Source organism: Hakea prostrata, chromosome 10 (assembly GCF_041222555.1).
Source record: "Hakea prostrata isolate BN-2017 chromosome 10, UWA_Hpros_2, whole genome shotgun sequence".
Classification (NCBI taxonomy): Eukaryota; Viridiplantae; Streptophyta; class Magnoliopsida; order Proteales; family Proteaceae; genus Hakea; species Hakea prostrata.
Window position 1 is genome coordinate 38,741,679 of NC_142609.1, and position 122,253 is coordinate 38,863,931.

Genomic DNA, 122,253 nt, shown 5'->3' on the forward strand with positions numbered 1-122,253 from the left:
ACCCACACCTTTTTTCATATTACTCACCAGGTTAGAAGACATCCTTGATATGGTTCCTTAGTTCTAGTTTCTCTCCTTTGAGCATCATGTCTGCAAAACCAACTGGTGTGCGGACTTCTTAGATGGCATGATTAGTGTGGATAGGGAAGTTCAGTTTGACTGAGGGGGTTCCTTGAGACTCTTCTTGCCTTTGTCAATTAGGAGGCGAAGGGGGAGGCCCTTCTATCGCATGTAATATATATACCTTGTAATTTACTTATTGTCCTATTTTAATATAATATATCTCTCATCTGTTTCAAAAAAGAAGAAGAAGAAGGAAATGTATTCAATATCAAACTAATATCCTATGTCGAGGCCAAGGTAATTTATGATGGCTTGTCACTTACATCATCTCTCCATATTACTAAGGTTATTATTTTAGTGATCTCATAGACATTGTCTTAGCACTCAATTTCCTCATGATTCAATTTAGGCGCATAAAGAGACCTTCCAATCTTTTCGCTGACTTTCTAATTTCTAGTTCTTCGAGATTAAAGCTATAGACATTTTCCTTTTTAGATAAAAGCTATTAACGATTTTTATTTTGTTTATTTTTTATTTGGTTTGTAGAAGAAGCTATCAAAGACTTGATTGCTAGATCTATCACACTTTATTTTTTTCTCTCTCACTTGTATCGTTCAAGAGGTCTGATCCTCATGCACTTTTTTAATAAAAATAAATTTATTTTGTCCAAAAAAACTAATGTCATATTAAATATCAAATATTTCTAGCCCACAAAATTAACATTCTTTAGATTTTATTGGAAAAAGAAAAAGAAAAAGAAATAGAAGAAAACCTATGGAGAGAGTGATGGTGGAAAGGTTTTTTTTTTTTTTTTTTTTTTTAGGAAATAAAAACTTTATATATGTAACTAAGAAAGGGGGGGTGGGATAAGTGGTACAAGAAACGGTCCTGTGAGATAGCCGTTGATTTAGCAAGTGCGTCAGCTGCAAAATTGGCTTCGCGTGGGATGTAGGTGGAGGAACAGTCTGAAAAGGAAGCTGCAAGCCTGAGGATATCGGTGATGAGGTGTGAGATTTTCCAGCTACCGGATGATGAAGGCTGCAAAAGAGTGAGAATCAGCGATTGGTTGTCGCTCTCCACTTGGATATGGGAGATCTGAAGGTCGAGGGTGAGATGAAGACCATGACGAATGGCAAGTGCCTCGACAATGAAGGAGTCCTGACAGCCCGTGCCCTGGCCAAAAGCAAACACAACCTGATTAGAAAAGTCGCGTGCGAGACCACCAATGCCCGAGCGTTTCAGATTGATAAAAGATGAGCCGTCCACGTTTAGTTTGATCCTGCCTGGAGGTGGAGGTTCCCATCTGAACAGTGGGGAAGTGTTCCTAGGTGAATGAGAGGCGGAGGGAGGGGTGAATTCATGGATTGCATGATATAAACGTGTCATGACATCCTGAAGCTTGGGAGGTTCAGAAGAGTGTATAACCGTGGTGTAATAGCCCCAAAGAGCCCACAGAGCGATAAAGGAATGAACAAACTGCAGTCGGTTAGGGGAAGGGCAAACAGAATGGATGACAAGGTCTCGAAGTTGGAGATCAAAAGGATGTGAGTGATCCCATTGATGAAGGTTAAGGGTATGCTAGAGATGGGATGTGAATGGGCACAGGATAAAGAGATGATGTGCTGAGAAAGGATGATACCCACAGAGTCCACAGTGGAGCGGAACGTTACAGCCTCTCGCATGGAGCAAATCCGCCGTGGGTAATTTGCCTAGAAGAGATTTCTAGAGGAAAAGGAGGATTCTAGGGGGAAGGGGGAGATGCCAGAACTGAAGCCAATTAAGGCAGGGTATTGAGGAGGAGGGGGAGAAAGATGAAGTTGCCAATCTGTATGCTGAACTGACAGTGAAATTGCCTGAGGAAGTGGGTTTCCAGATGTAGCGATCCGCTTGAGAGAAGAGCGGGATAGGGATGCTTTGAGAATATTGGCCGCGATATCATCGAGCCACCAAGCCAACACCTTATCCCTATTCCAGGAAGCTGTTGTGAAATTGATGAAGTCAGAAACTTTAAGAGGAAGGGAGGCTGCTGGAAAGCATCCCAGATCGGGGGGTTGATTTGAGACCCAATTGAGATTCCAAAGGCTTGCTTGGGAACCGTCCCCAATCTGAAGGAAAAGTCCTTGACGTAAAAGTTCCCTCGCCTTAATCAGCGATTTCCAACCCCACGAAGCCGATGGGGGGGGGAGGGCGCTTCGAGAAAGGTACTATCCTTAAAGTACTTGTGCTTCATCAAACGGCCCCATAGTGATTGGGAGGGGTTAAATAATTCCCATGCCTTCCGAGACAGAAGAGCGAGGTTAAAGGCTGCACTGTTTTTGAGGTTGAGACCACCCTCTCTAGTCGAACGACAAATGTGATCCCAAGAGATAGTGTGAACATGCCTTTGCTTGCCACTTGACCAGAAGAAGTCCCGAGAGAGCTTGTCAAGGGTATTTGTGATTGAGACAGGAAGCTGAAAACACGACATGAAGTGAGTGGGCATAGCAGCCAGAGTGGATTGGATAAGGACCTTTTTCCCTGCGTAGGAGAGGAGGTTAGCTCTCCAGTGTTGAAGTCTGCTATTGACCCGAGTAAGCAAAGAGGCACAATGCTTCTTCTTGATCTTCCCCGAAATTAGTGGAATCTCGAGATAGATGTCCAGCTCCGTTGAGGGGGTAATGTGGAAGTGGGAGGAGAGTGTACGCTTCATACTTGCTGATGTACTCGGACTATAGTGTGCACGTGTTTTTTGGATATTGAGTTGTTGACCTGAATAAAAACAATATTCCTCCAGAAGCTGATGGAAGCAACGAGCCTCAGCAGAGGTAGCATGTCCAAACAAAATTAAGTCATCAGCAAAGGCCAGGTGCGAAAGACGCTCACCTCCACGCGAGAGTTGAATTCCATGGAGCCTTTTGCGTTGTCGGGCCAATTCCAGATGGGACGTCAGAACTTCTGCACACAGGACGAAAAGATAGGAGGATAATGGATCTCCTTGGCGAAGGCCCTGTGATGGGGTAATTGGCGGCAAGGGGGAACCATTAACCAGGACCAAGAGTTGTGTGGTAGTAATACACTTCATGACCCATTCTATCCACTGTGGAGGGAATCCAAAATGGCGCAAAGTAGAAGCGACAAAACTCCACTCTAAACGATCATACGCCTTGCTCATGTCGAGCTTGACTACCATGAGGCCTTTCTTCCGTTTCTTATGAATCTGGATTTTATGCATGAGCTCGTGGGCAATAAGAATATTGTCCTGAATGTGTCGGCCCTTGACAAATCCATTCTGCTGGAAGGAAATGAGATGTGGCATGATCTGTTTTAACCTGTTCACCAATATTTTGGAGATGATTTTATAGGTCGTGTTACACAGGCTGATAGGCCGGTAATCTCCCACAGTATCAGGGGTATCAACGAATCAGGGCAATGAAAGTGTGGTTGACCTCGGCTTGGAGATGTGTGGAATTGAAGAAATCCTGCACCATGTTGCCTATGTCACCAGCGAGATGCTCCCAAGAGTGTTGAAAGAAAATACCTGAGAAACCATTCGGGCCGGGGGACTTGAGGCCATTGGAACCGAATACCGCCTCTTTAATCTCCGTAGCTGAAACAGGTTGAAGAAGAAAAGAGCAATCCGCACTTGTGACCCGACCCTGAACTGGGGAGAAATAACTATCAGGACAATCCATGTGTTGTGTGGAGAAAATTTGCTGGTAATCTTGATGGAAGGCTTGAGAGATGAGCTGAGGATCAGTGAGGTGGAGACCCTGATGCGTAAGAGAACATATACGATTCCGCGTATAGGAATAGGACAAAAATTGAGGTTGTCATAAAATAACAACACATGCTTATATGCACAGCCAAGTCATTTTCGTAGATGTTGGACATTAGCGGGGGAAAAAATATCCCGCTTACCAAAATCAATCCAATAGAGAGGGAAAGATGAGAAAGGTGTGAGGTTTATTTCTATGTGAGTTGGGAATAAAACAAATAGGGATTGGCATAGAGTAGCTGACTCCCTAGCTTGAAGGTCGAAGATTTTAACGTGTGAAATCATGTGGTCATGTCCTTCTCTTTGGCTTTTTTGTCTTTTCCTTTTCCGGTTCACTTCTCTTTGGCTTTTAGACTTATGCAGCTCCGATATATTACTCTTAGCTACTTTATGATATTTGAAAATTAATGAGAGTACAATCCAAAAAGTAAAAAATCTACACACTTCTTATATTTTTGAACATGACCCACACGTCAATCCAAATTTTTCTTGAACAAGTCTCATAATATCTGTTCTTTAATATATTCATACTTTTAAGACTCTTTAGGCCGTTGTTTTGTCAGTTAATTTCAAAATCTACCAACAAAGTGGCAAATTCTTTAGCAAAGGTGCTCGTTGCGGTTAAGCTGCCGTTTGTTTGGCCGAATACCAATTAGTGGCTTTTACAAATACGTAAATTAGATGTCACATTTTGTAGCAACTCTTCTTCTAAATGAAATTTCTTTTTATGGAAACAAGAAAAATGAAAACAAAGAAGATTAATAATATCCCAAATATTTAAAAATAAATAAATTAGTAAGAGCAAGTTATGTATTTATCCTCTAAATATTTTTTTGTTTTTGGTAATATCCACATGCCAATTGAAGTCCCTACTAATATAATGTGTTAGAAAGTGAGTACAAAAAGTATCAAGTTTAGTTATTTCATGAATCAAACTAGTGTAGATCTAATTCAAAGGTGATTGTGCTTGGGAGCAATACGGCTCCCAGCAACACACGATTCAGATACATTTTGGGTTCAGAGCAAATTTAGACCGTTGAGCGAAGTGTTCATTCAACCGTGCATGTTTGCTTTGGAGTCCAAAATGGATATGTGCCTTTAACTGTTGGGAACAACGCTGCTCCCAAGCAAAATCAAATTCAAAGAGTGTTGGTGGTGGTGCATAGCCGGTATGAGATTTGAGCAATCAGAGAAAAATGATCAGTTTCTATCTCTATAGACCTGGCAAGCACTAATCCATCCGGCACCGCCGTTGGTTCTAATTGATTACCAAGTCTAGTTCTAAGATTCCAGACACCTAACACTATTGGCCCAAATTTAAAAGCAGAACCCAGAACCAAAAAAAACCAATCAAAAATAGACCAAACCATTACAGAATGAATTAATCTTAAGAAGCCAAGACTCTTTAACACTATTGGCCCTATTAGGCGCAATAAAGATGATTTTTTATTATTTCCTTAATTGTCTCTAATTTAAATTTTTTTCGTATTATTTGCTCCTCTCACTTGAATTCTTTTCATATCATTCCATCATCTCATTTGAATTCTTTCCATTCATCATTCTTTTCATTTGAATTCTTTCCATACTATCTCATCCTTCCATTTCATTAGTATCCTAATTTAGCTTGACTGTTTTCTCTGTTAAATCATTTCAATGTATTGTATTTTCAAACAAACATTTTTATGTATTATATTTTCATGTTTTATATCTTTCTTTTATTCTTCATAGTTACTTACTAGTATGGGATGTATGCTGCCTATATATTTGAAGTTCTCTCATATAAAATCATTCAACCATTTTTTCTATTGAAGTTATTTCTTAATAGGCCCATATTTAAAAGCAGAACCAGACCCAAAAAGAACCTTTCTGGTGTTTGGTTGGAAGGGAAACTTTACTTGGAAATGAAATATATATTAGTGAACACGAAAATGTTGCCACTCCACTTTCCAATCCAACCCCCCACCTCCCTGGCCTGGAAAGATCTGGGTGGGCTTGGCCCTCGCTTGATGGGCTCAAATATAGCTTCTACGAACCCAAACTCGAGTACTTTCCATTTAGGTAAAACACTAAAGGCCCATACAATCATTTAGTTGATTGTGTCTGGAAATAAGGGTGAAACTGTACATTTTAATTGAATTACTTTTAGAATGATATTGGTCTAAAACCTTTTTCTTAATTACCGTCACAGAATGAATTTTCTGAAAATTCAAATTAAATTAAGATATGACCAGATTATCATTTATGTTTCAAAATAACTTAAATGCCCTCGATACTCTACTCTCAAAAACCAAACAGGTGGATGAAGGGATTCTCCCTTCACGCGCCACATCATCTGAAATCATCCATCACTAAATATTTTGAAAAAATTGAAGTTTGCCATATAAGTGGCTGAAAGGACTTTTTCCTTAATTGTAGAATTTTCATCGAAAAATCAACTGAACACATTGAGCTCCCATCTATGAAATCCAACTGTCCCTGAGTTTGATTTCGTAGAACTTTTTTTCATATTACTTGCCTGGTTCCTGAAAGTAAAAATGACATCTCTTCTCCTTGTGGAAGTCACAGAATTGTGTAGGATAGTAAAAGTGATCAAATTGGAAAGAATTTTTGCGTGACATAATTTATATGTATTTCTTTTTAAAAATCTCTCTCAACCAAAAATAAAAACGTGACATTAAAAGATTGAGACGGTGCAATCAATTTTTTCCACCATAACAAGATCTTAAAAAACACAATAGAAAGGAGTGATGGATAAGCATCTACCTAAAGTGGGAAAATGAAGTTTCTTATAAAGGCCGGCCATTAACCTGAAAGAGAGACATGTAGTGCACACTATACCAAGGAAATCTTTTGAAATTATACAAAGTTAGGTTCCACTTGGAAGCACTTTCACTCGAAAAAGAACAAGTCAAACAGAAAATTGACATAAAGACTTCCATATGTAGTTGTTGGAACCGTGAAAGAATTGAAAACGTGGTTTGGGGAATTGAATCGGCTGAACCAATTCTTCACCTTAAATTCCTGGAATTGAGGAACCTGTGGCCTTCAAAAATGGCGAAGGGGAACTTAAAAGTGGAAAGCATTGGACAAAATAAAAGAGCAAATTGCACTGGCACCCCAAAATGGAGCCTTTAAAGCACTAACACCCCACTTTATGTTTAAAAAACACAGACACCCCAATTCAATAAACACACTAGTCCATTCTGTTAGTGAAACTGTTAATTAACCCACTGTTATTTTATTTTTCTTCCAAAAATACCCTTACTAAAATCTGATTGAAGAAAAAAAATCCACCGTTCTTCAACCGATCAGAAATTCTGCTTCATCGTCTTCAACCGATCGGTCTTTCACAGATCACAGGAAGCGATCTACTTGGAACAAGCGAAGAAATTGATAGAAAACAACAAAACAGAAGCCTTTCGTATCCCGTACCTGATGCTTAGTTCTCTCCAGATCGTTACAGCCCAAAAGGGTTCGATGCTCTGCAGATGTATCCTTCCCAGAGAATTAGTTGTAATTGTCTTCGTTTCTCTCCCAGTGACCTATCTCTTAATTTTTCCCTTTTGTTTTTTTGGCTTCTGGGTCAGAGTCAGAACCGTTGTGTGATTTCTTGTTAATTTGATGGTGGGACTTTCACAATCTACAGGATAGAACAGGAAATTGTCATGTGGGGGCGATAGCTTCCTTGATTGATGTTGTTGGGGCGACGGCTATAACAATTTACACAGGCGATTTTCAAGTGTTTGTCAATCTTGACGTTTCGTACTTCTCAACTGTAAAGATCGAGGTTTCTCCTCTTCCATTTCAATTGCCCATTAAGGTACACGAATTTTCAGAAAAGGTTATTTCAGTGATCTTAAGAAGACCGATCGGTTGAAGAATGAAGCCAAAATTTCTGATCCGTTGAAGAACGGTGGATTTTTTTCTTTCACTCAGATTTTAGTAAGGGTATTTTTGGAATTAAAACAAAATAACAGTGGGTTAACAGTTTCACTAACAGAATGGACTAGTGTGTTTATTGAATTGGGGTGTCTGTGTTTTTTAAACATAAAGTGGGGTGTCAGTGTTTTAAAGGCTCCATTTTGGGGTGCCAGTTCAATTTGCTCAAAATAAAAAGACAGCAGAAGCACACAAAGACACTAATGGCCGCAACAATGGTTGCGTGATTGACTGGGAGTTCTTTTCTATATCTTGTGGAACCTCGTGTCACACAAAAGACACTAACAACAACACAAAAGAGACACCATTTGAACAAAAACAAATACAACTAAGTCAAGAATTAACGTAAGTGTTAGAATATTAATAAAATATTTTACTTACAGTGATCATTGTTAATTGTATTTAATTTTGATTTGATCTAATATGAGAGATATACGATTGCTAGAACTTTGATATGAAATGGTTAGTGTAAGCTAATAAAGACCATTAGATCTTGATAGAGGACCTAATAGATTTCTGTATGTAAAGAGTTGTTAGGTCTCTCCGCCGGCCCTAATTTATTGTACATTTTTCTTTTTTAAGCTCAAAGAGATTGTTCTATCGAACCAATGAGAAGGGAAGAGATTAGAAAAGATTAAGGAAAAGATTTCATTGCATTAAAAACCCTAAAAAAGGTATATTTCATAACCTTCTACCATCATTATTTTGATGTTTTTAATCTATGCGATTTGGTCAGAATTAATCAAAATGCCAAAAAAGGGGAAAAGGTAAAATCCGCCAACATATTGTTTGGAGGTCAGTTTTTGGGTATTTTAGTCTCTATATATATTTGAAGTATGGTTTTCATTGTTTCTACTCTCTCAAATGTTCAAGAGGAAAGTAGAAAATGATTTATAGGGTTTTACATGTACTCTATTCCTTTTTCATTTCATAATGAAATCATCTCAGTGCTGGCTTGGCTATACCATGAAAATCTTTGCACATATATATTTTTTTCTGATTTTCTTAAGTTAAATTTTTGCACGTTTATTTCTCCCCCCCCCCCCCCATTTTCAAGGAAATAAATGCCATTTCAGATTACATTGTCAATTCGGCCTCGAAAGAATGCACGTTTATTTCTCCCCCCCCCCCCCCATTTTCAAGGAAATAAATGCCATTTCAGATTACATTGTCAATTCGGCCTCGAAAGAACAAACGTCAACAATAGTCCAAAACTGATCAGTAACCATAGGAAATGAAATGAGGATGAATGCTACGAGTAAAACGAGATATCAATCAAGTTTGTAAAGCCCAACATGCATATAAGGAAAGCAACTCATGTGCAAATACCCTATTCCAGAAGGCGTACGTATGTTTGGTAAGCGAGATAGTCTAGCCTATTTCATCTCCTTGAATCCTCTCTCTGATTCAGCTGGACTCCTCGACCATAGCTCAGCTTTTTCTTGTTTGAATGAAGTTCCTTGACAAGTAGAGTGTTGAAATTTTAGAAGAAAACTAGCCCAGTGTAATGTAAGGGCAATGTTCATGTAAATTCTTTGGATGTGACACATTCTTTCCTTATTCATGTAATTCTTTGGATGTGACACATTCTTTCCTTTTTCTTTAAGCAATATACCTGATCTTTTATCATAAAAATATGTGATTGAAAGCCTAAGTACGTGTTGCTTGCTATGGCTCATTCAGCACATCGACATTAGGCTGATTGGAAAGGGAGTAGTAATTTCATAACAAACTATCTTACTTCCATTGATGGTTGTGAAGAATTCCCTTTAACTTTTTGGGCTGTAGACTCGCAGAGATTATACTAAAGAGAAATAAAGAAAAGAAAATTTTAAAAACAGTAACCATGGATCCCATGGTCTTACCCTAAGAAGTCCTAGAAAGGTACGGGTTTGATTTTAATGGGAGAAAACCTTAGAGTAGGGTTCCTATCTTGGGGCTGTGCTGTAATTTATTTGTTTGGGTAGCAAAAAAACATTTCATTTAAAAGCAGTGTCTTTTGGTTGAGCATTCAGCATTGTGGCTCTTAATCCATATTGCAATTTAACTTGTTCTCGAACATGCTTAATAAGTTTTAAAACCTATGACAATAGGGAACAACTTCTGATTGAGAAGCAAATCGTATATGATATAGCTAGGTCTGAACTTATAATCCATTGCTCCTTTATCCACTCACAACTTTGTCTCTACCCCCCCCCCCCCCCCCCCCCAAGAAGAAAATATTCACTTTATATGGATTCTTCTTCTTTACCTAACTCATAGCTCAATCTATATCATTTCATACATGTTGGATACATTTCTGGATCTGCTGCGATGTGTGTTTGATGGGTTCTGACAGGAATGGAAAATGGAGGTCACTACAGTTCATGCATGCATGCAACCTATGAGTTGCTGGGCTACGTAGGACCCATGAAAGGAGAGGAGGAATGGAAGATAGAGATAGTATCACTGCATGTTCAATGTATGTAGACTAAGGCATGCACGGAGAAGATAGTAGCTGATGAGGTAGCAATGGTGATTGCTGAACAGTTCTATTTCATGATTTCACTCTCAAAGTTTCCAAGTGCAATGGTTAGAACATATTCTTTGTGGGAAAGGATCTTATTCTTGTCTGCAAGCCAATCCAATTGAAATTTGAAAAGCTCCTTTTCTGACGGGCCACAACAAAGCAAGCCAGCAACTGAGTTATGATGTTTCCCCAACGTGGATTATATTATCATTATGGATTCTGAGTGCTGTCTGTGTGGAGTACATCTAGGTATTTTTACTGTTCCATGCGTCAGCTTGGTTTAATGATGGATTTATTCTCTAATATCAACTTAACAAAGAGTGTCCCATGAACTTTTGGACCACATTATGCAAGTCTTTCATGTTCCTCTTCTTCCTCTTAGGGTTATTAACTATAAAATACCTCAATTAGATCACATTCTCCTTATCTTTCTCTCTCTCTTATCCTTTATTCCTTTGCTTCTTTAATCTTCATTCTCAGCGTTTGCTTCTTTATTGTCAGTGCGTATCAAACTTAACCTTTAAATAAGATCAAAAAACAGTAAAAGCCAAATTTCTCTCTCTCTCTCTCTGTATATTTCTTGTTATGGAAGAATAGATCGATCACAAGTTCTCCAAGAAAGCAGATGGAGAATGATGATATATCCTTTTCAGAAGAGTGGAGTGATCATAGTTACAAACCAATAGAGTTACTGAGCAAGTGGCCCATGTTAATTAGCAGACCAGAAAGAGTTATAGAGTCTTATTTATCAATTAATTCTGTGCCTAACAGATATTAGTCAAAGGAACTAGGGTTAGCCACTAGATTTGGATGTTTGGTATGCATTTTCTTTTTAAGAAAGCACATTCCGTTCTTGACCAAGAAGAATGCCCTGGTGTGACATATCCAAGTAACAAACCAACGGAACTGGACCTGTGGACCATATTGATTGACAGACCACAACTAGTTCAGATTTTGGATTCGGATTTGACCCTACAACGAACATTATTACTAGTGAAAATATTAAAAAACCAAAACAATGTGAGACATACAAAGATTTAGTGTGAAAATTCTTTTTTCTTTTCTTTTGGTAGCAGATTTGGTATGATTTACACATTGATCAATGTGATGTTTTACATTCTGGACTGGAATTATCTCATGTATTCTTGCAAAGTCATTGGAAAGATAGTTTCGACTTAGTGTTTTGGTTATTTTGAGAGATTTTTCGTTGTAATCTTTTTTCTTAATAGTGAAAGTTCTTCTTCATCCTGGGGGGGATTTGTAGGGAGTATGAAAAAATGGGGCATCGATGATTCATATCATCCACAAATGTTCTTATGATCACAGTACATGGGATGTTTTCCATATATGCATGAAATGGTTTTCTGTTCCAAATTTTTTTGTTTTGGTGGAACATGAAATGGGTAGAACTTGGTTTGTCTCTGGCACTCCATTACATCCACTCATTGGCTAAAGAATAGATGTTTCCAATATTGGCCGATAATATTCACTTCTTTTTTGGTAGAAACACATAAATATTCTTCAACCTTCTTATCTATGTATGGTCAAAAGAGAACTTATATCTACAGTAACAATTGAAGAAACAATTATAGATCAGAAACGAGTGGTTCTTATGAACACATTGGTGAGCCCCCACTTCATGATAGAACTAATTTGTGATCAGGAATATTTTCACGTGCAGGGTAAACCATTCATAAAGTTATCTAGGTTTACTTTTCTCCATCTACATTTCATGTTTCATATGTGATTCATGTAAGACAAAGAAAATAGATCTTCTTTAGCTGTTGTTCCCAGCTTTGATTTCAAACCAATTTCTAATTTTAAATTCCACTAGGAATAATTTATTTATCACCTACTATGCAATATTTTTTTGCTTGGGTTTCATCTTTGAAGTCATGTCACCTGTGTCACTCATTTTTATGTTTGCTGCTCAAAATTTTCTTTTGACTCTCTATTAACAATCTTCCAAAACATTCAATTTTTACTTGTCTTTATTTATAATTGAAAACAATTAAAAAAAATCTATTTTTCTTCTGAACACAGTTATTGGTGATTCTTGACTCTCTTTAGCTTTCTTTGGTGTTTAGCGTAGGAATTCACCAACTCCTCTTCGACCAAAATCCAAACCAATAAAACTGCAAATTATAAAAACCCAGAAGGAATTATGGAAATCATTTAACAGTAGTAGTACTGATTTAATCATTTGATAGATAATTAGTACAACCGAAAGTTAAGCCCTACTAAAGAAGGTTTAATCAATGACACAAGAGGTTATTGTCTACCACTAAGATTTGATAAGTGACATCGCATGTGAACTTAATAAGAAAATAGGGTTTCAGAAATGAAGTAATAATTTGAAGAGGGTCAAATCCATTTCAATTTTAAGATCCATGAATTAACTAAAGAGATGCTAAAGAGGGAGAAATTCTCTTTGCAAGCTCCTTTTGTTGGGACTGACTCAGATACTTTAATTTTACCTGTAAATGTTCTTTTTTGATCTCCAATGCAATGGAAGATGATGAAATAGCTCCCTTATTCTATCCTTTAATAGTCTCACAAAAGCATTAAAAGGTCCTCTTTCCCAAACATGCTCTTGTAAAGTGCCCAGATACTTTAATTGATGTCCACTTATGCAAACTCAAGTAGGCACACCTAATCTGATCTCTGTGCCGTAGCTTCAAACAGTAACTTGTCAGATAACACCAAAATGGATCGTATTATTGGAGACCTGGGAACCAATAATTTAAATACGAGTCTCTATCTATTCATCCTCTGGAAAATCCAGCCATGGAGATTCTTAGAAGTTATGGATAAACATTGGTTTAATTATAATTGATGCCATTAACATGTATGTGTCAAAGCTTAAGAAATTTACGGGTTTTAATATACATAAATGGAAAAGAGTTTATTCTCCAGCAACATAAATAAGGAGAATGACATCATACATAAGAAGGCAACAAGATCATTTTATATTAAAAGGAAAGAGATAGTTACAGAAGGTTTTGTACCATTTGCTATATAGAAATATTTAAACTTATTTCAAGTGGACTATTTATCTCTACCTCATTCCAGATAAAATTTTTACGCGGATTACCTTAGGAAGATGAAAGCAACGTTGTTGTTTTTTTATATAATTTAGAACTATTTTGGTGTTACCCATAAGTTCAAAAGGGAATGCCGGTTTTATAAGTTGTTGGGTGATAACCTCAATAGTATTAAAGTTTGAAATTAAAACATAACCCTTTGAAACGTTTTATCGTATGGATGGAATGTTTTTAAATAATAGAATGATTTACACAAGTTGTAACCCTGCTATATGCATAAATAGATAATTAGGAAAAGATGAACAAACTTCTGTATGTAAATTCATATTTAGTTATACAAATAATTCTTCTTTCCTCTAAAAATGAATTTTTGCTGTTCTTTGAATTTTGTATAGTAAGCCCTTTAAGTTAAAAAGTAATATATTTTTAATTCCAAGAGGAAATTGTTTATGAAAAATAAATCAAAAATATATACCAGAAAAGGGTACAAGAGCAAGGCTTTATTTGTTTTATTGTTTATTTAGTAATTTTCTGTGGTGGCGATTCCCATATAGGTATAGAGTCCAATCTCATAATTTGAAAGATCCTGTCCAAACAAGCGTGCATGGGAAGAAAAAGAAATACACAAAAATTGATAAGAAAAAGGTTTAAAGCTTAAAGGAATAAGCAGCTACAGTCCACACCGATCTTACTGGGTTCTTGTCAAAGAAAAGAAAGCAAATGGTCCGGTCCGGTCCAGGCCCCACCTCACTCAGAGCCTTCAAAAGGATAATACTGTGTGGAGTCTCTGTAATTGAGCTTGGCCAGCTAGAACTCCACATCTCTCTTTCTCTCTCTCTCTTACTTACACACAAAGGACATTCAAAGGTCACTGGTGAGTGGTGACCCTACCTAAACCCTATTATATGCTTACTTTCTTGGCTCCTAGCTTTGATTTTTATTTTTTTTAATCTCTTGAAGGCCTATAAATTGAACCCACTTGGGCCTGATCTCTTGGCATTGGAGAAGAGAGAGAGAGAGACTTTGCAATAATATATAGAGAGTGGAAGGAGCAAAGGCAGATAAGGAGAGAAAGGGATCAGAGAAAGCTATGGAGTCATTTCCAGTAGTTAACATGGGGAAGCTCAATGGTGATGAGAGAGAAGCCACCATGGAGTTGATTAAGGATGCTTGTGAGAACTGGGGCTTCTTTGAGGTATGCGAAAAGTTCACACACCCTCTTTTCAAGTGTTCCTTTCATGTTCTTCTCTCCTTTTCTCTGTATTTGTTTCTAAGGATTATGTATATCTGTAGCTGGTGAATCATGGGATATCACATGAGCTGATGGACAAGGTGGAGAGGCTGACAAAGGAACACTACAAGAAGTGTATGGAGCAGAGGTTCAAGGAGCTGGTGGCAAGCAAGGCCCTTGAAGGTGTTGAAGGAGAAATAGAAGACATGGACTGGGAAAGCACCTTCTTCTTGAAGCATCTCCCTGAATCCAACATGTCTGAAATCACTGATCTTGACGATGATTACAAGTAATGAACTTCATATACAGATCCCCTATAATGATAAACCCCCTCTCTTCCACCACTGATTTCTGGGTAAATGTTTTAATTTGTTGCAGGAAAGCTATGAAGGACTTTGCTGCCGGATTGGAGACACTAGCTGAACAACTACTTGAGCTACTGTGTGAGAATCTAGGGCTGGAAAAAGATTACCTAAAAAATGCTTTCTGTGGTACCAAAGGTCCAACTTTTGGTACAAAGGTTAGCAATTACCCACCCTGCCCACGCCCTGAGCTGATCAAAGGGCTCCGTGCACACACCGATGCCGGCGGCATCATCTTGCTCTTCCAAGACGACCGTGTCAGTGGGCTTCAACTTCTCAAGGATGGCCAATGGATCGATGTCCCTCCGATGCGCCACTCCATTGTCATCAACCTTGGTGACCAGCTAGAGGTTCTTTAGAACTCATCCTTAGAACTCATCCTTAGAACTCATCCTTAAAATCTAGCCATTAAGTAGAGGAGGATGTTCAAATATTCATGAACTAATATAAAATTTTGATGTGGGATGTTTTTTTCTTCTTCTTCCATAGGTGATTACAAACGGGAAATACAAGAGCATTATGCATCGGGTGATAGCACAAACTGATGGCAATAGAATGTCGATCGCATCGTTCTACAACCCCGGCAGCGACGCGGTGATATATCCGGCGCCTGAATTGGTGGCTAAGGATGAAAAAGTTGAAGCAAATTCTGATGATCTGCAGAATCAAGTTGTGTATCCAAAGTTTGTGTTTGAGGATTACATGAAGCTTTATGCAGGGCTCAAGTTTCAAGCTAAGGAGCCCAGGTTTGAGGCCATGAAGACCATGGCACCTAATGTCAACTTGGCTGGTCCCATTGCTACAGTTTAATTTGAACGATGGAGTTGATGAAGATATAAAAAACTGGAGCATGAGAAGATGCATTTTATGATATTTACTTAGAAAGATCTACTTAAGAAACCAATTAGGGTTGGTGTCTGTGTCTAGTTTAATCTTGTAGGCTTGGTTTGTCTCTCTGTGTGGTCGTTCAGCTTATATAAACCAGTTTATATACTTTGTAGTTAAAAGTCATACACAAGGAATTAATATATCCTATTTATATTAAATTGGGAGAGTTCTTGCAATATTGTACTATATTATGATATAAAAACCAGATCGAACCAAACCGTGTAAGAACCAGTATTAGTTGGTTCAATTTGAGGATTAATTTTCATAACCTGTTATATTCTTAGCTCAATTAGGGACCTGCATGTGTGTGAATTCTTCATGCATGTATGATCAATCCCACAATGAGTTCATGTCCATTTTTAATGGAGAATGATGACCTTACGTCTGCAAAGCCTTTTAATAGTGAACATGGTTGGAACTTTATTCTTTAGCTCGGAAGGCCCTCACTTTGGTGTGTAAGATTCGAAAACCAATTTTTTGTCCTTGATTTTAGGAAGTTTATATCCATGAAACCTCGATTTCTAAATCACCAATGCAGTAGATTTTTCCTTTACATCCTCATACTAGACAATAATAGAGTTCAAAAAGAAAAAGTTAAAAATAAAGAATTTTCAACTAAAAAGTTTCCAAAGGTGAGATTCCTCACTCTCTTAAAGCTCTTACACTTTCAATATTAATAACTATAATCCCAAAAAAAAGAAAAAGACAACTATACTGCATATCATATGAAACTTAGAATTGGTTTGAGTTAGTCTTAAGATACTATTCTCGGAAGAAAAGACTAGAAAATACATCAATAGTTCCACACCAAAATGAAGATCCCACCTTAAAGACATGGGACCATTGGCCTTAGTGGGGGACACCCCACATATGGTGTATGTTGTTTCTCTTGTTCCCAAAAGATAGATGACCCAAATTCCTTTTTATTTTATTTTATTTTATTGATGATCCAAACTCAAATTGATTGGCATGTTTTCATGTCTCATTATTTCTCCCAACATAGCTAGGTTCGAGGAATACTAGTTAGGACTGCATGCCACTTGAACACATTTAGCTAGGCCTCTAATCTAATCTAATCTAGTGGGACTTGTCAACTCTATCATTGGTAATCAAAACTCTTAAACATACTCTAGAGAATATGATCCCACCCACTGTTGCCTGGATAATTTTTCTAGGGTACCCTAAAACAACTTCCAAGAACCAATTGCAAACACAACAATCCCTTTCATTTTTCAGTCAAAGCTCATCACTCATTGGGAAAGAGACTTGCACCTAATGGGTCCTCAATAGGGGACCAATTGACCACAACAACCATATTAACCATACCAACATTGGAATTTTATCCAAACATCCCATCTATTGATGGGTGACCAATCGTTATCTCAGATGGTTGCTTTAACCAAGATTTAAAGCAAGGTAGATAGGTAGCAACTGAGCAAGCTTTCTAATAATTGCTTTACCATATATACTATCACAAGAGATAATAGAACAGCTAGTAAGGGATCAAACCAAAAACCCTTTGTGAAATTCCAAAGTCTTTAGGTATCATTTTTGAATTTACTGAATATTTCAAGCCAATTTAGGTGCATTTTGATTACATCTTTAAGTATTATTTTTTGTTATTATTTAAATATACATTAGACTTTGTTCTAGTCAACGAAGACTCAAACTCTTGACCTCATAAAACATTGCTCTTTTCCACCTGAATCAAACCACGTACTAAATCTTAAACATAGTCCTTGAAGTTCTCCCCTTCTTCCCAAGATTGAATTTGGTTTAAGCTCTCTTCATAGCCACCCAACAAAGAGGCAGCAGATCAAATTTTTATTGGGATGGAGAAAGGCACCATGTTTGGTCTTGGTAGCATGACATGTGTCCCATCTCATGCCATGCGTAATGTAGGGTGACCCCATAAAAGGAGCAAAGTGACTTGGACTCCAAGAAAAAAAAGCAAGAACCCTAGAGGGTTAAAGTGTGGAGTAAAACAAAGCAGATTGTTTTGGATCCTTCTTTAAAGAGAATCTCTCTTAATAATTATCGAATGAGTTATAGAATTATTATGTATGTACAATTTTTTATTCCAAAGGCTTGTTCTAATAATTCATTAAACATTTATTATTGGGAGATTCTTTTAAGTACCATCAATGGGTTGCTCATTTAACAATAACCAAACACTTATTAGTGAAAATATCAAAGATTCAACTCTTTTTGATGGTATATTTAAATTATATATAAAAGCGACCTTAATAATGTAATCAAAGTGCATATAGGTTGGCTTGATGAACTTTTGATAAAAAATAAAATAAAATTAAAAAAAAAATTAAAGAAAAAGAAGAAAAAAAGGGGAACCCTCTAAGAAGAGGATTCAAATTCATCAGCAAATGTAAACCTAATTTTTGTATGTAAATATTAGGTATAGAGTTATCAAAAAAAGGGTACAAATCGATTTAATTTAAAATTTTGATAAAATATTTGTTTGTTTACATAAAGTATAACCATTCTTATGCATTTTGTTTGAAATCAAAGTTAGGAATAGTCGAGATAAATGTAATTTGATTAGACAGGTTGAATAGAATATCAAGATTTTATGCCATTGAAAAGACACGTCCGAGGGAATGCATTACTATGGAGTGGAATATCTAGATTTTTGTTCAGCCGTCGGTTTTATGACACATGTTCTATAACTAATTCAATGGTTAAGTTTTGTTTTATAAATTTAAAATATTATTTTAAATTACAATCATATTCTTATGGAACAATCCCTTTTTAATTCTAAATTCACAAAAAATGAGGCTAACATTCTTTCGTGCACTGAAAAAAAGGAGATTTTTCTCTAGCCATAGCTACTGTACTTGTTGCCCTTGTCTCTGGGAGGTGGCAACTCATATTTTCTTGGTTAGTCGTTCATGTCCCTGACTCGCTATTACAGATTGTTCAATCAAGAAAATAGCACTCCATGTTTTGAAGCTTCAATCTCACGAACAACCAAGATTTGCAAATTTTAAGATATTCCCTCACTATGTCTACAAAATGTATTTTGTCAGAAAAGTAGAACAAAGAGAGGAAAAGAAAGAAATGGTGAAATTTCCAACATGTGTTACCCAAAAGGAAAAAGAAAAAGAAAATGCTAGTGAGAAAATTTCCAACATGTGTTGCACATTTTTGTTTTCTCCTTGCAAGGCAACAACACAAGGTTCAAATTGCCATTGAAGATGTGAAATCCCTTGAATTTCTGACCTATTAACCCATTGGTTTCAAGACTGTGCTCGGAGCTCAAGTAAGCGACAATTCTGAACCATACAAGTTGAGCCCAGGTGTTTGAAAATCGAACTTGTAGGGGTGGAAGACCATGATGAAGACCCAATCACTCTAATGGAGTCAAGAGAAAAGAGAAGGTCAGTCCAGAAGGCATAAAAATGAGGTTTTTGCTCCCATAAACCGATGCTAGAGGGCTCAAAATTTGAGGTAAACTATATTATTGATCAAGCCTTGAAAAGACCTATCCTTCGAAGCTCATCGGAATCAGCCTTCACATGAAGGAGTTACAGGTTGGTTGGTCGGAGGCGGCTGACCGGCTGGGTTGATCGCCCCTACCTAGTTGAGGGGCAGACTCGGAATTTTGGGCTAAAAACCCTATTATATGTTTTTCTAACCTCATAATTGCATTGTTTATGCTAGGAGGCTAAGAATATAGGAGAGAGGGAGAGCTTGGGATTTTGAAGCTTCTTCATCCTTTGATGATCCCTAAGTGCGAGAAACAAATGAAATCGCACAATAAGGTAAGGAGACTCGAAAACCCTCTTTGCAACCTCTCTTTTGAAGCTTGCATTGTTGTTGTGGTTGATGTTGTTGGGTAACATTGAATGCTTACTCTTGCCTCATTAATGTTTTTCAACCTTTGTGAGAGTTGGTTCGTGCAATCCCTTGCATTTGAAATCGATTCGAACCTCTTTGAGAAGCCTATGGGCAGACACGAAGAGTCCAAATTGGGGGTTTTTTGTTTGGGAATCAATTAGGATGTTTGAAAGATATTTTGGAGACCACAATGCTTTCAAATTGAAGACCCCAAAATCTCATTTCAAGTTGATTTGGAATCGGGTCCAAAATCGACCAAATTGGTCAGAGCCCTAGACTAGGCGGTTGAGCGGCCCTGTGTGGCTCAATCAACCGCCCCCTATTTTGGGTGTGTATTTTTACTCCCTTTGACCTTAGTCGATCCCCAATTGTTGCTCATTTAATTTCTTATGTTTCTAGAGTTATTTTGGGTCAATTGCACTCTCTTTTGTGGATTTCTTTGGACCTTGGGGATTGATATTATTTTGAAAGGTGAGGAAAACACTTAATCATATCTTATGAAATTGTTGGTGTTAATTGAATCTTCATTGTTATTGATGTCTTGTACTCTATTATAAATTGTGGGTGACTTTGCGCTAACGGAAGAAAATGTCATTCTATGTTTGTTTCTACTTTCAAATTTCATAAATTATAATATGAGAATTATGTGAATGTGTGGATTTGATTGTAGGACTTTGTTCTCTTGTACATATATGCCAACTAGGTGTCTAGATTTGTTGGTTAGGTAACCCCATGAGTATTACTATCCTTCCAGCAGTGGTATTGAAGATGGATAACCCGCGATGTCAATGGTTGGGTCTTATGAGTATCAAGCATGCCCACTGCCATCATGAGATGGTATGGTTGCATATGTATAGTGTTTGGACTCATGTCACTTTCAGCGCGATGTGAAGTTTTTGTGGGGAAGCCACAAGAGCGCATGCTTATACATATGTGAATGACCATAGCGTTGAGAAATGGAATCCAATAGATGCCTCTCGTTGAGGACCCAATGGACCCCATTTCCAGGTAGATAAGGATATTGGACCAATAGATGCCTCTCGTTGATAAATAATATCTTGACCATATGTAGTATGAGACCATATGAACACACATTGAGCCTAGAGTTATCCTTGGCACACACTAGTTCTCAAGCCAAATGGTAATGTGAGAGAGTGGTGACCTATATCCTCAACCACAGATTGATGTGACTTGACTCAACAACCGCGGAGAACCCAATAGACGTTTCTTGTTGAAGGAGATTGATTGAGACTGCCCAGAGGAAGTTGGTGTATAGCTTAATGCGTGTCTACCATAGAAACTTCATGATTATAGTTAAAAGCATGATTGTGTATTCATTTATTATTCATTATAATATTATATTTATATAAATTCGTATGGAGAATTGTGAATGGATGCTTAATATGTAGTTAGGTTGATTTCACTAGGTTCTGTTCAACTCATTCCTTTTAAGTGTATGTCATTTTTAGATTTCACTGCAGGTTATGAGGACCTCATTTACCTAGAGAGTCCACCGCCGTTTGTGTCATACGAGGGACCCATAGTAGAGGATGCGGAACTACATGACGAGTCGTGTGCTTGTTCGAATTGTGCCTAACGAGTCCAACTGTTCTGAGACATTGGAGATATCATATGATTTAGTAATTACCCTTATATCTTTGTGCTTTATCTTTCTCACCCAACCAATAGATGAAGACACTACCTAACTTTTGGAACCTCTCAAGAAAGTAAACTTTCGATGTTAACTATTCATTTCTTTAAACTCTGATTATTAGACTTGATTAATTTTGGATAATGATTAAACTTTACATTTATGGATGATTGTAATCATATTTGATAATTTGATTCTTATAACTTTAAATCTTGATACTTTAATTTATTCTTGTCCATTGATTATGTTATATTGTATGGTGCTATCCTTGGTCTTGTAGTGTATCACCCACAGGTATTTAGATATGACCGGATTCGGCTAGGTAAGATGCGATAGGATATCTGTAGCAGCTTCTTTGTCACAAGATTTAAGGCAACCGTTGGGAAAATATGATTTTTTCTCATGAAAGGATCACCAATCGGTTTTGGGTTCTTAATGTAAATTTAAAAAGTTTAGAAACCAAAATGTAAGAATCACACAATTTGTTCTTGGCTGTTGGATCACAGAGGGAGACGTGGTATCTCACAACTCGTTCGCGCAACCATGAACAAAAATCCAGAATTATCTTTCTTCTTTCATTTTAATAAGAAGGTTTCTCTTTACATCTTTTACAGTTTTCTTCGTTTTTTGAGGAAAACATCATTTACATTTACTAGGTCTTCCGTGACCAAGTTAAAAACTGGTGATTTATTATTTTGAGAAGACAATAATAATTTTTTTTCTTCCTTTTTTTATTTTATTAAGAAGCCGATATTACAAAGGGTAAGTGGAGTTAAAGGACTGAAAAGCGACCACATTGTCTTGGTTGCCAACAACAAGACATTCTTGACTAGACTCTCCACCACAACCTTGGCGCATCTAGAAACAAACAGAACAGCCCACCAATTTGAAAAACCTGCTAAGGAAACATCTCAAATCCTAGCTCCATCATTGGAGCTTCATCGAAAGGACGAAGCCAAATGGGGTCAAGGAGCAACTAAACTAGTGAGAGAGAATCAACATTCCTGCTCTGATCAAAGCTTGCCATGCCTCACCTTGCAGAACGGAGGAACCGTTTCACCAACTCCCCTCCAGCTGCGATCAACTTCCCACAGTGATTCCGAAAGACAAAAGGAGCTAGATTTATGCGATGCCTTGAATTCAGAGTGAGCCTTCATTGCACTTTGGATGACTCTTCAGGGATCCCATTTCTCTCTTGAGGATAAGCTACTGGCTGCCAATCAAATCGTCCAACAGGTATAAATTAAAAGAGGAGACTAAAAGCCTCCTTCTCCCTTTGCTTGTCTTGAAATGACTCTTCCTCCACCCATTCAGAACATGCACCAGTTTTTGCTGAGAGTCTAAGGGGATTAGTGGGGTCAAGCCACATCCAAACCACAGTGCCCTAGAGTAATGAAGGATTTGGGTTTTTTGCGTACATCATCTCGGATTTCAAACCTATTGGTACTCTTAATAACATGAACTCTAAACACCCTTTTTAAGATGGGTCCAGATCACCTCCTTTGACCGGGAGCACAATGGGCTCGCATGACAATTTTTGTCCACATAAATAGGGATGGGGCTCCATAGAAGGCATTTCAAGATAGATACATCAATGTCCCAGATGCATAACAGAAAAAAAAAAATCTATTGGTCATATTCTGTTTGAGTGTAATTTTGCTAGGGCAGCTTGGCTTTCTCACCCTCTGGGTTTCAGAATTCCACAATCAAGCATGCATGAGGTGGTGGATTGGTTCGAACAGTTATTCTTGGCCCATAACCAAATTAAGGCCCAACAGCAACGAGTTATTTCTTTGGCTCTAAACATGTGCTGGAATCTCTGGACCGCTCAAAATGAACTAATTTTCAGGCAACTTACAAGGTTACCAAAGGAAGTAGGGATCATGCTGTAATGAAGGCCCAAGAATTTATTGAAGCGCATCAAGCCCAATCTCACATGGACATGTCCAGCCCATGGATAGGTAAAGTTAAATGTGGATGCGGCATATTAAATCGGATAAAACGGGCTTGGGGTTTATCTTAAGAGATAATATGGGCTAGATAATCTTTGCAATCTTTGAACCGGAGGTCCGGAACAAGCTTCATCGGCTTTGATGAGTGAGGCCCTAGAGCTTCGATATGGGCTCCTTTACACAGTGATAGAGGCTATAGACAAAGTTGTGGTGGAATCAGACTGTGAGATGCTGATCAAGATCATTACTTCAAGAAACTCCACACCCCCACTTGACATTAGTCACATTATAGCCGATATTACATATCTTAGTTCCTCACTAGAGGAATGTTCTTTCTTTTACTTTCCTAGGATGGTTAACTTTGTTGCAGACCACCTAGCAAGGAGGGCCCTGTCGGTTTTGACTACACAATGGCCTTTATCCACTCCCTGGTTCCAGTCTCTATGTAATTCTGTTTCCTCGGCTCAGTCATCTCAAGTAGGGGTGGGCTCACCAGGTTTTCATTTTTCATTAATCTTTAATATTTTCTTAGTGGGTCTCATCTCTATTTATGTAGTCAAAAACGGCCGGGAGAAGTGATCCGAACTTCTTTCTTGATAGATAAGGTGGCTTGGTGAGCATGGGCTTTAAGAGCACAGCATCAAAGTTTTCCAGCTGTACCATACTTGAGGCCTGGCCCAACCTTCGCCTCAAAGCTGAAAAGTGGGCTTGCCGATAACTTAAGCCCAAGCCTCTGATGCCTATGTCCATACGATGTTATCAGACACGACTAAGAGGAAAAAGCCACCGGAAACAAATATCTGACACGTGGTGTTTTGATGGCATCCAAAAGTTTGTGGCCAAGTGGCAAAAAAACAATTAGAAAAAACAAAATCTGGAACTGTGGCATGCATGGGCCTTTGTTTTAAATAACCCAACACAATAAAGATGTGGGCCAAGCCCAGCCCAGCCCAATTCCAAACCGCCTGCGTCGCCCGATGTGTATACGTGGCAGTGAGAGGCTTGAATCGACGGAAGTTTGTGTAACGGAAAATCTCTTTTAGGGTTTGGAGTTGTTTAAAGCGATTCTTGCAAATCTTACGCGATTGTTAGATGAAAAATCTTTATAAAAAGCTTCTTAAGACGAAAAAGGAATGGAGAGGTTTCTTGCAGCAGCATTTTCTTCTATCTGATCTCCTTTGCAACCCACTTCTCTCTGGGTCTTCTTTTATTTTTAATTTTTCTCTTTCTTATTCGTTAATGGTTCTTCGAATTGATAATTAAAGATTTATTATCCGTGTTTTTTCATTTTTTTTTTTAATTTCCAGAATTGGGTTTGGATCTGAGTATGGAAGGAAGAGTGCAGATGATGTATTTGTTAATTCTTCACTTTGAACCGATTGGGGTGCAAATGCATCCCGATTTGAAGATGGTTATTGCTAGAAAGCTGATGCACTCCTCGCCCTACTTCTACTCTTCTCGTCTGTTCCTGGATATCTTCGTTTCTCTTTTATTTAATTATTTTTTCTTTCTTTATTTATTGGGGATGAAGAACATTCTGTTTCTAATTAAATTAGATGGTCAACGAGGATATAAATAATTCTATCGAGAGAGATCGGCTTAATTATCTATTTATCTCTGTTCTCTAGGTTTTAGCTTCCTCTCAGCTAGATGATGTGGGGTTTGATTTTATTTTATATCGAAAAAATAAGTCAATTTGTTCCAGAGAATCTCTCTATCAGTTACCAAGCTGAGAAATTTTAATTTTTCCTTCTGGAGACACCAGGCGAGATTGTCTCTGCAATTAAGCACCCCTTTCTCTGATTCTTTATTCCCCTTGTTCGTCTGAACACTCAGGACCACACCCCATAGTGAACTTTGATATAATCGCTCAGTGGTTCTCAAGGCTGGAAATCTCAATGTGACTGTTTGGTCTTTGATGAGTTAAAAGCTTCAAGAGATGAACACTATTAGAGAGGTGATCGGATCTTATTGCCATTCTACCAATAGGAAGGTGGTTCAGTAGGAATACAAGAATACCATATAGGAGTGGGCCATCGAAGTATTTGGGGTTACCTTCTGTAATCGGCATCAGTAAGGTTCGTGTGTTTCACGAGCTAAATGAAAAGCTTGCCTGGCGGTCGAGTTAGGGAAGTCCTATCTCAAATTATATACACTTCCTATCACTTCAAGCTACCCAAAGGAATCCACAAGAACGGAAGTCCTAGATTAAGCCCTGTAATCCCTCAAAAATTTCTCATATCCCACTTACATAGATCAAATTTTAGGGGTACAGGTTGTGGTTGAAGGTGGCTGTGGGTTTCAAAGAGAGCAATACCTGCAACAAAGCATTGTTGGCTAAATCACAATCGAAACTCTGAAACAACTCTCGTTCAAACTGGGGTTCTCCAATTCTGGGGAATTCCCATCATGGGATTAGCAGAGTTTGTTCATTGCTGAGAGGTGCTCTGGCAGGGGCTCCTTCTATTCGGAATGGTCCTTGGCTCGAGTCAGATTTTGAGGATGATAAGAGTCTCCTCTGACTGGGACCTCTGCCTTTGGAGTTTGTGACAGAATTGATTGAGAACTCGATCTCCTACAGTCCTACTGAAGTAGCTACAACGATTTTATGCATCAACTTTCCATCCTTTCAAATCAAGATTATAACCAGGTTAGGGTGTCAAAACCTAACATGAACCGTTAAAATTCGAACTGTTAAAACCGGACCGAATCGGCACAAATTGAAGCTTAATGGGCTGTATTTGGGCTGAACAATCTCAGCCCGCAATGGTTCGGGCTGGGCCAGGGCGGCCTGTGTGTGGTCGCTAGCCCGAACCGTTTAACCCGAAACCAGCCCAAACCCGAACCAGCCTGTTAAACCCGCTATAAAGAAATAAAATAACTTAAATTTAAATGTAAAAGACAAGAAAACCCCAAATATTTATTTGTTTTCCTCAATTGTTTTGCTTTGGGATATGCAAACAACAAGCTTGTCAAAGCTTTTGCCATTTAGAAGATAGGCTTAGTAAATATTTAGCAAGTGTATTATCATTTGAAAATCTTTTTATGTTTTATTTTGATCCATTTTTACAAGGGTTAAGAAGGGGGAGGAAAATAAGCAGAGACAACTCATTAAAATTCATCAAAATGCTAGCTTTCTTTTTGTATAATAAGTTCTATAAGTTTTATTTCTTTGTAAAAAAAAAAGGTTTTTGGTTTTGAATACCCAACACAAAAGACTTGGAGATAACTTAATATTTATATGTGTTCACATACTCTTGATAAATTTCACATATCAACAAAGTACTCAAAACACGCCGTTAGTAAACCTGAACCCAAACCGTTAGTAAACCCAATTCTAAACAGTTAGCCCAAACCGTTAGTTAGCCAGAACTCAAATCGCACCGGCCCGAAACCATTATTTTCTTAATGGGTCGTGTTTGAGCTGAGTGTTTTTCAGCCCGAAACTGTTAGGCCCGGCCTGAAACCGACCCACCCCGAACCGTTGACACCCCTAACCAAGTTTAATGAGTCCAGATCCTCTCCATCCAATCCAACTGCATGCGTTCTCCTTGGTAATTCAAATTCTCTCCAGGCAGGCCGTGTGAGAGTTGGGAAAAAATGGGCACAATGCCTGCCCAGATGGACAGAGGATCTGAACTCATTCATGGAATGACAGGCAGTGGGGTGGAAAAAAATCTGTACCCAGTTAACGTGGGATGAGGTAAAGGACTGTGTGTTCCTGGTCAAGATAGCATATGAGACGTTAAACAGGAAAGCCAACAGAAACCTTGATGCTCAACCGTTTTCATCCAGTTTCTCGTATTGGAGTACTGTAAGTCAAGAAAAGTGGAGAGAGATTTGGGGTGTTCTTCAAAGATTGATTCTTTTCTTGGCAAGGAAACGATGAATCCACAACTCATGTTCTCCTTCATCGTCCTTTCACCCAAACAATGTAGTTCAGATCTCTCCTCACCATTAAAAGCGCATATACCCAGAACATAACTTTTCAAGATTGGTGGAAGGCATGAAGGCAAGTTACAGAGCTATCAAGGAAGGACCACAAGGAATTGATAGCCTACTGCAGCCTTATATTCTGCCGACCTATGGGCAGCAATAAATGAATTGGCTTTCGGGTGTAATGAATGGAGCAGAGGATAAATCCTGGATATGATAGCTAAGAGCTTTTGAGGAATATAAGAATTCTGAGACTCCACAGCAAGGTCAAAAGAAGCCAAACCTCCACCAGAGGATACAACAGTGCCATTTTCATAGTCAAATCTTCCTGTGTAACCAATTTTTCAGTTCAATAAAGTCCCCATAATTCTTGAAATTGAACTTTCTCTTGGCTTCTGCCTCGATGCACTCCTACAGTTTTCCTTATAAAATTGGATTATTACAAAACCCAGTCCACATCACTGTGAACAGTGGCTAATTTATTCCTAATAAAATTGGTTATTACATAACCCAGTCCACATCACTGTGAGCAGAGGCTAATTTACTAACATAGGCTACAAACTGTAAAATCAAAAGCACATTAGGATTACAAGAAGCGTGGATTAAACCAAAATAAATCCAGCTGAACAGGATTTAAGCAGAAAACAATGTTCTACAGCAATGTTCCAATAAAACAGATTGCTTAGAACCATTCTAATTCTTTGAAACAATGGGCAAAAGCATGCACAATGATGCTGCTTATTGTCCGCATCCAAAAGACGGACTGTCTTATTCATTAACTTGCTAAATTATATCTTCGGGATCACCTTCATCCTTTAATATTTTGGTTAAGGTTTCCATCCTCTTCCCTGGGAGCAAAAGTTTTCCTACCAACAAGCTTGTTACCTCTTTGAGTAGAAGATGAGAATGTGGAATAGTGGTTCTTCACGCTAGAAATATCAAACAACTCCATGAACCTTTGATCCGAAACCCTAGCTTTAGCAGCTGCATATCGCTGATACTCATCAAAGACTGAAGACAGACACCATCGTTGCAATTTTCGTAGGCACCCAACCAGACAACCAGTCCGGTGCTGAGTCGAGCAGAAAGATAAAACCAATGAACACAAAGTTCTAAAAGGTTCAAAGTCCAGAGACAGGGAATAAAGAGACAGACTAATGTGCTAACCTTTCCCCGCTTGCAATGGATTAAAACTGGATGGTTTCTAACATCTGCAAAATGCAGATTGCATCAAAAGCAAAGATGGAAATAAATCACTGAATGGGCCAAGAGAATTAAACCGCCAACTACTTAAGCATTTATAATACCAAGGACAACTTTGAGTGCTTCACGAATCATATCCTCTGGAATGTTTACAAAAGGTTCCTGCATCCAGAATATTAGTTAGGAACATGATAGATTACCAAAAAATTTCTCCTGGAGCATAATTTGCTGAAGTTAAATAAGGGGAAAAACATGCATAAAAGGAATACAAATGGGAAAAGAATTAAAGAAAAGAAAAATACTGAAAAATCACATAGGCAAAGATACATAGGACCCCTGCCTGCTTCGGTAGGCCTTTATACTTAGTCACCATTAATTTTGAGAGTTATCATTTTATGTATGTATTTGTCAACTTTATTGATGTTGAAAAACTCTCCAAATACTTTTCATGTCATTGCACCACCTGAAGACAGATGACCTAAAAAACCCAACAAATCCCTGAATGGAAATTATCTATCATCACATAATCACCTTAAGTACTACTACCAAAGTATTCTGCAGTTGTGCTCTAGGCCAGCAAGAAGCTGTTGACTAAATAAGTCATGCCTATTAATGTTTTTCTTATATTCAGTTATTTTCTAAATGCATTCTGGCTAGGGGTGCAAATGACACATTGTCACCAAGACACATTACCCGTCCTGTAATGCAAAGGTTTGGTGTGCAAAAATTTATTGGCTAGACTCCACCAACCTTGACCTGTGAGACTCCACAGCTATGTGATTAGTTGATTTGCGTCCTTCAATGGACAGCAAATTAGGTTGACAAAAAGTTGATAGGATTGTTCAGTTCTGGGAAAATACAACCTGAATCCAAATGTAGCCAGCAACAATCAAGACTATAGGTTTTCCTATCTGGCCACGAGGAAACAATGTTGGAAAAGAAACACAATTCACCATGACTTGATTTTGCCAGGCTATATGGAGGTACCTTGTCATAAGAGAAGGTAAGTAACTTGATACAGGTTTACGGCACACTTTCTACTTGACAACAGGAGAAAACAGTAAACCACCAAGTTAGTTAAAGGGAACATAGATATACTGAAACACAATACATACTTGTATTGGTGGAAAAGCACAATCGCACTTTGGAAAGAATATCCACAGAAGGAATCATTGTCAGAAGTCACACTCCAACCTATTTGACAATAACAAGGCTGAATGGATATATCAAACTCCAAGGGAAACTATTAGGAAGCACATTAAAATTCTTCTTCTTCTTCTTTTTAATAAAAAATAATAATAATAATAAATTAAATAAAAAAATCTTTGCTGGGGTGGGGGTGTTTAGGGTTGGGGAGAGATGGACGCTGGGAAAATGATGTGTGCTTTTATGCTGCACACAAAACATGAAATCTATGTTACTGCAGTAGAATATGTTTATGGAAAAACTGTACTCAAAGAATTGCTTAGGAAGAATCACAGGTACAGGATGTGTGATGCCTCACAAGGAAGGTTGTGGGCTCAAATCTCAGTTGAGGTATCCAAAGGAACTTTCACACAAAGAAAGAGAAAGGGATCAGTTAAAGGGTGGGACTTGCAAAGCAGATGCGACAAGGACGGTGATGATAAGTGGCTTGCCTCACCAATTAGACAGCTTCAAGATGTGATATGGATGGGCATAGTCTCACCAACTGTATATCTTAGTGAGAGACGCCATGTAAGCCCTTGCATTTTTTGGCCTCCCAACTAACTCTTGTCAGTTAAATGAAACATTTTCTATAACTTATCATTTTTAAGGCCATATTTATAGTTTATAAATAAGCAATTGACATCTTCAACGCTCGTCATTCAAAGTGCATAGTTTGTCCTATAACACCTAATTCTATAACAACTGAAAATCATCTATTAGAAAAATCATGAGGTAGAAGACATCCATGTTAACTTTCAGAAATATTTTGAAGATAAAAAAGGCAATATAAAGGAGTAAATTATCTTCTCAAATCTTCAAAGGGACAAGCAGATTGAAGAGTTTATATAGTGAATGCTACAGCTAACTTGATAAGGTAGTTTTCTTTCAGATTAATTTTGCAATGAATTGTCAAAAGCTAAAAGGAAAACTAAAATTTCAGTCTCCACAAAATCATTCACCAGGCGTTCAGTTAAGAACTTAACTACAATATAAGCATAAGCAATAGGATGTACAAGAAATGGAAATAACCTTCCTGCATCCTGATGTTCTTCTGATAAAATATCTAAGAAAAGGTTGAAACTTCAACTGGAACAATTGAGGAGTAGGCAGTATACTAGGCAGTTAATATGTAACCCAGGGGTCTGGGGACATCTGGTTAGTCACAAATGGAGTCCCAACAGAAAGGTATGAAGCCTCTAATACAGTTTGACGTGTGTCAAAAGAAAGGTACAGGTATTTAACTTTATACAATAATAAATACATACAGGTGTTCCCATAAGTATTTTGTTGAAGGTCAATACAAAAATGTACAGGACCTAGAACCGGAGTGAAATGTTTTGTTGATAAGCAATTAACACACACACCAAAAAAAAAGTAGAGAAACAGCATCCATTTCAAAATAGAGGATGTTATTTACCCGGAAAACAAAATAGTGATGGTATCTCGGGTTAATGGTAATCTTGGCATCCATAGAGGATTCCACCATGTCCAACCAAAAAATGCCTGATAAGCCAAAACAAATACAACTGCAGTAACATGGAAACGGGACTGTAAACCAACAAGAAGGCATGATATGGGCCCTAGCTAGGAATCAAATCATTGAGAGGATGTGAAGGCAATCCCTAGAAAATGGCAAGGTGAATAAAAATGGGGAGGCATCTTCGTTTAATATGGATTGAACTCTCAAGCATGAAATTTTGAGGTTACAAATGACTTACAATGAAGCCGAGTACACTGGGGGTTGTACTAGCTAGATAACAAGAAAAATGCTACAATACTATGGAATGGAATAGGAACATGACTCAGGACCAGAAGATTCAAATAGACATGCTAAGTAGGGATCCGGAAGACAGTTAGGACAAGTTATTTTAACAGGAACATGATCGTCAGTTTCTGGAAAAATATTTGGATGCTGTCCATTAAGCTACATCCACTTCACAGCCATAATTTCAACTGAGCAGACATGACAACCATGTGAGGAGAGGTGCCCGAATAAGGCTTACAATACAGGGCAGGACTGGAAAAGATAGTCTATCAAGTGTTCAAGGGTCAACCGCTCCTCGAATTGTTGAGACTTTTGCATGAATACTAACATTTAACAGAGTTTTCAACCCCCGTGTACAGAAGAGGAAGAACAGTCTGCAGATCTGTTAGCACAACGAGATACTTTAAATCGATTTAACAACATTATGCTTGCCTATGGTGGAGGGCTGGTGAGGAGAAGAGAGAAGCCTTGAGGAAATCAGAGTTCCAGGGGAAGAAGAATGCATGAGAAAGTGGGGAGGGAGAAGAATGCACTAGCGCCACCACACTAGCTACTCAAACCAAGATAGTCAATTCATTCTCTCTAATCTGCTCTAGGAACATAGTTTTACCTTGGCATCCCAGCAGAAGTTTAGGAGTCAAGGTGCTTGGCACCTTCATATCAAAGTGCTGTATAATTTTATTTACCGTTATATATTTTTTATTTTTTTGTTATGTGCCTATTGTGTTGTTTACATTATCAATGTACACTACTCAATCACCTAAAAGGCAGATATAACACTGCAACCCTCGATCCCTGCTCTAATTCTCATCAGTCATCACCAGTGACTCTGGCAACCACGTAGATTATCCTGTGTCTTCCCTTTTCAGATTTCCTTTTTCTTTTTTTTTTTTTTTTTTTTAGGGAGGCGGTTGTTGCCTGTTGGTGTGGTTTGTTTCCCTTCTCCGCCTCATTTTTCCCATTTGTTCTTCTCCTGTAGTTTCTCCCTCCCTTTTTCTTCTTGTATTCCTTCTTTGTCTTTAGAGTGGCCGATGGCTGTAATTCTGTGGTATGTGATTTGTTATTAAAATTTGACTTCTGCAACTGTCAGTATATGTCATCTAAATTTTTTTCATTTTGTGATTACATAATCTGAGATTATTGACTTTTTTTGTTTCACTTATTTGACTTCATGTTGTAATGGCCTTAATTTGTTGATTTTTGTTTATGATGCATCTCATGGCTGAGAATCCAGAAGAACATGGAGATCAGTATAAGATTGTTCCCACTAGTGAATCACTTGAAAACAGTGTAAAGAAAGTAAGCAACAGGTGCTTGGTGAGAGCAAGAGGACTCCTAAAAAGTTGAGGGAACCATTCATGGTTCGGGCATCTGCAACTAAAGAAATTACCAATGCTAAGAGTGCAAGAGCGCATCCTTAGGTGACATGTAGTGGTTATTTGATATAACAAACCTTATCCATACATGCTAACACTTATAAAAACAATATGCAATTATAAGCCATAGATAATATTCTTGACTAAAAAGGGAATTTCTCACACAATTCTGCACTTCTACAAAGTTATTGTCATTTAGAAAATATTTATTTTCTTGAAATGATTGGCTGAGGAATTTTTGTGGCACGTACATAGATTTATAGCTATAGTTTTTCCTTGGTAAGATGGAACAAGGTTGTCCTGCCAAGAAAGAGACAGTATAGGCAAGTGATGTTCCAAAACTTAAGGCTCTGATAGAGTTGGGGTAACCTGGGTGGAAAGTGATAATTAGCAATGGGCCATTCAGCCATTAACTTCAAATACCCAACAAATGCTATAATATAGGAAAACCTAAAGACAAAAAAAAAAAATATAGTTCAAGAAAGACTAGGAACTATGGAACAGATCCACAGAGAAGAAAGAACATAATGCCAATGAAAAAAAGGGAGATGCAGGAAATAGAAAAAAACTGTCTACATGTATTCTGAACTTTTATGAATTGATAACCACTTCAGAAATGAAACCATGTCCAAGTTAAACTTCTAATCCGCATAAACATGACTTTTGAAACAGGAGAGAATGTTCATTTTAGTTACAATCATCTCCATACAAATCTTTCTTTTCACCTTTGGAAAATTCATTTAACACTCATCCCAAGGAAGAAAAGTAATTGTTAGAACATAAAGAAGCAATAAACATCATCATGTCTCCTACCTTCAATCTGCCAGGGAACATAACTTTAAATGCACAACATTAAAGGGGGGCGGGGTAACACAACATCAAAGACAAAATCCCTTTTTTGGGGTATTTACACTTCTTAGTCAAGCTACATTCTGCAGTCTTCAAACAGTCACATAACATTCATGAGAAAATCAAACCAGGGATCTGGGTCACTGCTTTGGTAAAATCACCTCTGCAACACCAATAGGGTAAGGGGAAAGTACAAGCAGTCTTTCACTAAGAGACATATGGTTCCTCCAATGAAGATAAAGGTAATCTCCAACGTCCAAAGTCATTATAGATTCACTTTGGCATCCTATATCATTCCAAATTCATTATATGTCCATGCATTCCATGCCACAAAGACCTATCTATGGCCCGGCTATACCTGGGGCAAACTTCAAAACTAAGCTGAATGAACTTTTGGCTCTCATCTAGCATTCCGAATACTAGAAATAAATAGTAAATAATAGATACAATGTACAAGTTCCGACTTAGACATCATATCATCTTATGACCATTATGTAGCCTTATAACCACAGAAACACCATACATGAAACCATGCATTGTGTCTGAGATCATTATCCAATGACATAGATACACACATTAGTAGTCAAAAATTTTCATATCACAACCCCAATATCCTTGCCACCTAAGAAAGCAGCAGGACTAAAAGAAATGAAAGGGATGGTGTCGCAGATGATATATTATACTTATAAAAATGAAAAAAACCCATGGATAAGTTCTATTTCTCATTGAATATACTCATGAACATAAAGAGTAACAATTTGTTGGCTTCTTTAATTCCCCTTCCATCATTAATTTCCTCTTTCTCCAAAGAGAAGCATTCAAGTGCTTGGATCAGTAATAGGCCCACTGGATCACTAACCTAAGGAGAAAACCTTTCCAACAAATCCATGTCTTTCCAATTGGTTTTCTGATTTACTATAAATCATGTCGTCTTCAAGGGAACCGGCAAAAGGGACAAGCAAACCATTATTGGTCCAACAATGAAGCAACTCCAGTTCACCACCTGGATCAGTAGCTAGTAAGATGTACTTGTCTAAATTTACCATGTTCAAACAGATGCAGAAAAAGAAATCACAAAAGTAGTATATCAACAGCAAGATGCCATTTGGAATAGCCTCCAATCAGGCATTTACTATGATTTATTTAATATTTGAATATCTGTCATCGAAGAGAGAATTGACATGGCCAGACACCAACAACCTTGAGAATCGAGACAAACCCCAATCAAGATATTAGCTCCATGATTAAAATCTCAGCTAAGTTAGGCCATAAGCAGATAGAAATATTCATAGAAAATCTATTTATACCTAGAAACTACAAAATATCAATTATTACCATAAAAAACAAAGAAAAAAAATTGCTGAATATTCGCATGGCCCTTCCATCCAAGACATAGGAGCCTGCAAAATTAACCCACCCCTGTGAAATAAAAAAAAAAAAAATAGATTCATAGTGACTCCTTAAGTGTGCTTTCATTGGCCCCCATGCTGGTCTTGCCAAAAAGAAAATATCAACAAGTTTGTTCTTACAAGAGAACATGCCACATGCATTTGTGATTATAAGTCTATCGCACTGGAAGATCCACCAATATATTCCAAATTGGAGGCAAAATATCTATAGACCCAAAGTAAAAAGCTCGCAAAGTAAGAGAAATAGCAAATTGATATTAGTTTCTTAGAGCATGCGAAAATACTGTATAAGCCTGAGGGAGAAATTGAGGCAGCTAGACAACTAAACATGTACTTCTTCCATGAGTTTCTACCAAGAAATAGCTCTTCCACAGGTTTCTACCAAAACATAACTCTTCCACAGGCTTCTACAAAAAAATAATTCTTGCACAGGCATCAATTTAAAACTTCTTAGCGGTTACTGCCACATCACCCTTTTCCTTGTTCTGATGAGAAAGTTAAAGTACCGAAGACTTGATGTTATTGTAGCAAATAAGTAAAAACCAAAAGAAAACTCTCTTTCTCATATGATGAGGAAAGAAGTACAAATGCAAGAAATGACCATTTAATCAGCATTAGAATATCAGAGAAACTTAAGACACCAGATTTCAGATCCGATTGTTAAGCTAATAGAACGAGAAGTGGTAACTAGTCAAGCTAAATGATTCATGAGCAGCGAAGACATATCAGACATAGAATTACAAAACACAAGTTTTGCAGCTTTATTTACATGACTCTCTAAACATCGTTTCAGCAATGTATTTTGGCTTATCACTAGTTGCATTTCTTCGGCTCACAGCATTAGCCAGATTCATATCAGTCACGCACATTTCACAGACTCATATAGCAGTACCAGAGCCCTCAAAATACCCGAATTATACTGAAAAGTTTGATTAACGCGGACAAGTCGCGGTACCTTAATTCCTAATTCTCTAATGCTCAAAGTTCTCTAAACATGCATGAGATACCACCGGCACACAGATAGGGAAATTAAATAGAAGCAAGTTTAGCCAACTGCATGAACTTCAAATGAAGAATCCAAATCGATAAAGCATAATAGATTGTGAATCCCAACTCAATAGAAGAAGAAAAACAATACCTTGTAACCTTCGATCCCGAACTGGAAAAGTCGAATCCCGTTAGACTTAAGAAATTCGGTGTTAGGATCTGGATAAGGCTCGGGACAAAGACATCTATACAAAAGCACCAGCAAAAACCCTATTCCATTAGGATTGCCACATACAACGTATTTTAATTGTAAAACCAGAAGATGGAAAAAGAGAGAGAGAGAGCGAGAGATGAAACTTGAGAGATGTCGAATCCGACTCACATGATAGAACGAAGGCCAAGAGTCTGTAAGAAGGAAAAGTTAGCGGTATCGGGGAAACCGGACCTGAAGACGCCATTATCGACCATAGCGAAGTTAAGAGGCGGAACGAACAATTCTTCTCCCTCTCTGTCCATTTCTGCAACGTTGAGCGGAATTTGAGGTTCAGATGTCAGCTCCAACTCTATCTCTTCGTCCACTGCAACATCATTAGCTCTACACATCTCTTTCCCGACCGGCTCAACTTTCATTACTTTCGCGCCAACAACTGAATAGACGAGAGAGAGAGAGAGAGAGACGAAGAAGAAGAAAATGGGGACAGTCAACAATGAGGAGAACTGTGCTGTAGAAGACGGTATATATACACGAGGATCAAAGCCAACCAACAAATGATACCCAGAATCTCAACGGATCTTCACTCTTCTCACCTTTATTCTGTATCTCCTCTTCTCCTCCTTTTCCTTTTTCTTTTTCTTTTTTTTCTTTCTTAGGATTCAATAGTTCAATTCAAAGCACGAAAAAGTTAAAACCATTTGCAGAAAAGTTTTGAATTTGCTTAATGCCCACAGCGCGTGGTCAAGTTCAATGACTGAGACGGCACAGAGAGAGAGAGCGAGAGAGAGCGAGAGAGAGAGAAAAGGGCACTGTACTCATCCAGAGAGAGAAGAAAGCGAAACCACGAGATACAGGGCGTTTGGTAAAAAAAAAAAAGAGAGAAGGAAAAGGCGAAAAGGAAGAGAAAGGTTACGTGTACACGTTAAAGCCAACTTGGCTTCGGTGGCGCAGCCGCCTCTTGTACGTTTCCTTCGGCGGTTCCTTCCACGCTGAGAGTGAGATTAACACGTGTTGTTTCAGGCCACTGGACGTTAGCCTGCTCAGATTTCGATCTCACACGTGTGATGTCCATGGTAGCCTTCCAAAGCAGTGGTCCCACCTTATTGTACTTGGTGTCAAAAGAAGGCGACTTCGGGTGTATCGGTTTTTTGTCGAGTTTAGTCCATTCGTTTCGTTCGCTCCGATGCTCCGCTGTGTTTACGGAAGCGGCAGCAGCAGCAGGCGCGCCGAGGGCCTGACTCGCCACACACGAGGCCACGGGGGAGAAAGATAAGGGTAAGATGTAAATAATGATGTTTAACAGAAGGGGAAAAAATACAAGCAAGTCCCTCATAACCGATATCAAAAACCTCCACACCGGACGTGCTCCTCTCTCGACCGAAAGCCGACCGCGAAGATAAGCCACCACAAAAAACGAAATCTAACGGAACAGGAACGCCTGGACCAAAGAGAAAACAAGAACCAGATGCAAAAACACAGAACGGCAGAAACAAAGAGGAAGGCACTGCAAAAAAACACAGAGACAAAGAAAGGAAAAACAGAACGAAACGACCGAACGACAGGGAGAAGGAAAACAGAGACAACCCGGAACCGAGGGACCACGCGGCCAAGCCGCCCGAAGGTCAGCCAGGGAACCAGGATGTTCTTGCCAGGTTGGAGCAAAACCGACCGAAAGATTTAACCTGTATTTTCCAGAACGATTCCCTGGAGAAGAACGCGAGAGGGTGAAAGACGCACAGGAAAAAACCGACAGAAAAGGAAGAAGGTAGGGTTCTATTTGTAAATTTGATAACTATTAATCTTTTAATGTAAAATTAAGAAATTTATCTTTAATTTTAAACCGTTAGATTTTTGGAGGAAAATCCAGGCGGTCAGCTGCTGGCAGCAGCAGCTGCCGCAAATAAAAATCCGTGTTTTACTGACCGTTTCTTCAATCACACAACAAGTTCAAATATATTTACAGATAAAATAGACAAAAAATAAAACCCAGCTGAATCCCACTCTTGTCATTTGGTTAAAAAGCATTAAAAAGACATTGTTGAGAAGATGATCCACACTGAAGTGATAAGTGGCCTTCCATCTAATAGGATTAAAATAAAAAAGTGTTACTATAGAGTTGGTAGATTGATAAGATCCATACTTCTCAGTGGAGAGGTAATTGGTTTGACCATTACGGAGGCAAAGCTCTCCCTGAAAATATAATTGAAGTACGCGCAAGTTGGCCCGAATGAACCTCAGATACAAAAAAATGACTTTAGTTCAAAACCTTTGACCATTAGCATCTCCCCCACATTTCTTATTTTCTTTAGTCTTATCAACCAGTCATAGTGAATGGACCCAATAGGCCTAAGGAGGAGGAAAGAAGGTGTGGTAAGAGCAGAAATTCTTCCTCATTATTTTCTTGGATTTATTGTCTCCTTGAACCCCTAATCCTTGTGATGGATTCCATAATGGCAATAAAAACGTATTTACATTAAATAACATATATTACATTAATTTTATTTATGGAAAATTAAATCAATTCAACAATAAAAAATTATCAGACATTTTTTATAAGTAAAAGAAGTGTAATTGGTCTAAACTACCTCGTACCAAAAAAAATAGTCTAAATTACCAAAGGGTTGATTTAAATGCAATATTGACAAAGGGTTGGTTTAAATGCAATACTGACGCCACCATTATCAAACAAAGTTAAATTGCTACGTGGGAAGAATTATTAGCGCTACAGTGGAGCTTTATGAGGGGATTCACAAAAAATGTACGATGTAATGAAGTTCTAGAAGCTGAACTTTTGGCATTGAAGGAATGATTAGACATTGCTCTCAATATATGGGCATGACCTATTGAAATGAAATCCGACTCCTGCAAAGCTATCCTAGTTCTTCATCCTTATTAAAAAATTCAAGGAAAGTTTGGAAACATTATTAATGACATCTGTCAAATATTCATTTCAAATGGACATGTCCGTTTCACCAACATTAGATGAGAAGGAAACCAAGTAGCCGATTGATGTTCAAGGATGTTCTGTAATGAAATAGAAATCTTGAAAATCCAACAAAATTCACCTTTGAAATTAGAGAAATTTCCTCAAGCTTATTGATTGGGCCAAATTAATTTTTTCTTTGTTTTGTTTTCTATTGGGTCCTACATGACCCGTTCTTTTTATCCAAAAAATTTTTTTTGGTAACCATTCTATCAAGCATCAGTGCTCCTATTTGCTCCAATTAAGCTCAATTCATGCACAAGTATAACATCATCCACAAGAGACGCTTGCCCCATTTTAATATATAGTTTTTTATTTTTTATTTTTTTATATTCAGTTAGGTATCCACAGGAAAAATAATAATGATAATAACAAGGGATTTGTAGCTATAGAAAGGACCCATTAGGCCACCATTTATGCATGAGAGAGAATCTCAATCCCCTGCTCCACAAGTGCGAAGGATTGTGTTTCCTTTACATCTATCTACCACACATTTAAGAGGAAAATTTATTTATGGTTTATCTTGTTAATGTTTAGAAACAAACCCTCTCCTAAATATATAGCAAATGAATCCAAATTCTCTATTTGTCGGTGTAGAAGTTTATGTTCCTCTCACACCTCTTCACCATACATTAAGAGGAGGATTATTAAAGGTCTCACCTCTAATTCTTCTTGTTATAATTTAGAGGTGGATCTCCTTCATAATATATGGTGGAGAAGCGTAAGATTGTGAGAGGAGTCTAGATCATCGGCTGCAAATAGAATAGCTACGAACATGGCATTCTTCAACTAGTGGCTTTTTTTTTGTTAATGTCACTCCTTCGTCGGCCGAGGCTGTCTCCTGCCAATTCTAGAAGAATACCTGGACTTGCCTACTCCTGCAAATCCCTGCTATATTAATAAACAACTGTTCGACACTCACCTAACAAAAAAACAAAAGGTCATTCATTTTACTTAAAATAGAACTATATCATACGTAGATAATCCAAGTAACTATCTTTTTCCAAGTGAGAGATCAAATCGAAAACCCATCGGCTAAAGAGGAGGATTCTTTAATCACGGGCGAAAGAACAAAAGAGGTGAACAGCGTGCATCTGGTGATGGTTTTTAACTACATAATAAAGGATGGGATCCATGTGAGACCTAATGAAATTTTACTTTTTATTATTTTTTTACTATTTTATAGGTGGATCCCACCACTATTATGTGATTAAAAACCGTTAATGGTGCCACGGAAAAGTGATAGAGTATTCAAAAGGAATATAAACCTTACCCCACCACCCCTCAACGGTAAGGGAGAGTGAGAGAAGCACAATCTCTACGCGCGATCCGAAACGAAACCCTACACGAGGGAATCAAGATCTGTCTAGGGTGTGTTGGAATGTACGGGCGGTATTTGAGTGTGAGGAGTACATTCGAGGAATATGCTAAGTTGCTGTTTTGGAGGTTACATGCCTTGGGATTTGTCGTATTCTGCCTTTTTCTAGCAAATACCAGGCGCCACGTACTTGCTAGATCCACATTCACTAAAAGTAGCTTTTTCAAACACCAACTTGCTCAAACACACACACACCCACTTTTAATTCTAAAATAAAAACAACAATACCAACACCATGTATATAATAATTGGCCCAACATGCCGACCGACCCAGAGGTCCCCGCCGGCCCAAGCCATCGGCCCACCCTTTTTATCTCTTAGCCCCTTTTTCTATTCTGGTGTGCTCTCATATCAAAAGTGTTCTTCCAAAGAGGACCCACCCACCCACATTAGGGATTATGCAACTAAACTTTTTTCTTTCTTCTTTAAGAAAATTTTGGTGCCATCTCCTATAGGTAACTTAACCTCTAAAATTATTGTCACCCTTTCGAATTTTATTCTATCGTATTATGAGACACTTTTAAATTGTATCTGTCGTATTCGTAAGTTTAACGAAGATCGCTAAATTACATGGATGGGACCATGAATGTATTATGCATGTGGAATCTCTTTGCATAAATCACATCCACCTCACCTAGATTTTCCTTTTTACGCGATATAGGTTATATGTATGATTCATTCTTGTTCGCATGTTTTTTCACGCTTTCATCTTTTAAAGTCACTTTTTTTTTCTTCTTTATTGTATGACTTGAACATTTTAAGCTTCAAACTCGTGCATCCCACTCAAACTTGTGTTTATGTTAGTTTGAGAAAATGAAAAATATCTCATGAAGTATTATAATATTATTAACATTTTGTATATTCTAAAATAAAGCAACTTAAAATAAGGATATAAAACTTATATGAAAAATATTCAATCTCATTGATTACCAACTTAGTAATGAGTGTATGATATGACGAAGATAGCCACTAATTACGGAGAAAGCAACCTTACCATCAAACACATCATGTGATCTTAGGTGTTTTCCTTTTTTATTTTATTTTATTTTTTTGGGTTATTGTCAGTGAGTTATAGTGATTGGGGCCCATAGGCCCAGAGGAGGGGGATGAGAAAGGCAAAAGCGTGGTAAGGACAAATGATTGAATCTCATGACCTCCTTGGACTTTATGCCTCTACAAAGATGTTGTCACTCGTTGTGCTTGAAGTACATTCACAATCTTAGGGTTTTATATAAAAAAATAAATTAATGAATGAATTAAATTTCACACTCAAACAAGGAAAACAATATATTCGAGAAAACTGTGGCTTTCCATCTTAATTTTGGGGGGAGATTGGTCGAGTATGAGGACTCGTTTGATAATTGATAATCCATCAACAAATCATTTCTTGCGTTTCTTGCTTCAACAAATACAAAAATTGGTCGAAAATCATTTGATAAAATTATTTTATTTTTAGTGATTTTTTCAGCATAAATTGAGATTTATGAAAATCTCTACTTGGAGAAACATTTTGACGCATGTTATTGTGTCTATTTTTCCAAAGCAAAAGTTGGGTGGGGTTGAGTTTAAGTGAAAAAAAGTTCTAGAGGTTGACATTGGCATTCCAACAAAAACCCTCTTATACTACAATTGAACTCTTCTACTGATTGATTCATCAAACCTAATGACAGGATCATTCGATATTTTATCTTTTCTATTTCCAATGATCAAAGTTTCTTTATATTCTTTATCTCCAGTGAAACCCTAATCCCCTATTATCATAAGAGGGGTCCTAGTTCTTCATTTATTTTATCCTATTGCTGCAGTAAAAAACCTAGTGATATTGGTTTTGCTTCGACAAACAAATTATATCAAATGTTTATAAAAGTGTTTTTGCTTTTATAAACGCCCAAAACTATTTTTGGTATTTATTGAAACAAAAACACTTGGTGTATTATCAAACAGGTTTTTCCATTGTTGTATGAATAAACTAATTTAATATATCTTTTGATGTCTTACTATCACCCACACACCAAAAAAAAAAATCCTTCCGTGATACAATGATATAATGTTTCAATAAAAAAAAGATATATTATATTGTGGATTTGATATTAGAGGATATCATAGTATTGAACATATTTATCCTTGATATTTCTTTAAAAATGCCTTAAAATTTTTCATTACTCTTATCATAATTTATACACTTTTCTTTGTTAAAAAAAAATTCATTTGCAAAGAAGGCTAGGACAACCAGGGCATCTGGTTTACAAATTTGTAGAAACCATGCACTGGTGATTGACCAATTTGTTGGAAGTCCCACCCACAAAAACCACCCAAGTCAATAAATCGATAATTTTATTGACTCTCTATCAACATCGGTAAGATAAAATTGGTGTGTACATCGATTCCTGAAATCATGGTAAAAAATTCTAGGGAAACTCAAGTTTCGACAGGGTGAAAATGAGAAACTAGGTGAAAACTGAGAAATTCGAACCGGGCCCACAAGTTTCAATAGGTTTTAGAAAGTATTTTAGGGTGAGATTCTGTATTTAAGATAATTAGAGTATAACTAACACATTGATTGTATTTTGCAAAAAAAAAAAAAAAAAAACAAAGAAACGAAAAAAAAAACACAACACAAAAAAAAAAAAACCAAAAAAACAAAAAAAAAAAAAAAAAAGAAAAGAAAAGAAAAAACAAAAAAAACAAAAAAAAAAAAAAAAGAAAAAAAGGAGAAAAAAAAAAAAAAAAAAAAAAAAAAAACAAAAAAAAAAACACAAAAAAAAAAAGAAAAAGAAAAACAGAGGAAAATCGGACCGAGGACTGCCAGAGTGATATGAATTGCACATTTTGTTTTGCCCTGAAACCATGTCTAGATTGGTAAGTGAAGCTTTAGTTCCAATGGTTGCAAAGCTCTACGACTTAAGAGGTCCGGACATGTATCATTCTAGAGTTGGATAACCTAGAAGTGATTAATTGTTGTTTATAGAAAATCTCTCACCTTCCTGAAGTTATTGTTAGATACATGTTTCATTTATCTTCCACTTTTGAATAAGTTTTCTTTTATTACTAAAATTCACAATTACAGATGCCGGGTAGCAAGGGCGGCCCGCCCAAAGCCCAAAAGAAACGCGGGGCGGTGGGTCGGTTGACTAACGGTGAAATGAAACGTGAAAATGAAATTTAAAACCCGAACCGATTTCACAAAAGCGAAAATGTTAAAGACCGAAACGGAAACAACGAACGATTAAGATTAAACAAGAATTAAGAGTTACAATTATGACTTAAATTTTAAAATAATAAAACTAAATGAAATTGAAAATTAAAAATTAACGATTAATATTAAGACAAGAGTTAAAGTTATCAATTAAGACTAAATTTTAAAATAATAAAACAAATGAAATTTGAAAATTAAAATTAACGATTAAGAAAGCGAAGAGTTAAATTATCAATTAAGACTTTTAAATTTTAAAATAATAAAACAAATGAAATAAAATAAAAAACGATTAAATTAAACAAAGTAAAGATTATCAATTAAGACTTTAAATTTTAAAATAAAAAACTAAATGAAATTTAAAATTAAAAGTTAAAATTAAACAACAACCCAACACCAAACCGCCACGCCAAACACCGAAATCAGGACATTAATACATTAACAACCAAACAAAATTTAATGACATTAATATTAATATAGAAACAAGCGGGGGGCGCACAAACCCGGAGACCCGCCTCGCCCATTAAGGATCGGTTCGGGCTATAACAGGGTGGTTCGGTCCGGTTTTAACGGTTTGTATTGAACATTGACACCCCTATGCCTTAGCTTGAAAGGCCCAGTTGGTTGAGGTGTCTTGACTACTTGCTTCTCCCTCACTCCAAGTAGCCTTGATTTTTTCTTAATAAATTATTTACTTCCTAAAAAAAAAGTCGAGATCAAATCAAATTCGGATAGAACAGTTCTGAGATTCTGACGTAATGCTTTTTGGTCAACCCGTCATTATATAATTAAAGCATTTGATATTTTTCTCATAATCTCAAGTTTACCTACCAAGGCTGGGATGGGAATTTAACATGCAACATGAACATTTTTCCAACCAAAATTCCCCTTCCGTACCTATCTCCTTGACAAAAAAAAATATATAATAATAAATGATTCCCTTCGAATATCATAATTGCGCTATCCTATCATTATATTCAAGGGTATTACTTATTCGCACTTCTTAATTGATCAAATGGTACTTAGAATCTTAAACCTTTTTTAATTGAATAATATTATTTACCTTCCTTCTTATTTAATAAAATTATCAGACACCTTCCTTTTAAGTATTTTTTTAAAACTCAAATTATCTTCACTTAAAATCATGTTTTAGTTTAAATCCTAAATTACCCCCAATTACTGGAATAGTTAAAATTATAAATTACCCTCAATTAATCTATATGTTTCTTTTTCATTAGAATAAAAAAATAGAAATATCTTTCATAGGTTTTACTTTTTCTTCTTCTTTCTTTTTTAATGAAAAAAAAATGGATATGTAGATTGAAAGACATAGGGTATCTTAGGGTCTTGGTATAAAATTAATTGAGCATAATTTGAGGTTTTAACTATTAAAATAATTAAAATTATTTTGGAATTTTAATAATAATATTAATTGAAGGTAATTTAGGATTTTAACTAATAGAGTAATTGAGAATAATTTGACATTTTAAACTAAAATATTTTTTTAATTAAGAGTAATTTGTAGTTTTAAAAACATCTAATGATAAAACTATAATTTAATGAAAAATTTTAACAGAAAAAGCGTATTTGATAACTTTAAGAGTAAAAAAGAGATAAGTGATATTATCCAACTAAAATAAATCCTCCAATTCATATATACAAAAAAAAAAAAAAAGACAGTCCCTGGACTCCCTACAAGGCAGCCATGCATCCCTGTAAAGAAAAGACGGGATGCGCGTTGCCTAGCGCCCCCGCTACGCAATGTTCGGACTTTTTATCAAGTGTGACCTATACAAGCATTAGCCTTGTGCACTACCAGCGCAAGCACTAGCCCCGTCAGCGGAGCCCCACCGGAGGCCTAGTATAGTCCATAGAAGCCGGTATGACTATGCCCAAGCCAAAAAGCACACAACCGTCCAATGCAAGAAACAGAGGAGCAGAGGGGATTCGAACATGGGACATGAGGTTTACCAAACTACTCATAAGTGAACTTGGGACCACTAGACCACCGGATTTTTGTTCGCGCAGGCACAATAATATGACACTTAGCACACAAAAAAATAAACGGTTGGATGGATGGGTATTTTGGTAATTAGAGTTATTAAGCCCAAAAGCTTCCTAGAATTACAAAAACTAACCCCTCATTGAATCAAATTTTACAAAAATAGGGTTGCTGAACCTAACCCTTGTTACCTGGTTTTCTCATTTCCAGTGAACGGGTTCATCCTCTTTCTCCACCGGGAGGAAGATGAAACTAAAATCTTACCCTTGTTTTGAGTTATCTTTGTAAGATGTAGAGGTGGGTAATCCTTCCCAAGGAAGCTTCGATCAAAGACGATGATGGTTTCTCAATAAGAAGGCTTCTCCTTCTTCACAGTTCTCTCCAACTAGGTACTGCAGAAATGCTTTAGGAATCACCTGCAATAGTAAGCATAATCAACTATATTTTATTTTCTTGATTCAAACTAATTTGTTTTTGTAGAAGAGAGTGTGTGTGTATGTTACAAGCTCCAGACGATAACGGGGCAAAATAGGGATGAAGAAGTGAGGCTTCTTTGGTCCGATTCTAGTCGGTGCCATTTTCAAAAAGAAAAGATTCAAAGCTTATTACCGGTGGAATGTAAAGCATCAAGCCACTGTAAAAAATGACTGAAGTGTCAAAGGCAACGGAGACGGAGAGGATGAACTCGTTTTTTTAATTGTTTTCCCCTTCTTCTGTATCGCATTTTATATTCTTGTTTATATGTTGATGTTGAAGACAACTATAACTTGTGTTTAGTTAAATGATCTCCAACTTTTTGAATCGATCTTTTATGTTTTTGTTTGCACTTCGTCTCTGCAGGATCGTCAAGGCTGTGCAACTTGCTATTCAAACAACGATAGGGCATCGGTAGAATCACCAGCAAAGTGCTTGATCGATGATGAAGCGACCTCACATGGTTCATTCAGTTCTTTGAAAAAACTAAAGATAAATCCGACGACTTCATCGGTACAATCGGATTCGATCATCTGCTCTCTCGATAGATTTCAAGATCACAAATTCTCCGGCAACAAAGACTCAACTGCCACGATTCTCGAAATCTTCGGTTCCAATTGATTCCGTATTAACTGAAATCAGTTTCTTTTTCCCCCAGTAAATATCTATGGTTACAAATGAAGTCTGATTTGTTCGTCTAACCCTATATCAGTCATGTACCTGAAGACGATGAAAGCAACGCACTTAGGGTTCCTAACGGCCCACTTTTTGTAAATTTTGATTCAATGAGGGGTTAGTTTTTGTAATTTTAGGAAGCTTTTGAGCTTAATAACTCTAATTACCATAGTATACATCCATCCAACCATTTATTTTTCTGTGCGCTAGGTATCATATTATTGTCCTCCGCGCAGGCGCGAACAAAAATCCCCAGGCCACCACCTCCGGTGGTCCATGCATCCTTCTTTACCTCCCATTGTTGTACGACCGTAAGGATTGTACGTCCAATAAATTTTTCTAATTTATTTATGAAAAAAGATTCTCTCAGTCGTTGGCTTTTGGTAACCCCTTTCCTTTTAAAAAAAAAAAAAAAAAAAAAAAAAAAAAAGGAAAAAAAAAAAAAAAAAAAAAAAAAAAAAAAAAAAAAAAAAAAAAAAAAAAAAAAAAAAAAAAACCACAAAAAAAAAAAAAAAAAAAAAAAAAAAAAAAAAAAAAAAAAAAAAAAAAAAAAAAAAAAAAAAAAAAAAAAAAAAAAAAAAAAAAATTAGTGGGGAACATTGCCACTATTTCTTATCTCTTCACAAATTTGATCTGCCCTTAAAAGCAACTAACTCACATAATTGATTGAAAATTTCTATTTATTTATTTATTATGTATATTTTATTTTAAAAACAATTTATATTTATTCTTTTAGTTGGAGGAAGAAAAAAAACAATGAACAAATTTGTGAATGGATGGAGGACAGGAAGAGTAGTGGACCCATTATGGATCATGCATGACATGAGTGATGGGCAAACTTAAAAGGTGGTGAGGGTCCCATTTGTAGGTGGGGAGAGGAGAAGGGTACATTCGGAGAATATGCTTACTCTCTTTTCGGAATTACATATTAGGGATTGGGATTGTCTTGGAATTTGTTTCATTGTGCTTTTCTCGCACCGCCTGTGCGCCACATACTTTCGTCATCCCTTGGTAAAGCGTGCGACTCACAGGAGACTCAAACGACTCTTTTTTTAATTAATGGCGCCTTAGGGGTAATTTGAAATATTTTATTTGATTAAGCGTAATGGGATGAAAGAAGAAAAAGAAAAAAATTGTAAAAAATATTGAATATGAGTCATATTTTTTAGTTTTTCACATTTTCCTACAAAATTTTACATATTTTATAGAAATTTAAAAAGATATAGAGTGAGAAAATAGCACCTCACTAGAAAAATTTTCTCATACCCATCAATCAAATAAGCCATACTTCTAAGATTTAATGAAACAAAATTTATCCCTCTTTTTCCCACCTCACTTTTATTTTAGCAAACAAGACGCAGCCTTTAAGTGAAATGTATGTCATAAAATTTATTACACTTAAGGAACAATTACTAATTTGGACCCACTTAAAGAGACACCATAGAAAAAACTCTTTCTTTTAAAGCTTTTTCTATCCAAAAGAAAGAAAAAAAGAAAAAAAATCTTCTAAAACTTTCTTTGCCAAATCATTAAAAATAAATGGATAATTAAATAGCTAAAATATCATGTGATGCGTGAATCATCGTTTGCAAAATTAATCCCCAATCATTTATCTGGTCAAGGTTCAACGTATCGGTAACGAGTATTAAATCGGTTAATTGATTTTAAGAGATATATCATTTTGTATTGAGTATAACATCATATTAGCCATGTATTTTGGTGTAACTAATAAATACTATTTAGGGGAAAAAGGAGAAAGATGTATTGATATATATCATATCGATTGTATTTAGTATGAATATGTATCAACTAGTACATTAACATATCATGGAATACTCTAAATTGTGAATGCAAAAAGTAGAATCTTACTGATAAAGTTTCAGAGTTTCATCAAGTACGTTAGAAATTGCAGAGCTCGTGGGTAGGCTTGTAAAAGAATTGGATTCGTCTCGGTTACACCACAATCCTAATCTGATTAGCAAAACTGCTATCCGAATAGTACAAAAATTTAAAAAAGGCATCTGAATTCAAATCCGGAACTTTATCGGATATCCGATAATAATCAAATCCGATAAACTATATGATTATTGATTGGTGATTGTCTTTTTTATATTTTTGTTTTTCGATTTTCAATTTCCAATTACCGATTACTGGTTTCCGAATCCGATTATTAGCCTCTTTCTTAGAGCTCTATTAGGACAATTTTCAATTTTCAAATTATCAATTATCTGATTACCAATTACCGGTATCTGAATCCGATTATCATCCACTTTCAGAGAAAAAAATGATGAATCCTTTACTCTATCAGGATATTATCCGATCCAATAAGCAATTATCCTAATTTGGTTGCTTAACGGATGAATATAGATATTTTTCGATAAGAAAAATTATGGATTCATATACTCTTAAATGAATACAAATGCGAATTCAGAGGCGGATTTCGACTATCCATTTATAGGTCTACTCGTAGGTCAATTTTTCTATATAGCTTTATCCCAATAACTTTACGCAAAAAGAATATTTTGATGCCTTTAAAGATTCACTATAATTGTGGTCTAGTGATCGTTGTGCCAAGACCCACCTGTCGTGTTTCTATCTCATATATTAAGATGAAATTGATGTGGCTGTTTTGCTTCACCTCTCCTTTTCCCAACTCCATTTTTCTCTTGGGCCATCTTCCATTTTTTTATGTTTAGCTGCCTCGAGTCTCTTTCCCTGTCATTATGTCTGTGGAAATTGAGGTTGTTTTCAACCTTCAATGGTGGCTATGGGGAATAAAGAGAATCATGAAAGCCTTCAACTTTCAACCTTTAATTGGATTAGCTTCATAACTTATAGGTGATAGGGATGGCAGATAGTCAAGGTTCTTGGTAGAACTTTCTAAGCTGAAGGTGTGGTGGAGCATGATTTGCATGAAATTTTCAGTTTCCATTAAAAATAATCTTACAGAATACCTTTGTGTTTGAGATGTTCTTGTCAATTTGGGCAAGCAAAAGAGGTGGAGACGCATTTGACACCTTTAAAGGTCTTCCAAAAACAATGCGAAAATGGAGTGTGTCGTTTCAACACTTGGAAGTGTATGAGTTTTTTATTTTTCTTTTTTAGATATGAGGGAGTGTATGAGTTAATTCATGTAATAGATGACTCATACGTAGATTTCAATATCGACTGTGCTCAAACTTTTACCCAAAAAAATTTATTCTAACTCTTATTCAAAAGTTTGAAAAAATCACAAAATTCTATTCAATAGATATAAATATAAAACACCGGAAGAAAAAAAAAATCCAGTAGTATTCCTTATGTTGTTGATCCATTTTACGTCGAAATTGTGCCAATGAGATAGTTGTATGATTCTATTTTATGTGGGCTAATCTAGGGTTGCAACAAGACTCAGGTTGGGTCAGACAGTTTTGGATCCTTGCCCGAGAATTTGTGAGGCTTAGAATTGACAATAATAATAAATAAAATAATCTATTATAAACACGGTTTAAAGTTTCCATAATTTAATACAATACTAATTAGTCGATAAGTATCCATATTTGATATAACCTATACAACACAACCCAACCTAAAGGGTACGTATTAGTTGTACATATATATATTGGCCAGTATAATGTAATACTCGATACAAGATGAAGTGTCTCTTAATCACCTAATCAATATGATATTCGATACCAATACTTCCGACCTTGTTTGAAATATATTTTTGGTCAAGAAACAACTTTATGTAGTTTGATTCCATCTAATATGGATAAGGGTGAGACATCCCTATCCTTCAATGTAGCCCAACAATTAATAGGTTTGGCCTTACAACAAAAGAATAAAGGCCTTGATGTAATAGATACTTACCCTTCAATGGGCCCACCTGGGCCCATTAATTGTTTGATGGGCCTTTGCAGTCAACATTGTGTATGAAGTGGTTTAAGGTTAGCCACATAGCATTGGCCATTGGGTTGCTGATAGACTAACACAGACCTTGTACACTTCCACTTTTCAAGGTTGGATTGAGCTCCTCTACTTGCGTCTTTCATGTGTCCTTTGTATTGTAGCAAGCTACCTCAGTAGCAGTGGACTCAGAGATCTTAATCTTTTTCTGGATTATATAACATGATAGGAGGAAGAAAGGAAGAGGTAGCTGGGATGGCTTGCAAGGTTGGTTAAACATCAAACCCAGAAATGGATTTTGACTACCGATAAGAAAAGGCCTAGTTTAGACAGGAGATTAGGATTTGAATCTGGAAAAGGAATAACAAAAAAAGGCCCAAAAGTGAATTCTGTTAGAATATTAATTAAATATTTCATATAAGATGGGCTTCATTAATTGTATTATACATTTTGGCATCCCTTCCCGGCCCCCCCCCCCCCGGTTTCAACCATGTATGCCCACTTTTGCATTCATACCATAGTTAGAGCCAATCACTAACGTTTTTAATCGAAGAAAAAAAACACAATAATGGTTGTGCATTCTACAATAAACATGAAATGCTGCAAATACATGAACATCCATTGTCCCTCTAATATTATGAACCACCAAAAAAAAGACCTCATCTTTGATTTTCTTGGATGATGGCTAACAAATTTGGTTTCTTTAGTCTATTTTAAATTAGTTAGGAAAAGAAGAAAAAATTGTTCCAAACAAATTAGTTTGTGTTCGTATTAAAGTCCTCCGTTTTTGTGAAATTATTCCTCATTAACCAGCCAACGAGTCATTACTCATCATAGATATTGCGTGAATAAAATTTATACCAATTGAAAACATTTAAATTTATTTTTCAAAGTCAATGGTTTATTCAATTTTCTTGAAACGAGAAGGGTTATGAGCCTCGGGAGGGGAAAACCCATGAGAAGCTTCATCCAAAGTGAAATCATCAATAAAGCGGGGTTCGCCCCCCCCCCGCGACCGAACTTTTTCATTTTGTCCTATACAGAATAGGAAGGAGTCTAGAGGAGAAGATCTAACATTAAATTGATCATAGGATCAACTTTCACCTCAAATTAGTTCTAAGTGAGAGACTAAAGAAGAAATTCCTATATGTTTTATTCTCCAATGGATCATAAAGAAGGTATGTTCATCATTATTTTTTATCGTAATTGTATTAAGGTGTTTTTAATCTATTAAGGTGTTCAAATTTATAGGCATATATGTGTTTGATGCTTTTTTATCGTAATTGTATTAAGGTGTTTTTAATCTATTAAGGTGTTCAAATTTATAGGCATATATGTGTTTGATGCCTTGTGATTTGATGGTTGAGTTTAAGTATACTGGTCGATCTGTCATGGTGTTGGTTTTTTTTTTTTTTTTGGTAGAAATCATGGTGTTGTTTATGTTCTAGACATGCTTAACCAACATGTTTCATCTGTGTTGTTCAAAGAACCGTGTGGTCTTAAACATACAAGATTAGATGTTTGATTGGCTGAGACTGAGAAGAACTGCTAAGACCCACCCAGGAATTCACCAAACCTTCTTAGGTTTCTTCCCTCATATGTCCTTCTCCATGGCACTGTGTGTTCTGCAACCATCCTTTCTCATAAAGTTTTGGACCACCCTCTCCCTTTAATGTTCTCTGATGAGGACCCCAGTGGTGATGTTGGTATGACGTTTGTGTTTAATCGTGACTCCCCTGTTGAGTTCTCAGGTTTCAGAAATCCCAGAATACAAAACTCTTCTCTTTCTCTCTCAATTCACCTCACACAAACACACTAAGGGGGGTAAATATTGAAACTGCAGACACCATTAATTTGGAGAGATGGTTGAGAATTGACCTTACGAGATCAGTAAAGGGCAGAGAGCAGAAAAGTTCTGAATAATATTGAAGAACTATCAACATAAAGGACATGGGAATAAGCCTAAACCCATTTTGTATTGCTTTCTGAGAATCTAAAGCAGGGGGGCAAAAGGAACAGTCAATAAAATTGGAGTTACTGAGAAAGGCCCATTTGTAGCTAAGTCCTAGGGTTCTGTTTCTGTTCTTTCTTTTTCTTTCTGTCCCGAGAGAGATGGCTGGCATTGGCCCAGATCGAAAAGGCCTTCTTTTGGTTACTTTGCAGCTGCAACTTGCAGATGGGTCTCACTGGTCAAACCCTGGAGGTTTCATAACTCTTGTCTCTCTTTCTCTTTAACAGTTTGCACCACAGCTCAGTTAATTCCTTGACTCCTTTCCCTTCCACTGTGGATCTGCAGTAACTCTTTTCTCTCTTTCCCCACCTTCTCCCTTCTAACTTTCACTTTAATTCATTAATTCCTTCAAAAGCATGCAATATCAACTAAGAACACATTTGTTAACCTACAGAAAAGTACTTTTTGCTGTTTATTGCTTCTAGAGAGAAAAAAAGGATAAAACTGCTCTGTTTTAAATGATTTTTGAAACATTAAATGAAATTTATTTAATTTTTTTTTTCAAGAAATAATTTTGATGCAACTAACTATTTGTTGTTCTATCTGTTTTTCAAAGTAAAAGTTGAACTTGGACTTGATTCAAGTGAAATAGTTTATAAAGAAATATTCATGGGATTTGATATTCTAACCATAAAAATTTTCTTGAACAAGCTGGTCATAGTTTTTTTTGCTTTTTATCAAACTTCAGCTTCAAGAAACCATCAAAAACACTTGATGGACAATCATACAGGTCATCAATTGCATGATCCAAGACACTATTCCTGAAACCATGGTTCTAATGGCTTGTCCAAATTATTTTTTGTTTTTTAAAAACAACTTACTAGCTAAGTTGTGTATTTAATGTCCTAGGTTTGGGTTTCAAGAGGAAAGAGGGCAGGCAGCACAGAGAACTAGACGGAAGTTATCCTTTATATTTTTTTAAATAGAAAACTTAATACTCTTTAGAACTAGTATAAAAACACACTAAGCAATATAGAGGTATGATAATGAGGAAAATTCTTTGTGCTGTTAAGGAAGGTATACTTCCCATGCTCTCTGTTTGAGAGCAGGTTATCAGACTTTCACCATGACCAATTTAGTTCTGTGACCTTGAAAGCTCAAGCAAAGAAGCTAGCAAGCTTACGTATGTTTGTGGCTTTGTGGTAACAGTTTGGATCATTTCACTTCAACTTAAGGCCTGTGTTATACTCTTTACTTCTTTTTCAAGCCTCAAAACTGTGAAAACTGGAGATTTGACCATTCTGCAACTGTTCAAGACTTCAAAAAGAACACAAAATTTGTTCTCTCGAATCCCAAGCTAAAAACCAACTCTCCAAAGTTACCCTAAAGTGCCAAACCCTACATCCCCTCTTCCCACCTCACCAAAAAGATTAAAATTAAAAGAAAGAAAATTTGTTTCCATTCTGTCCCTTGTCTTTGTTGAAAAAGACCTATCAGCAGCAACCACCTACCACCTTTGCAGGTGTAACGTGCAGCATAATGAGTGTCATTTTTGTCTGTGTGTGAATCCTCATTATATCCTCAAAGACTACTAAACCACAAAAAATGAGGTTACTTTGCAAAATCTGGCATTATAAATAGACCTGCATAGTTGAAACATCTTCCTCATCTCCAACTCCCATCACCTCAGTAGCAGATGAGGTGGTGATGGTGGTGGTGGTCGGAGACCATGGCGGTTTTCATGGCGTTGGTGATTTACGTGGGCAAGCAGGACTATAGCTTGGCAGTGGAAGTAGTGCAAGGTAGAAAACTACCAGCACTGGTAATAACAGCAATGATAAAAATGGTTTGGTGCTGTCTCTCCTGAGCTTTTTCTTCTATTCTTTCTTTTTCTTCTTTTTACGTTTCATAAACACCATAAGTTCTTTCTTGACCTTGCAAGTCCGGATGAATCATATTGGATTTCCTGGCCGCTCTCTACACCATTCATGGTGTTACCATGCAAAGCCTCTCTTATGGGTTTATGAAACTCCTCCTCTCCTTGCTATCCCTCCTGAGCTTCCTTTCTTTCTATCTTGTCTCTCTTTTTACTGTATCGAATAGAAGGGAGTTGTTAATAAAATTAGCATGAAATGTTTTTGTTTCAATTTCTTCCATTTGTAAAGGTGTCTGCAGTTCTATGTGTCTGAATACTCTCATGAAGTAATTTTTTAGTCGATATGCATGTGTTGTTTCTTCTGGTTAATGTTACTGGTTGAACAGCTTAAAAGAAGAAGTGAAATCCAAATCAAGCGGCACACGATTTCTTATTAAAAATTATCACCTAAAGTGTGGGGGTATGAGTTGAAATCCAACACTTGAATGAAAGAAATCGCCACTGCAAAATGGAAAATTTATGATGGTAGCGATTCAGTTGTAATACAGAAAAGGTGATCTTGCTTAGCCATGAATCAAATATCAAAGCGATTATCAGATTGCCTCTCATGTTACTTGTCAACATTAAAATGTTCTAACCGCAGTTGGATATAATCCAGTAGTCATGCAATTTCCGGAACTGTATTTTACCATTTGGAACTCAAATTCGATCGAAATTTGACATGCGACTAAGGCAAGGATTCGAAACTCAGGATTCGATCTGCTAAAACAGTTCCATCTCAGCCAATCCCGTTCGAAAGACTAGAGCTAGACATATTTATGTTCGGATTCTCTCTGAATCTAACCGCTTCTGATCTGATTTATGATTCTAAAAACTCAAAGCAAGGGGTTTCCGAGCTAATCCCAAGAAATTGGCTCAGTTGATAATTGAATCCTCATAAGTAATAGATCATGAGTCAAAATCATCTTCAGGATAATCAACAAAGACATGATATTCTAGCTAGCTCCACACCGGGGCCAGACAAAGACACAATGAGAGGCCAGAAAGGCCCTTAGTGTTCACTAGGCTATTATACAAAAAAAAAAAAAAAAAAAGGGTTCACTAGGCTATAAAACAGCACTATACTACTACTCCTACGTTTTCAAAAAGCAGGGCTTCAGAGTTGGGATTTTTCTTTTGGGTAGTAAGTAATTTTATTCTGGGCGAGCAAGAGGGGAGGCTGAACACAACTTGAGCAACCATGACGGCAACACGGCCCTTCTTTCAGACCCAGTAACTGATAGAATCATCTTGACTAGGTTATCTGCAACAAGATTAGACTTTCTAGATACGTATCTAGGGATGAAACCCACAAATTTAGAAGCAACATTCTCTATCTTCCACAATTGGAGGAAGAGCAACAGGGGTTGAGGGTTGGGGACGATTCACCGGCAATGGCCTTGATGAGCAGTTGACAATCCGATTCGATCGTCACAAAATTGATACCATTTCAAAAGCATCAATGAAGTCCTGTGCTCATTGCCATTGCTTCCTCCTTTGGGTGCTGAATTTTAGTTTTTGGATTCACAAAGCATACTGAGGGCAGCCAAGTGGTGTGCGCTCGCAATTCAGGCCATGGTTCCTATTTTATGCAGGCAGTCCAGATTCAGGATCAGGAGTAGGCTTCCCTGGGGTAACAGTTTCAGACTTACACACAGGAGTCTTAACTCCAGATCTTCCTTGGACTTGCAGCAGACCCAACTGTGTAATCACCTGCTAAAGATCATCTCCAAATTCAAACAATTCATTTTGTCCATATTCTCAATGCAACTGCACCTATCTGGTATGCACTTACGTTAAATTGCACTAACCATTAACCGTAGATGGAACCACTATACATGGTAAGCTTCCTCATCTCTCAACATTCCATGAGAAGTAACTAAACAAAAGATGGAACCACTAAACACAACAAGCTTCCTCATCTTTCAGCATTCCATTACAAACAGTTACAGATTCTCGCGGTGACAAATAAACATCATCTGTGGGAGAGTAAATATTTAGCAAAAGGAGAAAAATACAAATTTCACCTGCTTTTTATTTCACCACCCAAAAAAAGCAATCTGAGCCTCCCTGCTCCCACCACATGAATCTCCAAATACCGTAGCCCACTCCACAGAATTGCAGGTGAAAAGTGGGGGAGAGGAGGCACATCTGCGAAAATTTTCCTTCAGGAGGAAGGAAGCACCTGGAAAAGAAGAAAAGAAAAGGGAAAACAAAAACAATGAAAGAAGGGGATTGGGGGAAAAAGGTTCAATCAGATTGGTCATGCTGGGGCTCTGAAGAAGATGAATTGTGTGTTGGGGAGTTCTCCTGAGGTGGGTCTTCTGGAGCTTTCAAATCTGAATTCTGATTTTTGGTGTTCGTAGCCTCTGATTTTGTGATCCGGTCAGTCAACCTCAATGACTTGGATGGAGAACTTTCAGTTGAACGAATAACTGGTGAGTTTCTTTGGTATGGAAACAGAGATTGATCTGGTATGGATAGAGCAGGCAGGCTCATGCTGTAGTATCCTGTCAAAGGGTGATCATATTTGCAAGTTGAACCATACTTGCAGATTCCATACATACTGTAGTAGGTGCAAACAGCCTGGCCCTACAAGTGAAAAAACTTAAAAGTAAATCAAGAGAAAGAGGTTAATTAATGAGACTGAAAGGGCATAGGCACCTACAGGTCTAAGTGGAAGGCCATAGGGACCAATGGTACTTGTAGCCAATGGAGCAATCCTCTCTTTTGGATGATTGTACTTGCAAGTGGATCCAAATTTGCAGCTTCCAGTCTTCATGTAATATTGGCATTCTGGCTGGTCGGGTCTCTCAGGGAAGTGTGAGACAGATGTTGATAATAAGTGCATCTGCCCGCTGGAACCTGACTCAAGCTGAGGCTTATTGTTGAAAACCAAATTTGACCCAAGAACGTTGGTAGATGGCACAGGGCTCATGGTTCCCTGATTGGCAAACAGAAAAATAAATTAGATATTGCCTCACATCAGTAGAACCAATAATGGTTTGAACATCAAACCAGTTCACATATTGTACAAGGACTTGGACCCAACTGAGTTCACAACAACCACCTAGGAGATCTGCAAATCCTCGCACTAGCCAAGAAAAGGATTAGACAGGTAAGACCGTAAGTCATTGACTGAAAGGATTCCAGGCATAGCATATTATATGGGACAACAAATCCGGCGCATAAAAACCATTCATCTGCATTACAAAAACATATTATGGTTGATAGCTATCATATAGTTGACAGAGGCTTTTAAATGCCCCCTATATGGAGATGCGATTTAATCCATATCGAAGGAGTTAAAAGAACTACAGGCTGACCTAAGATAACCTTAAGAGACATGGCGAGAAAGGATATGCATGGGTTAGGCCTTGTATCTAGAATGACATCAAATGGAGCTGATTGGAAGGCAAGACTTCATGCAGCCAACCGCATTTAGTTGGGACAAGGCTTCTTCTTGTTTTTGTACATATCATTTAGCTTGAACTTTATACTGTTGCATCATTCTAACACCTATCACATAAATAGGAACAAAATAGATACTAAAGAGTTCTCTAAAATTAGTGATGCAGCATTAGGTCCTCTGGACTTTTCAGTGCATCCATTTGATCTGTTGCAAAGTAAATCATGATTCAGCTTAAATCAGAGCTTAGAAGTTGTCAAACTTCAAAAGGTTGCAATTTAGAGGAGTCCATCTGGCATCAGGAAAAAGAAGAGAAGGAAGTCCAAACTCATGGAAGTTGTCTATCAAATGGGAGGTTTTTAAGTTTAATAAATGCTAATATATTTGAGAGGAAAGACATAGAAAGATGCTGCAGTGTATGCATGTGAGATTTTGGTTGCTAGACGAACCCCCATTTTAGTTTCTATATTTTTCCATTTTTTGCTTCACCATTGATAAGTATCACATCAGATACTTCTAATGAAGTTTGCATCATCTATTCCTTAAACTTATCAGGTGTTAAAAGGCTTCTAGGTACATACTTCCATCTTTAATAACTTAAGATTACCCTGGAAAAATAACACAGACTAAAAATGGTACCACACGGCACACTCCAATAAATAGCAAATCACAATTTCCATCTTTGCAAGTTTTCAACTGGTTAAACTACTTCAAAAAGGGATCGTGTAACCAGATCTGACAAGATTAGTATCGGAATCTAGAATACAGCATTCTTTTACACAGAAAGAAGTTGAGAAGAAGGTGCTAATAAAAAACTACGTAGACAAGTTAAAAAAATGATAATAATAATAATTTCCACAGAAGCATTAATAGTTCATTTAATAGCTCATGGATATTTATATCAATCATTATATAATTATAATATGATACAAAACATTCACCATCAGAACAAACAAAGCCGGAAGAAAGAAGTTATATTTTATTGGAATGTTGTCCCCCTTAAATTTGGGGTTCTAGGAGGCTGGCCTATTATGTACTGTTTCTCTCTTTAATAAAGACCTTATCGATCACCCTTCCCCCCTCCCCCCGCATATACACAAAATAAATAAATAATGAACAAATAAAAGCTAAATAGGAAGAAATTCCAGTAAGGAGACAAAAATTAAAAGACTGACAGGTTGTTAGTGCCCTGGGGTGAGAAAGAGAGTGAGAGGGGAGTCACCATAACTAACAGAAGTGGGTTATAGATAGATAAGGAGAGGGGAGGAAGGATACCCAATATTTTCTGTAAGAGTTTGGGCAGCCTTTGGCTGAGGCCACCATTGGGTGTAGGGTTAACCGGTAGTCTGGTACCATCAAACCAGTGTTATCTTTCTTATTTTCTTATCAAAGTGTTCATCCATATTACTTTAGTAATTAGATCTTGTTATTTCTTGTATTTGATTCGCAGGTTCCACACAAAGGTAAAAACAGAGTGGAATCAAATGAACCACTTCAAATGGGGGTGCCCAAGAAACGCAAAGTGAACGACACTCTAGTAGCCAAAGTGAAAAAAAAACCCACCTACTGGTGCAACACCAGAAATTTAAGTAAGATTCTTTCCCAAATCTGAAGGAAAAGAAATTTATTACAAGAATAAGTGGGAGAAAATCAAATAAAAAGTCACATCATTTTGTTTGGGCAGGCTCACAAGAACAAATATAAGTACATTATGAACCCAAGGACAAATGTAAGAAAGAAAAAGTACAATAAGGAACAGACCTAATCCTGAACCAGAAAAACCTACAAGAGGGCAGCTTCAAGTTACAAAATATGCAAATCCTGAGAGAAACTTCCATGACTGGAAAAGACATCAAGCCTGATCTACTCTTGTTCACTTGATTAAGCTTTTAAATATGTCAAAGAACATGAACAAGACAACAGAGTACAGGTTAAATCATGGGTAGACAGGATGATTTTAAATAAAACCTGCAAGTAAATAATCTGTGTATCTAGAGCTGACCTCCTAGACAAACTCTTTTAAATTCTGGATTTCAAGTGAAATATTTGCTGCTTTATTCCCTTTGGTTTTGTTAAATTGAATTGTCATTGCTTCAATCATTTTTCCACACTTGAATGTCTCATCAATTCTTCACCCCAGATATGATTTGATAATAGTAGTAAGCACCAATTTTTGGCCTATTTGGCTGATCGATGCAGGGTTTGGGCCAAATGGAATGCTATATATATTTTAAAATTATTGGATGCAACCTGAACCACCATGTTGGGAATGTTGTCGTAGAGGCTACGAGTTTTGCATGGACACTTTCGGGTAGGGGAGAGGAATGAGTGGACCTCAATCCTAGACTTTGTGGTAACTTACGAACTATCCATTGAGAAAACTTACTTCAAAGAAAGAGGAACACTCAATTATCTAAAAAAGTGGCACTCTGTCAGTTGCATAGATTTCTTGGAGAACTTGTGTAAAGATTGTAGCGCTTAGATAAGGGTCCAATGACATGTACCATTCTTGAGACCTGATCCAAGCTCAAATGGAATCATTGACACCCACAAGTAGGCTCAAGAGTCCAGATGAGTTCAGATCAGGTCCCGTGGAGAGTCCGTCTCCTTGGACATAATCCATATTCAAGATTTTATGGTTATTCTTGGGAAGAGTGTACCACCCAACATAGGCTAGTGGTTTTGGATAAGTGCATCAGTGAGTAGAAGCGTAGGAGGAAGTCCCTAGGCACATACACTGAAAATGTGGTCAAACAAGGAAAGTTGAACTTTCAGGGAGACACTGATGTGATCTGGAACAAGAAGATAACTTGTAATATGAGAGTTGCCAAAGAAATTCGACAGAAAGCAAAGGGTAAGCATCAGGCCCTTAGGGAGACTGGGGGGTTGATAATGAAGTTCACACAACCATGAAGATGCAAAAAAGAAAACCTTAAGGCGGGCAACAACCAAAAGAAATAAAAGACAAAGAAGGTATAGTATTGCCAAAAACAAGGCTAAGAAGATGATAGGGAGGCTATTCCGGCTTCACGACTTAAGTTAGGTGGAATTTACATTATCATACCAATTAATTAAACGATCTTTGTACTTAGTCTAGAGAACTCCAGTTTTAGGCCCATAGAATAGGTCCACTGCCCATGACCACATAAACCTATGGGGCAATGGCCCAACAGCCATGTCTATCAACCCTAGGTAGATTCCAAAGGAAAACAGATAAATTTAGTGCTGGATCTGCATCATGCAAAAAGGATGGTTAAGATTTTTCTTTTTAAGTAAGAAGACATTTAAGATTTTGCGAAGTTGGCGAGGTTAGGGTTTTGATACACGGTCTCTCTTTTAGATTATGGATTTAGCGGGTATACAAGAAATGGGCAATGATAGATTGTTTCAATTACACCAGTTAGAAATAGGTTTCTTGAAGTTAGGGTTTTGGGTAGTTGTGCTTACCAAGGAGCAGGGTTCCAATGGTTAGATGGGGTTGTAACTTAGATCAAGTAAGCAGGTAGGTGTAGGGTGTATATTGTTTAAAACTTGGAGGGCTCTAATGGTTAGATGGGGCAGAACTTTATGTAGCCTCAAAATGAATGAAGAACAGTAATAGGATCTCAAGTAGAACCAGCTAGAAGTTGGGGAAAATATGGTTAGGGGTAAACCCAAAATCAAATTTTGGTCTTAAGAGTTTTTATAATCTAATGGGTCAGGGTTTGGGTTTTTCATTAGTGATGGTGAAGAATTTAAACTTTGCATGTGGAATAAGATGGTTAAGATGTTTTACCCGGAGAAGGGATCCTTGCAAATACTCATTGAATGAAATGGCTAGTGTTGAGATGGCATTATCTTGAACAGGGTACTGAGATGTCAAATGAACTCAAGTTTGATGTGTACGTATGAAATAATGTCATAAGAAATTGTTTCCCATTTGAAACATATAAGATGGGTACAAGTCTACTTCTTGAAAGGTTTCCGGGTAATTTGTTGGGATAGCCAGGAACATAAGTTGTAGTGGTTTAATTGAGGTAAAATTTGAATGAAGTGTACCCTATAATGGGTAGATTAAGCAAAATCTGAAAAGGAATTGGGATTTTTTTACGAGATTGACCTGAAGAAAAGGGGGCAGTGGTTTGGGTCTTGATGGAAATCACATGCAGCAAAGGCGAATCTAGTGGAGGGACTGATATGTAGGACTTGCAGAGTGAATTCCATTGGATTTTAATGGTTATTTTGGACTGGAGGTGGGCTTTAATGGATACAGTTTAGGAAAAATGAAAATTTTGAAAAAAGGGAAATAGGGTTTGGGAAGTTAGAATGTCAGAAGAACTAAGAATTTCAGATTAAAACTTACTGTTGTCCAAGAACAGCCACTGGAACGATTGGACTGATACTTGAACTTGCAGCTCAAGGAACTTGAGGAAATCGACAGAGGGGGATTAGGATTAGTAAGACTAACTTGAAAGAAGCAATGCTCAAAATAAAACTTTCATCAACCAAATCCAAGGCTCAACTGAGTAATTACATTAATATACATAGCCACATTGACTGACATCACAATAAAAAAAGAAGGAGAATTCAATTAGAACCTTCACGCAGATAGTAACTTTAAATTTCCTAACAGAATTACAACTTCTAATAATGGTGAGATAAAACAAATATAAGGCTAATCCAAATTTAAAAATAACCTAACCTATTACCCATGAATTTGTGTTGTTGATGTAGGGAGGAACCCCAATGCCCAAGGCTGTTTTTAAGCAGCCAAACTGCATCAATTTAGATTAGAAAATAACGTCTGGCGGAAAATTTAAAATTTCAAGAATTGGATGTAAAATCTTGGATCTTAAATAGTAATTTGATGTGTACTGTTGATAAGATGAAGAGGATGATGTGTATACACAGTGGGATGAATTTTGGAGGATTTCAAAACAAAATAGAAAAGAAAAAGTTAGGATTCAGGATATTCAAAGGATTTGAAGATGAAATGGGGATGGAGATGATTCAACTTTTAGTTAAGTGATGAAAAGTGGTTGAATGGCTGGGAAGAAAACTTGATCTTCGAAGAACTTCCAAGAAAAGGAGAAGAAAAGAAAATAACTTTTTTGTTTTTCTTTTTGTTGGGGTGGGGAGGTGGGAGAAGAAGAGGTCAGAGGTCACACAACCATGTAGTGTCATTGTACCTCTCAAGTAGCAATAAACAAAGCTATAAATTATGAATCATCATTTCATAGGCCCAATGGAGCAATTACATATGTATTGACATGAAATTTAAACAAAAGCTAGGACTAAAAATAGAGGCTAGGACTCAAATTAGAACTAGCACAACTGTTCACAAATACTATTCAAAAGCACAGTAACTTTAGAATTCCTATTGGAATTACAACTAAAAAATAATAGGCTTAAGCAAAAATAATAGCATTATCCCAACTATTTCGGTCAAGGACCTGAGGGTTATGTCATTGCATAATATCGGTAAACTGTGTGGACAAAGAAGAGACCAGTTTCAAATGCATGCTTACAGTCTGCAACATATCTAAAATAACTGACTTTCTACAAAGACAAAAAAAATAAGAGGTTGCAAATGAAATCAAACATTGTGCATATAGGTAGGAAAAGGCAACATGCAGAGAGAGAAAGGTCCATGACGAACGTTACAGCCAAGTGGCATTTCAGAAACATTTTGATTGGAAGACGAGTTTATATTAATATAAAGATTCCAAGTTAATAAATAACCAGCTAAATTGAAGAGGGGAAGCTACTGACCGTATACGTATTCCAGCCTTGCTGTGCAGAAATGATGCCTTGCGAAGGAGAAAGAACTACAGGCATGTAGGTCTGAGGACCTTGCATGCGTGGACCAGATATGTATGGTGCTCGTGGTACAGACCATGCTGGAAGCCCTCCTACATAAGGAAGGCCTGATGGAGGAGCCATTGATGAACCTGTAGATCCATAGGTTGCAGGCCCAGTTACAGGTAACACAGCTCCAAGTGCAGGCTGAGGATGATGAAACTTGCAAGCCATTCCAAATTTACAAGCCCCAGTTCGCATGTAATATGGACATGATTTCTCTTCCTACAAGAGATTAGTAGTCATTAACCGGTACAATGATGCAACAATATAAACCAGTCAATTACATAAATTTGGACAATGGGATGCAAGCACTAACTTAACCAGTGAAAGAAATACAGGGAAATTTGAAGGAAAGCAGGTACCTGACGCATAGGTAGACCTAAAACATTCAAAGGGACCTGTCCTGCATCATGTCTATCACGTGGGTGGTGATATTTGCATGTTGCCCCAAATTTGCAAGTTCCTGTCTTCAGGAAATACTGCAATACACAGAGAAAAGCAAAGAACCATACATTACAAAGACTGTATTTCCGTAAAGCATAAGTTCTGGTATAAAAATCCACATACAACAAAGTAGCTTAAGACTTCCATGCACTCAATCTTCAGTTGTGATGCAGCTTGACTTCTAAACCATCCTCAAATGTAGAGATATAATAGCACCATTTGGCATAGGATAGTGTATGGAAGACTAAAAATCATTGGCATGGTATAGGATGTTATAGTTTTAGTTATTCCTTTTTTCAAGTCATGTTTTAACTTTGAACTTGTAATGAATGTTTAAAGTATCACATATTTGTCGCATATCAGATGGGTGATTTTAAGATACTCTTTTTTCTTTTCCTTTTTTTTTTTTTTGGGGGGGGGGGGGGGGAGGGGTGTTATTGTATCGGATCATTGATATGTATCAACAGATGCAAAGTTGCATGAAAATGATCAAATATAAGCAAAATATAATAGATATAGCAATGAATAGTCATTTAAGATAAATGTGTTAAACAATGTTTTCTGTCAGTTATCAAAGATGTTTTCTGATATCATGAATAGTGTCAGGGAGGTTCAAAGCCATATGTGTTTTTTCTTTTCTTTTCTCTCTTTTTTATTTATTTTTATTTTATTTTTTATGTTTCTATGTTTTGTTTGCTTTTCATGGGATCAGATTTATGAAAGAAACACCCCCTAAACAGGTTTCCAGCTAAGAACACCTATAACTTTCAAAATATCAACATCTCATTATACTTTTGACTAACAGAAAGCAATATAAGCTTCTCTGGTTGCATACCTAGTATGATTGATGTCACCTTAAGTTTCTATTAGATCTTAACAGACAATGCATTGATTGGAAATCTAGAAGCATATTATACTATCTACTAATTAAATGGTTTGCAAGTTTGATAACTTTCCCACCTTATAGTATATGGTGATGTTTAGTGCTTTATTACCTACCATGTGATTGGACTAGGATGGATCAATGGGATTAAGTTATGCTTGATACATGTTGATATGCAACGCCAAATTTCAGAAATTTTCATTTTTGTTCAAATTGCTCGATATGTGTTGGCCAATACATGTCTACAACAATATATTGTTTAAAATTTTTCAGATGTTTGATAAAAAAAACTTGTCATCTCAATGTGTTGACTGTAATGCTTGTATCAAATCATATTGTATCGCACCGTATCAATCAAAGAAGTGGGATACAAAGGATAGTAGGATACACCTTGAATTTTAAAATAACAGAGACATGTTGGCATGTACTGTCTTAATGGCTTGCGATACTGAGACATGTTGGGGTATATTTTTTTTATTCTCAACCAATACCATAAACTCTGGTTGTGATTCCAACCTAGCTTCTAAAGTTAATAATTACATAAAAGATAATCTTTTTTTTTGGGTCCTAGTTGGAGTTTGAAAGCTATGTGACGTAGCCTTAGGTTCAATGGGATCAACTAGGAGCTAGTTAACCAGGATCATTAATGAACAGGTTGGTTCAAATGGGTCAAAGTTAGGGTCTGCCTAGGATGGTTGGGAATAAGAGTTGAGAATCTTGAGATGGTTGGATCTATGAAGGTTTTGAGAATTCCCACTTCTTGAATTGAGTTCTCCTGAGCAGACATGTTTGTATAGACCAAATTCTTGATTTAGGTTCTCTTCAGCAGAGATGGTTGGGGTTTGGCATTGACTTAGAGGTGATAGTAAAAGATTGTTAGCATGTCATTAGCTAGATGCTAGTAAGTTTGTCAAGAAATTTTGGAGATGGGATGATTTTAAGAAATGGTGGGAAATCTGGTTTCAGGACAAATTATGAGTTGAGTTAAGCTCAATGGCAAGGAAATCCCTTGATGTAACCTAGGGTTTGGGTTAGATCTTCCAAGACCCTCTTTAATAAATAAGAAGCAGCACAGATTTGGACTAATAATAAGATAGTGTTTCTTTATGGGATGGTTTGGGTACTACCCTATGGGATGATTTGGGTAATACATTGGAGTGGCTGGATGCTTAAGGATAACCACTGGGATGGTTTTGTTGAAGAAAAAGGACATGTATTGTATATCTTGGTTTTAGGAAGGTAAGGGATTGGAGAAACCAAGGTTTGTAGGGAAAAGGGATGGAATGCTCTAAGACTGACAGGAAAAGGGAGGGAATATCCTAGGGTTAACAAAATCGGTATGGGTAGGGTCTAGGGTGTTTAGCAATCAGAAGGATGGGATAGATCTGGATAATTTAGGGTTTTGAGATACCCAAAATTATCTGGAAAGGAAAAAGGACCTGTAGTAGGGGAAAGAAGGGGAAGTAGAAGTTTGTGGTTTGGTATAGGGTGGACTCGAACTTCAAAGATGATATTTCTTCCTTCTTTTCTTTCTTTCTTCTTTCGTTTCTTTTTCCCCTCTCATTTCTTTTATTTTATTTTATTTTTCTTCTGTTTTTCTTTCTCGTAATTCTGCCGCAAGGCTCAAGAAAATAAAAGAAAATAGAGATTCTAAAAGAAACAGAAAGGGTAGAGAGGGGTTGCTGCAAGATCCAAGAAGTGGTGGAATTGCAGAAATTCTGTAATGCAGAAAACTTGCACAAAGAACACTCTCAGCCCAGGCCACAAAGGTTTCCTCTCCCACGGCCCAAGCCTCTAATTTATTCATAATTCCAACCTGTTTCATTCAATAATAAGAGGGCTATTTATAGCCTTACAACCTTAGACTCAACTTGAACTCTAGTTAACAAACTTGGACTTTAACTAATTAATTAGACTTGGAGTCTAACTAGGGAATCCACATGGGATTAACTCCCTTTACAACTCAATACTAATTAAAAGGAATCTCCCAACAACTTCACAAAATTAAATAGGTAATTCTCCGGAAGGAATCTTTTAAAATTAGATTCCAACTTGGACTCTTGAGTAGACTAAGACTCTATCACAACTCACAAAATAATAAACCAAATAAAAAAAAAGGTAAATCCATAACCCTTGGATAGAGAGGATTCCAACCCGATTCCTTTTGAGCCCTAAAAGGGCTGGAAATGACCAAATACCCCTAGGATATTCTCCCAGCCTTAGAGTGGGCCTTTTAGGTCTGGGTGTTGGAGCCCAACTATAGGGGGTCCAACCCTGGTTACATCATCCCTATTTACAGAAAAATGAATAGAGATTGAATATTAAAAGAGAGATTCAATTAGAACTTTTTGAGTACTTTCCCAATGCAAGGAGTCAACTAATTCCACACCAATGTCCCAATGTTTAGAAGGCACACAAAACCAAGCTCTCACAATGGAGTAAGAAGGCAGCAGCAGCTAAAGCAATTTTCTAAATCAGATTCACATTCAAAATATGCCCCTATTAGAACCTTATAAAAAAGACTTAAAACTGAACCCTTAAAAGAAAGGCATATAACCCAATCCGTAACTTATTAGTTAACTTAAATTGACTAGGAAACTGAACTAGATCCAAAATTGGAGTGGATTTATAAAATCCCAGTCCAGGCCCACTAAAACACTAACCATTCATTCCAAAAAAACACCAACTAGCAGTAACAATTACTTGCAACTTAAACTCAAACACATGAAAACTGTTCAATTGAACTGATCCAAAGCAACTTAAATCCAATCCCTCACATTAATTTCTCCACCCATCATTCTGCTCCCATACAATGAGTCAACAACAACAACAACCACCCATAACCTTGTCCCAACTCAATGGGGCTGTGGATCCTTACAAGGTTAAAAAGAGAGATAAGAGAAGTAACAATACTAAATTTAAGCATATATGAAGGTAATGGAGACAAGGTCAACATAGTATGCCAAGAATATCACTTTATATGGGATCAACCACATGGGTCCTAGTCTCCTAGACAGCTCATCAGCACTCATATAGGCCTCTAGTCCTAGTGCATGCATATCCTTTGTTACTACTTTAATAGTCAATTTAGACCTACCCCTACCTCTCTTAGCTCCATCTAGTCGAATCTAATCACTCTACCTTACAGGAGCCTCCAGGGCTTTATTTGGACATGCACATACCACCTCAAGCAGCACTCTCTTAGCTTGTTCTGAATTTGTGCAATAACCAAGTCAGAGCTAATAAGAACATTCCTTACTCTATCTCTCCTAAGTCTTGCCAAACAATTAAACATCCTCCTTAGCATCCTTATCTCTACTACACTTATTTTGTCTATATCGCTTCTCTTGGTTGCCCAACATTCTGCCCCATGGGTATAGCCATCTCATAACTCTCTTATAGAATTTTCTTTCGAGTCCAATAGGCATACGTTTGTCAGATAACACGCCCCAATTACCTCTTTGCTTCAACCATCCTACCTTAATCCTATGAGAAACATCATCATCTATGTCATCCTCACTATTAATGGAAGAGCCCAAGTACCTAAAACAATTACTTTATGGTATCTCTCGATCCTCAAGTCTCACTACTTCATTGCTTCTCACAATGTGACTAAAGTTACACATCACATACTCAGTTTCTTTTCTACTTATCTTAAAATCATTGATTCCACAAGTGATCTCTATAGCTCCAACTAGCATTAATCCGTTCTATTGTCATATAAACTAGAACAATATCAGTAGCAAATAGCATACACCAAAGTACCTTGTGTTGTATGTGACTAGTAAGATCATCCATCACGAATGCAAACAAATACGAGCTTAGAGCAGACCCTAGGTGTAGCTCAATTCCAATCATGAATTGCTTATTTTTCCATTCTACAGTTCTAACATTCATCACTGTGTCCTTATAGATGTCTTAAGCTATATCCACGTAATTACTTGAGCTCCTTCTCTTCCTTAAAATATGCAAAATGAATTCTCTAGGGACTCTATGATATGTTTTTTCTAAGAAGGATCATATGGAGGTTCTTTTGTGGGCCCTAAAGATTTCCATACGCCTCCTTAGCAGGTAAATAGCTTCAGTTGTCAATCTTCTTAGCATAAATACGAATTGGTTCTTTACTTCTTTATATAGCAATTTCTCTTCTTAGGTGAGCTTCAATGACTTTTTCCCATAGTTTCATGATATGGCTCATAAGTTTGATACCTCTATTATTTTATTTTATTTTATTTTATTTTATTATTATTTTTTTCAGACTCAGAGTTGGATGCACCCACTACAGGGACAATGTCAGAGACCAGCGGTTCAAGAATCCAGGACAACATGCTGGATGATGGCATCATCAAAACCGTTCTCTTTTTATTTTTCTGGGTAAAGACATCAGACTCAATTCTTTATTCAAAAATAGAGGCTATAGAAATAAATCTGTAGGGAAAATTAGGGAACCAGCTCCATCATAAATAAGCAAAAACATCCCAGAACGATGATCAAATTCTGGACGTCCTAAAAAATAATTCAGACTGCCTCAATCACCTATTAAACACACAAGTGGAGTGAATAAAAAATATTAAAAACTGATATCATTTTTTTAGAACATCATAGAATATGCTCCTCACACATATAGCCAGGATATTTCAGGAAATGAATCATAAGCATCGCTGCCAGAGCATAGAAAGGAATGAGAATGCAATAAAATAGAATCTTTCTCACACTTGGAAGATTATGTCTAGGTAAAATGGGATATCATGTGATGACACAAATGCCCCAATATGACTCACCCAACATATAGGATATCATAATTCGTTTGATTCTAGTTTCTTTTTGCCCAAAACTGTAGCTTCCTCCAGACAAAAATGAACTAAACATTGTTCTGATGGTCTATTACTTTTCTATGGGAGGGGAACACATTTATGTGCCATCAGTGAAAATTTCAGAGCACTTGAATGCTTTAAGCTTAAAAGTTCTACCCTGGACAGTAATAACATTCTGCATTTACAAGCCAATTCAACATAAACAACCATAGTGGTTCAGCCAGGACAAGTAAGAGGGGTTCAACCATATAGTCTGTTTCTATTTTAAATAATAAATTATTACATTATGACCTAGCAAGGTGAACTAAAGGGAAGGGAAGTGAAATTTTCAAACTTCAGAAAGCAAATTTTCTGATCTTTACCCATGTTACGTTTCTTTTCGTATACATTTTCCTTTGGTTTAAAAAGTGAAATGAAATTATGATAAAATATATCTTAGATAAGTTTGGAAAGAAATTTAAGTAATGTACAGTCAAATGGGATAACAATCACAAAAGCCTCTCTTTAAAGATTGAAAATTTGTCTTCCCTTTAATCTCCATTGCAACTACAGGTAGCTTAACTAAAAGTAGCCTATATTAACTCTTGTAAGGAACTTAGCTTCTATTACAAGTTCTGAGCTATATATTTAAGTGCAAAATATTATGAGGATAAAATGGCATATAGCCAAAGGACAGAACCAATCATAAGATCAGAACAAAAGATCCGGTAGGCAGTAAATACTCACAGTTAGTGTAAAACAAATACCTGGCAATCAGGTTGTCCAACTCTTTCAGGGAGTTCACCTTTCTGTTGAGCAACCTGTAGAAACAGCAGGGCTAAAATTGGTTGGAAGATTTAAATTACTTTTAGAAAGAGAGGCAAAATTTCAGCAAGTTCAAATGGATGATCACTTGCACATCTCGCAACTTAAAGCATTCTACCATTAAATGCAACTTTCTAAAGTAAATAACTGCTCACCAGCTTTAATTCAACAATGAGTACAGAAATAAGAGAAGCTCTTAAGGAATATTTTAAATAGAGACACTTAGCAAAACAAGACAGTGTTCATACATGCCCAGTATAAGCAGGATGGTTAAACCGGCAATTGTTTCCATATCCACATAACCCGGTCTTCAAGTAATATGTGCAGTCAGGTTCACCAGGACGATCTGGATAAGGGCTCGAGTATGCAGCAACTCCCTCTTGATTATCATTAGTCTGAATTTTCAAGCGCCACATGGCTTCTGCAGATAATGTACAATCACCACAGTTGAAGTATTCAGTACCATATACAATGCACAAATTAACTAATCATCAAGTAATAAAAAGCAGAAAGTCATGCAAAATATCAGCCCAAATCAAACAGAACATGCAACTGGCATTCAACCATTTCGGCATCAGAAGCATATACTAAAGATGCATTGCAGCAATAATCCATAATACAAAACAGATAAAGTACATCCAAGGCAATTAAGACATCGGAATTTCATTCCCAACAAGAGATCAACCAAAATAGAGCAACATAAAGCTTCCCTATAATGGAGAATACCATAATTCAAGAAGGTTTAATCAGATTTCCAAACAAATAAGAAAGAAATCGAGATCAATTTACCTTCCATGTTATCAACCGAGGTATTAGACGAAGCCTGTACACCATTGTCCTGAACCTGCCAACTATCCGGCATCGATGAAATTTTATTCCCAAACCTAAACCCTCACTCCTCGATCGCCAATCAAACGATTACCCGCCAAATTCCCTTTCAGAAGAAGATCATAAATACTCCTCCCCTTAACATGAAAAAACAATTAAAAGGGGGAAAAAATCCTCAAATCTAAAATTTCTCCTGTTAGTACAGCATTCAAACAGTTCGAACCGAGATACAGTTACCTCCCCTTGATCAACCCCTCACTTCATCAACATTTCCAAAAAGAAAAAAACACAAATAAGAAACTCGATTCCGACCAAAAAAAAAAGAAACCCACCAATTCAATCCCAACAAAGAACTAAATTGACAGGTGGAATCAAAAACTAACTACAAATTAAGATCGCTCCTCGCTTTCTCGAATCGAGAGGAACTGAAACTACAAACAATTGATATGCCTGTCTCTATTTCCACTTTATTTCGGATTCAAAGTTGAGAAAATTGCAATCTTTTTTCTTTTTTCTGTCTCTTTATTAATGTGATGAGAGAACAGGACCAGAATATGAAAAGGGTTCCCTTTTCTCTTCTTATTCTTCTTTGCTTTTTCATTTTCCTACCTCAGTCTTGGATATAACTGTACGTATCAAATAATTAAATAAAAAATTATTTCCTTCATTAATCTAATTATTTAAATAAAATTATTTAAAGGACTTAAGAGTTGCAGTTTTTCTTTTCTTCTAATATAAATTAAGAGTTAAAATAATTATAATCAATAAATAAAAAGCGACGTAAATGCGCGCAAAACCGCTCAGGGGCAAGCTGTGGGCCGTAGGATTCTTGAAACAGTGGGGTCCATGTGGTATCGATGCGTCGATCCTTCGTTCCCGTCTCACTCTGTGTATTGTTGTGGGACCCACTCAGCATTCCCCTCCGAGTGTGGATTTGCACCGGCGATTAATGCGCCGCGGTCTCTCAAGCACTCCTTCCCTACCGCTCGTGCCCGGAAGACGTGGAGAAGACGAGAACGACCCTCCTGTCCTCAGAAAATTACAAGGTTACCCCTATACTTTCCTTAAAAATCCATGTTTTTTAGTCTTGAGAAAATGACCAAAGTACCCCTGAACTTCCTTATATTTCTTGAAAGTAGAGAATAGTAAAAGAATAACTATTATATTATTAAGTACTATAAGAAAAAGAGAAACTTTTTGTCATCATAATTAATGTAAGCGCATATTCTAATCAATCTACACCATTCAATTTGTGGGTCCCACAGAAGCTTGGACTTACTGACCCCTGAGAGAGACTTTAAAAGGCAGGGAAAGAAATTTCAGTTTCGCCCCCTGGCGAAACGAAACCAGGGGGCGAAACGATATTTACCAGATATCGCCGAGAAATCGGCGATATCTGGCGATATATCGCGAGATATCGCGATATTTCGCGATATTTCGCGATATTTCGAAAAAAATTATTTTTTTTATTTTTTGTGTGTGTGATTTTTATACTATTTCTTGCACTTTTTAGGCGATTTTCTCGCGATTGTATCACAATCTTACCAATTTTATCACAATGATTCAAGACTCAATAGTTAATGTATTAAATGTAATTTGGAATAAAATCTATATAGAATAACTTATAAATAGAAAAACTTTTTATAGCAAAATTATCAAGATTAATGAGCAATCTTACCAACTATATTCTAGTGATCTAGTTCTCAAAAGTCAACATGCCAAATGGGGTTAGGGAAGAATATATACATGAAATAATTTATGGAAACAATTTACATTATGAAGATATTTTGTAATAGAATCGGCGTTAATCTTTCCAACAATGTCCGAATGATTTAAGCTTTGAGAAGGGTAACACATTAAATGTGGCTAGGCAGGAGATTTAAATGGAAATATTTATTAAGAAATAATTTAAATTATCAAAGTCAACATGCCAAATGTGATTAGGGAAGAGTGTATACATGAAATAATTTATGGAAACAATTTAAATTATTAACGAATCTTATAAAAGAATCTTTAGAGTGATTTGATAATCGTTCCAATTATGTCCTAATGATGTAGGCCTCATAAGGTAATATATTAAATGTGACTAGGTAAGAGAATTTAAATGGAATAATTTTTAGAAATAATTCAAATTTACCACATATTTACATCAGATTAGGATAAGTATCAAATTTACCAAAATTATTGGTTAAAATATTCAAAAAAATTGGGGAAATTTATATAGGGGCAAATATCGCGAGATATCGGCGATATTTGATAGTCATCTATTCCTGGGTAGCGAACCGGGCGAAACTATCGAAATGTCGTTCCCTGTTTAAAAGTAGTAAACAAAGCATAATAGTATCCAAAGCAATACAATATATAAATAAGGGGTACGTTTAAAAATTACATAATAAATAAATCAAATGGTGTCAAATTGGGACACGTGGAAGAAAAGGATACGCAAATGATTCAATGCGTCAAACCATGTAGATTTTGTGGGACATGGAAAAATAAAAATCAAAGGTGCTGGACGATGCTAACCATGAGGATCTAAGAACATTTTTTTTTATTATCTCGCTTTCTAAAAGAAGTAAAGAAATCTTAAAAAGTAATTAATTAAATGATTATATGTGATTATGGCATGGTTTAATATTTGTAATTTAATTTATTACATCGGTCATTAGATCTAGAGAGTTCCTTCCCCACTTTGGAACCAAAATGTATATGGTCCCTCTTACGAATATAGTATCTAAGGACTAAAGACCAAATTAGCATGTCTAAAATTCACCAATTTCTTTTATTTTATTATTAAAAATCAATATTACAAATTTGGTCCACCGAATTTCGACCAAAGCTTGTCTACCCATGTCTTGATCTAACTTGAATAAGTTTGTTAATCTTTGAATTAAGATAAGACCAAAATTTTTAGGCAAAATACTCAAATCAAACATGACCCCAAAATCTAATATGCAAATAAATTTTCTTATTAAGGTCAAATAATTTTATTTTTATTTTTATGCTACTAAAATCAATCACTTTGCCTATGCAATTTTTTTTTTGGTAAGAAGTTAAAAATCTTCATGACAAGACAACGTGTCTTGAAAATCACATGACACAGATTACCAAAATAAAAAATAAAAAGTCATATAACACAAAAAAGAACTCTTGCAAATTATCATGGGAAATTTTTTTTTTCGTCCAAAGGAAACATTTTTTTAACTTTGACCTAAAGTTACTTTTGGAGGAAGACAAAAAGTAAAATATAAAAAATTAAAAAAAAGAAAGAAAAAATGTTACATATTTAAGTACAAATATAGATGTGGCTTTAAATTTTCAAGAAAAGAATATTTGATGTCTTAATTACGTCAAGAGAAGGTCATTAAGACACCATAGATGCCTTAATCGTTGATCTATGAGGGGAACCTAGTACGTCCAGTCCACCTATGGATTAAGAATAGTTGACTTTTTGTCTCTTTATAAAATTAAAGTCAATGGCAAAGATTTGAGCTTGGATTCATATATATCCAATCTATTTTTGGCTGGGTTGGAGCAAGCCTAAGTTAAAGGAGATCCAAAGTAAACTCAATATTGGTTTTCTTTTTATTTGCAAAAATGATTGTATAAAATCATATTATTTCAAAAAATGGTATAGACGGCATAAACCCGACTTCGAATTCGATATGGTACAATGTCGGTTTCAGGGTCTCATACTAAAGTACAATACTAGTACTTTCCCCAATGACATACCATGTTCACATATTTCGTATTGAAATCATATCAATACGGTATCAATATGCAAGAGTAGGGATGGAATCGATACGTTACAGTTTTGGTTTTGTATACAGAAACCTAATACCGCACCAATTTACACCCTTAGTCTAACCAAATTTGATCATCCAAGTTCCCACAAAACAAGTCGAATAAAGTGGGGGTGGGGGTGGGGGGGGGGGAATTGATCTATAATTCTAAATAATCAACATTTATCATCAAAACATGTCGAAAAGTTATCACCAAAATATTCAAAGATATTCGAAGCATTCACACAAAGTGGCAGTTGGACTTATTCCACTGACCATAGTAGGGAAGAAGTTGAACACAAGCCGGGGTCCACTGGAGTCTACCAGGGCTTAAAGCAGAATTTAGCTTTTCCAGGGTTTATAATATCTTAAGAACAGAATTGACTTTCTCCAACAACCATCCATAAACTCCCCAACAAAACAAAAGAAGAATTATAGTGGAGGAATAAGCACGCCGCTCACTCCAGAATAAATGGGTGGCAAACACACGGGAGACAAAGGATGATCAAGGCTTCTTTTCTTTTAGGAGAGAAGACAAATACTGAAAAAGCTTGATAAGAAGAATCCCATGAATGTATCTGAAACACCCAGATAGAATCCAGCATAAACGATCTGAAGATCATAAATGAAAGCAGACAAGCAAGTGAAACTGTCAGAGCAATTCCCGGTAGAGGTTTTTATGTAACTTGGAAACAAAACAGATTCGGCTCATGAACAAGTTAGGCACCGCTCTAACAGATTTTGCGGTGTGCTGAAATAGAACGTTTTACAGTTATGCATATCAAAGGAGAGCACTGTCGGTGACATTTGCAAATCTGTAGGAACAGATTTAGCAATAGATTTCAGACCACATCTGCCAAAGTAAATCTCTGCAGCAACAAGAACTTCACATCTTCAGTGGCAGAAAGAGAACCCCATTAATTAAATGCTAAAACTCGAAGCATATTGGTGATTGGAGATTAGACAATTCATCCGAAAGCATCAGAGTCAAAATTTGACAGTAATATCATCTAACCATTGGGTGGATTAACCAGACAAGCTCAGATACAACAAGGGAATTGGCTGAAATAATATTGTCACCAAACAGCTCAACTATATTTGCTTGTTTTGAATTTTATCGTTCTTCAAAATTTTGATGGTGAATCCCTAATTTAAAATAGAAATAATTTACCAAAAATAATTGAATATAAATAACATGATCAACAACAGCAGCAGCATCATTTTGATTTGGGGATGATCCGATGAAGCCCACCCATGAAGGGTCTCAACTGCTCAGGAATAACAACTGAACCATCTTCTTGCTGAAAGTTTTCCAGTAAACAGACAATCATCCGAGGGACAGCACATGCAGTTGCGTTCAGTGTGTGCACAAATTGTGTCGGTGCAAGGCTACCTTTACCCTTCTTAGCATTAGTCGATGAGTCTGATGGGCGGAACCTTATACCTAATCGCCGGCTTTGATAATCAGTACAGTTTGAGGCACTTGATATCTGCCAACAGATGGTGATGAATAAGAGAGAACTTCTGAAAGCTAGTATACAATGATGTACTAAAAGACTGGCCCAGCAGGCAAGGCAACGTCAAAGCCACATGTGACATGAACTCAATCGTGCATGGCCGCTGATTGGATTGCCAACCCCCAGGACAAATTGACATCATCCAACCAGTACCTACCATCTGAGACTCAGCTGTTTGTCTCAGTAATTAGTACACATATTCATCATAGATCACATCTAACATACCTCGCCATACCGTCCAAGACCTGGCATCCAAGCCTCGACATCAAATTTGCGATACGCAGGTGCACCCAAGTCACCAGATGCCATATCCAATATCCTGAAAGTAAAGCAAACTCTACAAGTTAACTTTGTGAAAATATGATATGCTACTGAATCTGATAATGTTCACACTGGGAAGTTAACCCAATGTTAACATATGGGACATCTCAGATATTGATGTCCATGGTACAAAAGCATCCAAAGGTCAAACCCTGATTGCACTGAACAACAATGCACCAATAAGTGCCGCATGCTGAAAATTAAAAACATTCCATTAATAATAATTAGAAAATGATAAAATTAAGATGGACCTCTTTCTTACTTGAAATGAATTCCAAGTGATGAGAACAGATCTTCTTCAATTCTAATTAGCTCATCATGGTAGATATCACTGTCTTCTGGTCGACATAAGATGAACATTTCCACCTTGCTGAACTGATGGACTCGATAGAGGCCTCTGCTCGATATCTCCATAACATTAGAAATCATTAAATGGATATACTACATCAAAGAAGTCTTACATTATGTAAAAGAGGAGAAAACAATAATTAAAAAAAAAATGTCAGAATGACTCTTTTAACAGCTTTCCAGTTGGGTGGCTGCAGAGATTATGGGTGATGCGAAGTTGAGCTCCTCCCAGCTGGTTGATGAGGTAGAATATCAATAATGGAAGTATCTAGGTGAGGCCCAACGGATGCCTGGTCTCACTAACCAGTATTGCCCATCCAAAGAAGAAAACTATTCAGGTAATCTAACATTTTCCGAAGGGATAGTATCATTGGCCCAAAGTTTTAGAGGGCCAGTGCATGCTTTGGTTTGGCAAGACTTCTCAGTTAAGCATCCTAAAAAGAGAGGATATGTAGTATCAAAAGTGGAGAAGAAGACCCTGTCTTGCAGGAGGTGGAGAGCTACCAGGAAGTAACAATCTGGCCAACAAAGCCACCCAGAAAGCATTTCAAGACAGTAGCAGTTGCAGATTTCTGAAGTGTAATTTGTTTGTTCGCAGGTTACTTCCGCGTAGCCACTTACAGTCAGTAATCTAGCTGTTTTGCATGCAGGGTCATGATCTAATTTTCGTTCATCATCATTTGAGGGAGGGGTATGGCTTCTCAGTGTCATCCTGGTTGTTGACTGGTTGATGTAGGTATGTTCTGTTTTTCTTTCTTTCCTCACTCTGCTGCCTTTACTTCTATGTTCACAATAGAGTCAAAATCGAGTCTTCTTTATGTTGTTGATTGAGAGATGGAAAATAAAGAAAGGTGAAAAAAGTGCGCATAAGACCATAAGAATATATCTGATTGATGGAAAAGGAGCGGATAGTTAAATGTGTGGGGGCTGTTGTGAAGTGGAGTGAGGGGACAAAAAGGAAAGGATGAAAAGAGTAAGGAAAAGGTGAAAAGGTGGGCTCCACAATCAAAAAGGAAACTTCCTTTTTATTCCCCACAAAGTTTCAACATTTTGGGTGGGACTTCTTTAAGGCAAGAGGTAGGAAAAGTCCTTGCCACCTTAGCAGACTTTAAGGATATGTTTTCCTCATTCTCCCACCCCACCTGACCAAACAAAGTCACCTTTTGGTGGTTAGAAGGAAAAAAGAACACTTTTCCAACCCCTCTTTGACCACCCAAGTATATTCCATCACAAATGGTATATAAGAAAATGTTATTTGATGCATCCCCCATAAAGACTCGAGGAACATGTACAAAATTAACGAAGCTGCAGATACCATGTACAGTAATAATTTATCACAAACCTTATAGAGATATTAACAACATAAAGTACATAACCGAGAGCACCAGTGAACAAGTAATTCAAAACAAGACGCATGTAGAACTAACAGATATATTTACCTTGTTGCTGTGCCAGCAGCACCAGCCTCTGTACGGAAGCAATGAGAATAAGCAACATACTTCAAAGGTAAGGCCGAATCAGCTAGGATGGAATCCATATGCATTCCACCCACAGGAATTTCTGCAGTCCCAATGAGGCATTGATCACTATCTTCGATAGAATAGACCTGCCAGAGTCAACTAACACCATTAATAGCTCTATTCGAGATGCACCAAATGATAGAAGAATAATCAAATACCAGGAAAACTAATCCCTAAAACAATAATCATATACCAGGAAAACTAATCACACTATCATACTCCTATAAAAGTAAAACCCAAAACAGTTATGGTATGTTTTTTCACTAGACCAGAATACCCTTACCTTCAAAACATGCAACCCTTCATAGTGCTTCCTCTCAAGAGCTACTTCTTTCCAAACAAATCATACTTTTCCAAAGTTTGTCGTCTTGTTTGGTATGCTCCTCCAGCAGAACAAAATACCCTTACTTGCCTCCAATAGATACAACCGTCAACAATGCTTACTCCCAAGAGCTACAACATCCCAAATAAAACACACCTTTCCAAACCTTGTTGTACCAAACAAAATGTTTGTCGGAAGATGAAAGCCAAATTCAAGACATCATTTCAGGTTTTTCCTATTAATGGAGGCGATGGCCCTCACAGCTACACCATTAACTCTACTTTCCAAGTCTGAAGGGGTCAAATTCATCTAACTTCTGCTCGAACCTTAAAACTCTTCTTGCTCGATTGAAGAAGAGCACTCAACTTATTGATAGGTGCAACAATGTTTGCTTGTGAATCCTTCTATGAGGTCTTGAGTTAACTCTTAATGGTTGGTCTTTTATAATAATTGCATCTTGATTTTATTAATTGAAATTACAGACCTCACGGGCAGCACTCGCCCATCCTATCCTAGCAGAAGATGCTCCAAAATACATGCAGTACGGGAGTGAGAGGAGTGATCCAAGTGGAACTGTTGCTGCCAAGGGCATATATGCATATATTTCAGTCAAGGACTGAGAAGTTGAAAGTTGGGGGTACAAGAAATCAAGAAGAAAGGTGAAGATGAAAAGATTAAAGGGAAGGTAGATGAAGAAGAAAAGAAGATGGTGCAATGCAATACACTGGGTACTGTTAGAGCATCCACTCCCACACATATATATTACTTCACTGGTATTATACAAAGAATTACATACACCTCCCTTGGAAAGTAAAAGACAAACAAAATAATTCAATACGAGAGAACTAGTGGATGAACTAGTTCTTAAAGACCCTGCCTACATCAAATCTAATGCTCCCCTTCAAGCTGGAGAATTAATTTCATGCATTTCCAGTTTGCATAATAGGGTACCAAACTGAAGAGAAGCAAACCCCTCGGTTAAGATGTATGCTTGTTGATTACCAACCTACACAAAGTATGTCCAAATGCATCTAGAGCCTATCTTTACCTTGACAAAGTCCTGGGCCACTTAAATGTGGTTTGTCCTATCATGTTGTACAGGATGTGGCTAATACTTATCACAACAAAGTCCCCTAGGTGCTTCACTATCTAAACCCGACACTAGCCTCTTCAACCACGGGAGCTCAAAAACTCCATGAGCTACATAGCCTACAAGCCAGCATATATACTGTCCATCACTAGTTGCTTCTTGTTCCTCCAAGTGATTAAGCTAGCACCCACAAATAGCAACAACTTGATGGATATCATCTGCCTTAAACTGAATCAACACAGGCAGCATCAATGTAGCCTTCGATCCTTAAATGATTATTCCTAGAGAAGGCTTCAAATATCAGATGATGTGATATACAGCATCTAAACTTCAAAATGCACAAGTGCCCAGTCATGGGCGGGTGCATAAGTTGACTTACCACCCAACTGCATACAAATATCTGGTCAAGACAAAGAGAGAGAGATTTGTAACCCAACCCATCTCTAATACTAGTCTTCTCCTAGTTTGTGATTTTGGTCAATATGCAAGCTGACGGTTTGCAACCCAATATTCCTATTTCTTTCAACAAGTCCCCCACAAGCACTATAAGTGCAATGGCCCCAAACAGAAGATCAACGTCAAGAAAATGATTCTATCAGAACCAAGGTGTCATTTATCAGTATCAAGCAGCATACCAAAAAACTAATTTTAAGAGATCTCAGAGTCAGATATGCATTTAAAAGATGCAAAAAGACACTTTATACGCTTCAGATACACTTTGATATGCATGGCTACACTCATGGTACAAGCAAAACAAGTGTTTTCGAGCACTGTAAAGCATAAATTATAAAATCCAACCAATAGCAAAGTATCTATATCTTCACAGCATCTACGTGATTACAATATTCATTCGAATGTGAAAATCAAACCAACCAATAAGCAATTAAACAAGAATATTGGAAAGACAAAAACCTATGTAAGAATATTGGCAATTCGGCATTGTTGAGAATTGAGATTGCAGCAGCCTTGGTGCACAAGTTTTTACTTTTGAGAAGCAGTCTTGGTGCACACGTTTTGAAAAATCCGGGTTTCTATTTTGGCCACTTTCTATTTTAGTTACTTACCATTTTGGTTACTTTATAATTTTCTTATTGCTTGGTTGACAAGTAAACTACCTAGGATAGTTTCCTTTTTAGTAGATTTGGGAGATTCTATGCAATATGTAATTTTACTTTTTGTTGTAACTCGGTTTAAGAAACTTTCCTAAACTAAGACTTGATTTTACATTATAAATAGAGTACCAAGGGAGAGCCAAAGCATGCACAATACAAGCTCTCTCGCTCTTCTCTTTTTTCTCCTTCTTCTTCATTCTCCTTCTCTCCTTTTCTTTCCGAATTTCCTTTCAGTCCCTAAGTTGATTACAAGTGCTGAAATTCTAACATAGTATCAAAGCCGGTTTAATCAGGCTAGGAACTGCTTCTTTTCTCTTGACTGCTCAGTTTTTCTCTTCTTTTTTTTACATGGGGTACAACCACCTATGGCTACTATAATCATGTGGTAGTAACTTCTCCAACGATACATATGAAGTCATCTACCATTCCTACCGTTGGAGACCCAGAATAATGCTTTTTAGTGAACGAGATCTGAATTTGTGCATGAAAGTCTCTAGTTTTTTGGATCGATCTGCTTTTTTTTCCTGTCTGGGTAATGATGGATATGCTGCCTCCTCATTCTACAATCAATGTTTTTGCTGCTGAAACTTTGAAGGATTATCATATCTAGCTAGAAGAAAACTCAATCAGAATCTGGGAAGTTTCTGATGGTTTGGCAACCACATCTTATTGCCCTCTTTTTTCTAGCGGAGACTGTTTTGCTGGGATTTTCTAGTTCAATTTCTGGTTCATGGCTTGTTGAATCAAATTATTTTCTTGTTTTTAAAATACTGAGAACACATTGTTGTTTATCCCAAGACCAAAGTACAACTGCTTTGTTCCCTGATTTTTGGTAAATAAGGTTGAATGTCTCCTTTTATTTTTCTATTTTCCTTCAAAAACCTCTACTTTGTTTTTTTCTTCGATAGTTTTGTTTGCTTTCCTAATTGAGGGTTAAAGATTATCACGTTACTTACCTGCCGTGTCTAATACTCAATTACCATAAATACTCTTCCTTTATTCCATATTCCCTCGTGTCCCATGATATTCTTTCATTCTTATTGGGTTTCCTTATTTATAATTACTTCCAAATTTGTTTTCCCATTATTCCTCCTCCATACATCTCTTTCCATTATTAGTGCTCCACCTATTACCTTTCTTTCCAGCATAAGTTCTCCTTTCCTTATTCACTATATTTCTCATGACTTGGTCACTGCTTAAGTCATGCTACTTGCCTCTCTTATTTAGTTTCCATTTTATGCTATTCTTTATTTAGGAGACACAAAAAATAAATAAAATAAAATCATAGAACTGCCATTGGGGTTATTTTGCAAGGAGGATCCCTCTTTGTAGTTAGACCTTATAGAATTGCCACTGGGCTAAAATATTAACTTTTTTATTTAGTGGACTCCTATTAAACCAGCTTGAAAATCCAATTTTTTGAAGATTGACACTTTTCGAGACATTATTTCTGTTAGGCCCCTAGCTCAAGTCTACACCAGGAAGAATCGACACAGAAGTGGGCCAGCCAATGTGGGGAATTAGTTTTGTTGTCAGTTACAAGGTTGAACTGTTAGCTAGTCAGAAAGTTAGTTGTTTGTGATGTATTTGTCTGTGGGAAAGAGGGAGTGAGGATATGTGTGAATTGTATTTGGTTTGGGAGGCAAGGATACTTGCAAGGCAGTGTTACTTGGTTTCTGTGACACTTAGACTTCTATTTGCAGTAATACTCTGTTCTGGACTGAACTATAATCCTCCTTAATCTAAGTTTAGTGAACAATTGTCATTGTTGTTATTGGGTTCCTAACAATTTCTATCATCAAAGGTGCACTGGTAATTATTGGAATCTGGTCGGAGAGCTATTTTTGTTATTATTTTCTTTAGTCCACGTGTAATGTCACACGAGGGGGAGATTGGAGGTTGTTTCTATATCTACTCAGGATTTGTTGAAGAATATTATTGGTGAAGATCTTTGTCCTCCTGAGATGGTATTCTACAGTAACAACCTAACTAATTACTTGGTGACCTTTACCTACCTACTTGGTCTATAGTAACCTATACTACCTTTACCCACCTACTTGGTCTATAGTAACCTATACTACCTTTACCCACCTACTTGGTCTATAGTAACCTATACTACCTTTACCCACCTACTTGGTCCGTAGTAACGTATATTACCTTAACCTACCTACCTGGTTTGTAGTTACCTATACTACCTTAATCTACCTACTTGGTCCATGGTAACCCATACTACCTTACCTACTTGGTCCACACTAAAATACACTGCCTTTTACCTACCCACTTGGTCCATAGTAACCAATATTGCCTTATACCTACCCATACTTTACCTAATACTTGCCTTCTTGCAAAAAGCTTATATGGACATAGACATTGGAATTGCATCTTGCCTACCTATGCGGACATTGGAGCTGCACCTTACCTACCTATGATATGTGACTTTTGTCTCAAATTTTATCTGTTAGTGTGGAGATTCCTCCCTATTATTGGCATTACTTGGGTAGTGCCTCCGGTGCTGCTATAGTTATGGATTTTGTTTGTCTTCAATATCACCGATTGTTTCCATTATTGGATGGTTCTTTTGAAATGAAGAATTAAAGTTTTTGTTAAATTGAGGTTGATTATCTCTTGGGTGAAGTTCTCTCAGTATTTATTGGCATGATGGGAACATCACATCATGGCCGCCCACCACTCGTTCTACCAAAGGCGAAGGCAGCAAAACCTTTCCCTGTGGTTCAGCTACTAGTTAGGGTCATATGGACCCTTAGGACCGTAGTCCACATGCCACATTTTTTTAATATATTAGTATTCGTATTCTTTCAAATTTTGTTTTGTAAGGGTAACTTAGACCTTCTTTTCACAGTTCAACGTTATTAGGTTTTATTTTATTTCTTTGAGTTAATGGGCGTATTTGTGGTAGTTTCATTTATTTCTTTCTTTTAAGTATGTAACCAGCCCAAGAGGAAGGCACGAATGAAAAGAATTAGAAGAAGAGAAACTCACGCTGCTCTCTCTTTCCTGGCGGAACCAGTTCTTCCCTCTCTCTCTCTCTCTCCACGTAAGTTTTCTTCCCTCCTTTCACCCTTGTTTCCCACTAGAAAAATTCTCATTTCTCTCCTCTACAAAGATCTACTCTTATTTTCTCCAAAGAAGCCATATTTTCTGTCCTGGAAATTCTTTTTCTTCTTCCCCATCCCCACGACTGCTCTGTTTTCTGCAGAATATTTCCTCTCTTTTTTTTTATGATTCTTTTCCTTTTTTCCCCCCTCTTTCGCTAAAAGGGTCATTTGTATTAATAAAAGCAAAAAAGCACAATAATAAATCATACAAGAAGGAACCAAACCTCATACCTGCAACAGCAGTTGCCCCCCAATACACCCAACCTCACAGGTTCCTACAATCCTACTCACAAATAAGCAAGAGAAAATAAACTAGAATCTGAGCCGAGAGCATTCAGATGCCTCGAGATCCAGTTCACTCTTTTTTTTATGATTCTTTTCCTTTCTAACTCTTTGACAACCTCTGTTATTTGCTGAATAACTTTTCTTGTTCCCTTTTCTTCTATACAACTTCTCGGCAGCCCCTTTCGTCAGTTTCTGTTTAGTCCTTTCTTCTTTTTTTCTCTCTTCTTCTCCACCCTGCGGCAATTCTCTGCCAGAGTTCTTCCTCACCTTCTCCATTGCTTCTTAGACTGCTGGTCTGTTTATTTTTCTGCCTTTTAAATCCTCTGGTGCTGGGCTAATAAGTTGGTTTGGGTTTGGGAATTGAGTTGTCTTTATCTTTTATATTGGTTGTAACTCACTCCTATATTGAATAAAAGTTGGCTATATTATGTCTTGTCTGAATTTCTTTATTTCCTTGAATGTAATGCCACAACCCCTCTAGCCTAGTCTTGTGGATTGGATGGTTAAATTTTAAATCTGATTTGCACTTCCACAACCCTTAAGTTTCATTTTTTTTTTTTTGCATGCTAGTTATAATTTTCTTTGCTGGAATTTAATTTAGTGTAGTTCTCTGATATGAAAATTAATTGTGTGCTGTGCAAAACCCCTCCCTTCTTGATTTAGGATCCATTGTCTTGTAGAATACCCTAACCTTGGGCTGTCCTACATCATGGCGCCTGCTATTGCTACAGAGTTCAAGACTGCTGCTGCCTTTCAAGTTTATTCTTATCATCCAAGTTGGAATTTTCTTTGTGTATACTCTAGGTTGAGGGGAAGTGTTAAGAATTGCAACAGCATAGGTGCACAAGTTTCTATTTTGGAGAAGCAATCTTGGTGCACAATTTTTGAAAATTTTGGGTTTTTATTTTGGTTACTTTATATTTTACTTATTTTATACTTTGGTTACTTTATGGTTTTTTTATTGCTTGGTTGACAAGTAATCTCCCTAGGATAGTTTCCTTTTTAGTAGATTCGGGAGATTCCATACAACATGTAATTTTCCTTTCTGCTGTAACTCAGTTTAGGAAGCTTTCCTAAACTAAGACTTGATTTTACATTATAAATAGAGTACCGGGGGAGAGCCAAAGCATATACGCATACTCTCTCACTCTTCTCTATCTCCTTCTTCATTCTTCTTCTATTCTTCTTTTCTTTCTGAATTTCCTTCCAGTCCCTAGGCTGATTATAGGTGCTCAATTCTAACAGTCATAACATAATCCCTGAAGGTACAAGCCAAGTAAGCAATATGTAAGTATTACACATACTGGATTAAGTAACATATAATATGTATACAAACATTAATTATAAACAAAACTAAACACTAGTTACATAGTAGACAACTGAAATATTATGTACTATTAAGAGCAATACTTTGATATCTATTTGAAGGTGCTCAAACCTAGGGTTCAAAGGTTTCACCTTGTTTTAGTTTTGGTAGAAAGCTGCCCTTTTAAGTCCTACCGTGAATATTAATCAGGTGCCTTTTTTATTACAACACAAAGATACAAAAATGATTATTAAGCCTAAATGTTCTCCTAAAGTTGTGGACCAACTATGTCAATTTCCAACTGAAACATCAAAACAAAACCAAAAATACTAGAAATGTTTCACCAAAATTTCAGTTATCTTGACCTGATCACAAGTTCACAACAGGCTTCTGAATTACGGTTTCACTAAACACAAAAATATATGTTCAGAACTTTATGCCAATGTCATAAATTATATAATCAGAACGGTGTAAGTAATAAAAGCACAGACCTGGGTATTTGTTCCACGAGGTTGAAATCCACACTTCTCAACAACAGATGACCGTACAATCTCTGGAGTGATTAAAGGAATAAAGCCCCTTTTCATTACTTCTGAAAGTGCCCAATTGACAAGGCCCATTTCTAGTAAAACCGCCTCATTCTTTAGGTAGTAGAATTTTGACCCACTTACCTGCATATAACATGCACATTATATGCATCAAGTAAATAATCAACACTCATGAAACCAAATATTTTATGATTTTAGAACCCAATCAATAATCCAAATATAATAAGAGCCAAGTGGGAGCGCTGGTGCGGATCTGCAAAGCGACGTTCTTTCTAGTTGATTTGGATAAATGTCATTATTCAAGAAAGTGAGATCAAAGTGTTAAAATGAGCATATCTATTAAGGTTTCTCCAGTCATATTGAGCCATGTCAGGCACTTATTCAAGATCCAAAAAGGCAAAAGGCAGAATATGTGTAGTGGTGAAAGGGGATTTAAAAAAAGATATTCTAAAAGTTATCATGATATCTCAGCTATTGATTTTTAATTGTCAAGATTACATCCTTAAAACCCCAAAAAATGAAAACTATAAAAAAATAATAACACTAGTAACTAGAAAAGCTTTACTTTCTTGTTGAAGCCCTTATGCTAGAACTTTTTCTAATATCTTGATGCAGACTTCCATGGAGAATGACAATTTCCTGTCTTAATCCAAGTTCCTATGAGGTGGGTGGAGAATAATAATCTTCTATGATTTCTTACTACCAAGAGAAGGAAGCTACACACCTAGAAAAAAGAGCAAAGAGTTGCTCGTAAGGACTCCAATAAAATTGTGTACTAGTTTTCTTGGTGCTTCTTGATGGTCCAGCTCATTAAGTGATTGGTTATTAATTATAACTTGATCCAGGGCCAAGTAGTCTTGATTGGCTTGGGCTTTGATGTGGACTGATCTCCTTCAAGGTTTTTGTGTACGAAATGGATGCACATCAGCCCATCACAATATTCTAGAGTAACTATAACTATAAATACGTGGGGCCAGACTGAAGTTAAAGAGGCTCGAGAAAAGATAAAGGTAGGTAAAACACCAGGATGAAATACCAATTGGAGTAAGAAAGCGTCTCGGACTCTGGGAACTGGTCAAAGCAGTAATCAAGGAATTATCCTAGAAATTAACACCCTGCAAAGGGTCAGCAATGGTTGTCCTCCAAATAATTTTATTCATGGTCATACAAGGTTAAGTGCCACAACAAACTACTTAAATTCCTGCAGCTTTGTTGTTCTTCATCTCAACTTCCAGATTCTGGAATCTCTAAGGCCCACTTTTATTAATGCATTCTATCTTTAGTTAGTTTATTATTCCTCTGATTTACTTCTCTATGCATTTCTGTTTTGAACCCCTGAATTCTGAAATTAAAACATAAGTTTATTTCCTGTTTTCAAGTTTTCCCACTTGCAATAGTATTCTTCAAGAGGTCACAATCTAGCCATCAGACTTAACTCAAAATCTCCACAACTAAACTGTAACCAGGACAGGTCAAAGGGAGCATCTGAATGCACGAGGATCCCACTACACCAGGGCCTGGGTGGGGCAAATGAACACGGCCTTACCCCTGCTTTACAGGAGAAGCTGTTGCAAACAGAATGAAACCTTTGACTCGACTTTGGAGCCCAAACTTTACTGATAGAATAGGGTAAGCTACCGGTGAAGGTTCTGAAAGGCCAGGTCTTGCAACAGGTGGAACAACAAAACACTCAGAAGATTGATCCGTTTTCTCCCCTATACCAGCAGTTAAGTTGCTTTCTTTTTTAATCCCTCTTCTTTTATCTCTTTCCCTCCAAACAATATAGTGTTTCTCCTTTATCTGTTGGCAGACATAAGCTAGAACCAAATTTGATTTGCATCCATTGCATGTCAGTAACAATTCGATATATTTTTCCCTGATCTATCAATGGCATCAATCCTTGTATGTGTTCCTTACCTGGTTTCAGTCTTACCCCACAATTTACCTTTAAAAAAATATCCGAATGCAAATTAGTTTCTGACCTTCAGACCTTTGATGAATCAGAATTGTTGTCTGGCATATGCTCTAATCTGATCCCTAATAACCTATTTCAGGCCACATTGAAGAAATCTAGGATGCAAGCCACCAATACAGGGATAGCAAACACAAATATCCCGTTGAACAGAGCCAATAAATGAAAGAGGAATGGGTCTATAATTAACCCAAAAATAAAAAAAAAAAACCACTGAAATCAAATCTGTAACTCTGCATGACACTTGAATAACAGGAACGGGTTCAAAGAAAAAGGGAAGGAGAGAATCTGTTGACCTTAAAAGAATCACTGGTTTACCATCAAACCATATAAAAGGGATCATGGATGGGTCTGATCTGACACTCTAGGGAATTCCAATATAGTTCAAAAACTATGCAAAATTTCAAATATCTCAGGGGTTCCAAAGGCACCAAAATGAAACTCTGTACAAAATATGAGACTGGCAGAGTTCAACTGAATAACCGAAACTAGAGTCATTTGATTTCAGTATTTCACCCATTTCGGTCATTTATCCCCTGAAATAGCCATGTGAAAGCCAAAGGGGAAAACTACACTGGTCAAATTTCAATGTTCCACCCATCTCAGTCTATAACTGGAATGCTGAGACAAAAAAAGCTTTTGAACTATGAATTCTAAAACCTAAAATCAAGTCCCACATTACCTAGATAGTGCTCATTGGAAAACTTAACAAAGAAGTAACTCTTATGTATCTAACTAAATAAGCAGCTGGACCAACCAGTCAAAAAATACTATGGCAAAATAAAACAAGATTTGTCACGCCACCTTGGTACTTGGTTTTTATGTTTGATCCCATTGTACAGAAACTCATAAAATTGAAGGCACAACTCATTTAGGTCTCAAAATCAAACTTATATAAATTTAACATAATAACTTTATGCATCTGGTGGCCTGCACCAGGGATGCATGGGCTTGGATTTGGAAATTACAAGCTCCTACCAAGTGCATATCTTTTCTAGGGTATGTGTCATGATTGAAACCAAGAATTTCCTAGATTAGACTCCATAGAGGCAATAGGGAGATTATCCTACTTGCTCAAGAAATTGAGAAAATGTGTCACAATTTTTATGTGTAAAACTGAGAGCAACGTCAATCGTGGCAAGGATATGGAGGTGCTCTTGATATTGATACTCTTATCCCCTTGCACCCTCAGTGTATGATAATTGTAGGAGAAGCAACCACTCTATCAAAGGGTGCCACCACATCAACGGAAACTTTATTGTGGACTTCAAATCCCATAGACAGAAGAAGAAGCAAAGAAAAACTAGTTTAGGTCCAATAGCGTTTGTCTCTGAGTTGGCCTTTTATGCTTTTCTATTTCCTTTGTTTTGCTTTTGCTTAGTGCTTTATTGGCTTTACTATGCCCCTAGCCTTTTGCTCCATTGTATTCCCCCTCCCCCTCTCCCTTTTTGTTAATCAATTCTTTACCCATCCCACCACCCACCCCCCCCCCCCCCCCCAAAAAAAAAAAAAAAGAAGAAGAAAATGTAGGCATGTGCTCCTATTGGTTTGAAGGCTGATTACTACACCATTTTTAAGTGAAAATGTTGGGGAAAAAACTGTAGATAGGTGGACATTTGCTACCATGATAGTAAATAACAATGAAACAAGGGCAGCCACTAAAATATTCATATAAAAAGACAAGTCTGGAAAACTTTTTTAGCTAATACTTCATTAGAAAGATTTGATGAAAGAGTACCAACCCAGAGCAACAAGCCAAGAAAACAGATAATCACTAACTTAATCTTAGGGGTCATACATTTTGTTCTGATAGCTATTCAAGTGAAAATTAAAAAGATAAAGATGAAACTTATGTTTTGCAGTAACGGACCATTCTGATGAAACTTATGTTTTGCAGTAATGGACCATTCTCAATTTCTGTGTCAACAGGGAAGCAACACAGAATTCTTTTCCAGAACCCTATGAACTCATCTATCAAGAAGCAAAGTAGTACAAACTCCCAACCTCTCTGAGGATGAAATAAAAACCGGAGCATGAAAACAAGAAATCCATTCATAATTAATACCTTAAATGAAACAGCATGGATACCTCTGCAGCAGCGTCAAAATCAAAGAGATCAAGTTCTTTCCCAAGTTGAAGGTGGTCTTTGGCAGGAAAGTTGAATTCGCGTGGACTACCAACCTAAGAAGAAAAGAAAGGGGCAAGTATTTAAAAAGGAGAAATTTATGAACCTGGATATTGAACTCAACGACAAAGAGTTTTAATCCCATCATACCATCTTTCTCAAAGCTGAGCAATCCTCTCCTCCTATTGGAACATCTGGGTGAGCCACATTTGGTATACATTGTGCTTCTTGCTGAAGCTTATCAGTGAGTAGAACGAGGTCTTCTTCCAAAGACACAAGACCTTCCTTAAGATTCTTTCCTGAAAACACACAATACGACAGAGAAGACATTCACAACAAAGCAATGGCAATCTGGCAGGAATAAGACTACAAAATAGAGTTTACCTTCTTCTATGAGTTTCTGGCGCTCAGATGGCTCTAGTTTTCCTTTCATCTTATTTGCAACTACATTTCTTTCCCCACGAAGCCGTTCAACTTCCTGCAATCTATGACTGAAAATTAGTTAAAAGTGAAAAATACAACTTTTTTTCTTTCCTCAGATGTTTCCTGATAGGTTGCCACAGAATGCAGGCCTCATTGCTACACACTGAAGTAAGTAGCACCATCCATTTAAATTCTGGACTAAGCAGCAACTGATGATGACTCGATATAACATCACAGTGGACATAAATATAAATAATAATATATATGTGAAACCATTTACAACCATTTTTCAAAAATTTACTGTTCCTCTTCCGGCCAGAATATGTTATCTTCCCCCCAGAATTCAAGAACAGTCTCGGCAAATACTCAATAAAGGTGAGTTTTTTTGAGAAATCCCAACGAATTTACGCCATATGAAATATATTATTTTGAGAGCTTCCATTGATGAGCAAGGACAAAAGAACCCTAACCTTCTGAAGATTAAACATTTTCTCGTAAAGCTCGAGCACTAGCTCCAAATCAGCATTGGAATTCCTGTTCTTAATATTGGCGGCAACAGCTTCTTTGTTGTCGCGAATCCATTTGAAATCTAAAGCAGCTTTCCATTGAGGTTTCCCTACTGAACCGGATAAAAATAAGTCTTTCAAATCCACAATTAAAAAGATAAGTAACAAAAACACAGAAGGAGAAAGATATACCATTTTGGTCTTCATGCGTAATGGGATTGGGTTGAAGGGCTGGGGCTGAAGCCGACGCTGAAAAAGCCCTGATGAGGAAAGGAAGTGCAGACCTCTGCAAATTGAAGAAGTGTCGAGGAGAATGCAAGGCGATGGTCCTAGACAGAGTAGGTCTAAAGAATGAAGAAGAAGATGGAATTGCTGCAAGTTTCAAAGATTGAAGAGTGGTTCCTCCTATACTCCAAGGAAAACCCATATCGCGAAATCGCAAAATCAATCACATTCGCAGAGAAGGATAGGAGGTTTAGCGGCTTAGGTTTCGTATTTATACAAAGCTCGTGCAGATTGCGGCTTTATTAAATTATATTATCATAATACCATATTATACTATCATACTCTCTTATCATATCATGTTTATAAAAAAAAAAAAAAAAAAAACAAAAAAACATAGATCATATCATCATATATCGTCCCAAAAAAAATCATCATAATATCATATCGTATCATACTATTATACTGTCATATCATAATATCATATCATCATATTATATCACCATACTATCATACACTCATATCATATCATATCATGTTTATAAAAAAATGATATCAAACAATCATAGTATCATATCATCATATTATATCATCATACTATCATATTGTATCATACTATTATACTATCATATCATAATATCATATCCATCATATCATATCACCATACTATCATATCATATCATATGATACTAATATACTACCATATCATACTATCCTACTATCATACTAATCATAGTAATGATTATATCACACTATCATACTATTATTATAAAAGTATGAACTCAGAAAAGATGGTTACATTTAGTTTTTCCCTATTACCCCTATGTATTAATTTAAAAATATTTTATTAATAATAAATAATGTCTAAAATAGTAAATTCCTACATATGAATAAATGAGAATGACATCCTCCCAAATAGTATTGCGTTTCAAACCGTTCAAGTGGGGACGGTAATTAGAAACCCTAAAAAATCCAAATGGAAGATCTTATAGAATTCAGACTCCAAAAGAAAACATGAAGAAGACAATTGAACTTAGGAGATGAATCAGGATTGAGGTCGCCAACGAAGAGTTAGTCGCGGGTGAGATCGGGAGGGGGGGGGGGCTGGAGACGGATCGTGGCTAAGGGCGTTCGCCCGGGCGGAGGTGCGCGCGGGCATCAAGTGGGTGCCACAAGTACCGTGCCCCGGGAAGCGTGGTGAAGTTGGTTGGTCGACGTTAGCACCAGATTTGGGTTTTGTCGCACGTTTAGTAGTGTTTGCATTAATTGCCACTTTATTAACTTAATTCATGTAATGCAGACGGTTATTGTTGACAAATTACATTTTTGGATATTATTTTTTGATTAACTTAAAGGTTTAGTAGTTTTAGAAGGTAGGGATGTTTTGGGAAGTGAAATGTAGACATCTTTTCTTAGTTCATGCTTTTATAATAGTAATAGTATGATATGATAGTATTATATATTATTAAGCAAGATTGAACCCACTATCTTCTCCACAACCAACCTTGCGATGATTCCTTTTCTATTACAACTGTTAAGTCTAAATATGGCACGAACTTTTGTCCTTTAATTTTCTCTAATTATGGAACGACCTCTCCATGTTTGCTTTGGGAGTTGTAAGTAACATGACTCTAAGTACCACACGAAGAGAGAGAGAGAGCAGAAATCTGGCTTATGGGAGGATTCCTTCTAAGCAAATTTTCTTTTTTTTTCGGATCAAAGTTTCTAACCAAAGTTGAGAAACATCATGGATCATCCCAACCTAATAATAGTGGGGCTCATATTTCCAGTATTTTTTCACAAATTTTGTTTATTCTATTTTTCCACTTCATTACATGGAATTTTTCCTATTTTTTTAATCTAATAAACAAACGATGCATAATTAATGAATATATTTTACAAACGCAAATTTAGTCATGAAGAGAGGGGATGCTGATTCCACTCCATGAGGTTTGGAAGAGTTAAGAGTTGGACCACTTGAAACATTATATCCATTACCACCTAAGACTTGATGGAACTGATTCTTAGCATACATATTTGAGCTCTACTAACTACTAAGCCACATCCCCATTTAGAAATTACCTTTATTTACCCATCTGAATTAGCTTAGTTGGTTAGTAGATGTAGGAAGTCATTGCCAAGTCCTGCTACTAACCAATGCCCAAATTTGAGTAGTTTTTCTTCTCCCTGCTAACAAGAGGTAAAAAAAAAAAAAAAAAAATAGAAAATGTCATTTTCGATTTCCATGACTGGGTAGAAATTTCAATGACAGCATCCCAGGGATAACTTGGCCCTACCGAGAACCAGGTCAACAAATTGAAAACTGAATCCTCTCATTCTGAAATAATTTTTTTATGTGAAAAAGTAATTTATCTAAATTTAAATCCCTATGAGAAAATACATGATAAACTATCAAATGACATACGCTAACATGCATCAGTCAGTTGGTGGGTTGGTACGAGCAACATCCCTTTTAGTGAAGAGGTCCTAGATTCTATCTTGTTTGATAGTATTTTATGTAATATCCACATGCTCAATATATAGAAATCCACTTCTTCCAAAAAAAAGGGAGCAGTTGTTAAATTCGCATTTTGCGGCTTTTTTCCTTGCTAGATAGACCACTTGTATTAGGTTCATCGAAGATCTACTATGCACTTTGTCATTGTAATTTCTCCATATCAACCACTTAGTGTTGAAAATAACACCTTGATTTAAAAATTCAGAAGAGCTTGAGACTTTGTCCATAATGAGAATCTGTATCAATTCTTGAAGTGCTCTGTGATGCATGTCATGTATGCTCATATGACTCCACGCTTGTTTTGAATTGACACTGGAAGAAAGTATGAGCTGCTGTCAATTGCATCTGACCACAAGAGACACATGAATCTTGTATGTTGCATCCCTTTCTGAGTAATAAATCTGGAGTGGAAAGTTTACCCAAGAGAGTTTTCCAAATTAAGAAATATTTGAATAGATATAAATTCAATTTCCAGAGCTTCAGCCATAATTTTTGAGTATCAGAAGGAGAGTGATTCTTCACCTAATGGTCCTAATCTATGAGCAGAAGCCACAGAAAATTTTCTGGAGGAAGTAGGAAACCAAATGACTTGATCATCTTCCTTTTCAAACAGAGGAATGAGAATACTGCATATTGCATTGACATGTTGTATTGTCCACCATGCTTCTAATAATCTAGATATAGGATCAGTGAACTCTGAAATTGTAGAAGGGGCATTAGAAAGATCCATACCTTGGATTTGAAGCTTAGGGATGTTAGGAATCCACCAATCATGCCATGGGTTTCCATTGCCAAGCAGCATAAAATCTCTTCCTTCATATCATCTCTTGCCATGAGAATTGATTTTCCAATCCCCTAAGTCAGTGAATATGGCTTCAGATTTTTTTCATTCATTAGCCGACACCAAAGTGATCGAGAAGGAGAGTGAGACAGCATCTCCCAAGCTTTCTTTGAGAACAAAGCTAAGGTTCATTCTAAATAAAGAAACTTTTCAAATTCAATCCTCTACTACGCTTTGAAGAACAAATGGTGTTCCGGCTGATTGTATGAATGACCAAAAGAAGTTTCTGTTCATAAAGGACTTCCAATTATCATTCTTCTTATGAAATTCTTTTGAATTGTATGTTGACAATATTCGGATCCAACAGAAACAACAGTATACAAGTGAAAGGTCCCACTAACATGCGTAGATGATAATGAAGTGATGGGTGCCAAATGATAGAGACTTCTACACAATTCCAAATCCGTAGCTGCTAAACGTAGTGGATCATCTCCAACATTGAGGTTGTCATTGCACTTTGTCTTGAAGACACTTCTCTGTTTAATTTCAAAGAAGCCCATGATATCAGTTGCTAGTAGAGCTGCAATAGGGCTAGATTGTGCTGGCTCCTTAAAACCGTGACTGTAACCATGATGATCCTAGCTTAACCTTCACCCTAATCTGTACCTGCCTCTAACCACCAAATAATAAAACAATACATATTTTAATATTATTGTTCTTCTATTATTATAATAATAATAATAATTATAGAACAAAATTCTATCGAAATTTTCCATTTTGGAAAATGCAAAACGAAACTGATGAGGACCGAAAAAAAAGTCCTCAGTTTTGATCGAAACTGTTGAAATTTCGTCGAAACCTCGAAACCTGTTGAAACTTGGTTCAACCCAGTTGGACCAGCTGGTTCATGAGGAAAAAATTCCCAAATTTCGGTGGAAACTTGGGAAATTTTATGGAAACTTGGAAAATTTTGTAGAAACTTGCGAAATTTAATAGAAACTTGGGAAATTTTGTGGAAACTTGAGATTTTTTTCCTGTAAATTTTGTAGATTTTCCAAATTTTCAATTTTTTTGTTTATTTCATGTTTCCCCAAATACCCATAACAAATACCCCCTCCATTAAGGATTTCCCTATTCAAAGTGCGTATTCCTTTAGGTTGGTTATCTTAAGCATATTGATGACCAGACTCATAAAATTGCAGTTGTCGATTAACTTGACAACCATAGGCATAAAATGTCATGGGTTTATGTTCGTTGGTTGGAGGAGGGGATGTTACATGCATAGTACTACTCAACTCATATGATGAATCCACTTTTGGCACTCCTCTTAACACTAAGTTGTATTTTCTTTTTATTGTCAACTATTTTGAAGTTAGAAATTATATATTGAATGTTATGTGCTTAAATAGTTAATTTTATAATGTACTTTTTGAACAACTCTATGTTGATGTTATGTACATTGAATGGCATATCTACATTGTTTTTTTTAGCAAAATACAACAAATGCATTATTTATACTCTAATTAGCTAAATCCAGGATCCCACCTCAAAATACTCTCTAAAACCTGTCTAAACTTGTATGGAAAAGTCCTCGATTTCCTCGAAAATTTTCCAAGTTTTCACATAAGTTTCCCATTTTCATCAGGTCGAAACTTGAGTTTCCCTCAAATTTTTTACCATAATAATAATAATAATAATAATAAATCATACAAGCTGGTAGAGTCAAATCAAGCAAGTCCAGGTCAAACACTCAGTCCTGAGTCCTGACCTTAATTTGGGACATCTGGCCTTCGTCTATCCTCGAAGCCAAAATTTTGGAATCCAATAAAATCCTATAAGGTCAATCTTTTGATTTTCCACTGCACATAAGCACATTAGAGGGTGGCACATTTCTGAATTTTTCTTGTCAGAATTCAATTCAAGAGATAGATCCCCTCTAAATGTTTGACATTTAGAACTTAGATTCACAATCTCAAGCGACCTACAAGCAGCCGAGGGTGACTGTAAAGGGTTTCACCAATAACCCTTTCTCTTCACTCTTCACTTTGTTTCCTTCCTCACTTTCCTTCTTTCTCTCCTCCTCATCTCCACTTGTCTCCTCTCCCCAAAGCGCTGGATGGTTCAAGCTTGAAATCGATGTTTGTTACAGGTCATGTAAATTATTCATCCAGATTTCAAGCCCCTCAAATTGGCTGATTAATTCTCATTTTATTTTCAGATTCCTGGAATTTGAGCACGTAATTATCTGCATTTCTTGGCATGGAAAACAAACTGCCTCACCTTCTTCCGTCTTTCTTCAGGTATTGGAGATACAGGATTTCTCTTCAGGTACTTCCCTACTACCTCTTTGAGATTTTGCAGGAAGAGAAAGAGTTCAACATCATCTGTTTTCTAGTGATTGGTTTTCATCATGCGGTGAGACTTTTCCTTTTATGTAAAAAACAAGGTTGAAGATAAGGGTATAACGGGTAAGAAACACATGATATGGTAAAATACTAATTAGGGTATGTTTGTCAATCTCCAACATAGTTCTAGACATGGTACTATCTAGGGGTATCAATGGTGCGGTATCTAGGGGTATCAATGGTGCGGTTTGGAGCGGTTTCTTCTGGAAACCCTCCAGCCCAAACACAGTCCATTTAAAAGATAACGGTTTCGGTGCGGTTTCGATTTGGTGCAATTTGGGTTCGGGTTAGTTAGCGGTTTTGGCTAACGGTTTGGATTCAGTTTGGGCTAACGGTTTGGACTAAATTAAAAATAAATATTGAAACTTATTTTTATTTTTCCTCAATTCTTCACACAAAATACTTTGAAAGAGAGAGGATGAAGACTCCAAGTAAATCTAATGATGGCATTAGCTTGATGCCTTAATCCAAACGCTCCCCAACCCCAAAAAAAAAAAATTTAGATTCTTCTATCATGTGTAGGTCAACCTTATAATCTCTACCCAATGAAATTTGATTTATATGAAGACTCAACTTGAAATTACTTGTGTTAAGAAATAGATTTGCTAGAGCCTAGTAACAACGCATGGTTTGAAAAAGTGAAAACCCTTTTCGAAACAATGAAGAAAGTCTGAAACTGAAAGTAAAATCATAAGAATTAAGGAACTAAGGTGTTAGGTTAAAAGGCATAAAATGATAAAAGTTAAAACTAAAATTGAATTATTAAAACATTAAATGAAATAGGGTTTGCCACCGTCTTAGTAAAACTTAAAAATTAAATGAACTAGGGTTTGCCACCGTTTTGGTAAAACTTAAAATTTAAAATAATGAAAACTTTGAAATTTGAAATTTAAGTTTTAAAGAATATGAAACGTCGGTTGAACAGTGAGTTAATGAGCCTTAACCATAAGGAATAAGGGTTATTATTTTTATTTTTATTTTTATTTATCCAAATGGGTTAATAGGCTGAGGTTCGGGCTAGCGGGCCGCACAAGGGCTGGCCCGGCCCAGCCCGAAATCATTCGGGCTGAGGGTCTTCAGCCCAAACACATCCCATTAAGGTTCGGTTCGGTCCAGTTTCAACGGTTTGGGTTGAAAATTGACACCCCTAGTACTATCTTTCGGCGAATTTTTGAGAATTTCGGCAGCGTTCACCAAACAAAGAGTTTTTTTGGGCACCGAAAACAATATATGTTCATATCACCGGTAAATTGCCAATTTTTTGGCAAATGACGAAATACAGTCAAAGTTCAAGTGAAATTTATCCGAACCTGACACCCATTCGCCAGAATCGCCAAAATCTTCCTAGCTACTCCTTCCTTTCTCTCTCCATGTGAAGGACTTGGCATATATATAATGGATTTTTGCGATAGGGTGAGAGAGGTTAGTGTTTTTCTCGTTAACAGAGTCGACGGCGCACTTTGCTTCTGAAAGGAACCAACAAGGCAACACGGGTGATTTTTGCAATTCCAGCTTTAATGAAAGTGAAACAATCACCGATTCCAAAGTCCAAACAACATGAATTGAGAAACCAACCATAAGAGGTAGAAGAATTTAAAAGAAAAGGAGATGATCGTCAACACTCTTTCTTCAACTCTGCTTTTCTTCGCCGGAACCACCATCGCAAATAGCCACCCATGAGCTTCATCTCTGCTTCACCGGAACCACCGTCGCAATGGGACGAAAAGATAAGAAAACATACAAATGGCTTTCTGAAATCTCAAATTTGATCCATTTGTTCACACTTCACGCATCCATTTAAAAGTGACCGTTCATTCTTTCAAATATTTAATGGCAATCTGATCCATTTGTTCACGTGTCACCTTTCAATTATATAATGGCTAGTGGTACCTTCGGAGCCTAGCAATCCACATCCACATTAATATTATTATTTAATGAATAGTGAGTGACCTTCTGACTTCTGCTGCTCGCATGTGTGATCTGTCTCATGTTGGTGAAATTATATATATTTTTTTTGTCAATGAAATCTCAGAGAATTTCACCGCAACTTCGCACCTTGGTTCTAGAGTATCTATGCTTTTTGCCATATATCTTGGGGTGTGTCTGAAATTTTCCCTTTATTTATACAATTCAATGTTTTCTGTTTTAGGGACTCAAAATAGGGTTTGGTTGAAATTTGTGAACTAATTTAGCCACTTAGCCTTTGAAACCAATAATGATTGAAAGTTTGCGTTTCATAAAATATTTTTGGTTCTGAGCCTAGTCGAAACTAGACTCCAAACTATTTCCTTGAGCTTGGAACTAAGGTAGTGGCAATGAAAAGGAGAGGATATGAAAAAATTGTTTTGGGAATAGAGGTGGTGCCTAAAATATAGGTCCCTAACCCCCACTCACCCCCAGCCACACAACCGGCCAAACACCCAAAAAGAACAAACACAACGAGCCACCAGGGCGAGCAAACAGAAAGAAATGGAGAAGTGGTTAAGCAGGAAAGGAGTTCAACTTTTTATATATATAAAGGTACACAAAAGGGAAAAGGAAGGAAAAACGAAAAAAAAGCCGGGAGGAAAGGCACGGGCCGAAGGAAACCAAAAGCCCAACTAAGTTTATTTCCAACGGGGCCCACCATGTCCTTATCCTGAATGAGACATTTTTGTGATGAACCTTTAAAACTGTTTCACCAACGTCAAAACAAATGAAAAATCGGAAAAGATGCAGCCGCGGTGATCACGGGACGATCGGAGCTACTAAGAACACATGTACTATTGGATATATTTAGCACTTTAAACAAATGATACTTGTCCATGACTATGTTCATTTGGGGTTCCAATTGAACCCAGATTGATTTACCAATGACATGTAGAACACGCCCACGGTATCCTTTGAAGCAGCCCAGCCGAATTTCAATAATACTGTCAACCAAAAAATTATAACTTCTTCCACCTCTGTCTTAATATTTTCAAATTTTGATGCATAAGGGGTGGCTCATGAGGTATCTCAGGGTCCTGGACTTGGAATAGGCTGAAATTCATCATGTTGATCCAAAATAAGCTCGTGAGAAAGAACTCACACTCTGTGGTGACAAACATCATTTTTTTTTGGGCCTTTTGGGTATTTTACTTTTTTGTGGCATTTAGTAATTTTGTGTTTTTTTGTTTTAGGGATCTTGACACTATTGGTAGAAACAACCTAGAGCTCTGATACCAAAATGAAGCCAAAACGACAAAACAATGCTAAACAAAAGATTATGTTTTTGAGTTACTAAGAACATATGTACAATTATATATATTTAGCATGTTGTTAAAAAAATGACACTTGTGAATGACCATGTTCTTTTGGGGTTCCTATTGAACCTAGACTAATATAATAATGACATATAGACCACGCCCACGTTATCCTTTGAAGTGGCCCAGTAGAATTTCAATAATACTGTCAACTAAAAAATCATAACTTCTTCCACCTTTGTGTTTTCATATTTTCAAATTTTAATGCATAAGGGGTGACACATGAAATATCTCGGAGTCTTGGACTTGGAATAGGCTTAAATTCATCACGTTGATCCAAAAATAAGCTCGTGAGAAGGACTCACAACTTTGTGGTGACGAACGTCATTTTTTATTTTGTTTTTTGGGTATCTTACTTTTTTTTTGGCATTTTCGTAAATTTTGTGTTTTTTTATTTTAGGGATCTTGGCACTATTGGTAGAAACAACCTAGAGCTCTGATACCAAAATGAAGCCGAAATGACAAAACAATGCTAAACAAAAGATTGGATAAAAAATAGTGAACTCTATCTCTCAAAAGTTTTATAAAAAAACAACAATATTAAGTTGCCCTTCAAAAGGCACTCAAAACATGTTTTTATATTTCCTAGACTCGTAATAAGCTGAAATTCATTGATCCAAAATGAACTCGTGAGAAGGACATACAGCTCTATGGTGACAAACGTCAATTTTTTTGACTTTTGTGGCATTTTACGTTTTTGTGGCATTTTCGTAATTTTGTGTGTGTTTTTTTCAATTTTTTTTTTCAATTTTTTATGAATCTTGACACTATTGGTAGAAGTAACCTAGCGCTCTGATACCAAAAGAAAGTCGAAACGACAAAAAATAATGCTAAACAACCTAGCACTCGTAAGAAAGACATTGCTATGCAATAACGAATGTCGTTTTTTTCTTTTTTTTTTGCATTTCAAGACCGTTTTGAGGGCATTTTGGACAATTTACTATTTTAGTGATATTTTCATAATTTTTTTTTCTTTTTCTCATTTTAGGGTTTTTGTAATAAAAATGATGTTTTGTGTGTCTTTTGGAGAGTAGATGAATATTATTGTTTTTTAAGAAACTTTTGAGAGAGAGTTTTCAATTTTTCTATCCATTCTTTTGTTTGGCTCGTTTATTTGTCATTTCCTCATCACTTATAGCACAATAACTACTGTAGGGGACATCAGAAATAGAATATCTCACTAAACAGGTGTTGCTCCAAATATGATTGCCTTAATATTCAATGATGACATTGTTGATATACCCTTGCATACAACGACAAACTTCTGGGGTATTATGGTATACATAATAGATCCCATGTTATTGTGTCTTTTGCAACCGGTAATAAAATACTAGTGTTTGTGAATATTCATGACGGTTGGTGAGTTCACTTTTATAGACTTACTCCGTACGACACAATATTTGATCTCAAGAAACATGTTTATGAGGACGAGAGCATATAAGGCTTCATTCACATGGATATGACTTCTGTTGTTCTGACCATGGATTATGCCAATTATGATGATTCTGAAACATTTCCGAACTTGCATGCTTTTTTCATATTGGAAGCACTAGAAGTTGAAGAAAACCTTATTTTATGTAGATGCTTAATCCTGTCTGATTTAGGCCCTTGAGAGCCATCTGCCTATATTTTTTTAAAAATTTATTTAGTAATTTATTCACATAGAAAATGTTTAGGTAGTCTTACAAAAAAAAAAAAAATTAATATTTCAAACTTTGATGCATAAGGGGACCACACATGAGGTATCTCGGGTTGTTGGGCTTGGACTAAATTGAAATTTATCACGTTGATCCAAAACCAGTTTATGAGAAGGATTCACAGCTCTGCAGTGACGAACATCATTTTTTTTTTTTTTTAATGTTTTGGGTCGTATTTTCGTAATTTTATGTTTTTACTTTTACGATTTCTTGGCACTATTGGTAGAAGCAACATAGCGCTTTGATACCAAAATGAAACCGGAACGACAAAGAAAATGCTAAATAGAAGATTAGATAGAAAATAGAGAACTCTGTCTCACAAAAGTTCCGTAAAAAACAACAATATTAAGTTGCCCTTCAAAAGGCGCTCAAAACATGGTTTTATTTTTCCTAGACTCGAAATAGGATGAAATTGTTGTAATTTTATTTGAAATTTCAAAATATTTCATTTTAATTGGTTGTCTTTTTCCAATGGACACCTAAGTGGACAATAGGTGTTTTCCTTAGTGGCTAGTTTGGTAGCTAACAAACAAGCCTTAAGGGAAGAGTTGGGTTTCTTGGAGACAATCCTTAGTGGTGTCTTTTACTCTCCTATATAAAGGTGAGAGGGGTTGTTTATTAAGAGAGGGAAATTATGTTTTGTGAAGTTGTTTTGAAAACTATGTCAACAACGGATTGGTGAATGTAGCTTTTGGATCGCTTAGTTCATTGCAACGGAGTGCATCATCTGCAATGGAGGGGTTGTTTGATCTTGGGGGTGAAAACGCACTTAGAACCCGTGTGCACTATTTGGGGCGTTTAAATACCTTAAAGAAAGTGTCGGCCAGCACCGACACGTCTCAACTCCGCCAACTTTGTTTATGCATCATTAGATGGATGTATACTACGATGCTTTCAACAAGGAGATCATTCATGTTATTCAAAATAAGATAAGTTTTTCATTCTTATGATTGTATGTCTTCATTTGTCTTATACGATTGTCCATGATATTATATTATGTCCAACAAGTTTAAGGTATTTAAATCTCATATAAGACTTGGTATGGAACTGTTATAATAATCATACGCATATACTTTAAGAATTGTTTCAGATGAAGAACTAAGTTAGATATATAGGCTTTATCTGTTACGTGTATTTATGATGCATCGTAAGTTTCTCATTTGGTGTTATTAGTCTATCCAATGATTTGACAGTTCTTTGGGAATTTTTCAAAATTTGAAACATGGCATGAATCTTTAGTATAGTCACCACCATTTCAGTGTTGTTATTAGAATATTTATTCTAGTCCTGATTTCTTTGAAAGGTAGTGCAACGGAATAACTGTTTAGGTGTCGTTTTGTGGCTGTGATAGAAAGTCCTGATTCTTCAAAGAGTTGCCACTGTTCCTTCTTCATACATCTGTATTTGCGTATGATATAGATGAAATTCATTACGTTAATAAAAAATGAGCTCATAAGAAGGACTCACAGCTCTATGGTGACGAACGTCAATTTTTTTTGCTTTTTGCCTTGTGAGATGCCACATGTAGGAGTGCAGGCTGCAGTTGTAGGAGCACAAGCTGCTGTTGATGCACACATCAGTCGAGCTGAATTTTTGACTCTTCAGCAACAAGTAGCACGAAACAGGGGTGATATGCGCTACATGCGTCGGCGCGTAGACCAAATTGCCAACCACCTCAAGCTCCCAGAAATTTTGAACCACTCAAGCTCTTCGTCAAATGCTGAAAGATCTGCATCAGATTCTGAATAGCTTCATTATATTTGTTAAATTTAATTTGAATGTTATGTGAAGTGGATTATTTGGTTGAATCCTTTGAACAATGTTTATTTAGGAGACATTGAACAAGTTGGTAAACATTTTGTATGTGATATATTTGTTATATTTTGTGAGGTTAACTATACTATGTGTAAAATACAATTAGAATATCAGCTATTGGTTTTCCTTGTGTTAATTGAGTATACTATGTGTGAAATACATTTAGAATACGGGTTTGTTTAAATTCTGCAAGAATAATGACCTAAATTACTGTCTAAAGTGGCAGCAAAAGTTTTATTCTCCCAAGAGCCATTGCTTAACTGAGCTGATGATCCAGGGGCTTTGGTGAGGGAAGACGTTGAAGGGGTAGCAAAAAAGTAAGTTAATTACTCTGTCTTTTGAATTTGCTGATTGTTTCTAATTGATGTACTTGGTGGGAACTCATGGGTTATAATAACCATCATTTGCCAATTCTTATCTAAGTCTTTCTGATTCTGTAAAATGTGATCATAATGCGGTTATTAGTTTTTCAATTCAACAGTTGCCATAGATGTGGACCAGCCTGACCCAGTTTGTATCCAAGCCCTTTTAATTTATAATGCAAGGCACCTGGACCATATATGTCCTTCAAAGACCCAAGCATAGGTCTTTGACCTAGGATAATGATTGATTTGTTCTTGCAAGCATTGATAAAAGGAAAGTTCGGGCCTAGCCGTTTAGTTTTCCATTCGTTTTAAGTCATTAAAAGCAATTGTTAAAGACTGCTACTATTGATGGTTTGTTGTTGTTACCATGAGGAGAAGTGTCTCTGTTTAGTTGCAATTGTTAGTCTATGAGCAGTTGTGGTTCTGGTTGTAGTTTTCAAAGATTTCCTTAGGCCGTGTTTGGTTCCGCGATTCTATGGAATCCGATTCAGAGTCATGTTTCTATAGAATCATGATTCTGTGGAATTAGGTTCTGTAGAATCATATTTGTTATGAAAAAACTGTTTGGTTGTCCTGATTCTGACAACTGAATCTGTCTGAAAAACCATTTGGTAACCCTGATTCTGAAAATGAATTTGTCTGAAAAACTGTTTGGTAACCCTGATTCTGAAAGTGAATATGTCTGAAAAATTGTTTGGTTACCCTGATTCTGGGAGTGGATTCAACCTTTTAAACACACCACCACCAACAACAACTTGATGTACTGGGTCCAAAAAAATTACATCATAGAAAATCTTGTACAAAAATAAATAGGCATTTCACATCTGCCTCCCCAAAAAGGAATCCAAGAAATGTATGTGATTTTTCTTGTCATGTATTAAAAAAAATTAATTTCCATGCCATGTATGTATGGCCATCTAACTTAAGTCCTTTGTCACCTTCAATTACAGGTAAACATTTTAACATTTTGACTCACGCTAAGACATTTAACATAAAAAGCTTACAATCAATTCTGAAATGTGGGTACAACACTGAGGGCTAGTTAATAAACATGTATGGACGTATGGTTGACCAAGTTTGCAACTGGAGCACTAATAACCCATTTGATATCCAGAAGCTCATGATACTGAACAACCCTTAATTATGTCATTTTATGGTAAGCACAAATTTATATTATCCTTCTCAGTACTATACAGACTAGATCATATTTTTCTTCACTACTGTGATTCTGTAACTTCTTACAGAATCGCCTGGCCTGATGAAAGCTTATGCCAATTCATTTCTACCTCAATTGATGGTTTCTACACAGGATCCTCGCCCTCGAGAATATTCATTTTTATCCCGCATGTCTTCTTTCCTAATAGGCAACTGAATTTTTTGTGGGTGAGATAGAAGTTAATATCTTCAAATCATTAAATTGAAGGAATTACAAATTAAACACCTGTCTTCCCCTGAACGGAATTAAATATCCCGTCTTTGTTGTAGGTATTGTGGTTGAGTTGGTAACTTGGCTTCAAGTTCTGTTAGTACTGTTTCTCTTTGTAATATTTAAGCTTGGTGATGAATATTGAGTAGAGACTAGAGAGCTTCCATAAAATTTAGAAAGCTAGAAGATCACCAGAGACAGGATTCAATTTAGTTCCACATACAAGATCCGAATGACTGTAGTGCAAAAACAAGCAATACTGTTGATGAAGAATGAAATAAGGACCAGGGGTACACTACAAAGAAATTAATGTAGAAGTATTTAAGTTAAGAATCATTCTGCAATAGAATCAAATGAATGTTCTCAGACTTGCAGTAGAACAATTTCCAACAGATTGATTCAGAAAAATACAGAAATGGGAGAGAAAGCTTAAACGGGAGTATGTATTTAACAACTTCATCCATGGTAGGTCTAATAGAGGCCACATGTGCACAGCAGCCCATTGCAAGCTTCAATGCCTGAAACAAGCCTTCAGCACCATTGGATCTATGATACCCTTCAGCACCTCCCCATCAAAAACCTCCATTGTTGTCTCCTCCAACACTGCTAACTTCACCATGGATGGAAAAACAACCTTCAGCCTGCAAATCCAAAACAAACGGTAAGGTTCAATGATGGTTCATTCCTTCAAAAGAAGATGTCCACACAACATGGGGGGGGGGGGGGGTGTTGGGGGGAGAGTTTCTATGGAGTACCCACCAATCTGTACATACAGCAAATTTAATGGGGGTTGAAAATTTGTAGGCTGGTAAGAAAGGTTTAATGTGAACCATCCATAGAGCCTTTTGCCAAAATAAATTAAACTGATGATGGATTAGGTTGCCATGGTTGCTGAAGCTCCACCTTCAAGCTTGGTTTTCTCGTCTTTCTTAGACTCAAAAACCCAACAACATACAAGAAAATAAACCATATCTGTAGTTACACTTGGCTTTGATCATGAAAAGCATGCTATATTATAACACTTACAGCATAAATAAGCACTAGGATCATTGGAAATTCCATGGCTTGTTCTTCAGAAAATCAGGTAGGATCAGCCAAAGTTGGCTAACTCAACTCAAGGATCTGAGAATCCTGGATTTGAGTTTCTATTCTTTGGTAAGCCCAACCATTATCCACCAGTAAAGTTTGAAGCAAAAGGAGCTTTCCATGTGGTAGAACACAACCTTCAAAACTGGTTGAAATGTCAAAAAAAGATCTTTCAATTTTTGAAACCCCACATCAGTACATAAGATCTTTCACAGTTGCAAGTAAATTAATGCTATTTGAAATTTTAAGGAACAAAAACTAATCGAACATGACACATCTCAATGCCTATTCTCTATGCCAGAATAATTTGCATCCTAGGCTATCTATATAATACAATCAATGCTGCTTTAGCTCAAAACTTTCAAGCTCATGCCAATAATAGCAATACACAAGATAAAAACTACAGAAGTACTTATTCAAATATAACTCTCTCTAATGAGAGAATCAAGCCAGATGAACACTAAGAAGTTAGTACAGATAAAGAATAGACATTGAAAGACCAAGTATTATCTATGTTACATCTTACCCAAAATTTTCAAATTTAACCTGTTGTGTCCCAAAGACCTAAATTGACAGTTGTTCCTTCATCCACAGCAGTCGAGCTGAAGTTATCAAAAACAGTAGGCACATAATCCTGAAAAAGAAATAACCATTAGATGAAAAAGAATAATAAATACTGATGAACAATTTATGTAAAGCCCAAAAGATGAAAAATCTAAAAGCATTCAAAATAAAATTTGAAGAGACTCACAGAGGGAAACTTGTTACAAAGATAGCATAGATTAACAAGCAAGTCTTCCCAATAGTCCCATCTCCGACTGTAACACATTTGAAGAAACAGAAATTGTGCATATACATAGTAAATAGAGCTAGACAGCTCTTACAACTCCATTCGGGCCTCACTGAATTAACATAACCAACAATAGCAAAACAAACCATGAAATCAAAATACCAATTGTTCCAAATTCAAAGAAGCACCAAATCTAAATAGCAATTGTTCATAAAAAAAACATAACCATCTTGTAAATTGTCCCTAGGTGCTTGTGACCCGTCAAAAGATTCTTCACACAACCAACTGTCCAACTGAAGCGTTAAAGAGGATACCTGAAATCAATAAAATATCACAAATAACGAATATGATTCAACTGATGTACTGACAAATGCATGAAAAACAATAAACACATATCTTAACCTCATCAAGTATATCTATCCAAGTAAAACTTGATAACAGTTGCTCTATCCTCCTCTTTCTCACTTAGTAGTGCATTTCCCAGCTGGCTATTTTTTGCAAATATATCTTTTGCAAGCAGGCGGGTCTCCAAGTCAAGTTCTGGTATTGCATTAATTGCATCACAAACAAGTACTTCTTTATCCTTTTTTCCCTCTCTTTCCTCTCTTTCCTTTCCCACACTTTTGGCCAACTCTCTCAAAGCACCTGATATCTCTTTCAACGGACTCACAACTTTATCAGCTCCTTTCTTCTTCTTCTTAGGCTGTCCAGAGACATCATCAGCCCGTGGTCTACCTCGAGATCGACTGGCACCCCCCTCTTGTCCTCCTTGGTTGCATGGTATTTCAGCTGCATTGGCATCAAGGTCAAAACCCAAATTGTCTATCCCAATCCCATGCAATGGGGTGTCTTGGTCATGTGGTTCGAATGGTGAGTCATTTATAAGATCTGCAGCAGTTGCAGCATCATGACCAGTTGCAATCTCGTTGCCTAATGCTGCAGCAACATCTAGGTGAATTTGACGCACAGAATGCTCTTTCCAATGCTTCTGCTCCTTTTTCTACAATTTTAAATTAAAAATTACAGCTTAGAAGCTACCATATAGTATTGTGAATTGACAAATGATAGTTTATGAATAGAAATTGTTACCTTGACATCAGTCCAAAAGTGAGGGCCAGCATCAAATCTCATTTCACTATTGTTCCAACCAAGACCACTTTGCTTCGTAAAATCTGAAAGTGCACGGAGCCTAGTTTTCCAGATACGAAAATGATTACGGCATTGATCACAATCATAATGTTTGCCATACATTTGATGTATCTTTCTACTTATCTCCATCCAATGTTCTTTCTTGAGTCTTCATTGTTCAGATTGACATTAAATTTCAGGAAGACTTTGGTGAGGAAACTGCCATAGGGTAAACACTTGTTCCCAGTTACAGCAGACTGAATCATGTATGAGAGCATGATGTACGGGAGACATACTGGGTGATGATGAATGATGCAGTAGGTTACATATGTCTGAAAAGATGTAATATTAGACCGATGTCCCTTCTTTGGAACGAGGTTCCGTCGAGTGATTTTGCTGACTGCTTTAGCTAGTTCAAGAACGGGTTTCTTTAATTTCTCTGTAATAGGTAGGCGGGTGTCCATGGGGTAGAAGACTTTGATAGACATTATCCATATCAACATCCTCAGGTGGGGTACCCTTGTAAGTCCAGAAACAAAGTTCCCCCTCATTAGAGATTTGAAACAGGGTGTAGAAGGAAGGAATGGTAAGAGTAATGTACACCCCTTTTACATAGGAGTTGACTGTCAGAATCTACAAGGAGAAAATGAAAATTTCAACAAGACAAATAATGAAGAATTGGATGAAGGCCAAATGTTCAGAGGAGAAACAAAAAAGAACCATAATTTTCTTGAATAGAGGAACCCCAAGAGTGAGAAATCAGGTGGATCTAGTTGAATAAATATACAAACAAGTAAATGTGTATGAGAGATTTGGAAGGCAAAAAAGTCATGACCCAACCTATATCTCCAACTGTCACCCCATTCACCATCCAAAAGAAATTAATAAAATACACACGATATAGCCAGTTCTCTATAAATAATGGAACATAACAAGAGAAAGGCATGATTAGCACAAAAGATTCCACTACAAAGTCATAAACATTTTCTTTGATACCTAAGACAATGCCTAAGAGTTGACACATAGATCTCAAACCATGTAACACCTACGTTGTCCCTCCCATGTTTGGATGGAATGCTGCCCCCAAGTTGTGGGAGAAGGAGCAAAGCCTCTGAAACAGAAGGTAAAGCCTTAAAGCATTCTTGGATGAAATCAATGGCAGCTCCTTTTTTTACGACCACATGAGGCTTTTTTTTCTTTCTTTTTTCCTTTTCTTTTTTTGTTTTTTGTTTTTTTTTGTTATATATATATATATATATATATATATTTGGTGGGGGAAGGGGGGGGGGGAATTGAGGGTGGGGTGTCTAGGGAAGCCCAAAAATATATATTAAAGATACAAAACCATGACATAATGGCAGACATAACTTGCCTTGCACAGCCAAAAGGAGCAAATTAAGTACTTGCTTAAACCAAACCAAAACAAATTGCCCACCCTAAAAGGGAAAATTAAGGATTACACTATACAAACTAATAGGCCAGCAGAATCTTCCCCGCAGGATTCACACTAGATTCAATTGAAGACTTTAACCTGCATAGAAACTAGAATTATTCAAATTTTCAGAAACTAAATTAGCCAAAAATTCGCAGCCCTGTTGCTTCCCCAAAAGAGATACTCAGATTGATACTGAACGAATCAATCAGACCATCATATCCTGGAACCAATACCAGACTCCTAAAGTCCAAGTTGAAATGACAGCCCAAATAACCCACCTCCACTCATCAAGCGTACTAATGAGCTTGTCCAATGGTTTTAGACTTAATATGCATCTCTCTCAATTCACCTCAGATATCTGCCATTTCCCATTATATTATTCTGCTGAATAGTTCCATTGAAGTCCATGTCCAGACCTTATTTAATACCATAACAGAATGAAAGCAGTCAGCCCCTGTTCTAGTCAACACCCTATCCTGGCCTAATTGGACCCTTGTGAGTTTTTATATTTTCTTAGATTCCAGATTCCAGGCCCTTCATTTATGACAATAACAAAGGAGTTCAAATGGGACTAGAACCCTTAAACAGACCAGGACTAGAAAATTAAAAGGAAAGCAGCAACTAACTAGATCTTAATAAGTCAGACCTATACATGGAGTAGAACCCAAATTCATTTGTTTCACCTTAGAAACAAAAATTGACTTTAAATGAAAATTATTAAGGGACTAGGCTGCACCTGCGATTGGACAGAATCACAAAACTGCTCCTGCACAATTGAAAATCACAAAATGCATAAAAGAAAAAAAACCCAAGTATGGACAATGTCAACTTATTCAAGTGGTGCTGGCAGAAGCCCTAGGTGGGGCTTCTTTTGGTCTAAACTTCAATTTTGGGTGGGAAGGGTTGGCTCCTACATCAGACACCCAAAAACAAGAAGGCTAATTTAATTCAGACAACTAACTATAGTAGGACAAACAGATCTAGTAAGCCTTACTAAGAAACTATAAATCAGAGAAGACTATAAATTATGAAAAACTAGAACTAGAGCAGCGAGACATTGAGCTAAAGACATCTAATGTGATGGTTACATGAAAGTCCAAGACTAAGGGGTGGTGAGTTAATAAAATTGTGTTCAACTCCAACTGAGCAAAATAACATATTGCTTTTTTATTAGTAATCCAATTCAAGATGGTTACTCTATCAACAGAAACAACATTTAGTATTGTAATTGCCAACTTAGATGAACCAACATTGTAAAGAATTAGTAGGAGGTGAGATGAAACGAAAAGTTGGTAGACAGCTAAGTTTATATGTGAGGAAGTACAAGAGATGAATTGACTTGAACCAATCTGTTTCCAAAACTACATAAAAGATCATGTATCTAGAAATCAGTTAGAAACTTATTCAAAAAGTTTCGGCATGGAAAAAAAATTACAAAGTGTGGCATCTCAGGTAAATGGTTGAAAATTTTGACATTTATCAACAAAGTATATATGGTCCCCTGTTTTCAGTCTCCATCCACCCCACTGTTCTAATCAAGCACCCATAAACTAAAAAGAAAAAGGAAAAAGGAATCACTTATTTCCAACAACATTAGCAGAAAAACTCACAGTTGTAGCAGATCATTTACAGGGAAGGGAAAAAAAAAAAACATTGAATTATGAAAATTGTCTAGAATCCACGAGATTGAACTCAAGTAAAAGCACACACACAAAACCACCTCCACTCACAGTGAAGGAAGATGAAGAAGTGGGTTGCAGATGGCTTCGGTTGAAGAGAGATCAGTTGCAGAGACAAGGCTTTGGTTGCACAAGAGGGCTTTGGCTTCTAGTAGAGAGATAGGTTGCTGATATGCTTCCAAACAAACTTATGCTCTTCTCCTCTGCAACAGGTTTTTGATGTTGGGGCTTTTGGGAGTGAAATGAAAGGCACCTCTGTTCAGTAACGCTTATGATTTTTGGTGAAGAAGATCTTTCGTGCTGTTGAGAGTCGACCTAATAGAGGTTCTTGGCAATTAGAAGAGTGCTAGGATTGACAAAGCCCATATGTACATTGTCTTGTAAATATGGGCTTGGTTAAAATCCAAAACTAATTGTGAGACCAGGCTCAGGCCCATCCCAGTTATTAAATTTGTTATAATCCTCATTATAGACCATACGATCGAATCATTCTTTTCAACCAATCTTAACGTTTCAAAACATTGTCTTGTAAATGAGAAAGGTGCGAGAATTGAATTGGTGAATATTCCGCGCGAAACCAGAACTCATGTGAACCAGCCTGCAACTCAGGTAAGTGTTTTGTCTGAGTTGTAGCTTTTTCGTTCTCTCTGTCTACTGCAAATGCATGGTTTCTCTTTCTCTCTTGAATCGATTCAAGGTCTGGTTTTGGTTGTCTGACTCTCTTTTTCTTTCTTTGAAGGAAAACAGTTCGTTGAAACTATCTCGTTTTCCATCTCTCACTCTCGATTTCGACGCAAATAAGTCTCGGATCTTTTTTGTGCTTGCACGTTTCTCCATCACTATTCTTGAAGTACCCCTCCAATCGAATCTGATTATTCCACTTGAGCTTCAGATTTGAAGCAGCGCAAGAGTGCAACAAAGGTCGATCAGTTGTCACAGTCAAGAGGTGCATTTGGTGAGTCCGATCCTTTATTTTCAAAATTATTTCCTCTAAGGAGTAGCTGCGTTGTGAAAACGTTAGTCAAATTTTACAAGTTTTATTGAATAGATTAGGAAACATTTATGTCTAAATTGCATTCTTATTGTATAGAGAATACAACCATTTTCACACAAATTGTTTGATAATATGCGATCAACATGGTATCATCAGCCTATGAATTTGATCCATGGTCTACTCTGCCATGGTTGGCTTCACAATATTATTCAATGGATATTTGCACTGTGCATCCTTATAACTTTGATGCAGCCACTGCCAGCGATTCAATTACTGCATTTATGCATTCCTCTTATGATTCTTCTGGTTATCATTCATTAGTAATGGCGGGATGTTTTCCACATCTTCCCTCTACTTGGATTTTTTATTCTAGTGCGACTGAATACATTGCCTTTCATGCCTCATCACTATTTTTGGACTCAAATGGGGCTAATTGATCCTTTAGAATGGAGAGAATCATCAAATTAGCATCTCAAATCCCACTCCCCAAAGTACTGGGCAGTTCAGCAATGAGACGGTCAACCGTCTCCTCATACGGTCGACCGTCTGGCTAAAAAGCCCAGACGGAATTCCGTCTGCCAAACAGAAAATCTGTCTCGCTTACTGGCGTTTGATAGTCAATTAGATGGTCGACCGTCTAGTTCACTTCAAAACACGCATGTGTTTTGAAATGCATCTACAATATATGTATTGTCTCTCTCCTTTCACTCACACTCCTCACAATTTGAAAAACTCCAAATCCCTAATTTCTCTCAACTTCCTTTCCCAATACATCTCTCTTTCATTTTAAAATCCCTAATTACCTCTCTTCGGTGCATGAGAATCCAAGTGCAGCCTTGGTTGAGTTTGAAACTCCATCTACTCTCTCTACATGTGTGAAGGACCCATAGCAGCACTCCTCACACTCTGTCTCTCTCTTCCCTACGTGCTTCATCTTTGGTAAGTCCTCAAGGATCTCATGCCCATCTACTATATATGCTTCAAGCTATTAGTTAAATTTTTAAACACAAGGACATAATAACCAGATTTTGAAAGGTTTGGAATTACTTGTGAGATCGTGGGTGATGATTGTAGGAGTTCATTTTGGTTTTGATTTGATTTCACTTCCTTTACCTTGCAATTAAACCAACCAATACAATTCAAAATGATTTTTTTTTTTGGGTAAACCCTATGTGGGTCACTATTTGTTGGTTGTTTAGTAGGTCATCTGTTCATTCCATGGAGACTTCATTACTAATGTTGGTTGGAATCATGTGTTAATTATTTCTCAAATGCTTCCAGAGGTTTAATCTATGTCATTTTTAGTCCAAATAAATGGACACTTTGCATCTGCCTCCCTTGAGGTATCCAAGAAGATCAATTAAGGACAAATTGTGATTTTTATGACTAAAATACCCTCATATCTATTCTACCGTAAGATTTACATCATGTCTTCACAATTAAATCCAATGATAAAAATCAAAAGAATGGGTATTTGAATCTTGACAATTTATGAATTATTAAACTATTATTCGATTATGAATTATTAAACTATTATTTGGAGATTGCTGAGACGAAATAATTGGCGGCAGAGACGAAATAGTTGGCGACGGACCCGGTGCTAAAGCTAAGAGTCCATAGAAACGTACATCTCAAACCTAACAATACAACTCGGATTGAAAACCCTTCCTCCCCTCCTTACTTGTTAGTACAAGTGGGAAGATAATTCTTGACATACTCAAGGCAACTTGAACACTAATTCCCTGATAAATCAGGGCTACACTGTGCCAAAGTATACAGAGTCTAGACTTGCATAAAAATAGCTTCTTTGGTGGCGAATCAAGAAGAATTTCTGGCTGCTTTAGTTGAAACCTCGCCCGTCATGTTGGATACGAGCTGGATAAACCGAGTTGGATCAGTGATTCTCTGTGGATGTCAAGTGGTGACAGTGGAGAAGATGGAGGTGTTGGAGTGACGCAATGTACACTCATCGTACCAAATCACTGCAATTGTTCCGTTAGGGCAGTGCGTGATTATATCTTTAACGGCGAAATTGACACAATCACAACAGACATCGGGGGTTACGTCCCCTCTACAATAGTAGAGACAGAGAACTGTTTTAGGACTCCGGCCGACGGTGGCGTTGTGATAAGTGTTGTTGTTGGTGTTGGATTTGGAGGCGGAAGAGAGAGAAGACAGAAGGATGTTCTAGTTGGATAGGTAGCCAGGGCTAGCAATGGTGTTTGGGCAACTGTAGTAGAGGTAAGTAGGGTCGGTGCAGATAGTGAAACAGACCAAGTCAGAGAGAACAACGAGGGAGAAGAAAAAGACAGCTCTGACTCTTCGGTTCATCTCTGCAAATGGTTTCATCGTCTCTCCAAAATCTGCCCCACCTTGACGATTGGTTCTATGAATTTCAGGGCTTAAGAAGAAGAAGCAATGTCTTCGCCAAACATGCTCGGATTTGCAAGTCGGGTAAAGGAGGAGTTGATTTTGTAAATTAAAAAACTTTAAACCTTTAAATGTAAAAATAAAAAATAGTTTTTACAAGTAAACCCACCCTATTTCATTTTATATTCAAATATTTAATAATTCATAAATTTACAAGATGCAAATATTTGTCACTCTTTTGATTTTCACCGTTGGATTTAATTGTGAAAACATGATGCAAATCTTATGGTAGAATAGATGTGAGGGTATTTTAGTCATAAAAATCACAATTTATCTTTAATTTATCTTATTAAATACTTCAGGGGAGACAGGTGCAAAATGTTTATTCATTTAGACTAAAAGTGACATGGACCAAACCTCAGGGGGTCCAAAGAAAATTATCCAAAAAATTTGTGTCGCAATGGCAGAGGTATGCATTTACTGTGTTGGTGGAAGGTGAGGGGAAAAAAAGGGTTGTTGGAAGTCAAAAACCTTTTTTAAAACAAGAGAAATACAAAAATAATAAAAGCTCCTAAGTTTCTGATCTGATCAAATCAGATAAGACCAACTTGCATCAGTTGGGACTCCGGCATTTTGATGAAAGTGAGGGGACAGTGATGAAAACTAACAAGAATGTGGGACCGCATCACAAAATGGGTTCTCCACGGTCCGCATGATGGTTTGTGTTTGCATTCATTTGACGGCTAAAATTTTTGGGCAGCCAAAAAATATATCTTTCCTAAATAAAAACAAGAAACAATTATATTTAAAAAAAATTAAGAAATTCAAGATACTTACCATAGTTGCCGAACCTATCGACTCCAAAGAGGGTCTTTCATAAGCACCAACATAAAAGAACTTGGCTATTCTCTGCAAAAATACAACGTATGTTAGCTACACCAAAAGAATGAAACTCAACATAAATTAAAGCTGGTAGAATTCCTATGATTCATTTTCTTCACAATTTACTCCCCCAATCACACAAAACAACAAAAAAAGAGTTACTAAAACTAACAAAGACTAGGCAAAGTAAAAATGCTTGTACTCAAGGTAAAATTGGAAGGAAAAATAATTAAATTACTGCCGGATAAGGACCAATTTAAACAATATTAATAATAAACGGGCCGATCTGAAAATTCTCTACATCAATTACAGTGTGACTGAAAATATAAAATTCCTTGTATACCTTTATATAGTCTAATTTCAAATTTGGAATCCTGACCCAAAATAATAAAAGAGGAGAAGTTCCAACATTATAGTTTATACAAATAGAAGAGAACAGACCCATAAACAGCGAGGGTCATTCTCGACACAAGTTCAAGCAATTAACAGACACTCACTACAGGTGAACAGTAGTAAATAAACAATGGAGCCCAAAAAAAAAAGGAAAACAACATATTAAAAGTGCAAGAACAATGAATATGCACCCCTTGGATCCTTAAAATAATTGTAGAAGAAACTAAAAAGGGCCATCTATTAAATAGATCTGAATAAATGAGGAGCAATGACTTATCTTTTGTCTTTTCTATCTTCATTTTCTTTGTTTCCCTCATTTTCATCTTCTCCTCTTATTACTGAGGAGGATGAAAACTACATAAGAACCCCAAAAGACATTAGACAAAAGAAAAAGATAAGTAAATCACTGAAAAGAAGGTGCTAAACGATGAAGGAAAAGTCCATTTCCAAGGAGAATGGATTAAACCGTATAGTTATTCTACTCCTCTATATATATATACAAGGGAAGTCAAAAAGAAGAAACCCTAAACCAATTTGAAGCAGAGGTTAGAAGTCGTCAAGATGAAAGATTTGTTCACAAGCTCCTACAAGAAATACACAGACCATAAGCACCAGATTATTATTGCTCATAATGCACAGATATACCACTGACATTTCAATTTTCAACTGAAGAACTGTGGGAGAAAAATGGGCTTCTCTCTTTTGACGCTGGAGATAGTTGTGGCAGCTAGTAGCGCGAGTAGGCGGTGGGGGCTTGCAAGAGGAGGAAGAAGGAGCAGAGGGGATAAACTTTCAAATCTGAAGCAGGAAAAATTGAATATTAAAGAGGAATTTGCCCATGTTGAACCAGAACTTGAAAAGTTAAATTGAAATAAAATGCTTAAGTTGAGAGAGAGAAGACAGAGAAGTGAGAGACAAAGAATCCCTACAGCACTGAAATCATCTTTTCTGCCTGCAGAAAATAATCTTTTCTTTTCCATTCTTGCTCTTGGTTCCTATGGTACTCTTGCTATACTTCCCTCAGAGTCCACATGGTATCTTAATGACACAAGTAGCCATTGCAACCAAGAGCACTTTGCTCTCTCATGTCTACTTTAGTCTATAAACTTGTGCAGAGCCCTAGAGACTTTCTAACTCTTGTTGTAAGGGAGCAGATTGGTTCATCAAATAAAGGAACTCCGTTTATGTCTTTTGGCATCATTTCATTTAGAGCAACCACAACCTTCCTTACTTGAGCTAAGACAGACTTGAGGCGGACACAAATTATTTTGCCGACAGCATTTTCATCACATACCAAGACATGGTTATACTCAACAATAAGTTAATGATGCAGGAATTGGATATAATAGAGGATTATTCAGTCATCAAGGTATTTTTAGTAGAGTTAAATGAGGTATTGGTATTTGTCGAAGTCGAATGTTATGGAAATTGTTTTTATAGACTAATAAAGAAGGAGAATTGAACTACCTTGAATGCAACTTTTGCAATGCTCCTTTCTTTGTTTTGTAGATAACTAAAGGCTCTTAGTTTCAAGAATGTATCTAGTTTTATATTTCATACCATGAGCAACATTCCAAACAATTCTTCTTTCCAAAAAAACCTAGAGATAATAATTCATTAGCTTAAGCCAAGAAACCACATCGTGGAAGCTTATTTGTGAGATCTCAATAAATAAAAATAAATGTATATACTAGATTAAATGATGCAATAGCTAAACCCCCAACACTCAAAGTAATGATAGTGTTTGATGACACCATTGATATACCCAGTGGGATGGGAAAGAAGCCCAGTGAATTACTTGTGAAAAAAACACCACAACCCCATACAATGCTAGTTGAGGATTGTGAAGAAGCACGTTGAACTTTATGTAGAGCCTTCACAAATTAACCTCGCACTTTCTTGTGATAATTCCAGGTCTTGGTTACCAAATAAATCACAATTACCAATCAAAGTGAACAACTCCAATTAAGGAGATTCTCAAATAATAAAAACAAACACTAAAAATGATATTAAGATAATAATACAGTAAGAATAACTTCTAGATTACAACCATAGGTAGACTTGCTGAAAAAGAACCATCAAACTGTTGTTGACTTGTTCAGAATAAAAACAAGGCTTTTGTTTTCAGCCCAGAAGAGAAGAAGGAATAGGAGAGAACAATGAACTGCAAAAAGAATGCAATTATAATTTGCAGAACATTAACCAGTGGAACCAACAGTTTACTCGAGACCAATACAAAAGCTGCTAAGTTCAGTACGGAAGAAGAAACAGACATTGATCCAGCGAAAAGTTCAACTGTTTGTAGATCGTCAAATCCTTTGGATGATTGTATGATCATCACAACTCATCAAAACAAATTAGCCTTCTCTAGGCCAGGGGATGAAGAGTAGACTCTTTTTTTTTTGGTGGGACCATTTTGGAACATATTTTGAAGATATAATTTTCTATAACAGAAATTTGCATGATCTTACAAGACAATTGGATCTCAAATTTGTGACTTTAGGTGTTCATCCAAGAGTAAGGAGCTGTAACATTGATGGTTATAGAATATCAAAAGTTAGAACTAGAGGGTAAAACTTGGGTTATGGTGGAGGATTTGGGTGATCAGATATTATTTATTAAAAAAATTAATTCCACATCTATTTCTGTACATGACTACTTTAGATCTAGAGGAAATTGTATATGCCTTACACCCTGTGAAAGTCCCCTTGATCTCAAACACAAATCAAAGGGAACATTTAATTGTTTCAGATAACTGCAGTGAAGCTTTCATCTCAATTGACTAATAAATTTCGGTCGAAACTGGAGAAATTTCAAATAAAAAAAAATAATTAAAAAAAATAGAACATGCACAAAAGGAACTTGTATGTTGTAACTAGTATTAACCGGCATTTTAAGCAACTTAGCGGTGATAGATCATGGGAACTCACTAGAAACAAAAAAACAGATAAAAACGACTGCAACTGATAAAAAGAATATGAGTTCACGCGAACTAAACTAAATAAAGTGGAAAGAAATGGAAAACCTAGGGAAGGGGATGAAATGAACGAGCTTTGAGCCATAAAGAGATGAATAAAGTAAGAGAAACAAAAAGGAGTCTAACCTGATACAGTTGCCATCAGCTTGAAATGCATCTGGCATGGATCCAGCTTCATAAACTTCATCTCCCCGATACGTAGACACTTAAAACTCCAAAAGCTCAGTAAACCCACCTCAACCCAAACACTGCCACCAGGCACTGCAAAAACAACTTCCCTACCCAGCAACAGTCTCAGACTCTACCGTGAAGCACCACCACCACCAGGTACACCACTCAACCCAAGATCCCAAACATAAGAAAGAAAAGAAACCAACAAAACCCTCTCCTTTTAATTTGCTGACACTCACAAAACTGCTAACCGTTCCTCCTCACGAGCAAAAGAAGAAGAACCCCCCACTCGAAACCAGAGCGGTTTTCGTAAAACCACAGTTCCCAAAGCCAAAAGCTGATGATGACGACGATGGATCATAAATGAAAATACATCAAGTACCCAGACGTCTATCTCCCTTTACCCGCTTTTGCTTTAAATCACTCTGATGACCAAAGATTTCACGGGAGTAAAATCTCGAGATCTCCTCCACCCTTTTACTCATCGAGCTTTTCACACTCACTGTCTCTCTCCTCCTGAGATTTGTAGGGATCATCGGGGAGCACTGACGGCTCTGTAACCACACAATGCAGCCTGGCCCACAAGTAAAAAAAAATTTAAATCATTAATTTCACATATCAGCCCCACTACATTGTGTGGTTGCAAAGCCGTCGAAGAGTATATGCTCAACTGGGGAGATGACCCCGAATCGATTATAAAGGGCTATGCTGTCATACAGGTTAGGGGACTTACATTGCAGAGGTGTCTGGGAGAGTAGGGGCTATCGAGTTTTGTTTGGGTTCTACGCATTGATCACCAAACATTTAAGATCGTTGGATCAAAATTTTTATCTCTACCGTCTAAATTCAATGGTCAAGATCACTCTACTTGATGGTCACTCCATTTAATGTCCATGAACCAAGCAATTTCTAGGGTTATCGCCCCGTTGGATTGAAATCTAAGTCAATTTCGATTGTTGAATTTCCATGGTTAATATCAAAATTTCGGTCTAATCGAGTAGAATGATTCGTTTGACACTCATCCACAATAAATGCGAACGACTCAACAAAGACCAGGGCACTATGCAGTGCAGAGGGTTGCCATCCTCTTTAATGACAAAATTGCCCTTCCCTGAATCCCTTATTCCCTTCTTCTAATTTCAAATTCCCCAATCCACCCCTCTTCGCTTCCCATGTGGTCTGTACTTGATCGTTTGGCCATTCCAGGCTGAATTCCCTGCTCATCTGCTGCTGACCGTCCACGTGGCTCAAAAATATGCTGGTACGGGCATCTAGCTAGGGTATATGTGATATATTTGATCATCCATAATCTTAACCATTCAAATCGAATCTTAGCTTTATATAAAACTGACAGCAATCAGTCGCCTCATATCATGCAATTTGCATCAAATAGCTTAATTCCTCATTCATATTATTGAGCTTTTAAGTTCCTCCCTGCATTCAAGTAATCTTTTTAACTGGCAGAGTCTCTTCACGTGTTCTCTTTTCTTTGCACTCCCCTTTGTACTCTCGCTGCAAAATTCCTCGGGACTCGAACCTCTACCTCTTTAGGCTTCGAGCCTTATGTGTCTACCATTTTACGAGGCGTTTTGAAAATCAATTCTATTTTATGAATATAATATTTATAATATATCACAAAGGCGGAGTATTTTTGTCTATTGCCCATGTCATTTACGTGCGAGCGGGTGTAATGGATTAAATTCGAATCGAATAATAGTAATACTATATACATATTTTATTATATTCGGACGAATTTGGATTATCAATTTTCAGACGGATTTAGTCATATTTGAATGATAATCAGATAATTATTTTCTTAAGTGAATTCTTCTAAATGTCCATGTATATGAATTGAATATATGTTTTCAACTATCTGTTGACATTTATTATT

The 122,253-nt window shown here is 36.8% G+C and overlaps 5 protein-coding genes across 12 annotated transcripts; 1 reads left to right on the forward strand and 4 right to left on the reverse strand.

The window, feature by feature from the left end:
* The first annotated feature begins 14,298 nt into the window (after positions 1 to 14,298).
* LOC149002827 (1-aminocyclopropane-1-carboxylate oxidase-like) lies at positions 14,299 to 15,773 on the forward strand. Its single transcript, XM_089138160.1, has 4 exons — positions 14,299 to 14,504; positions 14,603 to 14,829; positions 14,919 to 15,252; positions 15,392 to 15,773. The coding sequence occupies exons 1-4, from the start codon at positions 14,400 to 14,402 to the stop codon at positions 15,710 to 15,712; spliced, it is 987 nt and encodes a 328-aa protein (XP_088994286.1). The 5' UTR covers positions 14,299 to 14,399; the 3' UTR covers positions 15,713 to 15,773.
* Positions 15,774 to 27,222: 11,449 nt separating this feature from the next.
* LOC149002828 (inositol diphosphatase DSP4-like) lies at positions 27,223 to 36,982 on the reverse strand. Its single transcript, XM_089137088.1, has 5 exons — positions 36,344 to 36,982; positions 36,113 to 36,206; positions 28,492 to 28,549; positions 28,352 to 28,395; positions 27,223 to 28,256 (listed from the first exon to the last, which is right to left on the reverse strand). Exons 1-5 carry the CDS (start codon positions 36,589 to 36,591, stop codon positions 27,993 to 27,995), a joined length of 708 nt encoding a protein of 235 aa, XP_088993214.1. The 5' UTR covers positions 36,592 to 36,982; the 3' UTR covers positions 27,223 to 27,992.
* A 19,542-nt stretch (positions 36,983 to 56,524) lies between these two features.
* LOC149002829 (Zinc finger C-x8-C-x5-C-x3-H type family protein) lies at positions 56,525 to 72,254 on the reverse strand. Its single transcript, XM_089137089.1, has 7 exons — positions 71,616 to 72,254; positions 71,075 to 71,247; positions 70,769 to 70,822; positions 64,244 to 64,360; positions 63,792 to 64,103; positions 57,300 to 57,575; positions 56,525 to 57,223 (listed from the first exon to the last, which is right to left on the reverse strand). The coding sequence occupies exons 1-7, from the start codon at positions 71,686 to 71,688 to the stop codon at positions 56,882 to 56,884; spliced, it is 1,347 nt and encodes a 448-aa protein (XP_088993215.1). The 5' UTR covers positions 71,689 to 72,254; the 3' UTR covers positions 56,525 to 56,881.
* Positions 72,255 to 75,785: 3,531 nt separating this feature from the next.
* On the reverse strand, positions 75,786 to 92,423 carry SRS (Seryl-tRNA synthetase). Of its 3 annotated transcripts, none has more exons than XM_089136313.1 (10): positions 92,137 to 92,423; positions 91,909 to 92,054; positions 91,400 to 91,493; positions 91,166 to 91,314; positions 90,979 to 91,071; positions 86,862 to 87,041; positions 79,059 to 79,225; positions 77,534 to 77,668; positions 77,176 to 77,269; positions 75,790 to 76,923 (listed from the first exon to the last, which is right to left on the reverse strand). In XM_089136313.1, exons 1-10 carry the CDS (start codon positions 92,369 to 92,371, stop codon positions 76,651 to 76,653), a joined length of 1,566 nt encoding a protein of 521 aa, XP_088992439.1. In that variant the 5' UTR covers positions 92,372 to 92,423; the 3' UTR covers positions 75,790 to 76,650. The 3 variants fall into 3 exon arrangements, with proteins under 3 accessions (XP_088992440.1, XP_088992439.1, XP_088992438.1); XM_089136312.1 differs by having other exon boundaries at positions 75,791 to 76,923; positions 91,909 to 92,057; XM_089136314.1 differs by lacking the exon at positions 92,137 to 92,423 and having other exon boundaries at positions 75,786 to 76,923; positions 91,400 to 91,500; positions 91,909 to 91,995.
* Positions 92,424 to 106,325: 13,902 nt separating this feature from the next.
* On the reverse strand, positions 106,326 to 120,904 carry LOC149002831 (uncharacterized). Of its 6 annotated transcripts, none has more exons than XM_089137628.1 (7): positions 120,318 to 120,904; positions 116,777 to 116,841; positions 109,423 to 110,094; positions 108,736 to 109,333; positions 108,295 to 108,647; positions 108,070 to 108,177; positions 106,326 to 107,098 (listed from the first exon to the last, which is right to left on the reverse strand). In XM_089137628.1, exons 3-4 carry the CDS (start codon positions 109,609 to 109,611, stop codon positions 108,740 to 108,742), a joined length of 783 nt encoding a protein of 260 aa, XP_088993754.1. In that variant the 5' UTR covers positions 109,612 to 110,094; positions 116,777 to 116,841; positions 120,318 to 120,904; the 3' UTR covers positions 106,326 to 107,098; positions 108,070 to 108,177; positions 108,295 to 108,647; positions 108,736 to 108,739. The 6 variants fall into 6 exon arrangements, with proteins under 6 accessions (XP_088993754.1, XP_088993751.1, XP_088993753.1 ...); XM_089137625.1 differs by having other exon boundaries at positions 116,777 to 116,848; XM_089137627.1 differs by having other exon boundaries at positions 116,777 to 118,012.
* Positions 120,905 to 122,253: the final 1,349 nt, after the last annotated feature.

Bases quoted from the DNA above. Each gene is read 5' to 3' on its own strand.
- LOC149002827 (XM_089138160.1), top strand. From the start codon at position 14,400: ATGGAGTCATTTCCAGTAGTTAACATGGGGAAGCTCAATGGTGATGAG. The intron at 14,505-14,602 runs GTATGCGAAAAG...GTATATCTGTAG, and splicing joins AGAACTGGGGCTTCTTTGAG to CTGGTGAATCATGGGATATC. The intron at 14,830-14,918 runs GTAATGAACTTC...AATTTGTTGCAG, and splicing joins GATCTTGACGATGATTACAA to GAAAGCTATGAAGGACTTTG.
- LOC149002828 (XM_089137088.1), bottom strand. From the start codon at position 36,591: ATGAAAGTTGAGCCGGTCGGGAAAGAGATGTGTAGAGCTAATGATGTT. The intron at 28,396-28,491 runs GTATTATAAATG...TGCATTTTGCAG, and splicing joins AGCACTCAAAGTTGTCCTTG to ATGTTAGAAACCATCCAGTT. The intron at 28,257-28,351 runs GTTAGCACATTA...TGCTCGACTCAG, and splicing joins TCCATTGCAAGCGGGGAAAG to CACCGGACTGGTTGTCTGGT.
- LOC149002829 (XM_089137089.1), bottom strand. From the start codon at position 71,688: ATGCCGGATAGTTGGCAGGTTCAGGACAATGGTGTACAGGCTTCGTCT. The intron at 71,248-71,615 runs GTAAATTGATCT...CATTATCTGCAG, and splicing joins CTCGGTTGATAACATGGAAG to AAGCCATGTGGCGCTTGAAA. The intron at 57,224-57,299 runs GTAGGTGCCTAT...TTTCACTTGTAG, and splicing joins ATGGCCTTCCACTTAGACCT to GGCCAGGCTGTTTGCACCTA.
- SRS (XM_089136312.1), bottom strand. From the start codon at position 92,371: ATGGGTTTTCCTTGGAGTATAGGAGGAACCACTCTTCAATCTTTGAAA. The intron at 91,315-91,399 runs GTAAACTCTATT...GTGTGTTTTCAG, and splicing joins CCAGAAACTCATAGAAGAAG to GAAAGAATCTTAAGGAAGGT. The intron at 79,226-86,861 runs GTCTGTGCTTTT...TGACTCTGGCAG, and splicing joins CTCGTGGAACAAATACCCAG to GTCTATTCTATCGAAGATAG.
- LOC149002831 (XM_089137629.1), bottom strand. From the start codon at position 109,611: ATGGAGATAAGTAGAAAGATACATCAAATGTATGGCAAACATTATGAT. The intron at 109,334-109,422 runs GTAACAATTTCT...TTAAAATTGTAG, and splicing joins ACTTTTGGACTGATGTCAAG to AAAAAGGAGCAGAAGCATTG.